Below are 121,408 nucleotides of genomic sequence, written 5' to 3' on the forward strand. Positions count from 1 at the left end.
CTTTTTCTTCTATTCCCAAGTTTGATCTCCTTGTTAAATGTAACTTTGCCTCTTCCTGTTTGCTCTATTGTTAAATGGTTGTTAAGAGTGTTATCCTCAAGTTCCATGTAAACCGATTTGATATGACAATTGTCATGAAGGTTCGGTATATAAAAGAATTAAAATAAATAAATAAATGGATGTTTTCATTTTTGTTTCCAGCTCAGGTATCCCAGTATATATGATTTTCTCTATCTGAAGTCAATTGATGTATCTTCAGATTCTTTACTGCTTTTTTTTCCAGAACTTTCACTTTTCTAGAGGAACTACCAGTACCACTCTCTCTCCGCTATTTTGATTTTGCTACTGCATTAAAGATGTCAGAACAGATAAACTTTAGCTCATTTTAAAAGAGACAATTTCTGATTTTGCAACTGCAGCTCTGTCCCTGGGATACTTTAATCATCAGTTGTCTTCTGGTTTCTTACCTAGTATCTCTGAGCTTATCTAGGCTTTTTTTGAGTGTTTCTGCTGTGTTTGACAGTGCTAATGCATATGAAAACTTCTCCTGTATTTTCACTTCAAGATACACATTAATTTTTCAGAGGCGCTACATGCGCGCAAAATTACCATATATATGCATAAGCTTGTTTCTCACATACATGCAACTTTATAAACATCAAACGTACGCATGTATTTCCAGTTTCACATGCATGTTTACCTGCTTAAATAAAGGGGTGGTCTAGGGGCTTTCCAGGTGGGTCCAAGAGGAACATCGATAAGTTGCTCTTTAAAAGAGATTTATGCAAATATATTAGGAAAGTTATTTGTGCAATTTTACACCTGTTACTCAACTGATATCAGACTTCTCTTTTGTCTGCTATTGTTGGGTGGGAGGTTGGGATGAACTGGGGGGAGGTCAGGGTGATACACTAGGAAGGTCTCAAAGAACCGAAGATGGAGCGTGTGAACTGGTGGACGTATCCATAAACTGGTGATTTCAATTTCACATTCATTTTTTAAAATATACCTACTTCCACATATAAATCAACCTTTTATGTGAAAAGTTCTAATATATTTTGAGTGTAAAATATATGTGCATATTTTTATAAAATAGGTAGAAAAAGTGCATTCATTGAATGCATTGCTGATATTCATGCGTAACAATACATACACAGTTATGGAAGTGGTAAACTTATGCAGACATTATAATCTGCACGGAATAGATATACACAGGTTATAAGATACTACAGTAGATCTCCGTGTGCCCAAATATGCGTGTCTATGGGGCCGCATGGAGTTTAAAAGTTATCCTTATAGAGGTCAATATTCGAAGCCATTTAGATAGATAATGCACAAATGCAAGTTTTAGAATATTGAGCCTCTTATTTGACTAGATTTTAGCCAGATACGTAATTGGTTAAAATCTAGCCAGACATAAAAAGAGGAGTTCCTGGTAATGTCTAAGTTACGAACTAACTTTACCGAATTTCGGTTCTATTTGGAAAAATGAGCTGGTTAACTTTAGACCTGCTTCAGAGACGGCCTAAAGTTAACCAGCCTTGTGTCAGATAATTTACTACTTAACAACAAGGGATTATGAAGGTTGTTTTTTTTTTTTTTTTTGGGGGGGGGGGCCAGGAAGGTTCAGGAATTTTGTGCAAGGCAACACCACATTGGGACGTCAGGTGTTTGGGTTATTCTGGGGCAGGGGCAACTGGATCTTTATATTTGATAAGAATAAGAAAAGGTGGGGGGCTCCCCAAACTGTAAGCCCAGAGACATGTTTTTCATATTTAGGGAGGCTGAAGGTTGGAGGATGAATGTCTTGATGGGGCCATATATGAAATTTATTAGGAGAATGACGGGATCAGGCCACAGGCATTTTTTTTTAAACAGTGACACTTAAATGGATATCTTTTGAAGGTATCCAGATAAGTAATAAATTATTCAGCCAGTCAAGGCTGGTTAACTGAAAACTTAACTGTTCCCTCCTGCCCGACTGTCACTCCCGCCCCACTTGTGCTGAAATCTGAAATGGTACCCAACTACCTTGTGCGTTCCTTTGTCTTGCACATGAAGTCTGGGGGGGGGGGGGGGAGGAGGGGAGGGGCGGTGGCTGTTATTGGGTCTGCCATTACCACAGCCAGCATCATTGTCAGTATGGCAGAAGCATTAAAGAACCTGCAAGACCATATTTAATACTAGGATCTATTATAAGATTTATGCTCTTTAGTAAATCAACCATTAAAATGTCCGTTTATGCCTATGTTTAAAATGATCATTAATGTGGATTAATGACTGATTTTAACAGCTGCTTAGTATATAGACCTCTCTGTGTCTTTTGGGAAAATGCTTTGTGCATAGGCCCCTTTTTGCTGAAAGAGGCCCACTTTCAGTGCATTTATTCCTTGGAAGTTTTTAAATATCTCTATCATATCTCCCCTGTCCCTTCTCTTCTCTAGTTATACATGTTTAGATCTTTAAGTCTGTTCCCACTTCCCATATGCTTTATGATGAAGATCTTTGACCATTTTAGTAGCTGCCCTGTGGACCAGCTCCATCCAGTTTTTATCCTTTTGAATGTGTGGTCTCAGAATTGTACACAGTACTCAAAATGAGGTCTTACCAGCAACTTACACAGAAGCATATCACCTTCTTTATCCTTCTGGCTATTCTCTCCCTTTGCATCCAAAAATCCTGCTGATTGTTTTCATTGCCTTATCTACCTATTTGGGCACCTTAAAATTAGCAGATATAATTACCCCCAGACCCTTTCTCTTCTTTTATGGACAGATGTTCACCCCCTATACTGTATCACTTCCTTGGGTTTTTACATTCCAAAACATAACACAATATTTTTATAAGTATATTTTAGTTGTCTAACACTAGACCATTCCTCAAGCTTCACTAGGATGTTCCTCCATGTAGTTTTACACCTTTCAGGGTGTCTACCCTGTTACAGATCTTGATATTATGCACAAAATGTCAAATCTTTTTGAGTAGCCCTTCCACAATATCAGTGACAAAACTGTTGATGAGAGCCAGACCAAGAATCCATCCCGGCATTCACTTTGAATAAATGCCACTAACCACTATCCTTTGTCAACCCCCACTCAACTGGTTTAGAATCTAAGAATTTTTCTTTTTAATTTTCTTAAAAATTTATAAACTGCTATATCGACACTTCTAAGCAGTTAGACAAGAAAACATCTATAAAATGTAAAAAATTCCATAAAAATATAACAGACATTTAAAAATAAAATATTGTGCAAACATTAAAATAAATTGTTAAAAACATTCCCTAACATCATTCAAAATTAAAACAGCAAAACTCTTTGCCTGATACAACCTGGCTGGATTCTACTTAGAGCTGCCCTCATATGCTTAATGAAAGAAATAGGCGTTCAATAATTTACTAAATCATAGAAAAGTAGATTTGTCCCATAACTCGCTAGGAAGTGGATTCCACCATGTAGGTCCCGCGTCACACAACAAATGGAGTTGTTAGTCATTCAAGTTAAATTGTTTAAATGAAGGAACATCCAATAGGAACTGTGGCTCAGATCTTAAAGTATGCCGCAGTTGATAAAAGGTCAAAACAGATGAGAAATATTTTGGTGTTGTGCCCTGCAAAACTTTAAGTAATAATAAAACTTTAAACATACTTCTATATTTAATCGGTAGCTAGTGCAGATCCTGCAGTATGGGTGTCACATGCTCTCTTAATGATGTTCCAGCAATCAGATGAGCTGCAGAATTCTGCACCTTCTGTAGTGCACATAGTGTTGATTGAGAAAATCCCATAAAGAAATACTACGTGCGCTATACTAGGTTAGACTGAGGGTCAATCAAGTCTAGTATCCTGCTTCCAACGGTGATCAATCTAGGTCACAAGTACCTTGCAAAAACCCAAACAGTACATAGATCCCATGCTCCTAATCCCCCAGGACAATTAGTGGCTTTTCCCAAGTCTAACTGGCTAATAACTGTTTATGTACTTCTCATCCAGGAAATTATCCAAACCTTATTTAAACCCAGCTACACTAACTGCCTTTACTACATCTTCCAGAGTTCAATTGTGCATTGAGTGAAATAGACTTTTCTTCAATTTGTTTTAAATGTGCTACTGTTGCGAATGCGGGGTTGCAGTCGCTTGCTCTAGAGGGATGTGAGCCCTTGGACCACGGCACAGCTCAGGGAGGAGCCCCAAGACACACCATGGGAGGTGAGAGTGTCCAAGCACATGCTGGAGATGGAACAAGGTGGAACCAGGGTCAAGATGAGGAACATTGTAGGCACTAGAACAAGGCAAGCTCAGATCTCCACTGGACCTGCACACACAGGTGAGACCTAGCAATGCAATGCTGGTCTCAAGAGTAGCCCTCCAGGCACTTGGTAGCCCTTCTGGACCCGTCAATTGGGAACGACAAGTGCATGAGGCCAGACGGAGGCTGAGGGAGGAATATGACAAGACATGGAACTGAGAAACTTGGAAGACTCAGGCGGGGATTCGAGGAACTTGGAAGATTCAGATGAGGATCCAGGATTCAGGCACTAGTACAGGGTGAGTACTTCACCGCAGTGCACCCTACACAGCTGCCCGTGGCTGGTTGCTGACCACGCCAGAAGTGAAGCAGACTCCAGATGAAGACTTGAAGCTGGAAACATGACGAAGATTCAGGAGAAGCCTGCACCGAGGCATGCCCTACACAGCTGCCCATGGCTGAAGTGGAGCAGACTGTGGCTTGATTCTAGGGCATGGATTGGAACAAGGAACTCCGAAGATCGGAAACAGGATTCAAAGATTCAAGACTCAGGATTCAGAACTCGGATTCAGGAACAGACCTCGACATTAAAAGCAAGGGCCTTCCGGAGACTTGCACTGCAGACATGAAGACGGGCCTTGTGTCATGAAGTGCTCTACACATTCCCCCATGGGCTAGTCATGGATCACGATGGTGGCACACCATGAAAGGTGGACAAGAAGGAAACCTGGAAGCAGGATGAAGAGCCGGAGGCTGGACAATCAGCAACGTCAGGAACATGGAACATCAGGAACACAGGACAAATGACGAGGGAGCTCCGATGAGGAACGAACATCCACGGAGACCAGGAACATCTAGGAACATCTAACAAAGAACACTGAACCATCTGGACAGGAGCAGACCACAGAAGACCTTGTTGGACAGAAGAAGACATGGAGATCCGATACGAAGGCCCCGAGGAGTGGAAGTAGAGCCCTTTTATAGGGCTGGACATGGCACAGACAGGTGACATCATCCACCGGGGCCTCGGGGGCTTTTCCTGCCGCTGGCTCTTTAAATGAAGTACAGAGGCATGCACACATGCCTAAAGGATCCCAAGGCCCAGCAGCAGAGCAATAGCGTCGGAGGCAATGGCGATGGCGGCACCCGGGCCGCGAAGATGGAGAGTTTGGCAGCAGCTCTCTGCCGCGGAGCACAGCATCGGCGGCGGCACCCTGCTACAAAGAGGTGGAGACTGTGGCAGCCATCCCTGCTGCAGAGAACGAACGAGACCAGTGGTGGCGTCCCGGCTTGTGTGGGAGCGGCAGCAGGCAGTGGCAGTCGGAACAGTGCACAGTCGCTCAGGAGCAGCATCACTTCTGAGCCACGAAGAAAGACGGGGCATGCCATGGACTCGGGCAGGTGAGTGAGGCTGCTCGTGGTTATGGCCCGTGAGCAGCGGAGAACAACACTTCCTTTTCTTTCTTTTTCCTCTCTTCCCCTTCTCCCAAACACCGCCTCCTCTCCTTACCCACACTTCCTTCCATTAGGCTGCCCTCTTCTTCCCCTCACTTCACTAGGGCTTCCTATTCTGCTAGCAGAGAGTGGAGACCCAGCCAGCATTGCAGACCTCACAGTGCCAGACTTCTTCTGCTGGCAGGTGTTGGGTACCCCCCAGCATTGCAGCTGTCATGCCTTTGGACATCTTCTGGCAGCGGTTGGGGACTCTGTCAGCATTGCGGCCCTCATTGGACTATTTCAGCTGGTGATAACTGGAGACCCTTCCATCATTGCAGTCTTGCTACAGTTTTCCTTCTGCTGGCATGGATTGGGAGCCCTGCCAGCATTATAGCGTTCACCAGATTACTTCTACTGGCAGAAAATGGGGATCTCACCAGCACTGCTGCTATCACAACACTGGACTTCTGCTGGCTGGGGTTGAGGATCTCATCAGCATTGTGGTCTTCATGATACCAGACTTCTTCTTCTGCTGGCAGGCTGTCTGGTCTGTACCAGCATTGCAGTTCTTGCCAGACTGCTTCTTCTTCTGTCTGGGTTTGGGATTTCTGCTATCATTGTGGCTCTCATGGTGCTGGATTTCTCTTTCTGATATTAGGGAGTTGGGACCCTGCCAGCATTGTGGCCCTCACCAGTTTACTTCTGCTGGTTGGGATTGGGAACCCTATCAGCATTCAAGTCTTTACCACTTCCACACTTGAGCAAATAAACAAAAAGGAAGATTTGGCTGCAGGCATTGAAAGTTTGGCGGGCCAGAAATAGTTGGTCTGTTGGCTGGATGTGGGATAATTTTCAAAGTGGACTTATGCACAAAAGTCCATTTTGAAAATCGGTGCATCTTCTGCCAATATTTGCTGCATAAGTTATGTGGGTTATCTGAAAATTATGTATAACCCATTGAAAACTTTGAAGTCCTCCGAGAAACTTTCTTGTATGTTCCAGCCTTATATTTGCTTCAGCTCAGTGGGACTAGACAGAAATATTTCTCTATTACTATGGAACACTTTATCTGACAAAATATGGCTATGTCAAAATGTCTAGGGTTTTAAAAAGGGTTTGAAAACATTGTGGTCAATATTCAAAGGCATTTAGCCCAGTAATTCATATGTTATCTGGCTAAATGGGAAATTTTTGAATATTGAACCACTTATCCAGCTAGATTGTAGCAGATAAGTAATTATCTGGTTAAAATCTAGCCAGATAAAAAAGGAGGCGTTCCAGGGGCATTCCCATGCGGGCCTACGTTAACCGACTAATTTAGCTGATTTTCAGTTCTATCTGGCTAAGGCCTATATTTTCTTAAAACACCGCGGCGGCATGAATCACGCGGTGCAGGGGGGCAGGGGGTGAAGCGGGGAGCGGGCCTGCAAACAGCTGGCAGCGATCGCACCCTCTGCGGTGCGATCGCTGCCGCTTTCGCACCCAATAACGTCATTGTAAAAGCTGGTGCTATTGGGCGCGAAATTGGAAACGAAAAGGCACCTTACCTTTTCGCCGTCCACGCGTCTTCGCGGCGTCCGCCCCCGACTCCTCCTCTTCCAGACGTCACCCCAACTCCGCCCCTTTTTAGCTATCACACGCGAAGAGGGACTTTTCACGTGCGAAACGTCCTTTTTTGCATGCGCTAGCTTTAGAAAATGACCCCTTAAGTTAGCCAGGTAAATTTAACACTGCCTCAGAGCAGATCTAACCAGACATCTTCAAAAGATTATCCTGTTAAGTGACATTATATGAGGGAAAAAATGGTGTATTATGGGCCTAATTCCTCCCCCCCCTCAATTTAAGATAAGGCCCTGTTGATCTGAACACATTCCACCCTCCACCCCCGAACGTCTCTGAATTGTAAAAAGAAAATGTTGTGAGGGTCTGCAGGATGGGCACACCTACCATTTCCTTTCTTATTTTTTTTTCTTATTTTTAATGTGGCTCTGTCTTGTCCTCCTCTACCCTGCACCTCTTGCCAACCTCCCGCAGGCCCCCTTCCCCTAGATAGCACAAAACCTAGCTGGGAGACGAGGTATCATTTTACCTGGTCCTGGTGCTTCCAGCATTGCTTTGACAACAGTAACACTAGAAGATATTTCACAGTTGTTTCATGGAAATGTGTTAACTAATGCAAAAGCAAGGAAATTCAGTTATTCCTTTATTTCCCAGAATTATGTAACCTGATCTGGTACATTTCCACAGAAGTAGAAGTTTTATTCATGGGGCATTGCATAAAAATAAAGCAGCCAATATTCAGCAGCTATCGTGTGAGCTAAATTGGCTGAGATATTCAGGAGTGCAGCAGTTTCCTCAGAATATACCTGGCTATTAATAGTTAGCCAGATAGGTTTACCTGGATTAAATTTAGACCTGATGAATAGCAGCTCTAACTTATCTAGCTAACTTAGGCCTAGATTCATCAAAATGCTATAATGCCTATGCTAAAAAATGGGGCGTGGTTAGGCTAATTTCTCTGCTCCTGCATAAGTAATTTCTCCAATGTGTGATACATTTATTGCAGCCGCACTATTTTTCGCATCACATGCTGATTAATCTACCACAGGCACACATTACTTACCAAAAGTTTTTCTCTCAAATGTCAGTTCGGGGGGGGGGGGGGGGAGGGGGGGAAGGAGGGAGAGAGAGAGAGAGACCAATATGTAAGGTTACTATTTAACCATTATAAGAGGAGGAACTTATAACTCAGGGAGAGGTTTGGGGGGTGGGGTAGGTTTGTGGGGGCAGTTTTACATGCTCAGTTAGAGGTACAAACAGCGAGTTTGACATCAGTGAAGATTTTTTGTCATTTGGAGTGATGAAAGGTAAAGAGGAGTTGATTTGCACAATGTACTCTCTACCTAGCTTTATTGCACTAGCTGCATTGCATAAAAATAAAGCAGCCAATATTCAGCGGCTATCTACATGAGCAAATTAGTTGGATAAACATTTTTGGCTAACTTGGCTGAGATATTCAGGACGTGAGGTCCCCAGAATTGTATACAGTATTCCACTAGCTGCAATCAAGCCAGGTAGAGAGTACATTGTACAAATCAACTCCTCTTTTACCTTTCATCACTCCAAATGACAGAAAATCTTCACTGATGTCAACTTTGCTGTTCGTACCTCTGACTATGTATGTAATACTGCCCCCCAAAACCTCACCCACCTCCCAAACCTCACCCTGAGTTATAAGTGTCCTCTCTTATAGTGGTATAAGTAGTAATCTTATATAGTTAGCTTCTACAGAGTCTCTTGTATCATGTGTTGTGGAAATTATCTATGTGGGAGCAGGGAAAGTAACCTAACTTGTTCCCCCCCCCCCCCTTTTTGTTTGTAATCACAGGTGCTATTTCCACTATATTTATAGCATTTTGCTGAATCTAGGTCTAAGTTAGACAGATAAGAAGTTCCATACCAGAACACTCCTTCCTGCCCCTCATTTGTCCGGATAACATTTTAGCTGGATAAAAAGTTATCTGGATCTGTGAGGTTGCTGACTGTTGCGAATATTGAAACAGCAGCACTTAGCCGGTATAAGTTCAATCTTATTCGGCTAAGTTGCACTGAATATCAACCTCAAAAGCCTTTAGGTTTACAAATGATATAATGCCTAGTTGTATATTAAACACTTGGGAGAGCTTTATAATAGTTTTCTACTATTATGTTAAATTCTTAGATGAAACATTTCTAACTAAGCCACTGATCAATTGTTTTAGTTACATTACAACATAAATAGCTGTCATCATTAAGTATCATCATTTTCAATGTATACATTTAAAGTATATATGTAGTACATACTGTATAATAAATTAAATTATACTTCTCTACAGGAATACCGAAGAAGGTCTTTATTTGTATGCTGACAGTTCAAATGGACAATTTGGGAATACAGCTGACATTATCACTCCAATTATTTCTCTCACTGGACCCAAATGTAAACTAGTGTTTTGGAGCCATATGAATGGTGCAACAGTGGGTACACTTCAGGTAAGAAACAGAGAAATATAAAAACATAGAGAATGACAGCAGGTGAAGACCATATGGCCAATCCAGTCTTCTTATCCAGTAATCCCATCCCTTTATGGCTCACTTCCCACGTAGCTTTACAGTCCCTCCCTTTCTTTCAATGATCCTTTGTGCTTACCCCATGCTTTCTTAGAAACATTGAAATATGATGGCAGAAAACGACCATATTACCCATGCGTCTAATTTATCTAGCCCTCACAATTCCCATCACTCCCTCAGAGAGCCCATGCTCCATTTATCCCATGCTTTCTTTAGTTCAGATACCGTTTTTGCCTCCACCACCTCCACTGGGAGGCCGTTTCATACATTCATTACCCTCTATGTGAAGAAATAGTTCCTAAGATTATTCCTAAGTCTACTCCCTTTCAACCTCATCCCATGACCCCTTGTTCTAGACCTTCCTTTGCAATGAAAGAAGCTGCTCCTGTGCATAGAAAGCTTTGAGATATTTAAATGTCTCTAACATGTCTCCCCTATCTCGCCTTTTTTCTAGTGTGAACATGTTTAGATCTTTAAGTCTATCTCCATATGCTTTAGAACTAAGACCACTGATGGTTGTAGCAGCCACCCTTTGGATGAACTCTAATTAGTTTAAATGTTTTTGAAGGTGCAGTCTCCAGAATTGTACACAGTATTCCAAATGAGATCTCACCAGGGACTTATACAGGGGCCATATCACCTCCCTTTTCTGCTGACCATTCCTCTCCCTACGTAGCCAAACATCATTTTGGTTTGTGCCATTGATTTAGCCACCTTTTTGGCCACCTTAAGATCATCAGATACAATCATCCCAAGATCCTGCTCCTCTTTTGTGCTTAGAAGAATCTTGCCTCCAATACTGTACCTCTCCCGTGGGTCTTTACATCCTAAATGCATTACTCTGCATTTTTTAGCATTAAATCTTAGCTCTCAGTCCCTTTAATCTTCCATTCTGATGCCCATTCTCCTAGTCTCACAAGGTCATGCTGCAGTTCCTCACAACTTTGCATAATTTCATGCCATCTACAAATCCGGTCACCTTATTTATTGTTCCATTTTGCAGATCATTAATGCATATGTTAAACATTACAGGTCCCAGTACTAGTCCTTGTGGTGCTCCACTAAAGACCTTTCACCATTTGGAATAGTGACCATTTAGCCCTAAATGTTTTATCTTATTTTATGAAAAAGAAAGATAAACATTGAAATACTGGTTTTCTGACTGCAGGAAGCTGTACAAGGTAAAGGAGGCAAATTGTGGTCCTTAATTAGCACAAAAAAAATCTGTTTTTCAGAATTTTTCAAGGATTGTGATATCTTTTATTGGATCAACATAAGAATAAACCAAAAACAGTGCTGAGTTTTAACTTTCAAGACTGCATTCAGATCAGGATACCCACAATAAATACTCATTAGATCTTTGCTTATAAACTTATGATTAATTGTTTAGATATACTAAAAACTAACTCTGCTTTTGCCAGTCAGCTGAAATCAGATTTTTTTTTTTTTTTTAAATTATTATTTGGTTTTTTCCTGGGCCTTCCTCTGCCAGCAAAATGAATTGTGCTCCATCGCTGAGATGTTTCATTATTAAAATACCTCTCAAACTTTGAGAAGTACATAATATTGAATACCAAAGTCAAGCAGAAAGCTAAATAGCACATGAAGCAATAAATATGAGACACTCAGCTGCACAAATGTTCTTTTATTTCAGCAACATGTCAGTCAAGATATTAATAAAAGTTAAGGAGCATTAGAAGGCCAAATTCGGTCTCTAGCTTAAATGAATTATGCTGTCTGGTCACCAGTTTATTACACTGTGCCAAGTAAAATTATTGCACTCTAGTAGATAATAGAAAATAGAGAGGCTGAGCCATAAATTAAATCAGAACAAATTATCAATATTATAGCCTTACGTTCTTGCAATACTGACTTCAAGTTAAAGGAGGAATCTAACTTTTAGTTTTGTATCTACCAAAGAAGTATGTTTAAAGTTATTTGCTAAAATTCTCTGGCCTAGAAGAATTAGATCCAAAGAGTAATGAGTTACATGATCTTGCAGAGATAATGCACTTCCTGGTGGTACTGGCATCAAATGATAGAACCAAGACTTAATCTAAAGCAGTGATGGTTAACTTTCATGATCCTGGGAAATAACCAACTAGCTTATAATGTTATTGAGAGATGCAACAAACAATACGGGATACTTGATTTTTCCAAATGTATGCAAACAAATGTATAGAAATTGAGACCTAAGTAGAATATAAGAAGACGTAATGTGCAAAGAAATGTTCATATTTTATTTGCTAAGACAACTGTGTACAAAAGCAATGGCCTTCTTTTTAATGGCTTGGCACACATTTACATAATCTACTCTTCCCAATCTCTTCTCTACACTAATGTTACCAGAATTTGTGGTTGGTTAATATGGGAGACTTTTGATTGATCAATTTACAGGAAATTCAGGGCAGTGTGCTTCAGGAATATTGCTACAATGTAGCCTTAAAATATGCAGTTTCCAGATATCTTGGAAGTACAATTTTTAAGTGTTGTTTTTACTGTTATTATTGTGGACCCAGTACAAGCTATGAGGTTTGGTTCATACTTCCTGCAGAAAAGGGAATTATGCACCAGAAAAAGCTAAGCTTTTATTCCCATTGTCACTGGGAAGATGAATTTCAAATATTTGTACATTGTTTAATGAGGTTGCTATTCAAAGCATTTGTCTGGCTAAGTTTTGGAGATAGCTAAGAACATAAGAACATAAGAAAATGCCATACTGGGTCAGACCAAGGGTCCATCAAGCCCAGCATCCTGTTTCCAACAGTGGCCAATCCAGGCCATAAGAACCTGGCAAGTACCCAAAAACTAAGTCTATTCCATGTTACCATTGCTAATGGCAGTGGCTATTCTCTAAGGGGCGGATTTTCAGAGCCCTGCTCGCCTAAATCCGCCCAAAACCGGGCGGATTTAGGCGAGCAGGGCCCTGCGCGCTGGTAAGCCTATTTTACATAGGCCTACCGGCGCGCGCACAGAGCCCCGGGACTCGCGTAAGTCCTGGGGTTCTCTGAGGGGGGCGTGAGGGGGGGCGGGTCCGGTCGTCGCGGCGTTTTCGGGGCGTGACGGCAGCGTTTTGGGGGCGGGTACGGGGGCGTGGCTACGGCCCGGGGCAGTCCGGGGGCGTGGCCGCGCCCTCCGTACCCGCCCCCAGGTCGCGGCCCGGCGCGCAAGATGCCCGCTGGCGCGCGGGGATTTACGCCTCCCTCCGGGAGGCGTAAATCCCCCGACAAAGGTAAGGTGGGGGCTTAGACAGGGCCGGGTGGGTGGGTTAGGTAGGGGAAGGAGGGAAGGTGAGGGGAGGGCAAAAGGAAGTTCCCTCCGAGGCCGCTCCGATTTCGGAGCGGCCTCGGAGGGAACGGGGGTAGGCTGCGCGGCTCGGCGCGCGCCGGCTATACAAAATCGATAGCCTTGCGCGCGCCGATCCAGGTTTTTAGCAGATACGCGCGGCTCCGCGGTATCTACTAAAATCCAGCGTACTTTTTTTTGCGCCTGGAGCGCAAACAAAAGTAGGCCTATTCGCGGAGTATGAAAATCCGCCCCTAAGTGAACTTGATAGCAGTAATGGACTTCTCCTCCAAGAACTTATCCAATCCTTTTTTCAACACAGCTATACTAACTGCACTAACCACATCCTCTGGCAACAAATTCCAGAGTTTAATTGTGCGTTGATTAAAAAAGAACTTTCTCCGATTAGTTTTAAATGTGCCCCATGCTAACTTCATGGAGTGCCCCCTAGTCTTTCTACTATCCGAAAGGTAAAGATAAATAACCGATTCACATCTACCCGTTCTAGACCTCTCATGATTTTAAACATCTCTATCATATCCCCCCTCAGTCGTCTCTTCTCCAAGCTGAACTAAAGTCGTAACCTCTCTTAGTCTTTCCTCATAGGGGAGCTCTTCCATTCCCCTTATCATTTTGGTTGCCCTTCTCGTACCCTTCTCCATCACACTTATACTCTTTTTTGAGATGCGGCGACCAGAATTGTACACAGTATTCAAGGTGCGGTCTCACCATGGAAGCGATACAAAGGCATTATGACCATTTTTCCGTTTTTATTCACCATTCCCTTTCTAATAATTCCCAACATTCTGTTTGTTTTTTGACTGCCGGAGCACACTGAACTGACAATTTCAATGTGTATCCACTATGACACCTAGATCTCTTTCTTGGGTGTAGCACCTAATATGGAATCCAACATTGTGTAATTATAGCATGGGTTATTTTCCCATATAGCATCACCTTTGCACTTGTCCACATTTAAATTTCATCTGCCATTTGGATGCCCAATTTTCCAGTCTCACAAGGTCTTTCTGCAATTTATCACAATCTGCTTGTGATTTAACTACTCTGAACAATTTTGTGTCATGTTGCAAATTGATTATCTCACTCGTCATTATTTTTCCAGATCATTTATAAATATATTGAAAAGTAAGGGTCCCAATGCAGTATCTAAAAATTTACCCCTATTCACTAGCTAAATGTTAGCTGAGTAGATTGCTAAAATTTAGAAGGATAAAAAAGAGGCAGGGAGCGTGGCTAAAATGTATTCTACCACTGATTATTCATTAATAACTGGATAAAGTAATCTGACCAACACTGGTCAGAAAAATTGCTGTCCTAAAGTTAGATAACCGAAAAAAATGAATAGTCAAGCAGTGGCCAATCTCCCTGACTCCTACTCCCCAATATCTTTTAAAACTTGCTTGATGAGTAGCACTGTTTCTGCCTCCCCCCCCCCCTTGCCCCCAAACTCCTACCTTTAAAAGCTGTGGCCAAAAATCCTCACCCAATGTTTAAACCCACATAAGTGCCCCCAAAGCAGAATGAGAGGAGCAGACGTTCTTACCTCCTACAGCATCACTGAATACTAATTGCTGAGAGCCAATCCCCATTTAGAATTCAGTACTGGACAGTGATTACCTGATTCCCTGTCAGTGAAGAGACCAACTTCATTCAGTGATGAGAATGACAAGGAAGCAGCCGATTCTAATTCTATGCTGACTTCAAAATGGGGATTGACTGTTTCACCCGAGAGTGATGTAAATAAATTAATAATAAGTGTCAGTAGCTTCAGAACTATTGGCAATTAGTATTGAGTGGATCTAGAAGAGGTAAGAGCCTCTTCTTCTCCTTCTCTGCTTTGGGTACATTTTTGGGGATTGAGAGTTGGAGTTGAGGGTAGGTATGTTTGTTAATATTTTTTTAAAGGCAAGAGACAAGGGCATTAGTACCACTTGGCCTGACAATTTTCAAATATATTGGGTGGCAGAGTGTTAGCTAGATCAGCTGCTGCTTGACCATTAGTTCTTTTTTATCATATTCTGTAAGCAGTGAGTAGCAAAGTTGCACAGATTTTATCCAGGTAACTTTAGCTGAGTATATTTAGGCAGATCACTTATCCAGATAAGTTTCCCGACTATTTTGCTAAAGTTATCCGCCTAACTTTGACCTAGATTCATAATTTTGCTATAAATTTCGCATGATTACTAGTAGAGATGTGAATCGTGTCCTCGATCATCTTAACGATCGATTTCGGCTGGGAGGGGGAGGGATCGTATCGTCGCCGTTTGGGTGTTTAGAGTATCGTTAAAATCGTTAAAATCGTGAACCGGCACACTAAAACCCCCTAAAACCCACCCCCGACCCTTTAAATTAAATCCCCCACCCTCCCCAAATGCCTTAAATTACCTGGGGGTCCAGCGGCACACTAAACCCCCTAAACCCACCCTGGCACACTAAAACCCACCCCGACCTTTAAATTAATCCCCCACCCCAAATGCCTTACATTACCTGGGGGTCCGTAGCGGCGGTCCGTAGCTTAAATTACCCCCGGGTCCGTAGCTAAATCGGGGGAAGGGGGAGAGCAGGAAATCCGGCACACTAAATCGTGGTGTCTTCAGCTGGCGCCATATTGCAAAATGGCCGCCGCAAAATGGCGGCGGCCATAGACCAATACGATTCGACACAGTCCGGTCCGGACCCTCGCTGAACGACCTCCTGCAGTCGATCTCCTGCCGGCGCCATTTTCCGTACGGAAATGATTTGCGGCAGGAGATCGCTCCAGGGCCCCCGCTGGACCCCCAGGAACTTTTGGCCAACTTGGGAGGCCTCTTGACCCCCACAAGACTTGCCAAAAGTCCAGCGGGGGTCCGGAACGACCTCCTGCGTCGAATCATATTGGTCTATGGCCGCCGTCATTTTGCGGCGGCCATTTTGCAAAATTGCGCCGGCTGAAGACACCACGATTTAGTGTGCCGGATTTCCTGCTCTCCCCCTTCCCCCGATTTAGCTACGGACCCGGGGTAATTTAAGCTACGGACCGCCGCTACGGACCCCCAGGTAATTTAAGGCATTTGGGGTGGGGGATTTAATTAAAGGGTCGGGGTGGGTTTTAGGGTGTTTAGTGTGCCGCTGGACCCCCAGGTAATTTAAGGCATTTGGGGGGGGGGGGGGTTCGGGAGGGTGGGGGATTTAATTTAAAGGGTCGGGGGTGGGGTTTTAGTGTGGGTCGGGGGTGGGTCGGGGGTGGGTCGGGGGTGGGTTTTAGTGTGCCGGTTTTCCTGCCCTCCCCCTTCCCCCGATTTACGATTTTTTGACGATAAATCGGGGGAATTGGTATTGTATCGTGGCCCTAATGATTTTTGATGATTTAAAATATATCGGACGATATTTTAAATCGTCAAAAAACGATTCACATCCCTAATTACTAGTGCCTATGATTAAAAAAGGGGGCAGGCTTAGGGAAATTTTTGAGATACTGCAGAGAGAGATAGAGAGAGAGAGAGTGAGAGTGAGAGTGAGAGAACCTCTTTATAAGGCTCTCATATTAGGGATGTGCAGAGGGACCGCACACGTTACATTTGGTATTCGTCGGGGGGGGGGGGGGGGGGGGGAGAGCAGATACGTTGCATTTGGCAAGGGGGGCCCCAATCCGTTCATGCGTTCCATTCTTATTTGCTTCCCGGCTAAAATTTAATTAACTATAACCACCCACCCTCCTGATCCCTCCAAGACTTACCAAAACTCCCTGGTGGTCCAGCAGGGGTCCAGGAGCCATCTACTGCACTCACTCCGTCGGCTGCCGGTATTGAAAATGGCGCCTTTGACCTTACTATGTTACAGGGGCTACTGGCGCTATTGGTCGGCCCCTGTCACATGGTTGGAGCAATGGACGGCCAGCACCATCTTGTGCTCCTACCATGTGACAGGGGCTGACCAATGGCACCAGTAGCCCCTGTGACATAGTAAGGGCCAAAGGCTATTGGCGCCATTTTGAATACCGGCAGCCGACGGCCCGAGTGCAGGAGATCTCTCCTGGACCCCCACTGGACCACCAGGGACTTTTGGAAAGTCTTGTGGGGGTCAGGTTTACGCCAATAGCCTTTGCCCTTTCTATGTCACAGGGGCTATCGGCGCCATTTTGAATACCGGCAGCCGACGGCGTGAGTGCAGTAGATGGCTCCCGGACCCCTGCTGGACCACCAGAGAGTTTTGGCAAGTCTTGGGGGGGTCAGGAAGGTGGGAGTTTTGTTTAAATTTGCTCCTTTAGATGGCCGAATAATTCGGTGAAGATTTGTTGTATTCATGGGAATCGCGATACATTTCGCTTCCCCACGAATACAACAAATATGGCCCTATACGTTGCAGATTGCCAATACGTTGCAAACAAATGCACACCCCTATCTCATATAATTCAACTATTTATATCACTGTAGGAGGGTCAACTAGTAACTAGAGGTGAGGTTTTGGTGGTGGTCTAGGTTTTGGGGGCAGTTTTACATGCACAATCAGAGGTACGAACAGCACAGTGCACGTCAGTGAAGATTTGATGTGATTTGGAGAGGAAAGATACACAAAGATAAGATTTGTACATTGTTCTCTCAACCTAGTTTGATGCACTCTCTACCTAGCTTCTATCAAGCTAGGGCGAGAGTACATTGTACAAATCTCATCTTTGTGAACCTTTCCTCACTCCAATTGATATAACATTTTCTCTGATGTGTACTCTGACTGTGCATGTAACTGCCTCTCAAACCCTAGACCACCATTAAAACCTCTCCTCGAATTACTAGTTGACCCTCCTATAGTGTTATAAATACTAAATAGTCGACTAATATGTGTCTCTTCCCAGAGATGCTTTTTCGTTCGCTTTCTTTCACTCTCACTCTCTCTCACACTTTCCCTCCTGCCCAAAGCATTATGCTATCACATGCAATGTTAAATACTAGGGATGTGAATCGTTTTTCAACGATTAAAATTATCGTCCGATAATGTTTATATCGTCTTAAATCGTTATAGAACACGATACAATAGAAATTCTAACGATTTATCGTTAAAAATCGTTAAATCGTGTTAGTGCGCACTAACTCGAGTTAGTGCGCACTAACTCCCCGTTAGTGCGCACTAACTCGATTTAGTGCGCACTAACTGAAAATGATACAAATAAACACTTTCCAGGTCACTGAAGGTCAGTTAGGAATGAATATGTGTTCCTATTGGCTGGCTGCCCTCTTATCTATTGATGTTACCAAGGTTACCACTGAGGTGATGGTTGGGGGGATGGGAAATGGAACTGGAAACTAACGAACACCAACAGAAAATGAAACAAAGTGTTCACACTTCCCAGGTCAGTAAAGGTCACTTAGGAATGAATATGTATGTATGTATTCCTATTGGCTGGCTGTGCTCTTATCTATTGATGTTACCAATATGGTTGGGGGGATGTGAAATGGAAACAGTTGGAAGCTTGACAAAAAAAGTAATGTAATGATCAGCACTCACGTGACTAGAACTTGTTTGTTTATTATTTTTGTTAGCAGGCACCTGAAATGCTAGTGCATGTTGAATTTGCCAATCACTGTGCATTTTAGAAAGGTGGTCCTGGCTGGAACTGTACACAGTTCAAATATATGTAATTGATTGTTGGTAAGTGTATTTTTTAAGTAGCCACACTGGCACCAGTATGTTTACTTTTCCTCCTACTTAACTCACTAGCTCAGCTTTGTAAGAAGGGCTTCTCTGCTTGTGTGTTGTTTTTGTTTGGTGTGAGGAGAGCAGAAACATCAGATCTTTATTCAATCTACTACAGTCATCTCTTACAGTGCCCTATCCCTATTAATACCAGGAGTGTTGTGATCTTCCTGCACACAGTGCCCTAACCCTGATACCAGTCTGAGACAGCTCCCTCCCTGCATTACTAGTGAGAGGCTGGCTTCACAGACAGGGGGGAGCTGCCTGACCCTCACTCCTGACTTCCCCCATGTCCCAGCTAGTGAATGGTGTGTGGGTGAGGGGGGGGGGGAGGATGGTGAAGTCTGAGACAGCTCCCTCCCTGCATTACTAGTGAGAGGCTGGCTTCGCAGACAGGGGGGAGCTGCCTGACCCTCACTCCTGACTTCCCCCATGTCCCAGCTAGTGAATGGTGTGTGGGTGAGGGGGGGGGGGAGGATGGTGAAGTCTGAGACAGCTCCCTCCCTGCATTACTAGTGAGAGGCTGGCTTCACAGACAGGGGGGAGCTGCCTGACCCTCACTCCTGACTTCCCCCATGTCCCAGCTAGTGAATGGTGTGTGGGTGAGGGGGGGGGGGGGGAGGATGGTGAAGTCTGAGACAGCTCCCTCCCTGCATTACTAGTGAGAGGCTGGCTTCGCAGACAGGGGGGAGCTGCCTGACCCTCACTCCTGACTTCCCCCATGTCCCAGCTAGTGAATGGTGTGTGGGTGAGGGGGGGGGGAGGATGGTGAAGTCTGAGACAGCTCCCTCCCTGCATTACTAGTGAGAGGCTGGCTTACAGACAGGGGGGAGCTGCCTGACCCTCACTCCTGACTTCCCCCATGTCCCAGCTAGTGAATGGTGTGTGGGTGAGGGGGGGGGGGAGGATGGTGAAGTCTGAGACAGCTCCCTCCCTGCATTACTAGTGAGAGGCTGGCTTCACAGACAGGGGGGAGCTGCCTGTCCCTCACTCCTGACTTCCCCCATGTCCCAGCTAGTGAATGGTGTGTGGGTGAGGGGGGGGGGGGGTGGATGGTGAAGTCTGAGACAGCTCCCTCCCTGCATTACTAGTGAGAGGCTGGCTTCACAGACAGGGGGGAGCTGCCAGACCCTCACTCCTGACTTCCCCCATGTCCCAGCTAGTGAATGGTGTGTGGGTAGGGGGGGGGGGAGGATGGTGAAGTCTGAGACAGCTCCCTCCCTGCATTACTAGTGAGAGGCTGGCTTCACAGACAGGGGGGAGCTGCCTAGACCCTCACTCCTGACTTCCCCCATGTCCCAGCTAGTGAATGGTGTGTGGGTAAGGGGGGGGGGGGGGAGGATGGTGAAGTCTGAGACAGCTCCCTCCCTGCATTACTAGTGAGAGGCTGGCTTCACAGACAGGGGGGAGCTGCCTGACCCTCACTCCTCCGGGGTATTGTGATCTTCCTGCACACAGTGCCCTATCCCTGATACCAGGGGTGTTGTGATCTTCCTGCATGCAGTGCCCTATCCCTATTAATACCAGGAGTGTTGTGATCTTCCTGCAGGCAGTGCCCTATCCCTGATATCGGGATGTGTGCAAGAAGATCACAACACCCCCGGTATCAGGAATAGGGCACTGTGTGCAGGAAGATCACAACACCCCCAGTATCAGGAATAGGGCACTGTGTGCAGGAAGATCACAACACCCCTGGTATTAGGGATAGGGCACTGTGTGCAGGAAGATCACAACACTCCTGGTATTAATAGGGATAGGGCACTGTGTGCAGGAAGATCACAATACCCCTGGTATCAGGGTTAGGGCACAAGTTCTAGTCACATTGACTGATCACATTACTTGTTTTGTCAAGCTACCAACTGTTTCCATTTCCCATCCCCCATATACTGTCAGTAGGAAACTTGGTAACATGAATAAATAAGAGGGCAGGCAATAGGAATACATATTCATTCCTAAACTGACCTTAACTGACCTGAAAAGTGTCAAATTGTATCATTTTCAGTTAGTGCGCACTAACTCCCAGTTAGTGCGCACTAACTCCCGTTAGTGCGCACTAACTCGAGTTAGTGCGCACTAATCGGAAAAAACGATTTTTAACGATTTTTTAACTAAAAAATCGTGCCTAAGACGATTTTCTTGCCCTGCCACACGATTTCTATCGTTAAGACGATATGGAAAACGATTCACATCCCTATTAAATACCCCTCATTTTCATAAATTCCTCATTTTTGACTAAATTTTAAAAATGTGCATACGCATCTCGCGATGCGTTTTTTATCGCGAGCATTATGGCATTATCACGGTGTTAGGGCCCTAATGTGATTTGTTGAATGACCCTGTTTATTTGTATAATTTCTCCACTCAACAACTTACTGAATATAGACCTCTGTAAGATCAATATTTTCTATGCTGGCATGTGAACAAGTTATCTTCAAGGACATGCAGTTAAGTGGCATGTACAGAAAAAAAACAAAAAGATGGAAAGGAGCCTGCAGCCTGAGTCTCTCTCTCCCCCCACCCCAAATTTCATATAAGGCCCTGCTGGGCCATGCACTCCCCACCCCCTAAACGTCTCCAAAATTTGAATATAAAGTTCTGGGGTCCAAAGGTCAGGCCCCACACTCTGCCACCTTCATCTTCAGTTCAGTATAAATATTACAATTGGACACCTCCAAAACCTCCATGTCATTAAAACCCCCTGCCTGGAATGAGGTAAGTAGTTATCAACTCCCAGCGCTTCCACTGCAGCATCTGTCAGAAGCAGTGCTGGAGGTGTACGTTATTTGCAGCTTATGCTTTTAGCAGCGCAGCACAGGAAACATAAACGTAAGTAGCGTATGCTTCCAGAACTGCTTCTGACAAAAGCCGCAGTGGAAGATCCAGATGCGGATTAGTGTTTACCTAGCTCCCGGCAAGGGTTTTTAGTGTTGTGGGAGATGGGGGGCTTGAGAGGTATGGGGGCTATGGCCAGGGACATTGGGACTATGGATGGGTGAGGAGATCTTTGGGGGGGGGGGGGATATATTTATACTGAAGCAGGCAAGATGGTAGAAGGGTCCTGTTTGCAAATCGCAGAGCTTTATATTCAAATTTAGGAGGGGTTTGGGGTGGGCGGTACATAGCCCGGCAAAGCACTAGATGATATTTGGGTGGGGAGACAAGGGAATTGGGCCACAGATCCTTTTCCATCTTTCTTTTTCCTCTACAATACCACATTTCTGCTACTCCCTTAACCTCTGGCCACCTCCTTTGTAACTCATGACCCACCCCTCTCTCCCACCCTCTGTACGCCCTCCTTTGTATTTTCCCTCACCTTCCTCTTCTCTCCCACACCCTTCTACCTACGCTAGGCTGTTTCCTCACCGACCCACCTTTTTGAATATCTGAATTTCTCAGCTCATCACGGCTATTTTACACTTTCTCAGGATAACCTTTAGTTTAAGGTTATTGTTTTTTGCTAGTATCATGTCCCCTGCATCATAATTGCTCTCTTTAAGATATATTTATTATTATAGTTGTCTAAGAAACCCTCTTTCATACTCCAATATATACATATATATATCCCTTGTATATTGTTTCCTAGAGCTTTAATTTCACATATACCTCTTGTATATTTGTTTTCCACTTTACTTTTACTGTTCGATGTAAGGGCTATGCCCACAAGTTATTAGTTGTATGTAAAGCGATACGATGTGCAAACGGCTATCGGTATATAAGAAACTCCAAATAAATAATACATAAATAAATAAATAAATAACCAGATATCTTTGAAGATATCTGGTTAAGTAGCAAATTATTCGGCCACACAAGGCAAATAACCTTTAAACCTGCTCAGAAGTAGGTCTAAAGTTAACCAGCTAACTTAGACCTAGATTTATCATTTTGCTTTAAATTTTGCATGACTGGTGCCCGCAATAAAAAAAAAAAGGTGCATGGTTAGGATAATTTTTGAGCTACCACAACTCGTGCCATTTGAGTGCAATGCATAGGTATTTTACCATAACACACACTAAATTTATTGCACCTGTGTAGACAGGTTTTTAGACATTCTGGGCTCCTCCCTGGTGAGAGAGAGAGAGAGACACTCTGTCTTTATAAGGCTCTCCTATAAGTAAACTATTTATACCACTGTATACCGCAAAGATGAGATTTGTACAACTGCCCCCCCAAAATCTAGGCCAGCACTAAAAACCTCACCTTGAGTTACTAGTTGCCCCTCCTACAGGGGTATAAAAAGTTGACTGATATGTGTCTGTCTGTCTCTGTCTCTGTTTCTATCTCTACTCTAGCTAATCTCTATCTCTCTCTCTCCCTCCCACAATGGGATTTGTGATTTTAGCACAAATCCCGTTTCAGGCATATCACACAGCAAAAAGCCAGGAAAAAAGGTGTAGTTATTTCCAGCATTAAAACATGCAATAGCATGTGTTACGCTATTGCATGCAATGCTAATTTTAATTTACTCTTCCCAAACTCCTCCCATTCAGGACAAATTTTAAAATTTGCATATGCATCTCACGATGCCTTATTTATCTTGGATGTATGGCATTTATCTTGGACATATGGCATTATCGTGGGTGTTAGGGCACTAACACTCGCAATAAGGCCCTAACATGATTTGATAAATGACCCTGTATGTCAGATATAAATGAAATTTGGCTGTCAGTTGGATAACTTAGGTACATCCTGGAACACCTTTTTTATCCAACTAGATTTTAGCTAGATAATGACTTAGCTGAATAAGTGGTTCAATATTCACAAACTCACCATTCAGATGGATATAAACCTGCATAAAATTGGCTTTGGAATTTGGCCCCAACTCAGTGCAGGTAAAAGTATATGAGCTGATTCACAATGTAGGTGCTTCTAAACTTGGGGAAAAGGAGGCTGGATTATATTGGAGTAGGAAATGTTTGCATGGTGATTTTGCCTCAAAATTACCATGAGTATTTTTTGATGAATACTTTGCACTTCCTACAATGCAGGTGAAAAGTCTGCTGATATTTTTCTATCCACTGTATGTGCTTTAGTGGATTTTCAAAGTAAAAGTCTATGGGGCATTTCTCTTTGAAAATGAGCTTGCAAGTTTATAGTACAAAATCCCACAAATCTGAAAACCGCAGTCTGAAAATTGTTCACCAAAAGCAAAAAACACTTTAATACATTAGGCCTTATGTGGCTGATAAATGCAGTCAATGATAGTAATTTAAATTGGATATCAAGATATTTTATATGCATTGCTTAATTTTCAAATCAGAAAATGTTCCAATTCTTGCTGTCCCTGAGAGTTTTTTTCACCGATGCAGCATCTTTCTTTGTTTTTATTTCCTGTTGTAAGTCTGTCTCCACTGCCCTTTGTCTTCTCTCTCTCTCTCTCTCTCTCTCACACACTCTCTGGTGTCATTTTCTGCTTACATTTGTTTTTCTGTTTCATTTCTGACTTTGCCTTCCTTGTTTATTTATTCATTTTGTTGTGTATTTTTTATTCCTTTCAGACTCTACAACCTCTCTCTTCCCTCTCTGCCCCATTCTACCGTTTCAAATTCCCATGTGTTTTGTGGAATCATCCCCTTTGTTCTCCATTGTGCTAGTCTTTGGCACGTTCAGACTCCAGTATTCCATCTGACATAAAAATCAGAAGATCTCCAGCAAATGGACAGAATATCCTTAGCAGAACTTTTTCTTGTCTTTTTAACCTCTTGCTCCTCTCCTCTCCACTTTCCTCCTTTTCACTCTCTTCTTTCCCCTTCCTAGTTTGTACTCGCTTCTCCTTATCCTCTCATTCCTCTCTCCCTTCTTTCCATCTCTTTCTTCCTCTATGCCCCCAATGCCTTCTTTGCTATTAGTCTTTGTCTTCCTCTCTCATAGAATTGAAAGCCTCTGTCTCCACACACCTCTTTGAGCGCCCCCTGCTCCAGCACACAACAAGGAGGACCAACTGTAGTCCAAGACAGATGAGGAGGATTGGTGGCATCAAGTTGGTTGATGAAGAATAAAAGCAGTAAAACAAATGAGGAAACAGCATCCTTCTTCCCTCCTGAGCCCTCTCCTACTTCCCTTTGCAGGCTATGTGGGTGCAACTAAGTGTATCACTCGCACTCTCTTGCCATGATACTGACTCCCCCTTGCACCGGGAGAGATTGGGAGGGTTATCACGCGATCATATGAACGAGCCTGCTGCTAATGAAGGCTCTGAGGGCAGGGGAATAATTTTTGCAGGGCCAAAGCTCCGCTTCTTTCATACCGACCCTGCCCCTCACCTTCCTCCTTCCCCGCCCTGCCTCCTTGATCCCCGTGCATCACCTCAGTGGCAGAGGTTGAGACTGGTAGGCCTCTCTTTACCACAGCAGCATGTGGTACTACTTCCCACCCTAACTACAGGTTTCCCCCATAACATGCATTTCTGACTTCTCGTGCATCGGTTAATGGAGCAGATTCTCTGGGGAAAGCCTCCTCTCCTGGCTTGGAGCTGGGAATTCCCTCCAATTTCATGCAGAGCCAGGCCCGGGTGCAGAACGTTCCTCCACAGGCCCAGAAACATTAGGTGTTGAAATGGTAGGCTAGTGCCCCTTTAAAAATTGCATTGCCCCCCCCCCCCCCTTTAGCCCCTCCTGTACCATGTGTGCTCTCTCCCCCTCTCCCCGCCATGCTCAGCTGCTGTGGTATGGTCTGGGAGGAAGCTCTTCTCAGTCCTGCTGCTGCTGCTTCCCCACCACCTATAGATTCGTTATGCTCTCCAGATCTTAATCAGCTATATAAGGCAGGAAACAGAAATCTGCTCGGATGCACGTTCTCTTGCTTCCCCTACACTTCTGCTGCTGCTATCGATGTCTGCAGTGCACTGGAGAAAGGGGTGAAAGAAGGGAGAGGAAGGACAGAAAAAGGAAAGTAGAGGGGGAGAGCAAAAGTGTACAGGGAAGATAAAAGAGACAGAGCAAAGGGGAGGGAAAATGGGAGACCAAGAGACAAAGAAACGGACATTTCTCTGTACTGATCATTATCCTGATGTCACTTCTGAGAATTAGCACAAAAGGCATTAGCACAGTAATCTTAGTATCTGGTCATATTTAATACTTATTAGAGAACAAACCTGCTTCCCCTCTTTCCTCCTTTTCTGTCTCTGTGGATAGCTCTGTCTTCTTCCCAGTTCCCTTGGCCCATAACCTTTAGGTCATCTTTGATGCCTCTGTCTCCTTTTTTTACACAATTATGAAGCATTGCTAAAGTGTGTCATTTCTTCCTCTATAAGATTTCTAAAATGTGCCCCTTCCTTTCTAAGCATGCTACCAAAACACACTGATCTACTCTCTCACCACCTTCTGCTTAGACCGCTGCTGTTTGTAAACCTGCCAATACAATCTATTCCAAATGTGCATGGCTTACCTTCCTTCAGCGTCATTAGGACCATATCACCCCTCTTCTCAAGTTGCTATATTGGAGCCCCGTATGCTTCCCCATACAGTTCAAGCTTCTTTTACTCATCTACAGATGCATTCAATCTGCACTGCAGCTCCTCATTACCAATCTTCTTTCTATCTGCACCCTTCATTGTGGACTCTGTTCATTAAGAAATCACTCTTATCTGTGTCCTTCTTCTCGTCTGCCAACTGCCAATGCCAGTCTTTCTAACTTGTCTACACTATATTCCTTGAGTCAATTTCCTAAGTCAATGAGTTATAGTTCCCTCTCTGGTCATATTCAAATCCATATTCAAATCCTTTTTGAGGATGCTTTTAAATCCTAACTGCTTCTTTACCATAAATTCTCATAGAGCAGAGACCGTCTGCTATGTATATCTGTACAGTGCTGCATATGTCTCGTACCAGTTAGAAATAATATATAGTAGTAGTAATAGAGAAGGTGGTCATTGACAGGGAGAATGGACTTATGAATATTGAATACCTTGTGGACAGCAATGAAATATTTGCCCAGTTTTTTAATGCAAGAATAATTTTTGGTTTGTCAGTGCATTGAGTTTTTTTGGTTTCATGTGAAATGTTTCATTAGTAAAAAATAAATCACTTATAAAATACAACTTTTACATTGTTATTAAAAAGGCAAATCTAATATTAAAAATAGTCTTCTATCATTCTACTGCTGCTGAAAATTAAATCTCTCTTTTCACAGGTACTCATAAAAATTGGCAATGAGACTTATATTCTCTGGTCTCAAACTGGTAAGCAAGGTCCACAATGGAAGAGAGCAGAAGTATTTTTGGGAATTCGTTCTTATTTTCAGGTTTGTAGATTTATATACATATATAAATTTATATATACATATTTACACATATATTTGACATTCATTTGTTTTGCAGGGTGAGCCTTGCTTGGTAGAGTCCCTATGTCATTTCTAGTTATACAAAAATAGGAGAGAGATAGTTGAAAGATTTTCAAACTTTTTTATGTTGCCATTCCATGCACAAAAACAACCGGGTTGCCAGGATATCAAGTTTTGTTTCTGAGGTATAGCATTATATTATAAACTGGCATGCAAGAAACCAATCTGTTCAGAAAAAAAACATAGGCCCTTGAGAATTTAGAAGGCCTATTTAATTCTCTCTGTTTCTCCAATGTTTACATTTTATAGGGTTCATTAATAATTCCAATTGGATATCAGCCCCAAACATATTGCAAAACTGAGACTTTTTTTGATTACTGCAAGCAGTAAAAACAAAAGGGAAATACCAAGAATAGAGCATTTTAAAAAGCAAGAGGAACATGCTTGCTAAAATTAGTTGGATAGCAAAATTCACCATAAAATTCACAGAAGGGAAATGAGAGACATTTAAAGATTAAATAAAGGTTCCAAAAATGTTAATATTATGGGAAACAAATGAAAGACAAATGAAAACCTTTAGAGCTGAGTAAAAACAAAATGAAGAAATAATCAGGAACCTTCTGCCTGTAACAGACTCCTTCCCCTTGGGTTGAGCCTCAGGTGCTGGTAACCAGTAGGACAGGAAGAACAGGAACCACAAAGCACACCCTAGGGCAATGTAGAGCCCAAATTTGGAGACATGAAAGTATTCATAGAAACAGTGTTGCACCGTAAGAGAACTGGATACATGAAGCAAACTAGGGCCAATCTGGAACATTGGAAAAATGAAGCATTCTGGGAGTAAACAAGAACATGAAACATAAGACGAAGCTGTGGCAAACTAGACTGTGATTCTAGAATATAGCTGTATCCAAAGAGAAACAAGATGGCTGCCAGTAGTAAGTTGAACCATATTGTTGGGAGGATTAACCAGAGTGTCTTAGAGGTCCATTGAGGCATTCTGCTGGTGGGAGGCAGAACTGCCCAACAGAGCCTCATATTACCACCCTCTAAAAGAGAGGACTCTGGATTCCTAACCCCTCTCCCAAGGACCCCCAAGACTCCAGACCTATCAGAGAGGCAAAGTCCTATAAAGAGATGGAGTCAGAATCAAGCACAGACATGGCTGAAGTCATGGATAGCTGAAATTAAAGTTTCTAGAACAAATGTCACTGGGACACCTGGAGCTGGACCAGGAGCCATTAACATGATGAGCAGGATATGAGGTTGGAGAGATGACTGGAACCATATCCTTTGATAGGGAATATGTAGACAGAAAGACAACTGGAGCAGGATCCTTCGGTGGAGAATCTAGAATCAGAGAGATGACTGGACTCAAAACCTCCAATGGGGGATATGGAGTGACAATGAACTGTATCTTCTACTATGGGTTTTGGAGTCACTGAGATGAGTGGAATTGGATCCAGATTCTTTGGTAGAGAAACTAGAGTTGCTGAGATGACTGGGGCTGGATTCTCTGGTACAGGAACTGAAGTCGTTGAGACTACTAGAACCTGAGACAACTTGAAGCTGGGCTGGAGGTATGATACAAGATCTTATCTTGGAATCCTGGTGGTTGGGGCAGGTTCCTTCAGATTAGCCAGATATAGGTCTTGGAGGATGTCTACTGGAACTTACACAACATCTGCATTGTCTGGAAAAGCTGAAACAGCTGAAGTTGGATTCACCAGTTGAGGGACTGGAGCTGGAGCTGTATAGACAGCAGGAGTTGGATTCACTAGTACAGGAACTGGAGCTGAAGTTCTATGGACAGCTGGAGCTGGATTCCCTGGTACAGGAATTGGAACTGTATGGACTGCAAGTGTTGGATTCACCAGTGCAGGAACTAAATATGCTGGAACTGGAATAGCTAGAAACAGAGTTAAAATCACTGGAACAGCTGGGGCTGGAACAGCCTGGAACAGAGCTGATAAAATTGCTGGAGGCAGAGTCACTGATGCAAGATCTGGTTTCAATGGTGCAAGGAATGAAGCTGCTGGAACCTGAATAGCTAGGAATGGAGTTAGAATAGCTGGAACAGTTGGAGGTATAACAGCCCAGAGCAGAGCTGCAGAAGTTGGAAACACTGATGCAAGAACTGAATTTGAATTGTGACAAGCAATACAGTTTGTTACAGTTTCCACACTTCTTACAAAGGATAGCCTACAGTCAGTGGCATGCCTAAAGTATTTGGCCCCCTCCACACTTACCCTCGTTCATCCCTCCCTAACCCATCCCCAGTTCATTTACTCCCTTCCTCCCCCCATGATCCCCAGTTTATTTGCTTCCTCCCCTCCATGACAAATCAACACTCAATAATTAAAACTAATAAGGATGGACAAATTATTTTCGCTCAGACCTAAAAACCTTTGATTTCCAGTCTCACTGTGCTTGTCATGGATTAGTAGGAGTGGCAATATCTCTTAGCCAAACCTGATACATTTTCTGTCTACATTTATACATCTATCTTGCTTTTTCTGTAAATTTTTTAGAGATTTACATGTAACCCTTAAGTAGGATGTAACCCTTAGACTGACCCCAGGGGAGTCAGAACTGATTTACACTGCCTTCTCTGCTCTACTTCATCAGCTCCCAGAAAAAAGGTGGCAGAATGTCCATCCTGGATCTTTCTACCAGAAATGAAGCCTTAGGAGCAGAAGTGCCAATCATTAAGGCAAGGGTTGAAGCTTTAATGATTGACATTCATGCTTACAAGTTTCAAACTTATGCTAATTGATCTCATTTAATGTCTGTGCATTGCTCTGCAATGTTAACTTCAGAATCAAACCCTTTCCTCCTGTTCCCTGCAGAAGAGGAGGGGAGGGACTGGATTATGGAGCAAAGTGTCTGCTCCTTCTGCTCTAGGCTCAGCCCTTCTCCTCTTTGTCCCTGTAGATCACCTAGAAGGGAGGGGCTGGAGCAGAATATCCCTTCTGCTCTGCCTCTTCTGATAAGAAGTGATGGAACACTTTTCCAGGCTAACTCACAAATTAAGCCCTGGTTGGGAGTATCAGCAACTGACAAAGAAAGTGAAGTTCAAGCACCCATTTAGAAAAGAAAGTACCAAGGCCCCAAATGAGGTGGATAAAATCCCATGGGTAAGCAGACACAGTCCATGCAGTAATACAGGCAATCAAAGATCCAGGAAGCTGCTCAGAGAGGAATCCCTGTTGAGCACCTTAGGAAATTACCTGGTTTATACCCTACTGATCAATCAGGGCTGGAGCTCTTCTGGGCCAATGAGAGGCTTTCTTAGGCTTCTCTTTGCTTTCTGTATTAAAAAAGAATAGATAAAACCAAATACAATAAAACCTTAAAAACATTGAGGTCCATTTTATCCGGTCAAGTTAGCCGGATAAATTTATCCGGCTAACTTTGGAGGTATCTTCAATAGTGCAACCACACTATTGAAGATACCTCCAAAGTTATATCTTAAAGTTAGCTGGCTAATTTTAGGACAGCTCTTTGGCTCAACCAGACATAGCTGGCTAAAGGGGTGATTTATCAAAGGTTTATCACTTGCGAAAAGGGTCTTTTTGTATGCGATATCATGCAAATTAGGGGGAAGGAGTTGGGGAGGGGAGGGGGTGGAGTTGACGGTGTCTTCGTTGCTGGTGATAATGTTACTAACATTATCACCAGCACCTCCTTGTTATACCCCTAGAATGCCCTTAATTTATCCGGCTGTTTTCTAGCTAGCTAACTTATTAGCTGGCTAGAATTTAGCTGGTAAAGTGTCCAAACATTCACTTAGCTAACTAACTTCTGAGTTAGCTGGCTGAATATTTCTGAATATGGACCTCATCATGAATCAGCAAAAAGCAGACTTTTTTTGGCTAGGAAAGCCCAGACAGGTCCACCAGAGGCCTGTTTTTTTTAAAAAGAAAAATGCCATGAATCCAAAAATATACCCAAAATTTAAACTATTTTCATAGGAGGCTGTTTTTGGTTTGTTTAATTCAGAGGCAATTCAAAATAGCCTCATTTGTTGCTTTTTTTTTTTTTTTTTTTGCATTCTTTCCAAACAAATGTACATCCCTAATCCATATACAAAGCAGTGATCTTAAGAATTTCATCTTTTTACTATATAAGACTCTCTTGAGTGGAGTTAAGAAACGTGCAGGAAATTTTAACTACCAGAATGTTTGAGGTGCAGACTGTGAGTGAGATTAATAGCAATCAGTGGATTTGAACATGAGAAAATGTTCACTTATTTGCAAAATTCTCTTTAAAATGTACCTTATCTCAGTCAGGAAGCAAAAAATCTGTTCAGAAACCCCAGTAATGTGTTGGCATGGATGTGATGTGGAGGAAGTCTTCAAGCATATGTGAAGGGACTGTCTTGTCTTCCAAGTCTTTTTGAGCTGTGGATCTAGGCTATTAAAAATATAACATGCCAAGATCTACGCTGGAACTATCCCATGGCACTGCTGGACTTCTGCAGAGATGATGACTTCATGCCGTTAACTACAAAGAATCTTTCTAATTTACTATTGTTGGCAGCAAGCATTAGTGTTGCAGCCAACTGGAAATGTGTGCTGGCTTCTAATCTGTCTAGATATTTGGTAAAAGTCCTGCAAATCCTAGCTATAAAAAAATATTTTATTTTTTCAGAGCAAGAACCTTCGGTTCTATGCTATAGGATTTGCCATTGCTTCTTAGCCAGCTTCCCTAGCTCTATTGACCTCATTTAATTATTAAACGTGTTGCTTTCTCCAAGTGATGATTCAATTGTTCATACATGTTCCTGTTATTTACATTGCTTATGTATTTATTTATTTATTTATTTATTTATTTATGGAACATATTTAAAACCCTCTTGAATTACATTAAACACCCAAAGGAGGTTATTTTCAAAGGAGTTACTGTGTAAATGTAACATACTATTGTAGCAATTTTAAAAAGCCATTTGAAAGCATAAAGTGCACTTACACATGAATATTGTTGCACCTGGAGGTGGACCCTTGGCCTGGAGCAGCATTGACGGCTCCCTGGTCGGACCCAGGAAGCACCTGCCACCAGGAGGTGGAGCACAGGAGGAGACAGAGGCTAGCTGGAGCTTCACCACTGGAAGCCCGCAGAGCCCCCCAGGTGGAGCCCTTGGGGACTCAGGCCGCTTGGACTTAGGTAGGCCTTGCAGGGTCTCCTGGGGAGGAAGTACAAGGGTGTGCCCACCAGGATCAAGGGTGTGCGGTCGATGTCAAGACTGGAAGACTGGGGAATCAAGGAAGGCCAGAACAGTGTTTGCAATGACAAGGCTTGGAGCAGGGCCAGGCTCAAGGAGGAGTGGTCAGTAATAGCAGGGTTCAAGTTCCAAAGGTCAGTCCGAGAGTAGTCAGCCAAAGCAGGGGTCAAGTTCCAAAGGTCAGTCCAAGAGTAGTCAGCCAAAGCAGGGGTCAGGTTCCAGAGATCAGACATGGTCAAGGAGGCAGGCAAAGGTCAGAATCCGGGCAGCAATCAACGTAGTCAAGAGCAGGCAGAGGTCAGTACCAGAGAGTCAGTCCAAGAGGTACTATCTGAGGGAATACAGGAACAGACAGATGCTGGAACAGAAGGACGCTGGAACAAGACTGGAACAAGCAATAAGACACTGAGGCAAACTAGAAGACACACGGTGTCGACCCGATTGCCAAGGCAAGGAAGTGCAGGCGGGGACTTCTTAATATGATCAATCAGGGCGTGCTGCGGAGCTTGGACCCGCCCCTGGCCCTTTAAGGGATCGGGCAGTGTGCGCACGCGCCTAGGGGTGGGGCCGATGCCATGGAAGACACCGAGCCCCGTCGTGAGGCCTGGTGCACTGAGGAAGGCCCGGCAACCACCGCCGCGGGACGCCGAGGCCTCGAGGAGCTTGCAGCTGCCACGGGGGAAGCCGACCCGGGACCTGCAGAGGAGTTGGGAAAGTGAGCAGGCCCGTGTGCGGGCCGAGCGCGGACGGGGCACACAACAAATATCCTATGCACAATTCAATGGCATATATTGTGGCAACTTTCAAAAGCCCACTTATATGGGTAATGTGCATTTACACATGCAAAACCCTATTTTAAGTGTGTAAGTTCCTGTTACATCAATTTTAAAAGCAGACTTGACACGCATGAGGCTGCTTTGAAAATTATCCCCACAAACTCTACCCACACAAGTTATACCTGCTAAAATGTCTGCGCAAATATTTCCTGAAAATGTATGCACCTCCTTTTTAAAATTCAAAAGCATGCGTGTAACTCCAAACATTTCCCCAACTCCATCCCCCACGAATATCTTCGTACAGTCCAGGTAAGCTTACATATGAACATGACATTTGCACATATGTTTATCTGCATATTGGGCAATTTTACAAAAGCCATTTCTGTTTTACCTACAAAAATGCTTTAAAAAATTACCTTCCAATTAGTTACATGGGTAAATCCCTGGGATGAAAACTGACCACTCATCAATGGTCTAAATACATGTACTGTGTGCCATAGTACATGTACTTTTGTCCATGGATAAAGAGTTGGAGCCAGGGAGGAAGATGAGGAAACTAAAGAAAGCAGGGGCTTTCATTCTGAAACCGTAGCAGGTACTTTACTGCACACATACTCTGCATCTGCTGTAAAGCTGGTGCAAAGTCTGCAGGTAGTTTTGTACCCTACATCTTCTGCCAACCCAAATTTTCAAAGGGAAGCTTTTTTCAAAAATTAGATTGCAGGTATGCAAGTACAACATACTTGTGGACCCGCAAATTGCCCAAGGGCTTTTGACATTTTCTCCTTAAATCTGTTTAAATACAGAATTCAAATGCTTACTTTTCATTTAAGAACATAAGAACATAAGAACATGCCATACTGGCTCAGACCAAGGGTCCATCAAGTCCAGCATCCTGTTTCCAACAGTGGCCAATCCAGGCCATAAGAACCTGGCAAGTGCCCAAAAACTAAATCTATTCCATGTTACTGTTGCTAGTAATAGCAGTGGCTATTTTCAAAGTCAACTCAATTAATAGCAGGTAATTGACGTCTCCTCCAAGAACTTATCCAATTCTTTTTTAAACACAGCTGTACTAACTGCACTAACCACATCCTCTGGCAACAAATTCCAGAGTTTAATTGTGCATTGAGTGAAAAATAACTTTCTCCGATTAGTTTTAAATGTGCCACATGCTAACTTCATGGAGTGCCTCCTAGTCTTTCTATTATCCGAAAGAGTAAATAATCGATTCACATCTACCCATTCTAGACCTCTCATGATTTTAAGCACCTCTATCATATCCCCCCCTCAGTTGTCTCTTCTCCAAGCTGAAAAGTCCTAACCTCCTTAGTCTTTCCTCATAGGGGAGCTGTTCCATTCCCCTTATCATTTTGGGAGCTCTTCTCTGTACCTTCTCCATCGCAATTATTTACTTCATTAATGCATTTTGCTCATTGTACAACAAGACTATTGAGGGTAGGCTATATCACTTTCATAAGTACTCAAATGTCTGTCTCTTAAAGGAGAAAGTGGAGTTAATGAGGGTAAAGACTAGAAAATTATGTTCCTCAATATTGTTATGGTTTGAGGTATTTGAGTGGATTCTTGGGTACTCTGGCAGATGACCACGCCCTCGGGGAGGAGCCCCACAGGGAGCCACGGTACTGGGCTAGACTCAGGATGCACAAACACAGAGTTTTGTCTTTTATTGTACAGCTGATGTATACCACCAGCGGTGGCAGTAGTGAAGTGATCCAGAGGTAACCGTCCAGGGACCCTCGGCAGAGGGAACCCGTCTCACTAAGTTGGTATATGGATATCCAGGTGTAGGTTTCCCAGCATGGCAGAGCTGTAGATGAGATAGACTGAGAATTAGATTACTCACTAGATGGTAGCTGTAAGGTTGATGATTCCACCAGGCAGAAGTTGATGCTAACAGGCACCGAGGCAGGGAGAGCAGGCCATCGAGGAGTGAGTACCTGATCCCAGTAAGACACCTGAAATAAAGCAAAGGGCCCCCGAGGAGCGGGTACTCAGGTTAGAGAATACCCCGAAGGGCAGAGAGAGCTTCCAGTGGCAGCAAGGAAGTGGCAGAGTAGCTTAGATCGGATGAATCCAATCCTTGCTAACTCAATGAGTTAGCAAACAAGCGCAGGCTAAATACCCAGATGGCGTGACGTCACTCGAGGGGGACGCTCCCGAGGTTCCCGCCATGACGTGGATAAAGACGTGGGTGGCATGCGTGCGCATACCCTAGGAGGCCCTTAGGAGAAACATGGTGTGAGGCTTTGCCATAGCCGTTTCGGGGACGCCAGAGAATGCGGCTTGCAGACGCGGCAGCACCCATCTTCCCAAGGCTAGTGGGTAGAGCAGAGAAAAAGGTGAGGCACAAGGGTCGAAGCCGTCTGAGACCGACGGACGTAACAAATATATAAGAACATAAGAAATTGCCATGCTGGGTCAGAGCAAGGGTCCATCAAGCCCAGCACCATGTTTCCAACAGAGGTCAAACCAGGCCACAAGAACCTGGCAATTATCCAAACACTAAGAAGATCCCATGCTACTGATGCAATTAATAGCAGTGGCTATTCCCTAAGTAAACTCAATTAATAGCCGTTAATGGACTTCTCCTCCAAGAACTTATCCAAACCTTTTTTGAACCCAGCTACACTAATTGTACTAACCACATCCTCTGGCAACAAATTCCAGAGCTTTATTGTGCGTTGAGTGAAAAAGAATTTTCTGTGATTAGTCTTAAATGTGCTACTTGCTAACTTCATGGAATGCCCCCTAGTCCTTCTATTATTCGAAAGTGTAAATAACCGAGTCACATCTACTCGTTCAAGACCTCTCATGATCTTAAAGACCTCTATCATATCCCCCCTCAGCCGTCTCTTCTCCAAGCTGAACAGCCCTAACCTCTTCAGCCTTTCCTCATAGGGGAGCTGTTCCATCCCCTTTATCATTTTGGTTGCCCTTCTCTGTACCTTCTCCATCGCAACTATATCTTTTTTGAGATGTGGCGACCAGAATTGTACGTAGTTCGACATATTCCTAAGGTAAAATACAGGGGGATATATTATCATGAAGTGATCACAAAGCAGCTAACAGAGTGGTCCAAAGAGGATGAGGCAGAATAAATGTCTTTCACCAAGCTTTGCTTGACTATCTTCACGTAGTGACCCCATTGTATAATAACGCCACTAAATCCCAGCCAGGCACCTTTATTATAGAAACATGGATGTAAGAAAGAAAGAAATTTCATACTGGCCACATGTCGCCCAGGACATAAAGGTGCCCACCTTAATGTCCGCGCACCTAAATTTTCAGGTGAAGATAAGACCCCTGGTGCCACTGTAGGCCATGGTGAACTTGTCCATGGACCCACTGCAGCAGTAGGCAGAACACAGAAGCTAATGAAAAAATTAAGAGATTACCTACAATTAGGTGGAATACTGATGATAAAAAGGAGCTGATGTCGTGCTATTTTTATGACAGAAATTATGTATTTAAATCTTGCGGGTATACAAAGAGAGCCCACCAAAAAAATGGAAGAAAGAACAATAATATGAAAGAAAAAGTTGGAAAGAGCAACTGATATAAATTTAAGATCTCCAAAGGACAAATCAAGGAACATAAGTACTTGAGTGTTGACATCTTAAAGAAGTTGAAGAATGATGTAGGAAGAGAGATAGCAGGGAAGAAGGAGATATAGAGATGATTCCCAGGAGAAAGGTACCTGATCAAACAAAACTAAAATAAACAGAAATAAACAGTGAAATGAAGATAAAATGAAACAAAATATCTTACCATGCAAACCTCTAGTGCTTAGAGCTTCTAGGTAAATGCTTTTACATGCAGAAGGTGGAGGCATTCCCAGGGAAGGGGTTTGGAACTACTTGCATAGTTTTAGTTTTCAAAAGTATTCTTAGTTTTTTTTTCCCTCTAGGGAACTGCACGTACAAATTGGCATGTGTAAAATGTATGCCAGTGATTTTCCTGGGATTATTTTCAAAGTGAAAATACGCATGTTCTTTCACTTTGTAAACTGGTGTAAAGTCTACAGATAATAATTACCCTTGGATTTTCACCAATGTGGTTAATCTTAAAATTACCCCCTTCATGGCTAACATCTACCATTGAATGCCTCTTGTTGAAAAATGTAGCTAGAGAATCATTATTCCATTAAAGTAACCCACTGAAATATTTTTTATTGTAGATTATCCTCCGGGCAAAACGAGGAGTTAGCTACATGGGAGATGTGTCTGTGGATGACATTTCCTTTGAAGATTGCTCCCCATTGCTGATCTCAGAGAGAGTCTGCACTCCTGATGAATTCATGTGTGCCAATAAGTATTGTATCCCCAAAGATAATCTGTGCGATTTTGTGGATGACTGTGCTGATAATTCAGATGAAAACTCACATATCTGCAGTAAGTAATTTCTGTCAGTATGTTTAGCTCTCGTGCATTTGTTTAGTTCAATATTCAGTAAGAATCATCTAAAACTGTATCAGTATTGCCTAAACAACAGAAACATGACTATACCTTTTAAAATATTCCCAGAATATAAAACAGTGAGCATCAGTACATTCAGGGGGGCATTCTCATAGGCATGTAGCATAATTGGGTCTGTGGCGGCCGCAGGAATAGTTCAGTCTTTCTCCCCTGCGTTTGAAGCAGAGAGCTATTCTGGATATGTATTGAAAGTGAAGTATCAGGCTTATAAAAAAAAAAAGGGGTATTCCCCACATTTATTGTTGTTGGAGAGAGAGGTAATTTGCCTTAGCAATCCCTGAGTGGGAACTGAACCCATTGCTCTGACCACTAGGCTACGACTCCACTCCATGGAGGTTCATGGTCCTATAGCTTGGATTGTGTTTAAGCTGTTTGTCTCCCTCAAATAGCTTGTTTAGATTTGATGGATGTTAATGATGCAGTTGCCTAATGGAACAATTCCCTGTGACCTGTGGTTGAAGAAATTTCCCTGTTCCACTCTGACAAGTTTAGAAGAGCACATACAGCTCCTTTGTCCTCTTTGGAGCTAAGAGCATCTAAAGCACATGTGCAGCAGCTTCAGCATAGATAGAATATGCTTCATACTGCTGAATCACTGTCTGATTATAATTATGTCCTTGACCAGTATATATTAAAAATCAGAGATGCAAAAAAAGCCAGCATCTATAAAAATGATCCAGCATGCAGGCAATAGTCCATGTGGTTTTTTGCTTAACCAATCATTTTGATTGTGTCACATCACCTTCTGCGTCATTACATCCAATAGCTTTTGTAAACTTCTTTCAGAAAACATTACCAGATTGAAACCTGCTTCTAACAGTCCTATATTGCTGTCTCCTACGGTTGAAACTAGATGGCAATAATTGAATTACATTTCCAAAGAATAAATTATTGATTTTGTGAGTTCAATGAACCCAGCAAACTGCTCTTTGAACTCCTGTGACACTGATGAATTGAAATCTATGGCTGATGATACTAATATCGCTATGGTCCATCTGGTTACTGTGTCACTTACCGAGGGTCACTTACACTTTATTTAAAAAGCGGCAATTAGATCAGACTGACTCCAATAATTTTCACCCAATTTCCTCTGTTTCTTGGCAAATTTATTGAGGCCTCTGTGTTCAAACATTTGCATGATTTTTTAGATAGGTAGAACATCTTAGATACAGATCAGTTTGGGTTCTGTCCAAAATATAGTATGGAATTCCTAATCCTATCTAGTCTTGCTATCTTTGGTTGAAGATTTCATTCTGGCACTGATTTTATTTTGGTGATGCTTGATATTTCAGTCGTGTTCAACACAGTCAATCATGAGGTGTTACCGATTCGTCATAATGAGATTGGGGTTACAGGAACGGTTTTAAAATGTTTTAGATCATATTTGTCTGACTGTTCACAGCGGATGATCTTTAATTCATTCATCTCATATTGGTTCCAACTTCCCACTGGTGTTCCTCAAGGATCTGCACTTTCTGCTACTCTTTTCAATATTTATCTCAGTCAGGGCCTGCGGAACCACTAGGCGAGCTAGGCCTGTGCCTATGGCACCGAGACTTAGGGGGCGCCGCGGCAGGCAGCAGAATTTTGAAAGGGCAAAAAATGCCCTTTCAAAATTCTGCCAGCCTTCGACTCGCCTAGATGGAGACCAAGCGTCGAGATTTAGGGGGCACCACGGCAGGCAGCCAGCTCTCGACTCGCCCTGCCGCCCCGCCAGTGTCACCCTCCCGACCCCCCCCCCCCCCCCAGTGGTCCAGTGGAGGACCCGGGAGCTATCTGCCGCTCCCGGGGCCTCGGCTGCCACTAAGCAAAATGGCGCTGGTTACCTTCAGCCCCTATCATGTGACAGGGGTCAACCAATGGCACCGGTAACCCCTGTCACATGGTAGGGGCTGAAGGCCACTGGCGCCATTTTGCTTAGTGGCAGCCGAGGCCCCGGGAGTGGCAGATCGCTCCTGGGACCTCCGCTGGACCACTAGGGGGTTGATGGGAGGGTGGCACTGGCGGAGAGGCAGGACGAGTCAGGAGCTGGCTGCCTGCCTGCCGCGGCGCCCCCTAATTCTCGGCACCGATCTTCTTTCTGTGAGTGTGTGTGTGTATATGAGAAAGGAATCTGCCAGTTTAAAAAAATGAAATATGATAATACATATAACTGAACTTTTGAAAAGTTGGATGAAAGATAAAATTACTAAATTTTAAGCATCCCTTTTCTGGAAAATAAAATTTAACTTAAAGTGGGTAGAGACAAATACTAAAGCCAAGAAAATTAAAGTATTTAAAATGTTCATCTCAGCAAAATCACTAATTTAAGATACTGATGCCAGGTGAGTTTTTTTTTTTAAACATAATTTAAGCATGAAGACTAGAATAGAACCTGAAATGGTTTTGGTTTTTTTTTTTTTTTTTAAGCCTTTAGAAAATGTATATTTTTAAATGATTAAGACTGGAATCTTCCCATTTAAAAGGGAAGCCGACTAAGGATATCTTTCTGTTCCATATCTCCCACATGAATAATCATACGACTGATAGTTTGAAGAAAGACACTTGCTTTATTGCCTGGAAGCATAAAACAAGAGAAGCTGTACAGTGTGGGTGGCTGTCCCTTGGGAGGACAGAACCTGAAGGAAGGGTGTCATTTCGCCTTTTGATAGGAATGTGGTTTTCTTATTTAACGGTTGGGAGCATCACTTTCACTTTTAGTAAAAGTGAAAAATGCTGCAAGTCTGAAAGCAAGGTGCTTCTGTGAGAGTGTAATATGTATGTGAGACAGGGAGGGTGCTTCTGTATGTGCATGGTGTATATGTAAGGCAGGGAGGGTGCTTGTGTGTGTCAATGTGTGTGCGCAAGAGAGATGGAGCATGTGTTTGGCTGGCTTGTGGCTGTGAGAGAGGGCATGTGTGTGATTGAGCCTGTTTGTAAGTGAGATAGAGCATGTGTGTGATTGAAAGCATGTGTGTAAGTAAGAGAGAGCGAGAGCATGTGTGATTGAGAGAGACTGGCCAGAGAGGTGACGTGTGTATGTGTGAGAATGGCTGATCAGGGAGATGACTGGTGTGTGTGTGTGTGTGTGTGAGAGAGAGAGAGACTGGTTGGGGAGAGATTGGTGTGTGAGAGACAGAAACTGGTCCTGAGGGTGTGACTGGTATGTGTGTGAGAGAGAGAAGAGACTGGTTGTGGTCCCTAAGGAAGAGGTCTGTGAGGACAGCTTCAGCAGCTACTGCTGCTTCTGGTATGGCCTGCAAGGGAAAGGAGTAGGAGAACTGCTGGAGAGGGTAAGTAAAGGTGGCTTTTTAAGTTCATTTTTCTTGATTGACTACCATTTTAATTATTGGGTAGTATGTGATGTGTCTGCTGTTTGAAATATTTTATTGGTGTTTGGTAAAGCTTTCAAAATTTGCATGCATCTTTAATTGGATATTCTATTCATCAGCTGTTTTGAAATTATTTTATTTGTATGATTTTATAATTATGATTAATGATTTATATATGTTTATTTTATTGATTTGTTTCACGAGGAATGGTGACATTTTTGTTTTTCCATTGTTACACTGTATAGAGTCTGGCGTGATGCGTTTTACAGTTCAGTTTTTGTCTGCACATTTCTATTTATACTTTATGTGGCTTTATTCTGTATTTGGTGAGGGTTTGTGTTCTGCATGCAAAGACTGAGATTAAGCATTCTTTTAGCATGTGGTTTCTCTGTAGGGATCTGTAGTAGCTTGGCCTGTTCTGTTTTCCTGTTAGGAGTTGTATTGATATTTTAGATTCTGGTGTAATTTTTTTGGTATTCTTTTTCATAGGTAGGGTTGTTATTCTTTGAGTGTTGGCAGATAGTACTGTGTTGATATGGGAGGACCATGCCGAAATATATCATAATAGGTATGATGCCATATGAATTCCAAGATGCAAAGTTTTCTTGTTGGCATCACAACAGTGCATGAAATTATCACAACAACTTGTATATTAATTTTACCTCAGAATGTCATTTTTCATGTAAAATATGTTATAAATGCATAATTTAAAATTGTGTATGGGGAGGGGGCATCAGACTGTAAGGTTTTCCTAGGGTGCCAAATACCCTTGCACCGGCCCTGATCTCAGTCCAATTTATAATTACTGTCAGGCCTTCCTTGTTGTGCAATTCAAATTATATGCTGATTATATCCAAGTTTATTACCTTGTTACATCAGACATCAAAACCATTCTAGGCATAAAGAGGTAGATTTTAAAACCTGCGCGCAGGCGCAGATTTGTTCGCGCAACCCGGTTCGAACAAATCTACGCCCGATTTTATAACATGTGCCACACCCTGCCCCGCCCCAGACCGCCCTTGCCCTGGACCACCCATGCCCCGCCCCTTTTTGCAAGCCCCGGGACACACGCGCATCCCGGGGCTTGTGCTCGGCGTGCGCAGAGGCAGGCAGGGGCAGCTTTTCGGGGGTTACGCGCGTATCTTACACGCGTAACCTTTTGAAAATCTGCCCCAATATCAATCTACTTGCATTTAATTAAAATTTGGTTAACTAACAATAGTCTAATTTTGAACATAGGGAAAATTGAGATCAACAGGTTCAGCAGATCTGCTGAACCAATCAGACTCACCAGTTTAGAATTTGAAGGCTCTTCAATCCCAATTGTGAAGGAGGCATGAAATGCAGGGATTATATTTGATCAGGGTCTTTTGTTTAAAACACATGTTAAATCTCTTGTGAGGAGCTGCTTTTTGAAATATAAATGCTGCAATTTTAAGCCAAATGACTTCTGGACAGTTCTTCAGACCCTAGTCTTGATGGGACTGGATTATTTAAATTCAATCTATCTCAATCTTCCTTTAGCCAACTTGTGAGCCCTGCAGGTAATTTAAAACTCAGCAGCATGTGTTCTTATAGGCACATGCCAGATTGACTATATAACTGCTGTCCTGTTTCCACTGCACTGGTTAACAATCAAGTGGAGAATAAAAATATTAACCTTGAATCAGAAAGCACTAAATAATGGTGCTCTCCTATGTATAAATTCCTTGTTAAAGATCTAAAGGCCACTGCCCTACAGAACTGAACGAGACGTTTGAGATCTATAGGGCAGTGGCCTCTTGATTTTCCCTCCTTTTTATTCAATCATTTTAGTAGCACAAGGGCTTCTTTTGTAGCTGCATAAAAGATGTGTTGTTTCTTGCAGTTCATGTTAGGTTGCATACACTTGCTGTTTAGTATTGTTATATTTATGTTATAGTATTGTTTTTATTGTTTTTCAAGCATTTGATTTGTGTACTTTTAGCATTGTTTTAGTTTTGTTTTTATTTGTTCTTATGTATGTTTTAGTGGAAGCTGCTTAGAATTGTGGATAATGCGGCCTATAAATGTTGTAATGAATGAATAAATAAATTGAGCTGGAAGTCCAAAGAAGTAGGAGGAAAGTTCTGAGGCAGACAAAATATCATGTATTTTGATGCTTTATTTTTTCCATTTAATTCCTGAATGGGTGGGATTTCATATGGCTTAATAGTAATATCATAGAATAACTGGCATGCTGGTGTACCTTTTAGTCTCAATAGATAGGCCAAAATTGTTACTTTTATGTGCATATGCCCTTTGAAAATTCACTCTAAAGGGCTGAAATGTCATAAGATTTGATGTGCATAAATGGACTTTTGAAAATTGCTATGATAAATACTGTTCTCAAGCATGTAACACCTTTGAAAATTACCTCCATTGTTAAGGTGTCAAGGGAAACTTGTACTTCTATTATGCATACCGTAGCAGTCCCCAGCAAGAGCAGAGGTTAAGTTCAGTTCTAAAAGGCAAGAAGTAAAAATTATTCATATGTGGGTTTCAAGAAAATACCCTAAACAGGTTTTAGTGTGAAGAAATTGCAGACAGGATGAGGATTTATTTAAATATGTTGAAAGCAGGCATCAATATTGACTTTGCCCTGTGTTTGTTTTTCATTTTCTTATCTTGAAACACAAGAGAATTAATTAAAATCATACTTAGAATGAAAACAGCAACAATATTTCTTTCTATGGGTGAGAAAATGTGAAGATTTATGCCTGGATTCCTATGCTACTATACTAATGCATTATTACTTATAGTGTAGTTTTTATTCAACTGTAGACACAGAAGTCATATGTGTGATCCAATTCTTTAGAAAGATCCTTTTACAAAACCATTTAACTAAGATGAAAAAAATGGAGTTTATATTTACACTGAAAGTTTAGAAGAAAAAAACCCATAAACAAGCTCTGCTACACAGGACATAAAATTGACTTCAGTATATTGGCAATAATTTACTTAAATGACACATCATTCTAGTTCCATGGTTTTAATAGAACATCGTATATCTATGTTCCTTTATGCCTGGGTCTTTAGTATTCTCTCTGCAAGGGTTCTGAATGTTTCACTGCCTTTTCTCAATGATTCCATCACCCTTGTAGGGGCTAGGTTCCTTCAAAATTTGGATTTAGAAAAAATTCCAGCATGTATCAAATAAAATATCCACATCCTATGTTTGTAAAACATTACTCACAGACCTTATGTATTTCAGAAACCTCAAGTTAACCACCTAGGACCAATTGCCGATTCTTGCCTGATTCTGTTAGTATTGTATGTACTTTCTTGTTTCTGTCTTGGATTGAGATAGTAATCATGCTAGACAATCTTCATAAGAAAACAATAAAGGAAGCAGCCATTATTGCTGTAATTTCTGGACACAACTTTTATGGAGGGCAGAAGAAAGCATATGACTCTTGCAATGAATTAGCCAGGGAGGATAACTTTCAAACAAATGCACGCAAAGCATATACATATATATGCATATGTGTGTTTTATAAAACACCCTATATTATAGGGCCTATAAGATATGCACATAGACTTATGCACAAATACGTGCAATTCATTGAAAGAATGTATATCAATGCATACAGGGCCAGATTTTAAAAAGCATTTACACTCTTAAAAGTGGGTTTTACACATGTAAATACACTTTACCTGTGTAAGTGAGCTTTAGGAAATTGCTATAGTATGTCATTGAATTTTCCATAAAAATAATCTAAATGTTAATCCCTAATTGTTGTTATTGTAGTGGACCAAAATCTGCTTTAAAAATACTTTTTGTTAAAATTTTTTAGAGAGAGTGGTGGTAGTTTCATATAACTGCTATTAAAGGCACCATCCCGGTTGCCAGTAGAGATTCGTATTTCAGGTTATTACGCACTAACTTGAAAATCAGGGGTCCACAAAAAAACAAAAACCCTCAAACCACGGAAAAACAAAGTTTCCCACGGTTCCCCAAAAACAAAGCCCGAAATGAAACTACAAAACAATGCACATCTCTAGTTATCAGATAGTCTATTCTTTATAATCATTAACATGCCACCTCCCCCCAGGTTTGGTGAGTATTGTTTTGGAACCGCAGCCCCTGAGGAAGGAACTTTCCAAAACTTGATCAGGTTGGGTTTGATCAGCGGCAGTGGATACATTGTAACCTCATGAAGGAAAAACAAAGCTTCACAACTAAGCATCAGGGGAAGTTTGGCGGCTTGCATATCATTTAAGCACAATGCATTGAAACAACAGCACATCTGGTGTGAGTTTGGAATTTAAGCAAATGAACTATGGGCCAGATTTTAAAACTTATGTGCGGGCGTAGATTTGTGCGCGCAACTCGGCGCGCACAAATCTACGCCCGATTTTATAACATGCGCGCGCAGCCACACACATGTTATAAAATCCGGGGTCGGTGCGCGCAAGGGGTTGCACACTTGTGTACCTTGTGCATGCCGAGCCCTAGAGGAGCCCCGATGGCTTTCCCCGAAATTGGAGCGGCCTCGGAGGGAACTTTTTTTAGCCTCCCCCCACCTTTCCCCACCTTCCCCTATCTAACCCACCCCCCAGCCCTACATAAATCCCCCCCTACCTTGTTTCGGTGAGTTATGCCTGCCAGCCAGCTGCCGGCACGTGAACTTCCAGCATGGCTGCTGTGCCGGAGGACTCAGGAACGCCCCCCGCCCCACCTCGGACCGCCACCATGCCACTGGACCCATCTCGGGACATTGCCATGCCCCCAGCCAAGTCCCCGGACCGCCCATTTTGGAAAGCCCCGGGACATATGTGCTAGGGATGTGCAGAGGGACGGCATATGTTGCATTCGGTATTCGTATTCGTTGGAGAGCAGATATTTTCCACTCGACAAGGGGGACCCCCACTACGTTCATGTGTTCATTCTTATTCGTTTCCCGGCTAAAATTGAATTAACTACAACCCCCCACCCTCCTGACCCCCCACAAGACTTACCAAAACTCCCTGGTGGTCCAGCGGGGGATCCGGGAGCCATCTCCTGCACTCACGCCGTTGGCTGCTGGTATTCAAAATGGCGCCGATAGCCTTTGCCCATACTATGTCACAGGGGCTACTGGTGCCATTGGTCGACCCTTGTCACATGGTAGGAGCACAAGATGGTGTCGGTCATCCATTGCTCCTACCATGTGACAGGGGCCGACCAATGGCACTGGTAGCCCCTATGACATAACATCAAAGGCTATCGAAGCCATTTTGATCCAGAAAGAAGTTCGTGCTAAGCCTGCACTCAGGATGGTTCCTGTAACACCTGTTGCCAGTGATGAAGGACCGATGCAACTTGCTCGCAGCCACCTGACATCCAAAGAGAGAAGACTTTGGAAGAAGAATGGTCTGTGCATGTACTGTGGACAAGCTGGTCATGTAGTCCAAACATGCCCCATATGTCTGGGAAATGGACGGGCCTAAGTCCTTCGGGAGGACTTTTCTTAGGTCTTACTACGCTCTCTCCTCTGCTCTCTCTTCCTGTCTCTCTGATCTGCGGACATTTGGAATTCCAGACCCTTGCCCTGGTGGACTCAGGGGCAGGAGGTAATTTTTGTCTACGATGATTAGTGGAACATATGAGGATTCCCCTCACCACTTTGAAGACTTTACTGCTCCATTACTGGGTACATAAAACTGGGGTTTATACATGTACATTTGAACAAGGAAGGGTGAAGGAACTTGCCCAAGGTCACACAAGACAACAGTGAGAGCACGAGCCGGTGATCAATTCTAGTAGCTAAGGCCACTAGCTCGTCCAGCGAGTCAGGTGTCTTACGAGCAACCAGCTCGTCCTTCAAGCGGGAATCCAAACCTCTGAAGAAGAGAGTTTTCAGGCTTCTAGGATCCCAAAGTAACTCATTTGCAAGAGTCTTGAACTCTATAGCGAAATCAGCCAGTTGTCAGTTGCCTTGCTTCAGGTCCACCAAAGCAGAACCAGCAACAGTGTGTCGGGCAGGATCATCAAAAACGGATTTGAACAAGTATCCTGAAGTATAGGGTCTTTGCGTTCCCACAGCGAGGAAGCCCAAGACAAGGCCCTTCCATCAAGATAAGATAGAATGTAAGTAGTCTTGGCATAGGCTGTAGAGAACAGAGAAGGTTGTAATGCAAAATGCATACAACACTGGTTTTAAAAGCCTCTAGTTCTCTGAATCTCTCCAGAGAAACATACTGGAGCAGCAAGAGGCACAGTAGTCTTCACAGTTACTTCAGGTAACTGACCTTCATTCCTGGAAGTAGAGTCTTGATTCTTCTGTGCGTGCACCTGATGAAACGCAGTAGTTAGTTTTTCCAATGAGTCTTGTTGTTCAGCAATGCGCTGGGCCAGGCCTGGAATGGCCTGCAAGGCATTGAGCTGAGTCGGATCCATGGAGTTAGCAATCTGTTATGGTTATTGATGTTTGGGTAGATCCTTGGACACTGTGGCAGCTGACCACTCCCACGGGGGGCAGTCCTGTGAGGGACCACAGTGTCAGGCTAGACTTTGGACACACAAACACAGATTTGAATCTTTTATTAAACAATTTTGGAAACCACCAGAGGTGGCAGTAGTGTGTAGTGGATGTAGAGCTTGGCTGGGCAGATCTCCCACAGAACACTAGAACAGCGAATCCTCTGCTAGGCTGTGCTATAGTGGAAAGAGACTGAGAGTTATGAGTACACAATAAGAAGCATTCAGTGTCCCAGGTAGAATTAGGAGAAGTTCTGAGTCAGGGAAACTCAGTTGTATGATACGCACGTAGCAGTAACAGAAATTCCACTAGATGAGAGGTCTGGCACCGGAACAGAGGGCAGGCCCTCAAGGAGCGAGTACCTGGTTCCAGTGAAGCAGTACTGTGGAATAGATGATAGTTGTACTCACAGATGGAAACTGTTAGTGAAGTCTTCCAAGTAGAAGGGTTTGAAGATGCAGGTAGCCACTCAAGGAACATGGGCCCTCGAGAAGCGAGTACCGGTTTCCTGATAGCACCTGAAAGAAGCAGAAGAGGCCCCCGAGGAGTGGGTACCCCACCGAGGAGTGGGTACCCCATTAGCAACCCCGAAGGGTGTAAGAGTTCCAGATAGCGCTGGAGTGGCAGAGCAGCTTTGGTAAGGAGAGTGAATCCCATCCGTAGATTCCTTATATTATTAAAGTTATTGAGAAAGTTGTAGCTTATCAGTTACAAAAATTCCTGAAGAGTACACATGCCCTCCATTCCAAGAAATCAGGTTTTAGACAGGGCCACAGTACAAAAACTACTCTTGTGGCCCTATTCAATGAAATCCAATTGAATGCAGATATCGGTAAAGATACTCTTGGCATTCTATTTGACATGAGCTCTGCTTTTGATACATTAGATTATCATTTGACTATTTTCAGACTTGCTAAGCTGGGTTTAGAAGTTATGGTATTATGATTTAAAGGTTTTGTTAAGTCATACTTATCAATTTAGTTGGAACAGTAGATTATAGGGGTGTGCATTCGTTTTGAACTTAAATGGAAAACGCAACTTATTTTTTTTTTTAACTTAAAAAAATGATGAGGCGTAAACGATCGGATTTCCAACTTATTCAACATAGCTATGTTGAATACGTTGGAAATCGCGATTGTTGATCTAAATAAAAATTTAAACCCCTCACCCTCCTTAATCCAACCCCCCCAAGACTTACCAAAACTCCCCAAGCTGGCCAAAAGTTCCGTGAGGGTCCGGGAGCGGACGCGTGGGGAATCACGTGACGTTCGCGTCACTCCGACGTGACGCCGACGTCACGTGTTCCATCGCGGTTCCACTCCCGGACCCCTCGTTGGACCCAAACGGCACTTTTGGCCAGCTTGGGGGGGTCAGGAGGCCCCTCCAAGCTGGCCAAAAGTGCCTTTTGAGCCCAATGAGGGGTCCCGGAGTGAACCCAAGGGGAATCACGTGACGCCGCGTCACTCTGACGTCACGCCGACGTCACGTGATTCCCCTCGGGTTCGCTCCCGGACCCCTCGTTGGGCCCAAAAGGCACTTTTGGCCAGCTTGGGGGGGTCAGGAGGCCCCTCCAAGCTGGCCAAAAGTGCCTTTTGGGCCCAACGAGGGGTCCGGGAGCGAACCCGAGGGGAATCACGTGACACCGCGTCACTCCGATGTGACGCCGACGTCACGTGCTCCTTGCAAAGGAGTTCAGGAATGGCGTCCTGACCCCGCTGGACCACCAGGGAGTTTTGGTAAGTCTTGGGGGGGGGGGGGGGGGGGGGCGGGATTAAGGCGGGTGAGGGGTTAAAATTTTTATTTGCACATATGGACATAGACTCAACTTATGGAATTCTCCATATGTCCATATTGACCGCAAATGTGACCCCCTTTCGACTTATGGACTTATGAACTTAAACTTTTGGTCTGCACATCCCTAGTAGATTATCTGAAATCAAGTAGAAGAGTTCCCCAAGGTTTCATGTTGGCACCTATTCTGTTTTATTTGAATGTTGATTTGTAACCCACCTAGAATGGATGATAAGGTAGGAAATAAATATTTTAAATAATTAAATACATACATATATACATAGATAAATATATACATACTTTTGTGCCCCTCCCCCAGCAACAATAATCCAGGATCATGGTTTTAATTGTTTCTTATATGATGATAACATCCAAATTGTTGTGTATATTCATTCTAAGCATTCTGAAAGAATAACTAATGCCAATCTGTTTAACTTAAATTGATGACCAGCTCTTTACACACAAGTTAAAAAAGTGAGCCCTCTCAAATCAAAGGCTATATGGTTTATGCTAAGAAATAATTCGCTTTCTATTGTTCCTTGGCTGCCTGTTAGTGATATATCCTTGAAAGATATACTAGTTACTTTAGGTGTCAAATTGGATTCCAGGCTTACAATGGTAGCACAGTTGTCATCTCTTATTTGATATGCTTTTTTCAACATTCATCGTGTTAGGATGGAAATTTCTTGAAAAACCCAATTTTCAAATCGTAATTCATTCTTTGATGATGCATTTACAGGATAACTTTCGAACAACTCTATGTGGCTGCATATACACCTTGGGGTAGATTTTCAGACCGCGCGAATAGGCGTACTTTTGCTGGCGCATCAGGCGCAAGCAAAAGTACGCGGGATTTTAGTAGATACGCGCGTAACCGCGCAAATCCTGGATCGGCGCGCGCAAGGCTATCGATTCTGTATAGCCGGCGCGCGCCGAGCCGCGCAGCCTACCCCCGTTCCCTCCGAGGCCGCTCCGAAATCGGAGCGGCCTCGGAGGGAATCCTCTAACGCCCTCCCCTCACCTTCCCCTCCCTTCCTCTACCTAACCCACCTGCCCGGCCCTGTCTAAACCCCCTCCTTACCTTTGTCGGGGGATTTACGCCTCCCAGAGGGAGGCGTAAATCCCCGCGCGCCAGCGGGCCGCTAGCGCGCCGGGACGCCATGCCCCCGGACCGCCCCGGGCCATAACCACGCCCCCGGGCCCGCCCCCCAAAACGCTGCCGACATGCCCCCTATACGCCGCGCGGCTCGGGCCCACCCCCGGCACGCCCCGGCACGCCCCTGACACGCCCCCCTCGCCAAACTCCAGGACTTACGCGAGTCCCGGGGTCTGCGCGCGCCGGTAGGCCTATTGAACATAGGCGCACCGGCGCGCAGGGCCCTGCTCGCCTAAATCCGCCCGGATTTGGGCGGATTTAGGCGAGCAGGGCCACTTTGGGGCGGATTTTAAGAGCCCTGCTCACCTAAATCCGCCCAAATCCGGGCGGATTTAGGCGAGCAGGGCCCTGCGCGCCGGTGCGCCTATGTTCAATAGGCCTACCGGTGCGCGCAGACCCCGGGACTCACTTAAGTCCCGGGGTTTGGCGATGGGGGCGTGTCGGGGGCGTGTCGGGGGCAGGCCCGGTCGGCGCGGCGTTTTGGGGGCGGGTCGGCAGCGTTTTGGGGTGGGCCCGGGGGCGTGGTTACGGCCCGGGGCGGTCCGGGGGCGTGGCCGCGCCCTCCGTACCTGCCCCCAGGTCGCGTCTCGGCGCGCTAGCGGCCCGCTGGCGCGCGGGGATTTACGCCTCCCGACAAAGGTAAGGGGGGGGGGTTGAGACAGGGCCGGGCGGGTGGGTTAGGTAGGGGAAGGGAGGGGAAGGTGAGGGGAAGGGAGGGGAAGGTGAGGGGAGGGCAAAAGAAAGTTCCCTCCGAGGCCGCTCCGATTTCGGAGCGGCCTCGGAGGGAACGGGGGTAGGCTGCGCGGCTCGGCGCGCACCAGCTATACAGAATCGATAGCCTTGCGCGCGCCGATCCAGGATTTTAGCGGCTACGCGCGTATCTACTAAAATCCCGCGTACTTTTGCTTGCGCCTGATGCGCCAGCAAAAGTACGCCAATTTGCGCTGTTTGTAAATCTACCCCCTTGAGTATTGTATGCAGTTTTAGTCACCGCATCTCAAAAAAGACATAGCAGAATTAGAAAAGCTACAGAGAAGGGCAATCAAAATGATAAAGGGGATGGAATGATGCCCCTATAAGGAAAAGCTAAAGAGGCTGGGAATCTTTAGTTTGGACTGAGGGGAGATATGATCGAGGTCTATAAAATGAGTGGCGTAGAACGGGTAAACACAAATTGGATTTTACTCTGTCAAAAAGTAGAAAGACTAAGAGACTTTCATTGAAGTTACTAGGTGATGCACTTAAGACAAATAGGAGAAAATATTTTTTTAATCAAGGCATAATTATACTCTAGAATTCATTGCAGGAAGATGTGGTGAAAGATGTTAGGGTAGCTGGGTTTAAAAAAGGTTTAAACAAGCTACGGGAAGAAAAGTCCATAAACCATTAATAAGGTAGATTTGGGGAAGCCACTGGGATAAGCAGCATGGAATCTACCAACCTTTTGGGATCCTGCCAGATACTTGTGAACTAGATTGATCTCTGTTGGAAACAAGATGCTGGTCTTGATGGACCTTTGATGTGACCCAGTATTGAAAATCTTACGTTTATATTTTCTTATGTTCTTATATGGTCACAGAGAGATCTACAATAGTATTTTATAATCCACTTGTATTAGAAATGTACATATTATAAATAAAACGTAATTCTATCCTGTAAATATGCGCTTATGTATGCTTATGCATGAATGCACTTAGTTCATTGAGAATGAGTATTTCAATGCATTGAATGCATATACTTTTCCTACAAATTTTAAAAATGTATGTACATATAGTTTACTTGTGAAAATAAACTAGGATTGTCTCATGTAAAATCCAATTTACACACGGAAGTCAGTATATTTTAAAACGAGTGTTTAATTGAAATAACCAGTTTTCCAATTTTTCCACCTATTTGCTCAGTCCTTTTCCAGGTCATCAATACCTCCTGGTTCTTCAGCCTGTACTCCCCCTAGTTCACCCAGACTTCCCACCCAGCCAATAGTACACAATAAAGAAATCTGATATGAATTATACCAGTTAATTAGTAAGTGTAAAATTACACGAATAAGTTGCTACTGTTGCGATTCCGGGCCACCCCCGGAATCGTCACCCACCTGCTCGCAGGTTGCCGTGGGTCCCGCGCTCCCCGGGCCTCCAGGGACGCCGGCGGCCGCAAGCCCGGCGCCTCCCCAGCTCGCCCGGGCCCACAGCTCCTTCTGCTCTCGCTTCCCTGCCTCGCCGAAGCAGCCGGCGCCTCGCGGCATAAGCCCCGCCCCCTAGACGCGCGCGCGCGCGTCTCAGTCCTTAATTTAAAGGGGCCAGCGCGGGAAACCTTGGGGACGCCCCCTGATGACCTCAGACGCCTCCAGGGTACTTAAGCCCTGTAGCTGGACCAGAACGTCGCCTTGCAACGAGGTTCCCAGGCTTGCTCCTGTCTTCAGTTGCTGCGTTCGTGCTGTCTTGTCTCCTATTGGGCTCCTGACTCGGATTGGCTTACGTATCTTCTTGGCTCCTGACCCCGGACTGGTATTTGGTATCCTCTGGCTTCTGATCCCGGACCGGCTTACGTTGACCCCCTGGCTTCTGACCCCGGACCGGCTTACGTTGATTCTCTGGCTCCTGACCTCGGACTGGCTGACGGCGATCCATTGGTTCCTGACTCTGGACTGGCGAGCAACGACCCTTCGGCACTCAACCTTGGACCACAGCTGACCAGGCCCCCGCGGGCCCTCCTAAGTCCCAGCGGCCGGGTTCCTACGGGCTCCTCCTGGGGGGACTCCGGCGTCCAGGGTGAATCTCCTAAGTCCCAGCGGCCAAACTCCTATGAGCTCCTCTCGGGGGAGGTTCGGCTTCCAGGGCGAAGGTTCCCTCGACACAGTGCCAGCGCCTCCATCACCTCCGCCCTCGCCAGAGCTCTTGGTCGCATAGGGCTCCCAGAGTTCCACCTTCGGCCAGCCACTAGTCTGTCCTCTCCGCCTCCCGGTCGGGGTCGCTGCTGCAAACACCTACAGCAGCTCCTCTTCAGGCTCCGATCGGCCCAAGGGTCCACGAATCCAACAGATTGCAAGGCCATGGACCCGGCGGACCTTGCCGGTCTAAAGGCTATCCCAGGCATAGCCCAGAAGCTGCAGCAACAGCAATCCTGCCTCGACACGTTGATGTTGGCCGTTCAACGCCTGGCAGATCGGGTAGAAGGGACTCCCGCAACTCGCCCCGCAGCATCCACATCTCAGGTCAACCCGGGTTTCCCTGTCCCGGTACAGATGCCAGCACCCCCTAGATACTCGGGGGATCCGAAGGCGTGTCGGGGCTTTCTCAACCACTGCTATATCCGTTTCGACCTCCTGCCAGCCCAGTTCATCACGGATCGGTCTAAGACGACCTACATTATCTCGCTCCTGGACGGGAAACCCTTGGCTTGGGCTTCCTCCCTTTGGGAGCGCCAAGACTCCCGATTAAATAATCTTGTGCAATTCGTCAAAGCCTTCCGGAGGATATTCGATGAACCATCCCAGGCCTCCACTGCGGCCTCCGAGCTCCTTCAGCTGAGACAAGGCAATCGCCCCTTAGAGGAATTTGCTATGGAATTCCAGACCCTGGCTACTGAGTTAGCCTGGGGGGAGGACAGTTTACACGGGATATTCCTGGAGGGCCTATCTCCTCGGCTCCAGGATGAACTCGTGGCCCGAGACCTCCCGGATGACCTACAGGAACTCATAGAACTGGCTGGACGCGTGGACCGGCGCATCCAGCGCCGTTTTCGTGAGCGGAGGTCAGGCCAAGGGCAAGCTGCCCGTCGAACCACGCCACCTAGAGTTCGAGGCACACCACCTTCGGCAGCTGCTCTTCCGCCCGAGCAACCCATGCAACTGGGTAGGGGTCCTCTCTCGGCCGAGGAACGAAGGCGCCGACGCTCTCAAGGACTGTGCCTGTATTGCGGCACCCAGGGGCATTTCATAGCACGTTGTACCGAGCGTCCGGGAAACGGCCGAACCTAGAGCTCAGCGGGGAGTTGACTCTAGGCAACATTTCTTCCAACTCCCCATGTACCATCCCGGTACGACTATGTAGTCCTGGAGGAGGGTTCGATATCCTAGCCTTACTCGATTCGGGGTCCGGAGGGAATTTCATCCTCCGAGAACTAGTACAACAGCTCCAGCTCGGCGTTTGCCCCCAAGAACCGCCCATTCGTGTCTCTTCCATTCAGGGGAACCCACTGCCTGGAACCATCTCCACTCGCACGGCTCCCCTGCAGCTTCTGGTCGGGGCCCTCCACCAGGAGGAGATCTTGTTTCTGATCCTCGAAAAATCTATCCATCCAGTCATCCTGGGTCTACCTTGGCTGAGGGAACATTCACCAGTGATCGATTGGAGATCCCTTCAGATCACTTCCTGGAGTTCCGCGTGCCACCGTCATTGCCTTCCCACACGCCCGCTGCGAACTATTCCGCTCCTCACAACCCCGTTAACGGTACCCCCACAGTATCATGCCTTTCAGGATGTCTTCTCTAAGGAAAAGGCAGAATTACTCCCGGAGCACCGACCCTTTGATTATGCAATCAACTTGTTGCCAGGAACCACGCCGCCCCGTGGGAGAGTCTATCCCCTGTCTCTGCCTGAAACTCAAGCTATGTCAGCCTATATAAAAGAAAACTTGGATCGGGGTTTCATCAGGCCATCTAAATCCCCGGCCGGGGCCGGTTTTTTCTTCGTGGGAAAGAAAGATGGGTCTCTTCGCCCCTGTATAGATTATCGGGGCTTGAACCAGATCACTCGCCGAGATCGTTACCCGTTGCCCCTGATCCCGGAGCTTCTGGACCGCCTCCAAGGCGCTCGCGTCTTCACTAAATTGGACCTCCGAGGCGCTTATAATCTCGTTCGCATACGCCCTGGGGACGAGTGGAAGACTGCTTTTAATACCAGAGATGGTCATTATGAATACCTGGTCATGCCATTTGGTCTCTGCAACGCCCCCGCGGTATTCCAAAACCTGATGAACGAGGTGCTCCGTGACTTCTTATACACTTCCGTCATCGTATATTTAGACGATGTATTGATATATTCTCAGGACCTCGAGGCACATCGGCAACATGTGCGCCAAGTTCTACTGAAACTAAGGGAGAATCGTTTATACGCCAAACTAGAGAAATGCCAGTTCGAACGGGAGTCACTGCCATTCCTGGGGTATATTGTCTCCTCCACTGGCTTCCGAATGGACCCCGACAAAGTGAGCGCCATCAGGACCTGGCCACAGCCGTCGGGGGTGAAAGCACTCCAACGGTTCTTAGGATTCGCTAATTTCTACCGACAGTTCATCCCGCATTACTCCAGCCTGGTGGCCCCCCTGACGGCCCTCACACGGAAGGGCGCGGATGCGCGAAACTGGTCCCCCACTGCTACACAAGCCTTCCAAGATCTCAAGGAGGCCTTCTTACAGGACACCTGTCTCCGGCATCCAGATCCTCAGCGTCAGTTTATCGTGGAAGTGGATGCCTCTGACGTCGCGGTAGGGGCGGTGCTGCTCCAAACCTCCCAGACAGGCAAAATCTGGCCTTGCTCATACTTCTCCCGCAAGTTCTCGCCGGCAGAGAGGAACTACGGGATTGGGGACAAAGAATTATTGGCCATAAAGTTGGCCTTCGAGGAGTGGCGCCAGTGGCTGGAGGGAGCTCAACATCCGGTCATAGTGTATACTGACCACAAGAATTTACAGTATTTGTCACATGCACAGAGGCTCAACCCTCGACAGGCCCGGTGGTCACTCTTTTTTAGTCGGTTCGACTTCTCGCTTCGCTACCGACCCGCAGCCAAGAATGTTTGGGCGGATGCCCTCTCCCGCACCACCGAGGTTGAAGACGGGGTGGAGACTCCTCAATACATTCTAGATCCAGCTAAAGTTCTACTGGCAGCCACGAAACTGGGCCCCGAAGGGAAGACGGTGGTTCCAGCTCGTTCCCGGAGAAAAGTCCTGGCATGGGCACACGACTCCCTGACGACTGGTCACCCCGGAGTTACTCGAACCCTTGACTTGCTCACAGAGTTCTATTGGTGGCCAAGAGTGAAGGAGGATGTTCGGCACTATGTCCAGTCCTGCCCCACATGCGCTCAGCAAAAGCCACTTCCGGGCCGCCCCTGGGGTCTGCTCCAGCCACTCCCTATTCCCACGGAACCGTGGTCCCACCTATCCACAGATTTTGTGGTGGACTTGCCGCCCTCTGAGGGAAAAACCGTGATTTGGGTCACCGTGGACCGGTTTTCGAAGATGGCTCACTTCGTCCCTCTTCCCAAGCTACCTACAGCCCCTGAGCTGGCCGATCTATTTATTCAACATATTTTCCGATTGCATGGACTAGCGTCGCATATCGCGTTGGGTCGAGGCCCGCAATTCACAGCCAAGTACTGGAGGGCGTTATGCAGGAAATTCGGAGTACAACTGGATTTTACCACGGCATTCCACCCCCAGGGTAACGGGCAGGTGGAACGAACTAACCGCTCTCTGAAGACCTTCCTCAGAGCCTTTGTAGATGAGCTTCAAGACAACTGGGATTCTCTCACCCCCTGGGCGGAATTCTCCTATAATCGCCACAAGCACTCCGCTACACTACAGCCTCCCTTCCAGCTAGTTTATGGGAGGGTGCCTAGACCTCCGTTGCCATTACCAGTGCAGGTTACCTCCCCGGCGGCACAGCTAATGGCCAGCCAGCTCCAACGCCTCTGGCTTGCTACTCAGGAAAAACTTCGCAAGACGGCCACCCGCTTTAAGGCTTATGCAGATAGGGCTCGACGGCCCGCTCCGGTCTTCCTACCCGGGACGAGGGTATGGCTAAGCACTAAGCACATCCAATTGCGGACTCCGTCCATGAGACTAGCGCCGCGTTACATTGGACCCTTCCCGGTGGCCGAACGCATTGGGGCTGTATCCTATAGACTGCGCATGCCATCCACGCTCAAAATCCATGACGTCTTCCACGTGTCCCTCCTCAAGCCACTGGTACTCTCCCGATTCCGGACATCTCCGCCAGAGCCCGCCGAGGTTTCCTCAGATCCTGATACCACCTACACGGTAAAAGAGGTATTGGATATCCGACGTCATCACCGCCGCTGGGAGTACCTACTATCGTGGGAGGGATATGGTCCGGAGGAGAATTCGTGGGAGCCCTCTTCCCACATCCTGGACAAAGATCTTCTTCGCCGGTTTCATTCCCAGCACCCGGACAAGCCCCGGCCCCCAGGAAGGGGGCGTAGGAGGGGGGGTACTGTTGCGATTCCGGGCCACCCCCGGAATCGTCACCCACCTGCTCGCGGGTTGCCGCGGGTCCCGCGCTCCCCGGGCCTCCAGGGACGCCGGCGGCCGCAAGCCCGGCGCCTCCCCAGCTCGCCCGGGCCCACAGCTCCTTCTGCTCTCGCTTCCCTGCCTCGCCAGAGCAGCCGGCGCCTCGCGGTGCTAAGCCCCGCCCCCTAGACGCGCGCGCGCGAGTCTCAGTCCTTAATTTAAAGGGGCCAGCGCGGGAAACCTTGGGGACGCCCCCTGATGACCTCAGACGCCTCCAGGGTACTTAAGCCCTGTAGCTGGACCAGAACGTCGCCTTGCAACGAGGTTCCCAGGCTTGCTCCTGTCTTCAGTTGCTGCGTTCGTGCTGTCTTGTCTCCTATTGGGCTCCTGACTCGGATTGGCTTACATATCTTCTTGGCTCCTGACCCCGGACTGGTATTTGGTATCCTCTGGCTTCTGATCCCGGACCGGCTTACGTTGATTCTCTGGCTCCTGACCTCGGACTGGCTGATGGCGATCCATTGGTTCCTGACTCTGGACTGGCGAGCAACGACCCTTCGGCACTCAACCTTGGACCACAGCTGACCAGGCCCCCGCGGGCCCTCCTAAGTCCCAGCGGCCGGGTTCCTACGGGCTCCTCCTGGGGGGACTCCGGCTTCCAGGGTGAATCTCCTAAGTCCCAGCGGCCAAACTCCTACGAGCTCCTCTCGGGGGAGGTTCGGCTTCCAGGGCGAAGGTTCCCTCGACACAGTGCCAGCGCCTCCATCACCTCCGCCCTCGCCAGAGCTCTTGGTCGCATAGGGCTCCCAGAGTTCCACCTTCGGCCAGCCACTAGTCTGTCCTCTCCGCCTCCCGGTTGGGGTCGCTGCTGCAAACACCTACAGCAGCTCCTCTTCAGGCTCCGATCGTCCCAAGGGTCCACGAATCCAACAGCTAACAGTACACTCGTAAGTTTCTTAGACAGTAGCAACTTATGCATATAAACCTGAATGCCTGTAGACCATCCCTTGTATATGAATGAGAGAAACCAAAAGTATGCACATACTTTTAATTATTATATCATAGCGATTATGTGAATGCAGGCTATTTACTCATGTATATGCTAATTGTTATGTGCCTAACTCTTTCAAATTCTATTTCAATAAACAGCAATAAATAAATAATTAAAAATAAATATACAAGTATACAAAGTGTGTATCGAAAAGTGATTTGAAAATACATTGTCTGCATGTACTTTTCCATGCCAACTTTTATCCACAGGAAGGGGATAATAATTCAAACCAAGTTTTTACATTGATAAGACATGTTAACCCACTTGAAAACATTTGATTATTGACCCCTCTATATGTATTTTTATTAGATCTATTTTTGAAAAGCCTAATGTTTTTGGATAGCTTGTTGCTCCTGTTGATAAACTGCATTTACATAATTATCCCAGTTTTTTTTGCCTTGAAGATATTTCAGTACAGTTTAATGATCTGTGTGGTTCTCTTGCATAAACAATACTTTCACCTATGCACATTTCTTTCTCATTAATGCTAACAGGAACTGTAATCTTAATATTTGAGCACCTTAGAATTTGGCACTGTTATGGTTTAGCGGTGTTTGGGTGGATTCTTGGGTACTGTGGCAAATGACCACGCCCACGGGGAGGAGCCCCCTGGGGAGCCACAGTACTGGGCTAGACTCAGGATGCACAAACACAGAATTTAGCTTTTTTATTATACAGCTTGATGTGTACCACCGGAGGTGGCAGTAGTGAGGTGATCCAGAGGTAGGAGTTCCAGGACCTTCGGCAGAGGGACCCCGTCTCACCATGTTGGTATAGGGGATTCCGGTGTAGATTTCCCAGGCAAGGCAAACTGAGGCAAACTGAGAGTTAGATTACTCACTAGATGGTAGCTGTAGGTTGGCGATTCCACCAGGCTGAAGTAGATGGTATTGGCACTGAGGCTGGGAGAGCAGGCCCTTGAGGAGCAAGTACCTGATCCCAGTAAGGCACCTGAAAGAAAGCAGAGGGCCCCCGAGGAGCTAGTACCCAGGTTAGTCAATACCCCGAAGGGCAGAGAGAGAGCTTCTAGCAGCAGCACGGAAGTGGCAGAGTAGCTTAGACCGGACAAATCCAATCCTTGCTAATTCAATGAGCTAGCAAACAAGTACAGGCTATATACCTGGATGGCATGATGTCACTTGAGGGGGACGCCCCTGTGGTTCGCGCCATTGCTGGAATAAAGACGTGGGTAGTGCACCCTAGTGGGCCCTTGGGAAGAACATGGCGGGAGGCAATGCCATAGCCATTCTGGGGACGCCGGAGAGGGTGGCTTGCAGACACGGTGGTAGCCATTTTCCCAAGGTAAGCGGGAGGAGCCAAGAACAAGGTGAGGCTTATGGGGCGAAGCCGTCTGAGACCGATGGGCGCAACAGTACCCCCTTCAAAGGGCACCCTCCAGGCTTCCTACCTGGTCTTGGTTTATGAGGATGCATTCTGTGGAATTGTTGAAGCATTTCCTTATCCATGATATTTGCCAAAGGTTCCCAAGAGTTTTTTTCAGGTCTATAACCCTCCCATGACAGGAGGTATTCCCATACTCTGCCTCTCTTTCTTACGTCAAGGATAGCATCTACCTTGTATTCGACGTCTTCTTCTGCATCAATTAGTGTAGGTTCAGGTTTCTTGGTTGAGAATTCACTAAGGACTAGTGGCTTCAATAGTGAAACATGGAATGGATTATGAATCTTCAATGCTGGTGGAAGCTTCAGACTTATGTGAGATTGCCTAATCGTCAGAGAATGGAAAAGGGTCCAACGAAGAGTGGAGCAAAATGAGCTGAAGGTAGCTTGAGTCCTAAATGCTTTGGGGTAGATTTTCAGACGAGCGCGAACAGCCTACTTTTGTTTGCGCTCCAGGCGCAAACAAAAGTACGCTGGATTTTAGTAGATACGCGCGTAGTCGCGCGTATCGGCTAAAATCCTGGATCGGCGCGCGCAAGGCTATCGATTTCGTATAGCCTGCGCGCGCCGAGCCGCGCAGCCTACCCCCGTTCCCTCCAAGGCCGCTCCGAAATCGGAGCGGCCTAGAAGGGAACTTTCCTTTGCCCTCCCCTCACCTTCCCCTCCCTTCCCCTACCTAACCCACCCGCCCGGCCCTGTCTAAACCCCCATCCTACCTTTGTCGGGGGATTTACGCCTCCCAGAGGGAGGCGTAAATCCCCGCGCGCCAGCGGGCCTCCTGCGCGCCGGGCCGCGACCTGGGGGCGGGTACGGAGGGCGCGGCCATGCCCCCGGGCCGTAGCCACGCCCCCGTACCCGCCCCCAAAACGCTGCCGACACGCCCCCGCAACGCCGCGCGCTCCGGCCCCGCCCCCGACACGCCTCCCGACACGCCCACTCCGAAAACCCCGGGACTTACGCGAGTCCCGGGGTTCTGCGCGCGCCGGTGAGCCTATGTAAAATAGGCTCACCGGCGCGCAGGGCCCTGCTCGCATAAATCCGACCGGTTTTGGGCGGATTTACGCGAGCAGGGCTCTGAAAATCTGCCCCTTTGTGGATAGCCAGACTTTGTCACCAGGCTGGAAATCTGGAGCCTTGCAGTGATGAGCATCATAGCCTTTCTTTGCTCGTAGACCTGCTTTATGAAGCATCTTTTTGGTCTGAGTCCATAGTTGTTGAATATCTTTGGCAGTAGATTGAGCTGCCAGGGATGACACTGACAGTGGAACTGGTAGTGGTGGTAATGGTAGTCATCCGTAGACCACTTCAAATGGTGTTGATCCAGTTGATGTTGATGGCAAATTCAGCCCAGGGCATCAGTTCAGCCCAGTCATTTTGACGAGTGCCCACATAGACACGAATGAACTACTTGAGTGTCCTATTCATTCTCTCCGTTTTCCCATTAGACTGTGGATGGTATGCTGAGGTGAAGTTGAGAGAGAGAGATCAAACGTCTTGCACAGTGCCTTCCAGAACTTAGCTGTGAATTGGGCTCCTCGATTGGAGATGATGTACTTAGGCATGTGTGAAAGATGTGCGTGATGAAGAGCTTAGCAAGCTCCATGGCTGTGGTAAGCCAGGGAGAGCCACAAAGTGAGCCATCTTTGAGAACCAATCTACTGTTACCCAGATTGTGTTGTTTCCTCCTGAGAGTGGTAAGTCTACCAGAAAGTCTGTAGCAACGTTGGCTTGACTGGTACTGGCAAGGGTTGGCGTAGGCCCCAAGGACCACTGGGTGGCAATTTCTGTCTGGCACAATTTGCGCAGGAAGCAACGTAGGAGAATGTGTCTTCCATCATAGTGGGCCACCAGTAATACTTCTGCAGTTTAGCCAGCGTTCTGCTTTGACCAGGGTGTCCAGCCAGTTTGGAGTCATGAGCCCATGCTAGCAGCTTTTTTCTTAGGTTCTTGGGTACAATGGTTTTACCCGCAGGTACTGGGTGAGTAGCTGTCAAGATAACTCTTTTCGGGTTGATGATATGTTGTGGTTTACCTGGAATGTCCTCAGAGAGGAATGAGCGAGATAGGGCATCTGCTCTGATGTTCTTATCTCCAGGGCGGTATTTCAGCACAAAGTCAAATCTTTGAAAAACAGGGACCATCTCGCTTGCCAATGGTTTAGGCGCTGTGATCTGATGTTGTGCTTCTTTGAGCCAAGGGCGTCACTCCTTGAATGCCATCTTTATTGCCAGGAGCTCTTTATCTCCTATTCTGTAGTTCTCTGCTGATGAGATGCAACGGGAGAAAAATGAGCATGGGTGTAAGGCATTAGAATTACCGGTCTGGCTTAGTACGGCCCCTATGTCATCGTCTGAGGCATCAACCTCAACGATGAAGCGCTTAGTCGGATCCAGATGTCGGAGGCACGGTTTGCTCGAGAAGGCGTCTTTCAGTTTCTGGAATGCTGTTACTGCCGCCGTAGACCAATTGGCAACATTGGCACCTTTCTTCATCATAGCTGTAAACGGAACAGTTAGTGAGAAGTAGTTCTTGATGAATGTTCTGTAATAGTTGGTGAAACCCAGAAATCGTCCGAGAGCCTTTAGACTAGTGGGTTGTGTCCATTTCTTATTGCTCTCCAGCTTCTGTAGGTCCATCTGGAAACCTTGATTGGAAACAATGTACATTAAGAAAAGCACTGATTCTTTGTGAAACTCTCACTTAGACAACTTGGCATATAGATGATTCTCGTGGAGTCTTTGCAGCACTCTTGACATCTTCCAGATGAGTGGTCATGTCTTGGGAAAATATCAAGATGTCATCTAAGTATACAATGACACATTTGTAGAGAAGGTCCCGCAGAATGTCGTTCATCAAGTTTTGGAAGACAGCTGGAGCGTAGCACAGGCCAAAGGGCATCACTAGATATTCAAAGTGACCGTCCCGGGTGTTGAAGGCTGTCTTCCATTCATCACAAGAGCGGATGCAAACTAAGTTGTAGGCTCCCTTGAGATCAAGCTTGGAGAAAATCTTGGATCCCTGTAGTCTATCAAATAGCTCTGAGATGAGTGGTAAGGGATAGCGGTCTTTCACCGTGATCTCATTGAGACCTCTGTAATCTATACATGGATGCAATGTTCCGTCCTTCTTCCCCACAAAGAAGAAGCCTGCACCAGCAGGAGACTTGTAGGGTCTTATGAAGCCTTTTTGAAGGTTCTCCTGTATATATTCGGACATGGCTTTATTTTCTACCACGGAGAGAGGGTAGACCCATCCTTTGGGTGGTTCAGTGTTAGGCTTCAAATTGATGGAGCAGTCATAGGGTCTGTGTGGCGGTAGTATGTCTGCAGCTTCTTTAGAAAATACATCTTGAAAAGATGCATATTGAGGCAGCAACCTAGGCATCAATGGGGTAGTTGGCATGCAGGAGCAACCTCCATCAGATATTTACCATGGCAATCTGGACCCCAACGTGAAAGTTCCAGGGTGGCCCAATTGAATTGAGGCATATGCTGCTCCAGCCACAGTAGTCCCAGTACTACAGGGTGCATGGCCTTCTCTAAAACAAAGAAGGAGATGGTTTCAGAATGGAGAGCACCGGTCCATAAACATACTGTTTCGGTGAGCTGGGTTACTTCACCCGGTAAGGGCTCTCCATGAATTGAAGATAGGAGTAGTGGAGAAGACATGGTGGTAGTGGGAATCCGCAAGTGCTCCACTAATCGTTGTAAAGTGAAATTACCTCCTGCCCCTGAGTCCACCAGGGCAAGAGTCCGATAGTCTAAGTGTCTGCAGATCAAGGATACAGGAAGAGAGAGTGGAAGAGAGGGTGCAGTAAGACCTAAGAAGAGTCCTCCTGCAGGACTTAGGTCTGCCAGTTTCCCCGGACATATAGGGCATGTTTGAACAGCATGGCCAGCTTGTTCACAATACATGCAAAGCCCCAACTTCTTCCGCGTTCTTATCTCTTTTGATGTCAGGTGACTTCGGCCTAATTGTGTTGGTTCTTCCTCGCCAGCAACTGGACCCGAGGAACAGGCCTGGGTGTGGACAACTCGAGCTTCACCCTGAAAGGGTCTTCTGGGAGTCTTGGTCTTTTGAACCTTGTCACGAAGTTGGCGATCAATCCTTGTTCAGCCAAGGTCTCAGGCATCTTAGGAGCTGCCAGCTCGTCTTTCAAACGAGAGTTCAGTCCTTCAAAGAAGAGGGTCCTCAGGCATTTAGGGTCCCAATGTAATTCAGACACAAGTGTCTTGACTTCTATAGCGAAGTCAGCTAAAGGTTTAATACCTTGCTTCAGTGAACCAACGAAGATCCTGCAATGGTATGCCGGGCAGAGTCATCAAAAACTGATCTGAACAGTTCAAGGAATCCGGCAGGATCATGTAGGATAAGATCATCATGTTTCCACAGCGAACAGGCCCAAGGCAACGCTCTTCCATCCAGATAAGACAAGATGTTGGTGGTCTTGGCATAAGCTGTAGGAAAATGGCTAGGTTGCAGGGAAAAGTGCATGCAACACTGGTTAATTAAACCTCTACTTTTCCAAACTTCTCCCAAGAAGCGTGTTGGAGCAGATAGAGCTACAATAGTCTTGACTGTCACTTCTGGCAGTGTATCTTTTTTACCTGTGGTGGTGGGTAAGTTCATCTGTGTGTGCAGCTGGTTGAATGCAGCAGTCAAATTCTCCAGCGCATCCTGCTGTTCAGAGATTTGCTGGGCCAGGCCTGGAATGGCCTGCAATGTGGTGAGCTAAGCCAAATCCATGGAGTTAGCCATCTGTTATGGTTTAGCGATGTTTGGGTGGATTCTTGGGTACTGTGGCAGATGATCACGCCAATGGGGAAAAAATTTACAAGTATACAAAGTGTGTATCGAAAAGTGATTTGAAAATACATTGTCTGTATGTACTTTCCCATGCCTACTTTTATCCACAGGAAGGAGATAATAATTCAAACCAAGTTTTTACATTGATAAGACATGTTAACCCACTTGAAAACATTTGATTATTGACCCCTCTATATGTATTTTTATTAGATCTATTTTTGAAAAGCCTAATGTTTTTGGATAGCTTGTTGCTCCTGTTGATAAACTGCATTTACATAATTATCCCAGTTTTTTTGCCTTGAAGATATTTCGGTTAGAGATGTGAATCGTGTGATCGATCGTCTTAACGATCAATTTCGACGGGGGGGGGGAGGGAATCGGATCGTCGCAGTTTTGTTTTTTTAAATATCGTGTAAATCGTAAATCGGGGGAGGGCGGGAAAACCGGCACACTAAAACAACCCTAAAACCCACCCCAACCCTTTAAAATAAATCCCCCACCCTCCCGAACCCCCCCAAAATGTCTTAAATTACCTGGGGTCTAGTGGGGGGGTCCCGGTGTGATCTTCCACTCTCGGGCACACTAAAACAACCCTAAAACCCACCCCGACCCTTTAAAATAAATCCCCCACCCTCCCGAACCCCCCCAAAATGTCTTAAATTACCTGGGGTCTAGTGGGGGGGTCCCGGTGTGATCTTCCACTCTCGGGCACACTAAAACAACCCTAAAACCCACCCCGACCCTTTAAAATAAATCCCTCACCCTCCAGAACCCCCCCAAAATGTCTTAAATTACCTAGGGTCCAGTGGGGGGTCCCGGTGTGATGTTCCACTCTCGGGCCATGGGTGCGTTGATAGGAATGGTGCCAGCGCTACCTTTGCCCTGTCATATGACAGGGCAAAGGTAGCGCCGTCGCCATTTTGGTTCCTGTCCTCCGACGTCACGAGCGTAGGAGATCGCTCCCGGACCCCCGCTGGACCCCCAGGGACTTTTGGCCAGCTTGGGGGGGCCTCCTGACCCCCACAAGACTTGCCAAAAGTCCAGCGTGGGTCCGGGAATGACCTCCTGCACTCGAATCGTGTTGCCGTAATGCAAAATGGCCATAGGGCCGGTGCCATTTTGCAATACTCGTTGCATATGACAGGGCAAAGGTAGCGCCGGCGCCATTCCTATCAACGCACCCGTGGCCAGAGAGTGGAACATCACACCGGGACCCCCCCACTGGACCCCAAGTAATTTAAGACATTTTGGGGGGGTTCGGGAGGGTGGGGGATTTATTTTAAAGGGTCAGAGTGGGTTTTAGGGTTATTTTAGTGTGCCGGTTTTCCCGCCCTCCCCCCTTCCCCTCCCCCTTCCCCCGATTTACGATTTTTGATGATAAATCGGGGGAATTCCTATTATATATCGCCTTTAACGATTTTTGACGATTTAAAATATATCGGACGATATTTTAAATCGTCAAAAAACGATTCACATCCCTGATTTCGGTACAGTTTAATGATCTGTGTGGTTCTCTTGCATAAACAATACTTTCACCTATGCACATTTCTTTCTCTTTAATGCTAACAGGAACTGAAATCATAATATTTGAGCACCTTAGAATTTGGCACTGTTATGGTTTAGCGGTGTTTGGGTGGCTTCTTGGGTACTGTGGCAGATGACCACGCCCACAGGGAGGAGCCCCGTGGGGAGCCAAAGTACTGGGCTAGACTCAGGACGCACAAACACAGAATTTAGCTCTTTTATTATATAGCTTGATGTGTACCACCAGAGGTGGCAGTAGTGAGGTGATCCAGATGTAGCAGTCCCGGGACCCTTGGCAGAGGGAACCCATCTCACCACGTTGGTATAGGGGATTCCAGTGTAGATTTCCCAGGCAAGGCAATGCTGTAGATGAGACAGACTGAGAGTTAGATTGCTCACTAGATGGTAGCTCACTAGATGGTAACTATAGGTTGGCGATTCCACCAGGCTGAAGTAGATGGTACTGGCACCGAGGCTGGGAGAGCAGGCCCTCGAGGAGCGAGTACCTGATCCCAGTAAGGCACCTGAAAGAAAGCAGAGGGCCCTCGAGGAGCGGGTACCCAGGTTAGTCAATACCCCGAAGAGCAGAGAGAGAGCTTCCCGCGGCAGCACGGAAGTGGCAGAGTAGCTTAGACCGGACGAATCCAATCCTTACTAACTCAATGAGCTAGCAAACAAGTACAGGCTATATACCTGGATGGCATGACTTCACTTGAGGGGGACGCCCCTGAGGTTCGCGCCATTGCTGGAATAAGACGTGGGTAGCGCGTGTGCGTGTACCCTAGTAGGCCCTTGGGAGGAACATGGCGGGAGACAACGCCATAGCCATTCTGGGGATGCCAGAGAGGGTGGCTTGCAGATGCGGCTGTAGCCATTTTCCCAAGGTAAGCGGGAGGAGCCGAGAACAAAGTGAGGCATATGGAGCGAAGCCGTCTGAGACCGACGGACGCAACAGGCACAGAGCTTTTAGGACCAATTGCACCCTTCATGATGCAACATAAATCAGGCCCCTATTATACAATAGATGGGTTGATTTTAAAACCCAGACGCGTGTCGAAGCCAGAAGATATGCATATGACTCGGCGAGACTTGCGCCACACAGATTTTCAAACCCACGCAGGTATGCACGTATCTCCCACTTAGCGCACAAATCATAAAAAGCAAACAAGTGGTGGGGCATGGGGTCATCTGGGCAGGACATGGGCAGGCAGAGTCTGTAAAATGAAATCAGCTCATAAGCAGTTCCGTGCACAAGCGTGTGCTGGGGTTCCCTACCACGTAACGTTACTTCTGCTATGGACAGTGTGTCAATCATGTGAAAAAAAAAATAGGCCAGTCAGTGGGGTTTTAAGTTTTGGGGCTAATAGGGTAAAAGGGAAGCAAGTTAGGTAGGGGGATTAGGAAGTCCTCTCCTTTACTGGGGTGAACTGGGAGCGAACTGGGAAAAAGGGCTATTGCATTGGTTCTCATAGCACTCATGTGCTTGAGGCAGCATTTGCACGCACATGCACAGATCAATATAAAATTGTGCGCACATGTACGTGCGTATAGCCGATTTTATAACACGTGTATATGCACATATACGCACGTATGTTATAAAATCACTGCGTCCATGTGTGCGCACTAGCAAACGTGCTCACATGTGCGCCTGCGCATGGATCTTAAGATTCACCTCATAGTGTATGCTGAAGTTAAACTGCAAATGCTCCATAGGCATTCATTCTTATTAAAGAACTGACTCCTAAGTGATTGATTACATTTGATCGGTGAGACAAGAGAGAGCCTCATGGAAAAGAAGGCAAAGTTCAAGCTACTCTGCAGGCTTTAGTTGTATCAAGCCATGTTTTTCAAAAAATCATTTTAAATATTTGCATGAATTAAGTAGAAAGGCCCTGAGGCCCAAAGCATCTTGCATTGAAATGTTGGCAAAACAAACCTAAAATAACCACTTTCTGCCAACTGTAATCCTCCAAGCACCAGGCTGATTAGTTTTGCCAGTTAGAATTATACTTGTACTTCGGAATTAAATGTTCCTTTCCCCAGTACTTTGAGAATACAATTTCAATCGCACATTAATTCTGAAATAAATAGGAACATTAAACACCTGTTATACCAACTTGCTGAAAGCTTTTCAGAATAAAGGTCTTCTTTTCAGTCCAGCACTGCAGAGAGTTCTTGGAAGAAATTAGGAAAAACTGAGGAGCATATTTTGAAATGCACTATTGGTGGACTTGAGAAATATTTTATTCCATTAAGGGAACCGAGATGACTGATTTTAAAAAGCATTTATGAGTACTAAGAAAGGAAGAGGCAAAACTATGCAACTCACTTCTGTAAATTAGGTCTTAGATTGCAATGTATTTTCCAAGATATTAAGGATCCTGGGTAAATAAAAATGTTCCTGTTCTGAGTGGAAAACATTGCCCTGTGGATGCTGCACTACTTTCCCATGTCATGGAACTGGGGCTGGTAGGGCTTCCACGTCCTACCTCTCAGCTCTTCTTAAGAACATATTCTCTCCCCCCCCCCCCCCCACCCCATTGGTTCTCTCATTATCCATTATAGGCTGATTATATTATGCACAACTGGGAAATAAAGGCCAAGCCCCAACTGCTGACAGAGGGGCCATGAATTAATAAGGGGTTTATTTGTGGACCTGTTTTCTTTGGTCATTTATTTATGGAATGTTGAAATTAATATCTGCAGATGTTTCAGTATTGATTGTATCTGAATCTCTAATTGTACAGAAATATAATATTTTCTGTTTACTTTTAATGTATACATTTTCAATAAGAAAAGGTGTGGCTATAAATTCCTGTCTCTCTAATACTGAATTTGTGTGGCAGGATTTCAAGCAAAAATCTGAAAAATTTCTCCTTCTCCATGATATATGAAAAACTCCTCTCTCTCTCCGATATGACTGCAAATATATATCTTTCAGAAAGAAAGAGAAATGTGGTCTGCCTAGGGCCCCTCCCCCAAAACCCACCCTAAGTTGAAAGTGCCCCTCTTACTGTGGTAGATATATAGAGTGTCAGATTCTCTCTCCCCCTCTCTTTTCACATGGAACATTTCTCTTTCTTTCTGTCCTATTTTATTTATGCACGTAAAATGTATATGTGTATATTTTTAAAATAGGTAGGGAATGTATGTGCATTCAGTTACACTGAATATATTGCATGTATTCACATATGTGTTTATGTTGCAGGGTATGTGCAGATAGACAATTTTAAAACACACCTGATTATACACACATGTACGTGTGAATATATTTTAAAATTTCCACGTCCATGTGCACCCGTGTGCGGCTCTTAAAATTTATTTCTGTGCATAAATGGCTGTTTTAAAATAGCCCAGGTTTATTCTGCATAAAAGCATGCAAGCAACCTTTATTTTCCACATACTTTTACAAGAACTGGAAAGAGGAAGAGTTGGGACTTATGTGCATGCATACACATCTTTTTATTTAAAAAAAATGTGCATAAATTAATCCACATAAATTATGCCCTTGACAGAGTACATGTAACTTGTGTAGATGAGTTTGCATACCATGGAATTTACTCAGAAATTTTCAAAGAAAACTTTAAAAATTACTGACTTTACTTCTATTCAAATAGTTATAAAATGTCTCTCCCAATGTAAATTTCCAGTCACTTAAAAATATGTACATCATTTCCTTACATGCATACTTTTACCACACAAAAAAATTGGCATTCCAGGTGGCATTTCAGGGAAGTGTCTAAGATTTACTACATACTTTGAAATGTTGAAATATTATGCATGGAAATGGCATGGCATTTATGTGCATAATTTTGCATCCCTTTATGGAACAGGTATATTCACATATATTTAGCCACACAGGAGTAGCTTAGTGGTTAGAGAAGTAAGCTATGACCCAAGGAAGCCAAGGTTCATGTAGTTTTTGGGAAAATATAGCCTAGTGACCCTGACATTGGGGCTGGGCAAAACTGTAGAAGCTATTCTTAAAAGCAAAATTACTGACCACATAGATAGACATGGTTTAATGAGGAAGAGTCATGTTTTATTGCAAAGGGAAGTCTTGCCTTACCAATTTACTAGATTTATTTGAACATTTAAATAAATATGCAAATAAAGGTGAGCCAGTTGACATAGTGTATTTGATCTTCAGAAGACATTTGACAAAGGCCCTCATGACAAACTCCTCAGGAAATTGGGGAGGAAATAGAATTGGAGGCAGTGTCCTATTGTGAATTGGTAACTGGATAAAAAACAAGATACAGAAGGAAGGACTAAATGGTCAGTTTTCCAAATGCAGAAAGGTCATTAGAGGAGTGTCCTAGGAGTTTGCATTTGGACCTGTGCTATTTAGCATATTCATAAATGATCTGGAAAAAGGAACAAGTAAGGTGACCAAGTTTGTACATGACATAAAACAGCATCAGATTGTGAGGAACTGCAGAAGGACCTTGTAAAACTAAACTAGGAGACTGGACTTCTAAAAGGCAGATGCAATTTAATGTGGACAAGTGCAAAGTAATGCACATAGTGAAAAATAATCCCAGCTACAGGTACATGATGCTGAGTGCTGTGTTATGAATCATCACTCAGGAGAAGGATCTTGGAGTCCTTGAGGACAGTACCTTGACATCTTTGGCTCAATGTTTGGTGGCAGTCAAAAAGACAAATACAATGTCAGTAAAATTATTTGCAAAAGAATAGAGAACAAAACTGAGAATATTATAATGCCTTTGAATAGATCCATGTGGTGTCTGTACCTTGAGTATTGTATGCAGTTCTGGTCACTGCCTCTCAAAAAAGACATAGCGGGCATAGAAAATGTACAGAGAAGGTTGACCAAAATGATAAAGGGGATGGAAAAGCTCCCTTATGGAGAAAGGCTAAATAGATTAGGGCTCTTTAGCTTGGAAAAGAGATGACTGAGAGGAAACATGATTGAGATCTATAAAAATCATGAGCGGGGTTGAACGAGTAAATAGGGAATGGCTATTTACCCTTTCAAACAACACTACGACTAAGGGACACTCCATGGAAATAGCAATTGGCAGATTTAAAACAAATCATAGGAAGTATCTTTTCACTCAGCACACAATCAAGCTCTGGAATCTGTTGCCAGAAGACATGGTCAAGGCACTAATATAGTGGGGATGGACAAATTACCTGAAGGAAAACAGTTGTTTGCCACTTACACTTGGGAAAGCCAGCACTTATCCCTGGGAGTAAGACATAAGAAATAGATCACCTATGGGGGATCTGCCAGGTACATGTGAACCAGACTGGCCACTGTTGGAGATGGAATGCTGGATTTGATGGACCTTGGTCTGACCAAGCATGGCACTTCTTTTGTTCTTATGTCTTATGTTCTTAAATCCTCCTGCTCTCACTGTTGTCTTGTGTGACCTTGGGCAAATTCCTTCACCCTTCCTTGTTTCAAATGTACATGTATAAACCCCAGTTTTATGTACATGAATGATAATTTGAAAATCAGATAGATGCCTATGCACACCAAAGTATGCACAAAATCTGATTTCATGCATAAGTTTGTACATGGTGGCAGGAGAAGTCCCATGGAGTGGGTAAAAGATTTTCGAAAGTGTGCACGTATACAATGACAAAGTTACAATTATTTGGGAGCAGATGTAAGCTTGTGCATGCATGTAGACAACCTGTAGGACACCCTGTAAATTTTCAAAGAGGACTTATGTGCAAAAAAGGGCTTTTAAAATTCAAGCTAAAGTCTGCAGGTACTTTGCAGACTTTAGCCCTACATGGTCTGTTTGAAAATGACCCTCTGGAGCAGGTAAATACCTACTATATCTGATTCGTAAACTGCCTTGAAATCAGATTTAGAAAAATAAGTTATTAAATTCAGATTTTCAAAAAACATTCAGCTGTTCACTTAGGCTCCTAAATTTAGGGAATTTTATCCTAACTTTGCCCCCATAGCCACCCATTATTTAGGCAATTGAATGTGATTGCCAAATGAAAATAGACCCCTACATTTTGTTACTAAGCCCTAATCAGATTCTCAAAGGGGCTGTTTTAGGCACCCAATTCCCTAAGGATCTGATTTACTAAGGCTTTTCTCACATTTTGTGTCTATGGGAAAAAAGCTTTGGGGGCCGATATTAAAAAAAAAGTTGAGCACCTAAAATTAGGTCCCTAAATTAAGTACCTAAGTTAACATATATTTAGAAGCATAAAATGTAGGCTTCCCTCCCCTCCCCCCCCCCAAGTTTTTGCTCCCTGTTCTTTGTACATTGTTTCAAGTTCATTGTAAACTGATATGATGTACCCACGAATATCAGTATAAAAAAGCCTTAAATAAATAAACAAATAAATAAATAAATATAGGCCTGCTATTAATTTGTCTAGATTTAGGTCCCTGGTTCTGAAGTTTATAATTTTGTCTCCCTGCCCTAACTCTGCCTTTGTACCGATCCACATTTTAGGGTTCTAAATTTAGGACCCCAATGAAACTAGGAGCTTATATTTAGATACAGCCCCACTACAATTTCAAAGGGTCCAATTTAGGGGTTTAACTCCAAAAGCTAGGAGCATGAACCATTTAAAAATTGCTCCTTAGGAAATCTAGTTAGGCACCTAAACCCTTTGAAAACTGATCCCATAGCAACCTAGTTCACAAAGTCAATCTCTGTATATATATCGTAGGCTTCAAAAGTGGGTTAAATCTAAATCATGCCTGAAATTACATATGTAACTCTGCAGTTAGATGGACTACTGAAAATTTAACATCTTGAGTCTTCTTTGAACTGTTTTTCAGATACTTTCATTAGTCGCTGCAATTTTGAATTTGATCTTTGTGCTTGGGAACAGAACGAGAATGATGACTTCAACTGGAATTTGAGAGCTGGCAGCACCCCGATTTTTGGCACAGGACCAGCTATTGATCACACGTTGCATAATCCATCTGGTCATTATATCTTTATAGAGAGTTCATTCCCTCAGCTGCCAAGGCAAACAGCCAAGATTTCCAGTCCACTGATAAGCAGAAGGAGCAAAAATTGTAAGGTATGTTCAGAGAAAATAGCAGGAATAACAATTTTGAGAAAATCTGACACTTTCTTAACCATCTTCTAGAAAATAGATAACACAGTTTTATTATCATTTTGTTGTTGTTGAAAGCAACTTAAAATAGCTTATATTTGAATGGTATTAGTGCCTTGATTACTACTGCAAGCCACTAGCAAACATATCAGACCCCTATTTTGAAGAGTTTTGCATGTTCCAAAATGTAAATGATCCTTTAAAATCAATTCCTTTGCATTATTTCTGTGTTTAAGAAGCCCCAAAACAATGATCAATTTTCAACACTGGCTCTGGCAAATGATGGCTAGCTAGATGTGACTTACTCTCAAGACTAACAGTATATCTATCTTCAACATCAATTTCAGGTAACAATGATTGAAGATCAATAATTTGAAATTTGTTGTCTATAGATGGGCCCAATGCCACATGGCAGGAGTCCACCCTTAACAGCGGCACAGAGGATGACAGAGGACGTTGGGGGGGGGGGGAGAGCAGAGTTGGACGAGGGTGGCTGAAAACCCCCTTCCCCTTTTTTGCCCTAACTTACCCTCTTTTGTGGTCCGGGAGAGTGCCGCAGATGATGCCACATCATAGCCCCGCCCTGTGGCCTACTGACAGGGGGCAGGTATGGCTCCCGACACCAGCGGCTGACCAAGACACATTACACGAAACTCCAGATGGGAATATCTGCGATCTAATCGAGTCGCTTTCCGTTACCGCACCTGCGGCAACAGAGGAAGAAGTACAGTCTGCAAGCCATGATGTCATGCTGATATAGGACAGCAGAAGTGACGACGAAAGGCCATCAACCAGCAGACAAGCCGATCAAAGGCGGTGCAACGAACAATATGGCATTGGTGAGTCTGGATTAAGCGGGCAGAAGGTGGTTTCTGCGGAGGCATCACATGTAGTGACGATTGCAAAATCAAAACGTAGGTCGAAGCTCTAGCGCAGGTCTAGTTCTAGCTCATATACTTCTTCCTCAACTTCGCCTTCGTCTTCGGAGTCCTCTAGCGACAGTGACTGGCAGCCATCGACAAAGACAATGGACAAGGAGTCCAGAGGCCCTCCAGCACTGACCACACTGTCAGAGCTATGGGAGGGGTTGCCAAGGAGATTGAGAAAAAAAAAATTAAAAAAAGGAAATATATTGATATCTTTTCCATCCTACATGGGCGACACAAACCTGAAGGGAGAAAAAATCGCAGAGCCGGATCAGCTATACTAGGAAAAGAAATGAAGATTCCAAAAACAATAGTCAACTGGATAAATGCCTTCATTACATGACGAGCGTTGTCAGACATCAGGACCCATCTCAATACGGACCCATGTTTAGCTATGCCATCAACATTTTACAAGCTTACCAAGAGCATGAGGGTTGGGCATGGCTCAATTATGATGAGCAATTCTGGGACAAGATGGAGGAGAATCGATTCATGACATGGGGTACCCAGGACGTGAGTCTATGGGTCAATCAAATGACCAACAAATCCACCAAACAAGGAACACAGCCAAGGTTTACAAGGACGACATCGCCTGCCAGGCGTGTGTCAAGGCAAGCGCCTGGACAAGATAACAACTGCTGGCGGTATAACAAGACAGTTTGTACCTTCCCGGACTGCAAATTTAAACATGTGTGCACAGCATGTGCAGCACCATACTCAATAACAAAATGTACAAAAAAACAACCGATGGGGAGTAAGCCTAAAGCAACATGATAAAGGACACCTTGGAAAACCACCGTCACCCATCAAGCTGGAAGCTATGCAACCATGGCTGGATATTTATCCAAACCAACAAAAAGCACATAAGATTGCCCAAGGTTTTCAAGAAGATTTCATTATTCCTTTTCATGGCCACATTGAAGAAGTACATACCTGTAACGCCCCATCTGCAGCACAGCACAAGGACATAGAAGCAAACATATCAGACCCCTATTTTGAAGAGTTTTGCATGTTCCAAAATGTAAATGATCCTTGAAAATCAATTCCTTTGCATTATTTCTGTGTTTAAGAAGCCCCAAAACAATGATCAATTTTCAACATTGGCTCTGGCAAATGATGGCTAGCTAGATGTGACTTACTCTCAAGACTAACAGTATGTCCATCTTCAACATCAATTTCAGGTAACAATGATTGAAGATCAATAATTTGAAATTTGTTGTCTATAGAAATCGTGCTGTGCAGAATAGTGGGAACATTCAGTAACCAACCTTTTCTGCACATGTTCCTTTCACCTTTGGCTGTCATCCCAAAAAAAGAAAAAGGAAAATACCGGCTCATACAGAATTTATCTTACCCACCCGGTCGGTTGGTCAATGACCTATTGCCACAGGAGGAGTGCACAGTGCAATACGTGTCATTTGATTCTGCAGTTGTGCTAGTGTGCAATTGTAGATTTGGAGCCCTAATGGCAAAAGCGGATATCGAATCCGCCTTCCGTTTACTGCCCGTACACCTTCAAAGTTTTCAGATACTAGGTTTCAAATTCAATGATCACTATTTCTTTGACAAATGCATGTCCATGGGATGTGCAGTCTCATGCCCTTACTTCAAGCTATTTAGCTTATTTCTGCATTGGGTGATAGAAAATGTACGGCATCCCGTAACATCATTCATTACTTGGACGATTTTCTATTGGTTAGGCCTCGAGACTCAGCCACTTACAGGAATTCCAAAAGATGACCAGGGATTTTGGTGTTCCACTGGCGCTCAGGAAAACAGACGGTCAGGCAACCATTATATCCTTCCTAGGCATTGAGATTGATTCTAACAAAATGATTGTGAGGTTGCCGGAAGAGAAAGTTGACAATCTAAGAACAATTATATGACAAGCAGCCACAGCAAAGAAGATAATCCATCCTGGGTTCATTAAACTTCACTTGCCGAGTCATTCCTATGGGAAGAGCATTCATGAGGAGACTCGCAGCAGCAACTGTAGGAGTACAAAGGCCCCATCATTTCCTACGCTTCTCAAAAAACATCCAAGCTGATTTTCAAATATGGAACTCATTCGTCACCAAATTTAACGGAGTATCGGTGCTTCAGGGTCCATCTTTGTCCAATCATGACCTCAACATACACACCAATGCATCAGGAGGCTGGGGATTTGGAGCAATTTGCCAAGATTAATGGTGCGCCGAAAGATGGCCAGAAGAATGGATGTCACAGGGCCTTACTAAGAACATCACATTTTTGGAACTATTCCCCATATGGGTGACACTAGTATTGTGGAGCGACAGGATAAGGAATAAACACATTATATTTTGGTACGACAACCAAGCGGTTGTGCAGGTATTAAATGCACAATATGCCAAGTGCCCGATGGTTGTCAACTTGCTTAGAGAAATAGTTTTAGAGGCATTACGTAACAACACCACACTGCATGCTAGACACGTGCCGGGAACATGTAATGGCGCAGCGGATTCACTATCCCGTGCTAAATGGCATTTGTTTTGTAAGCAGGTACCAACAGCAGACGAAGTCGGAACAGCTATGCCAGCATGCTTATGGAACATTGGATAACTACCACACAGGAATTAATACGCAGATCAGTCGCACCCTCTACTTGGAATTCATACTGCTGGGGATATGACGTGGTGGCCAAGTTCCTGCGACAGAATAGTTGGCAACAAGGCCCAGTAAGTGACGATCTGATGGTAAGATACATAGACTCTGAAAAAGAGTCTGGAATAACAAGGAACACCGTGATCAAATGCATGGCTGGATTGGCATTCTTTTCTAAGGCTGTCAAGTCATTCATTATAAAAAAAGTTGATGACCGGATGGGCAAGACAGATTGGTACCATGAAAGATAGCAGACATCCCATCATGCACAACATGTTGAGGACACTGTGGTCACATTTATTATCAATCTGCTCTTCAGATTTTGAAACAGGACCTTTTTGCCTAGCATTCTCACGTGCATTCTTCGGAGCTTTCAGAGTGAGCGAATTGGTGGCCGATAACAAGGCAGGACAAGGGAACTAGCTGACTGCTTGTGAAGAATGTGGTATGGATGTCAGAAAAATTAACAATAACCATACAGAAATCAAAAATGGACCAAGAAGGTCAAGGGACTACGATATCACTCAAAAAAGTTCCACCGTGCAAAACTTGTCCATTATACAATATGACTAAGTATCAGGCAGTGCGGCCAAAGGGGGGAGTGCACTTGCTGATACACGCAGACGGTTCTCCGCTAACCAGATTCCAATTCTCTGCAGTATTAAGAGCATCAATAATAGAATTGAACTTGGACTCAAAAAAGTTCCCCATACACTCATTCCGGATCGGTGCGGCCACAACTGCTGCACAGGCGGGACTCCAGACGGCCACAATAAAGAAAATTGGACGTTGGAGATCTAAAGCAGTCAATACATATGTCTGATTGGACAGAGCAGACACAGTTAATAAGAACTGTTAATTTTATCTTCCAGATGCGCACCAGAGACAGAGAATAGCGTGGATTATCGGTACGTATGCTGGGCAGCAAAAACAGCATGCAAATGGCCGTACAGACAACACTTGGGTCTGGCGCCACAAGGTTGGGTCATCGAGTGGATGGGAAAACCCGGAATGCAATGGGAACAGCTATTGCCATACATACGGCACCTGAAACACGAGAGGGCAGCTCCCGATGTATTAATACTTCATCTGGGATGCAATGACTTGTCCTCATTGACATGCAAATGCTTGGTAAGAAAGGTAAAAAGCGACCTGGCCAGTATTCTACAGCTATTCCCGAGTGCCATTGTCTGCTGGTCAGATATCATTCCCAGACCAAAATGGGCAGAGACAAAATTATGGGGGCGAGGCAGAAAAAAAGTGAATAGACAAATCGTTATTTGGATACAAAAAATGGGGGGACAGCAGATAAAACATCAGTGGGCTGATGATATATTCCCAGGTCTGTTCAGACCGGACAAAACACACTTATCTGATATTAGATAATATGACATTTTCAATAATACAATCCAGGATGCCATCGAGGCAGTAGACAGGTAAAAGGCTGCCATTGAGGCATTATACGGGTGAAAAGACCGCAGCTTGTATATTAGTGGGGTACACGAGGCAAGGATCCTCCCTACCTCGCGTCTTGGCGGGTACCTGGGCTGGTCGGGCCAGATAAAGAGTGATGCTGGTGTCATCACATGATGCCGGGAGGTGAAAAAGGCAATGGCCCCCTTGCTCAGGAACAAGGCGGGGGGCCCACGGAGTTGGGCTGCCTTGCTTGGTTCATGCGGTGGGCAGTGGCATAAAAAGCATACTACCGGCTCGGGTATCCTAGAAAGTTATCTTGTGATGTTTAAAATAAAAGCTGCGTCCATTTTTCACCCACAACTGAGTATGTGTGATTTCTAATAGAGGATGAAGACTGGAAGGGTGTTAAGGGATGGGAGAAGGTAAAAATTCAAGAGGTCGATGGATGAAGGAGTAAGTGGCGGCTGCTATCGTTATTACAAAGACATTCAAATGACCAAAGAGCTGTTGTCTCTTCAATTTCCACAAAGGAAAGAAGCAGACTTTCACCAGAGCAACCCTATTATGACTGGCAGTTACTGCTATTAAGTCAAAAACGTGGAATAAAACAAGAAACAGCCAATCACCAAGTAGAACTTTCAGGTCCAACCTGACCAGGTGTGCAAACAGTGCAATTGCAGGGACCACACCTGGGGAGGCGCCAAGCTGGCCGGTCAGTGGGTTGATGGTGGCGGAGGACGTAGAGAGTGCTGCTGCCGAAATAGGGTATAAGCATTAGGGATGTGAATCGTGTCCTCGATCGTCTTAACGATCGATTTCGGCTGGGAGGGGGAGGGAATCGTATTGTTGCCGTTTGGGGGGGTAAAATATCGTGAAAAATCGTGAAAAATCGTGAAAAATCGTGAAAAATCTAAAAATCGCAAAACCGGCACATTAAAACCCCCTAAAACCCACCCCCGACCCTTTAAATTAAATCCCCCACCCTCCCGAACCCCCCCCAAATGACTTAAATAACCTGCGGGTCCAGCGGCGGTCCGGAACGGCAGCGGTCCGGAACGGGCTCCTGCTCCTGAATCTTGTTGTCTTCAGCCGGCGCCATTTTCCAAAATGGCGCCGAAAAATGGCGGCGGCCATAGACGAACACGATTGGACGGCAGGAGGTCCTTCCGGACCCCCGCTGGACTTTTGGCAAGTCTCGTGGGGGTCAGGAGGCCCCCCACAAGCTGGCCAAAGGTTCCTGGAGGTCCAGCGGGGGTCAGGGAGCGATTTCCCGCCGCAAATCGTTTCCGTACGGAAAATGGCGCCGGCAGGAGATCGACTGCAGGAGGTCGTTCAGCGAGGGTTCTGGCGCCTCGCTGAACAACCTCCTGCAGTCGATCTCCTGCCGGCGCCATTTTCCGTACGGAAAATGGCGCCGGCCATATGCGTATGGCCGGCGCCATTTTCCGTACGAAAACGATTCGCGGCGGGAAATCGCTCCCTGACCCCCGCTGGACCTCCAGGAACTTTTGGCCAGCTTGTGGGGGGCCTCCTGACCCCCACGAGACTTGCCAAAAGTCCAGCGGGGGTCCGGAAGGACCTCCTGCCATCCAATCGTGTTCGTCTATGGCCGCCGCCATTTTTCGGCGCCATTTTTGAAAATGGCGCCGGCTGAAGACAACAAGATTCAGGAGCAGGAGCCCGTTCCGGACCGCTGCCGTTCCGGACCGCCGCTGGACCCGCAGGTTATTTAAGTCATTTGGGGGGGGGTTCGGGAGGGTGGGGGATTTAATTTAAAGGGTCGGGGGTGGGTTTTAGGGGGTTTTAGTGTGCCGGCTCACGATTCTAACGATTTATAACGATAAATCGTTAGAATCTCTATTGTATTGTGTTCCATAACGGTTTAAGACGATATTAAAATTATCGGACGATAATTTTAATCGTCCTAAAACGATTCACATCCCTAATAAGCATGCTCATGCTATCTCCTTCTTCGGCCCCTGGATGAGGATATGAGCTCAGATCCTCTCCTGGCAGCCAAAGAAACAGAGGGTTGCCTGTGCTGCTGGCTGCTGTGTGTGTGTGTGGGGGGGGGGGGGGGGGGGGGGGGGGACGGGGACCCGGCGGCATGGGGGCGGCAGTGGGGACTCTATATACAGGGTGGCGCAGAAGTTAGCACCAGCCCTGAGTACCTCTGTCTCTTACACAAATGAAGTAGGATTTGAGAAATCAAAGTATATGCAAAAATACCAGGCTTCGTTTTCTAAAATAATCAGGGAATGCCGAATTTAAAAAATGCACTTGCTTAGCATGTTTTTGCTTATGTTGCAGCTGACTTCTTGACCTTATTGTATGTTTATCCTTGTAACCAGACAATGTGGCAGGTGGCTCACTATCCCATTACACACACCACCTTGCCATCTTGGCAACACAAACAGCCAATAGGAATGCCAAACCTTATGTCTAGCTAACAAACTGCTCCTTCATATGACACTTTTTAACCTAAATTGTAACATCTAATTAATTATTTATTTATCTATCTATTTATTTATTTATTTAACAGGTTTTCTAGACTGTCATTTAGTTAAAAACTTTAACGGTTTACAATTTTAAGAAAATAAATACATCATTTTAAGAAGATAAATACATGATTAAAAGGATCATTAAAGAAATACGTAATAGTGCAATAGTGTACAAATTTTAAAACAGACAGTTAAAATTAATAAAATAAGTAAGAACAGTATGCAAATAAGTAAATAAGTAAGAACAGTATGCATGGTATATCTATTCCTGCATGGTTACAGCGTGTCCTCGCAGTAATATGAAAAATTCATTTTGCATGAAATTTCGGGGATTTTTCCTTTGTTTTCCTGCCTCCCCATGAAATGAGACAAAATAGACAATTTAGTTGCGATTGTCTATTTCATGTGCATATGGTCGTGCGAGCGCTCATACACTAGAATTTTATGATCAAATCTTTTTACTTAATTTTTCCAATCATGCATGCAATTGCGCTTGTCTGATTTAAGCTATACCTAATGTGTGTTCCTGATTTTAAGCGGTTACCCAAGCAAACATATTTCTTTTTTTTTCCTTAGGACTTTGATGGCTATAACATGCATAGGAAAGTGGATTTTAAAATATGCTCGCACGAAGGCCATTCCCAGTTTTACCAATTAGTCCACCAGTTTGCCCAGTCCATTTCGAGGTCATCCATACCCCTCTAGGTCTTCAGACTAAACTCAAGTTGCCCCAGACTCCTCACCCTGTTAATTTAGGCATAAATAGAGATTTAGGAAGATTTAAAACTCATCAAGAGCAGAAGTAAACATGCACAATTAACAGTCCACTGCTCACTGTGCCCACTGGATTTAAAATCCATATTTACATGGGTAACTCTTGACCCTGTCCTGGAACGCCTCTGACATCCCTAACTCCACCCTTTTTTCTTTTACTCATGCACACACATACATATGCATAATTTTCGGCTTTTAAAACATGCGCTGCTCAGGTGCGGCTGAGATACCCACATATATGGAACTTTTAAATTTAGCCCTAAGTGCACTTAACACAGTTGAAACCTATTGACAATTAAATGGCATATATTGCAGCAATTTTCAAAAGCCTACTTGCATGGGTAAAGTACATTTACACATGTAAAACTCAGATGTATGCATATAAATACTTTTGAAAATCAGGCCCAAACTTGTGTTTAATCCTTTGCTGTATTGGTATCCAGTGGAGGGGAAAAAAGATCAGGGATAATGTGATCTCGTTACCTGTGGTCCCAGTAAGGATTCATGTGGCAGAATTCTGAACAATCTGTAACTCTCTTAACACATTTGTCGGCAGTCCAATATAGATAGAATTTCTATAGTCTGAACTGGTGAAAACCAGAGCCTGAAGCACTATTTGGAAATCAGTGTAATGGCTTCAGGCTGCTTAACATGTGCAGATTTTACAATAGACTTGACTTGCATCCACAGTGAGAAATCAGATTCCAACATTATGCCCAGATTTCTTACCTGAGTTACTATGGGTATCTCACAGCCCTTAAAGCTGAAAACAATAGGATCATTACTGGATGGAAATCTATTGAGAATAATGAGCTCTGACTTTTCAGTGCTGAGGGCCATCTTCTTGTGGAGCAGCCACTGTTTCACTCTAGATATGCACGTGGACACTATGCCCGCAGTTGCAGACCATGTGTACATTGTCAGAATAAAAAGCGTATATCATCAGCATAAAGCCTGTAGCTTACTCCTAGGTCTGAAAGCAGCCTATAAAAGGGGGACATAGAGATGCTAAGGAGGGCTGCTGACAGGGCCAATCCTTAAGAATAACTGTGTTAAGAAATATACCGGAGGATTCTGCAGGACCAGTTTTCACTTGGTAAGCACAACCTGTGAAATAAGAAGAAAACCATCTCCAGTCAGTGACAGAAATCCCGATATCCCTCAACCAAGATAATAAAATCAGTTGGTTGATAGGATATAATGTGGCCAAGGCATCCAACAGGATCAAAACAAAATTTAGGCCACTGTTAAATCTATGCCTGAACACATCAAGGCTGAACAACAGTAATGTTTTGGTACTAAATGACTTGCAAAACCCAAATTGATATTGGTCTAAGCTGGAATGTTTCTCAGTGTACTCAATTACTTCAATACAGCACTTTCCATAACCTTCATCAAAAAGGGCATTGATGAAATAGGGTGATAGTTGGCAAATCATGATGAATCAAGAGAGGGTTTTTTTCAGGATCAGACAAATCGAGGCACATTTAAGGCTAGTAGACAAATGTTTTTCAGCTAAATAAAGATTGATGTCCTTGTTAACAATTTATTTATTTATTTATTTAAATTTCTTATATACCGGCATTCGCGATGGGAGTCGCATCATGCCGGTTTACAAATAACAAGGTGTGACAACAGAATAAATACTTAATAACTTAAAAACATTAACATGTGATAGAAGAATAAGGTAGCAGTTACAATAAAACAGGGATAGAATGCAACTTGGAATGAAGAGAAGGCAAAAGAGAGATTAACACTGAGATAACAAAAGAATGACCAAGGTAAATAAAACCAAGGTAAATAAACCTGCCTCATTAAAAAAAAAGAGAGAACATTATTGAGTTGTCAAAGGTTGTTGATTACCCTGACGGGAGTTCTTAGTTGCTTGAGTTGAGAGTGGGTTCAGTTGGTGTCTGGAAAGGCTTTCAAGAATAGCCAGGTTTTAAGTCTTTTTCTGAAAGTGGGGAGGCAAGGTTCCTGTCTCAGTTCTGGTGGGATAGAATTCCACAAGGTAGGTCCTGCTGTAGAGAAAGCCCTGTCTCTGAGAGTCCTATGGTTAAAGGTTTTTGCAGGAGGCACCTGTAATGAGTCTCTGTAGGACTCTCTGATAGGTCTGATGGAGGTATGTTTTTTAAATGGGATTTGGAGGTTAAGCGGAGAGAGTTGATGGAATGCTTTGTAGATGGTAGTAATGGATTTATATAAGATTCTATAGTGCACTGGCAGCCAATGTAAGTCTTTGAGAATCGGAGATATGTGGTCTCTTCTTCTTGTGTTTGTCAAAATTCTGGCCGCCGTGTTCTGAACCATCTGAAGAGGTTTAGTATGAGAAGACGGGAGACCTAATAGAATAGAATTGCAATAATCTAACTTAGAGAAGATTATTGATTGCAAAACTGTTCTGTAATCGTGGAAATGGAAAAGTGGTTTGATTCTTTTTAAGACGTGTAATTTATAAAAGCAGTCCTTCGTGGTTTGATTAATAAAAGATTTTAGATTTAGCCGATTGTCGATAATGGCTCCTAGGTCTCTTACATGTGAAGTTTGAAAGCCGGTTGGAGGATTTGAGGTGAGGTTACTGTTTTCAGGGGAAATTATGAGGACTTCGGTTTTAGCGGAATTTAAGATTAGATTTAGGCTGGAGAGGAGGTTGTCAATATTTTGAAGACAGTTTTCCCAGATTTTGATAGTTTTTGTAAGGGATTCTTTGATAGGGATGACAATCTGGATGTCATCTGCGTATAGAAAGTATTTGAGGTTAAGATTGGTTAATAGTTGACATAGGGGTAGGAGGTAAATGTTAAAGAGTGTGGGGGAGAGAGAGGAGCCCTGTGGAACACCTAGCGAAGAAGGGTAAAACTGTGATTCTTTGTTATGTATTTTGACTTTATATCCTCTGTTTCCCAAGAATGATTTGAACCAGGCAAGAGCAGAGCCTGTAATTCCGATGTTCGCTAGTTGATTTAGGAGAAGGGAGTGATTCACGGTGTCAAAGGCCGCCGATAGGTCGAGGAGTATCAGCAAGTAGGCGTGACCTTTATCGAGGCCCATGATGAGGTAATCTGTCAGAGATATGAGAAGTGATTCTGTACTTAAAGATTTTCGGAAGCCGTATTGAGTGGGGAATAATATGTTGTTGTCTTCGAGGTATTCTGATAATCTGGTGTTGACTAATTTTTCTGTAACCTTGGCTATAAAAGGAAGGTTGGATATTGGGCGGAAGTTGGATGGATCTTTAGGATTAAGGTTCAGTTTTTTTAATAGGGGTTTGATAGAAGCAACTTTCAGGTCGTCTGGATAAATTCCTTGGGCTAAGGAACAATTGATAATGTCAGTTAGGGTTTTGGAGATGGTATCTGGTATTAGCAGCAGTAGTTTGGGAGGGATCTGGTCAAATGGGTGGGATGATGGTTTCATTCTCTTCAATACTAACTTGGTCTCTGATATTGCAATGGGTTCGAAGGCTTGTATAGCAATGTCATTGCAGTGATGGCGGAATGTGCTGGGTGGGGCTAGGGTATTCGTTTTTAGTTGAGATTGCAGGTTGGAAATTTTGTTACTGAAGAAGATGGCCAGCTCCTCAGCTTTTTCGTGCGCTTGGTTGAGTGGGATGTCCGGAGAATTGGGTTGAGTTAAGTTCGAGACGTAAGTAAAGAGGGCTTTTGAATCGAAGATGAGGTGATGTATCTTGTGAGCGTAATAGTCCCTTTTTGTTTTTAGTGTGGCGCTCTTGTAAATGTGAAGAGCGAGTTTGTAAGCTGAGAGGGAGGTCGGTGATGGTGCTTTACGCCATTTATTTTCTTTTTGTCTCAGTGAAAGCTTGAGTTTTTGTAGTTGGTCATTAAACCAGGGTTGTCTTCTGGCGGCATTATGTTTAGGTTTTTTTGTTGCCAGTGGGCAGAGTTTATTAGCTGCCGATTCTGTGATGTTGGACCATGAGTGGAGAGCCGTGTTGGGAGTGGAGATGTCTATGTGGGGGAGTTCTAGGACAAGGTGTTCGTGAAGTTCATCGGATGAACATAGGTTTCTGTAAGTAAATTGAGGTTGAAGATCTTGTTTGATGTTAGATTGTGCCAGCGAAAAAGTGGTAGAAATTAAAGCATGGTCTGACCAGGGGACTATTTTGCATATGGGGGGTGCTGAGTACGTGATGCCTGAGTTTACAATACCACCGATATCCTCTAGTAATGCTCTGAGCAGCACAAGGGCAATAAATCAAATGATATGAGGAAGAATTTATGGTGGCAATAATCTTGACAGTTTCCTCTTTAGTTAAAGGATTACATTGATTCCTTCCTACCCCTGATGAAAATACAGATACGCCGACTTCGGAAGGAAATTTACTGAAAATTGTGTTTATCAGAGAAAAAACATGCAAAGCCTTCAAAATAATGTTGGAAGCAGGATAGTATTCTCAGTTTATGCTGGGTTCACAGGAGTTATTCCTGTCCATTTTAATCCAGGTGGAAAAGTATGGCTTTTTTTTTTTTGCTTTGTTGATAGCTTCCCTATACGTAGATAACTATAAGTTATAGACTTCTAGATTAGAAGACGATTGAGCTCTATGCCAACAATGCTCAGCACAGCACTATGTTCACTTAATCTCTCTTAGGGTGGTAGTATACCAAGGTGTATTCTAGCAGCACCTAATGATAATATATTTAATGGATACTTCCTCATCAATAATGTGCTAAAGTGTAGAAGAGCCTAAGCATCAGTTACAGACAGCACATCAATACAAATTAAGATATCCAGCGATGGAACCAAATATAACTCTATTTGGCATTGAATAGATAGATTATCTCTTTTCTTCCCCTGCACCCAAGAGAGACAATTGATTTTCATATCTAAATTCAGCACTCCTGGTAGACAAAATTATTAATACTATGTATATACTGTAGACTTGGTTTATTATATAAGACCAAACAGCTGAAACATTCCTAAGCCATACAAGAAACCAACTATTTTGAGATGTTTGATCTCTGGCAGTTTTTGCTTATGCTACAAACATTTTAATTTGAGTGCTAATGAGAATATTCAGCTGTACCTATGACTTCTTGCATCCTTCTGAATTTCATAGACTACAGGCATAACTGATCTGAAAGAGGAGCTGTACTTATTAATTCACATGCAGTATTTCATGACACATTGAATATATTAAGTAAGGGTATAGGGGCAGATTTTCAAAGCCTTTGCGCGTAAATCCAGGTGGATTTACACGCGTAGGGGGGGTTTACGCGCGCCGAGCCTATTTTGCATAGATCCGGCGACACGCGCAAGCCCCGGGATGCGAGTAAGTCCTGGGGCTTGAAAAAATGGGCGTGGCGGTCCAGGGGTGGGACGTGGGCATGGCCAGAGGCCTCTCCATTGCTGCTGGGCCCGGGGATCGTGCGCCGGAGGCAGGTGCAACTTCAGCAATAAAGGTTGGGGGAGAGGTTAGGTAGGGCTGGGGGATGGGTTAAGTAGGGGAAGGGAGGGGAAGGTGGGGGTGGAAGCAAAGTTCCCTCCGAGGCTGCTCCGATTTCGGATTGGCCTCGGAGGAAACAGGGAAAGCTATCGGGGATCCCATAGGGCTCGGCACGCGCAAGGTGCACAAGTGTGCACCCCCTTGCACGCGCCGACCCTGGATTTTATAACATGCGCATGGTTGCGCACATGTTATAAAATCGGGTATAGATTTGTGCGCGCCAGGTTGCACGCACAAGTCTACGCCCGCGTGTAGCTACTAAAATCTGACCCATACTGTATAAAACTGAAAAAAAAAATAGATTGCAAGGGCCACGTTTTCAAAAGTAAGTAAAACAAATATCTAAAAAGTATGCCTTTATTTACTTATTCTGGCCTTTTGAGCACCTATTTTTCTAAATGCCCAATTTATTCATGTATCTGATTATATGAATTTAAAAATTCTGTACTTATCAAACAGAAGTGTGCAAGTGACTAACCTATGTGCACATGATGGGCTGATATCCTATTCTCTGTCAGTTATACTAGTTTTGACTTCTTGTGATCAGTCTTCAGTCCTTCATCTCCAATCTTCAATGTCTTCTGCTCTTGCTCATACTGTTCTTTGCCTCCCTGCCTTCTCTCCAGCACTTGTTGTCCCTCAGGCGGATCTTTAGTTTTGACTTTGACTTGGACACTGACTGTGATTGATCTCATCCTGCCTCTGAGCACTGCTTGAACCAGACCTTGCTTGCTTGCCGCCTGCTCTAACCGGTGCCTATTTCTGACTTGCCTACATTCCTCCTGTCCTTGACCCTGGCCTGCAACTCTACCTTCTTGACAGATCTTTGCTTATCTGCAGAGGCCCACACCTAAGTCCTGCCAGCCCCGGCACCTTAGGGCTCAACCTAAGGAAAACGTGGGCTGGTATAGGTAAAGCTCCGGTTGGGCCTCTGCCACAGTCAGCTCCGCCAGCTGATGGTAGAGACCTGCAGGGCTCCTCCCTATAAGTTGTGCCAACTGCACTGCGGTCCAAGGGTCCACACCTGCAACAAAACTTAAGTTTGATCCCTAGAAGACTGACATTTTCTAATATAACTCTTTCACCCTCCCACCTCCTCCTATCTCTTCCCTCCTGCCTATCTCTCTACTCCTGTCCCATTCCCTACTCCTTCTCCTCCTCTAGCTCTCCTGCCCTCGTCCTCCAGCCTCCTCTCCTTCCTCCTCCTTTTCCTCTCCTCACATCTCTCCTCTCCTCACGCCTCTCATACTCCATCCTTCTCATTCCTCTTCACCACCAACACCTTTCCTCCACACTCCTCCACCAACTCCACTCCTCACTCCTCCATTCACACCGCTTCTCCTCACTCCTCCACCAACACTAATCCTCACTCCTCCACTCACATCACTCCTCACTCAGCCATCCCTACACCAACACTCCTCCATACCAAAAGACAGACAGACTGGACAAACAAACAAAAACTTTCACTCCAACAAAAAAGACAAAAGACCAGGTAAAGAGAAACAGGTAAAGGGAAACAGATGGCAGCAGAAGACCAGACAACGCACTCATGTAATTGAATCACAAAAGCTCCTACTCCCACTAAACCACCAACTTTCCTCTCCTCTCTCTCAAAGAGGCAGCTGCAAGAAACCGGGATATATAAACTGAAAAAATAACGCACCACGACTAATTTATGCTAGCCATGAAAATGATGCAGCACACGGTAACGCAATGTGCTGATACAGCGCGCCGTGCACTGATGCAACACACCATGTGTTGTTTACCTATGTGATGTGGAAGCCTGTAAATTAGCCTAACCATGCCCTTTTTTTTATCGTGGGTGCTATTTTCGCTATATTTATAGATTGGTTATAAATCTAGGTCTTTATCTGCTAAAACCACTTTACCCTTTAGTTAATAAATCAAATGTGTTTACCTTGTTTCGTTCCTGGATAATGTCCAGAATAGACTGCTGGAATGCAGTGTATTGGGGGTTTATGGTAAGCCAAAAGCAGCAAAGGCTACAATTAATACTGAACTGGAAAACAACAGGTTTAGACTCTTCTGACGATATTATATCCACACTTGAGTCTCTTCAGTGATTCCTAGTTACCTATCATAGGTTTAAAATCTTGATTTTAGTTTTAGGGTACTGTACAAGTCAAGGTCACGATATATAAAAGACCAATTGATCCCATATGTGCCTTAGAGAATGTTAATATCTGCTCAGGATGCACTCTGTGCTTCCACTCAATGAAATAAATTAGGTTACAGAAGACATGCAGGAGATAATATTCTTATGCGGGCCCTGAACTTTGGAAAGCCCTACCAAAAGATACTCACCTATTAAATGATTACCTGATCCTCAGAAAACAGGCAAAATATTGGTTCTCCAGCCTGGCCTTTGTTTCTGTAAAATTGCCTGAATTAGTTTTTGTAATGTTGTCTGCTTTTCTAATGGCATTTTATCCTTCCTTTTTGTGTTTTCTGATGGTTTGTTACCTTTGTTTGTGTTTTAGAAATTAGCTGATTATGCTGTTAGGAATCTTTCAGCATGCAAATCAGGGATGTGTACTGGAAAGTTTTTATGTGGTTTTCGTGCTTTCTTTTCCTTTTGTTCATTTAATTTGTTTATTTCATTTTATTTTGTTTATCTGAAATGAAATAAATAAAACAAAATCCCAGAAAAACTGAAAGAAATTAAAACTGTCCCCCCCCCTTCTCCCATCCACAAAATCTGCAAAATAAAAGGTCCCCCTCCTCCAACCCCATCCACACATCTTCCACAGGCAGGAGCAATCCTCAGTTGCTCCTGCCCCGCAGCTCCAGCTTTTAAAAATGGCCACCAGTCAACTAGAGGACAGTGTCTTTATGCTGTTGGCAGAATCTGGGGATTGCTCCTGCTCATGGAGGAGGATGGAGAGGTCCGGGGGTGGGGGGAGAGCTGGACAGGGCCTTTTATATTCACATGTTTAGTGGATGGGAGTAGGGACCCAGACTGGATGTCTTTGTTTTAAGGCAGGGGTGATGGCTTAAAAGCAAAACAAAACATGTACAACATTGGTTTAATTTTTCTTTTGCTTTGTTTTAAAAATGAAATGAAACAAAATGGGAAATTTTGCTAAAATCTCCCATTTCTTTGCAATGAAAGCACATCTTTTTTTTTTTTAATTCTTTATTTATTCATTTTCAAAATATATACACAAAAGCACATCTTTAACAGAAATGGTTAGGTTATAGTATGTGTATTGTGTTTAATAAATAGTATTTGATTTTTGTAATTTGCTGGGTTTTGTACATTTTATTGTTATTATTGATTGTTATCCACTCTGAGCATTGTTTTATATGGCAAAGCGGGCTATGAATATAATGAAATATAAATAAATACTATATTTTCATTGTTTCACTTGTAGTTTGGTGGATTTTCCTTATTATTTTATACTATACTAGTGTGATAGTGATAATGATGGCCAAGGTAATGGAATGGAATACGGAGGATCATCTGTTGCTACAATAGAAGCTGTAGATACTCTAGGTCTGCTTATTCTTATTTTTTATTGTTCTAATAAGCTTCCAGAAAGCGGATATTTTTATTTTGATTGTGCTGCTATTCATTTTCCTTAGTTCATCATTGTTTTACTGTTGATGCTCAGTACAAGTTGTCAGTTTAAATACTATTCCTGTCAAATTATCAAGGTATATCTTCTCTGTACCCATTAGCACACAAGGACAGTAACTTTCAAATCGGTGCTCAGGTGCACATAGGTGCAATTGCATCGGCGTGCGCCCAGGGACATAGAAATTTTATAACTTGCGTGCTTGTTATAAAAAAGCCTTAGCGTACACACATGTGCACGTAATTTATAAGCACAAATGCCAATTCTACTGTTTAAGTCAGGGTATTTTATAATTGACGCACATCCACGCCATTACAAACCCCCCCCCCCTGGTTTGATAGCCTGCACCCCCCCCCCCCCCAGTTACTCCAGACCATTTAAACTGGTCCAAAATGGCAGGTTTTTTAATAACAGCTTTCACCTCCTCCATAGCAGAAGTAAACTTATGCAGCAGCGGAGATGGGCGCGTAAGTATTTACATGTATATCTCTTGGCCACACCCTGAAACACATACTCCCCGCCCAGACTACACCCACACCATACCCGTTTTTGAAACTAAGCGAGATGTACACAGAGCGGGAGATACGCACACATCTGGTTGGCTTTTAAAATTCAGTGGGCGTGGGCGACCCCGACTTGTGTGCACATCTCCCGATTTCGGCATGTGCCAGGCTTTTAAAATCTACCTCAGAGTCTCTCTCACACTTCTTCACCCACCAGATATCAGATGGGAAAGATTGAGAAATATTGTTTTAAGTATCTTATGATTTGATTATACCGCTGGAACTGTCTGGTCACTATTCACTAGGGCACCATACATGGATATGGCTGTCATCTTGTCTTAATGCTATGCCCACAGTAGGACTCTTTAATTACAATTTGCAATTAAAAAAATAAAATACTACTTGTTTCTCTAAAACTGGAGCACTCTTCTTGTGGGCACATAATTTGCACTACATGTCCTTTGCAAATTAATGTAAGTCTGTGTTCTGTGTTGTAGGCACAGAATCAATCCTAGGAAAACCACTTTACTGTTTAAAATTCTAAATTTTTCCCAACAGAAAATAGAAATACAAATGAAATCAAAATTATGCTAGATAATTTTAAGAATGATGAGCAGCACCACCACTAACAGTACTAGTGCAAACTATAACAACATGAAGAGAATATATTGCCTTCTAGTGTGGTGATGAGAAGAAAAGAACTAGTAGATATATTGCCTGACTGTGTAATGGTATCAGTAAAATTGCAGTCATCTTGGTCTAGGAAATGTTCACATGCACACCTTTAAATATAAGCATTTTAGGTTTCCTTTTAAGTTATTTTTGCACGTTTTATGCCTCACTATCAAAAAATAAAGTAGGCTAAGGCAACTAGTGGGATTTGTGTTTTGGGACTGACAGAGAAAGACAGAATCTCATTCTCTTGTTTCTGCTCATCACTCTCTTTCTCTCTGCCCTGCTGGTATAATTTTATATGTATACTGGATGATGGATGATGCACTGTGCTTACTGTTATAGATTTTTTAGGATTTGTTGACTAGGATAGCCAGATTAAGACAAACAACTTGTTTTTAACTTGGATGTATAAAGAGATAAAGTGATATGCCCAAGGTTGTACAGAGAGTAGTCTTGAAATAATGCCCCATAACTTGTTCTAAATCATAGTCCTCTGCCTTAACGACTAGACCTTTCCTTATCTCTGTGATGAATGGTGGTACACCATGACACTGATTAACTGATTGACGGTAGTAACACTCTCTCTTTGGCTACAAAGCACAATCCCAAGAGGCAGCACCCATTAACCTACATGTCAAAAAAATGTAATGGGCCTTTGTTTTTCTTATTTCAATAAATTGAAAATTAATTAAAAATGGCCGTGAAGATCCCCAAAATGTTTGTTTTAATTCATTTCAAAAAATAGTGCACACTGTTTGCAAATAGTATGAAGAAGACTATGTGCAAATCGCGCACAGTTGGGTAGATGTTAAAAGGGCCATACGTGCACCCATAAATGCACAATTTTATAAACTATACGCGTAGGTAATAAAATATTCTTCACACACACATATGTCTGTACACGTATCTTACACACACACACTTAGGGGAGAGATAGAGAGAGAGAGAAACTATAAGGCTCAGTCTGATACTCTATGTAAGGGGGTACTTTCATTCGGGGTGAGTTTTTGGGAGGTGAGTTCGGGTTAAGGGGGGGAAGGGAGGTGTTACAGACACATTCAGAGGTATCCATTGTAAAATTGACATCATTAAAGAATTTTAGACCTTATAAATGACGAAAATTGTAACAAGAGGAGTTGATTTGTACACTGCATTCTCTCCTAACTGAATGCATGGTAAAATAATGTTGTACTCATAAGCACAATCCCTCAACATCCCTTAAAGTATTACTTTCTTTTAGGTTCTCCTAATGAATAGCTGTGTGGGTTCCCTTATGCTTGGTGATACTCCTGGTACCTAAAATCCAATGCTTGCTTTCTCTCTGATTGCTTTTCTACTCCTTGTTTTGCCACTTGGGTATGCTCTTCTTGATCTCCTTCTCTGATGTTATACCAGATGAACTCTCTTCACCTCACCTCAAAGCATTTGCTTGGGTGACAGGAGAATAGCTGGATGAGCATACCCCAGAGTGCAACTGCAAGCTCCAGGTTCCTTCATTGGCGAACTCCCAAGAACACAAAAATTTCCAAACTCTAAACAAGACTCTTTCTTGCAAGGGACAAGAGAAATGTATTCTAATGCCTGAGAAACCTTAACTCCTTAACTAAGTCCTAGATTTTAGGATCATTGATATCCATTTCATAGAGTGAAAAGTTGTTTTGACTTCCTTCCTAGAGTGGTGATCAGAAAAACAAAAACCAGAGAAACCAAATCCCTGACCCCTTTTTTTGAGTCAGTTGCCTATTCTCTTAGTGAAAATCCACAGATCCAACAATGTATAGATATCTCTTCCAAACTAGGCAGGGAAAAGGGTAATGAACAGCTTCCTTACCTTATTCTGTCTATAGATGATCTCTCTGAAAACTTTAGAGGTCACCATATAAAAATTCTAGAATAAACCACTCTAGCAACCTCACTGGATGGTACCTTTGACAATGGTGCAATCCGCTACATACTCTGACCAACCACATGTCCTCTCTACCTTGTGTTAGAAAAGATCCCAATAAGCCTTACATACTTATGTAATTTGCTCCTCCTGAATAGGCTCCCACAAATCCTCTTTATAATGTATCTTAAAAGTATGGGCATTGTGAAATATGAGCATATGTTTTAGTCATGCAGAGATAGATTTTAAAAGCCGTGCAGGCGGTTCCCGGCACACACACATGGACGCGTCGATTTTATAACATGCCCACGTCGCCACGCACATATTATAAAAATACAAAACCTGCGTGCACATGTGCGGACAGGTTGTGAGGGGGTGATTAAAAAAAAAAAAACCACGTGGTGATGCAAACAGCCTTTCACTAGTTCCCTCTCAGTCCGCTCCAATTAAGGAGCAGACTGGGAGAGAACTTCCCTAACCCTTTACCTTCTCTGCCTTCCTTTTTCCCTCTCCTCACCGACCCCTAAAACCTCACTTCCTACCTTTTTTATTTTTTATTTTGGAACTTACTTCATCTTATGAGATGAAATATGTTCCACGCACCAGCTGACTTCTGGCACACACTTCCCCAGGACAGGGCCTAATTAATGGCCGCTGTCCCAGCCGGCCCCGGCCTCATTCCGCCCCTGCCCCACCAGTCCGCCACCCCCAGCCCACCCCTTTTACCAAGCCGATCTGTTTTTAAAATGCGCTCTGCGCGCAGCCCGACCTTGCGCGTATCCCCTGGTTTTAGTGCGTACCGAGCTTTTAAAATTTGGCCTTAAATGACTGATAATAGTCAGCCCTGTAGGTATAGCTGGTTAACTCCCTAGTTTTTTTTTTTTATTTAAAGTTTATTAGAGTTTTTACAAATTATAAAAAATGCAAAAAATCAAAGAAATACAATTGCATATAGCACAATTAAATCAAGAACCAATTTACAAAACATTTGTTCTCTATATGTCAAAATTATAGTCCACTAATTGGGAGGACACAAACAAATAATACATAAACAATATAGGAAATTGTAATTCAATAATTACATTAGCTGGATCTATTTATATCTATACAACTACTTATATCTCAGCCAGCTTCTTTATCAACCAAGAACGTTTCCAGGTGTGACGGATCCTGAAAAATAAATCTATTCTTTTGATAAACTATAAGGCATTTACAGGGGAACCTCAAAAAATAAGTAGCACCCAAGGACAATACTCTAGGTTTCAATAAAAGGAATTGCTTCCTCCTGTATTGAATGGATCGAGAAACATCTGGAAACACTTGCACCTTATAACCACAAAATAAATGTTCCCTATTTCTAAAGTATTTCTGAAGAATATGAATTTTATCTTTCTCTCTGCAGAAAGTAACTAATAACGTGGCTCTCTGTGGAATATCTTCTACAGATGATTCTAGGAAGGAGGTCAAATTTGGGGACGCTTGCTGGACACTGTCCATTCCTTCCTCTCCTTCCTGTCTCTTAATTCTTGAACTTAAAACATAATACATTTTTGAAATAGATTGATCATCTACATTTAATATAGACAAATTTTCAATTAAATATTTTTTCAACAATTCAATAGCAGAGAGAAGCCTAGTCATGGGAAAGTTTAAAAACCTCAAGTTTTTAGCCCTATTCTCATTCTCTAGGCTCTCTATCTGCCTAAGATTAACTAAACTATCCTTAATAAAGGAAGCATTTACTGTCTGTAAAGATGTTATCTGCACAGTATTAGCCTTTCCTACTTCCTCTAATTGTTTTAAACGGTTGTCATGCATCTGCAATACATTTTTCATATCCACATTTCCTTTATTAGTTTGATCCATAAAGCCAGTCATTATTTTCTGCAGGTCGTTGATATCTTTCCATACATCAACCAGAGTCACTGACTGTTGGTCTATGATTGCTGGACTAGAAACCTGTAGTCCAGTCACATCACCAGATCTCCCCACACTCTCTTCCCCCCACCGTTGTGGGTTGTAAATTTGCATCATTCATGTCTACCACCTCTAGTTGTGATTCAATAGGGACATTTAATTCCAACAATGATTGAGATTGTAGTTGTTGGCACGGGCTATCTGAAGCACCCGATGAAAAGGATATATCAGGAATCGTATTGCGGGCTGTTTGACTTACCCGCCTTACGTGCTGGTCCATCGGGCCTCTTGCCTCTGTAGACGCCGGGGAAGATTACCAAATTTTCGGCTTCCTTTTCCTACCCATAGAGTAGGAAAAAGTCACAGAATAAACTTCCAAAAATTTTTTCCCAGGGGCGCGCCCCTTTGGTGCGCGGCTTCGGCTGCGCGCCGCTGCTAGCTTGCCTTTATCCCGGCGTTTGGGCCCTCCTTAATGACGTCAATTCGGGGGCGTGGCTTCGGGGCAATTCACGGAAACAGCTCACCAGGTGGAATCGGTGCTCCTGAATCAGCCCTCCTCTGCCACCCTCTCAGATGAGAGGTCTCCAGCTGTAAGTCCTCCCGGTTAACTCCCTAGTTAGCCAGCCTAGGTACTTCTGGAAACGTCCTCTCAAAGTATTCTGTGATAGCCAGATCTCAATGCAGAATTGTACATATCAGTACTTTATACTGTCCAGGGCTGCTTTAACCACTTAAAGAGCCATGGGCAAACTTTTGTGGAAAGGCCCTTTGTAAATTTTTTTTCTCCATATTGAGAACTGCCGTCCCTCTTCTCCCTAAGCCCAGAACTCTTCTTCTTCCCCACCCCTAACTAAAACTACATGCATAGTTTTCAAAACCCAAAACTATGTCTGTGCCTAGTTTTCTCCCCCAGCATAACCCTACCCTGGGAATGCCTCCACCACGATGGGGATTACGAGTATGCAATAATGGAAATTCCCACACACTTTTACTCACATACAGGAGGGCAGTTTTTGGATAGGTGATTTGTACAGGTAAATACTTTTTACCCACACAAATCCCTTTAAAATTTAATCTCTAAAAGAAACTGCATTTGTTGAGGGTAATTTTTGAAATGGCTGGCTGGGCTGAAAAGAATGTTTTCCCTTACTGCTCACCATCCAAAAAAAAAATATATTTCTGTTGTTTCCTTAGTAGCAGTGACAATAACATCCCTCATTTCCAGATACTTTGTGAAATTACACAAAATCTGAAAAAAAAAGTCATGAGAACCTATATTTGAAACCTGCCATACCAAAATTGCACTAACTCAAAACAACAACAACCATACCAATGAAAAGGCAGCACTACAGATATTATATCAATATACCTCCTGTTGGGAAAAACAGAACAAGCTGGACTGCTACAGATCCCTACAAAGAAACTGCACACTAGCAGAATACCTCACCTTAGTCATGCAAGCAGATCACAGGTCCTCACCAAATGCAGAATAAGAGGCTACAAATTAGATATAGAATTATGCAGCAAAATCAAATTCTTCTTTGATAGGTTGTGTACTCCAGTCTTACCCCTACCCTCCTGTTCCTTGCACACATGAGGGGAATAGAAACATGGAGTGGAGGGGCTGGATTACAGAGCAGATTATCTATTCTTTGCTCTGCAGTGTCTCCTCCACTCACCTCTTCCTCTTCTGTCCTTGAATGACAGAAATGAAGGGACCAGATTAGGTATTAGAGAGGATCTTCTTTTTTCTACTCTGTGCTCTGTCTGCTCCAGGCTCACCCCTTCACTTCTCTTTCCTATGGCTGTCTGAGAGAGGAGGGGTTGGAGCAGGAGGCAGAGAGCTGCTCCTTGCTAAGATTTTGGGCACTGGCCTGTAGAGTCATCAGACAGAGCCCTGTGTGTTCATGCAGTGGACCCCCTGCTATACAAGGCAGCTGCCCTTTTTTTATTACAGGTAAAAGCTGCCCTGGTACTACCACTTCTCACCACCCACTTCACCTTTCAGAAAGAAAAAAGACTAAGGGGCCGATGCAATACTATTCGCGTAAAGCGGACGCTGACTTTTCAGCACCCGCATTCTTAATGCACACATGGTGCCCATAAGGGGGGGGCCACAATGAAATACCCAAATTAGGGGGTCGAGCTAGCAAGGAGGTGCTGCGGTTACTGGTGGTCTGCAGGTTATGAACACCAACGCCGATAAACTCAGCGCCAGTTTTCATAACTGCAGTCAGCCGGTTATGAAAACCGATGCCAAGCATATTGGTGTTGGTCTTCAAAGTGGCTGGCAGAGATTTTTTTTTACTTTTAAAAAAGTAGAGAAAACCATTTTTTTTCTGCTTTTCTGCACTTTTTTTCAGTGCGCTCAGCTATTAACGCCTGCTCCTGGCAGGCGTTAATAGCTGAGCGATAAATGTGCGTCTGAGACGCACATTTATTTTTTTGCATGCGGAGTGAATGCGTAATAGGCTCATTCACATGCATTTGCATGAGATGAGCGCTAACTCATTCACTCCGCGTCAGACGTGCGTTAAATAGGCACTAATCCCCCTATTGCATTAGGGGGTGGATTAGCGCCTATTTAACCCACGTCCGACAGTGGTTTAAACAGTGTGCTCAGATGAGCGCACTGTATTGCATCGGCCCCTAAGAGCTTTGTCTGCTCATGCTGCTCCATGCAGCAACACAGGAACACCAAGTGCTTGCAAGTTGACTGTTCCTGCAGCTCCTCTTCCTACACATGCTTCCTGTTTACATATAAAGCATATGCTGAAGAAGAGAGACAGAAGTCACAGGAACCAAGGGTCCACTATATTCCTAAGCTGTCTGCCTCTTGATGTTGTGCCTAGTATAGCCTCTCTCTCAATCTCTGGCTTTACTATGGTAGGGACAGATAATGTTTGTAATTTTTAAATGTAACATATAGGCTTATTTTGTCTTTGATCTATTGAAATTTTGTTTTCATTTGTGTTTATTGTTTTTAGATTGTTTATTGGTTTTTATTTCATGTTGATGGTTTTGTTTTTATTTGTATTATTCTCACCTAAAGCCTCTTTGGAGGGATAGTTTTTATCAATTTGAGTAATAATAAATAAATCCAGAGCCTAAGTGTGAGGGATAGCTAGAGCCAGGGTTAGGCTGGGAATGGAGAGAAGAACATTTCTGGAAAAGGTATAAAAAATGAAGAGGAAAAGAGAAAGCTGATGAAAGATATGAGAACTAGAGAGGGGTTTGGGAAGGGAGCAAGAGAGTTGGCTCAGGGAGGAGATATGCTAAGAAGTTAAGAACTGGGAGAGGGCAGGATTTGAAACAGGAGGTTGACTTAAAGAGAAGGTTGGCGACAGCTGTATGGAAGAGCTGGGAATGGAACTGAAAAGGAGGAATTGGTGTGTTAGTGAGGAATGGTGGATGTGGGTGTATGAAAGGGCTATGGGTGGAGTATGTGCGTGTGTGTGTGTGTGTATGTGGTTGGGTAGGATTGTTATGGAGGATCTGTGTACGTGTAGATGGATGGGTGGGTGTGGGTAGTTGATGTGTATTTTGGGAGAGGGGGTGTGTATGTGGGGGTATGGAGCTGTGTGAATTGTGGGTATATGTGGGAGATATCTGAAAGGATGATCTGTGGAGTATGTGCTTTTGGGTAGATAAGTGTTGCATGGTTGGGAAGGGTTTGTAGTGGGTATATGGGGGGATATGGAGGTGGGGAGTTGATTTTTAGCAATAAGGCTCTGTGTTTGTAGATTGTGGATGTTGTTATGAGGGAGTGTGTGTGGGAGTTGTGTATAAGCTAGATTGTGTGTGGAGGTGTTGTATGCAAGAGGGTGTGGTTACTGAAGTAAAAGGATGGTTAGGGCAGGTGTGTGTATATGTGTGTGTGTGTGTGTTTGTGAAAAGCATATTTTTACTCTTTATGAGCCACCTTCTGTTTCATTACATATTGGATGGAAAGTAACACATCTTGTTATTATTCCTTTTTTCTGTCTTTATGTACTCTGGGAATTCACATTACTGTGGATTTTAATCACCTTTCCTCCAGTGACATAAGCATTTGTGGTATATCAAGTTTACAATAAGGATAAGGGGAAATGTGGTGGTATGGCCATTTATATCTATTTGTGAGATGCAGAAAGTTTAACACACACACACATACCAAAATAAAACTAAGAGCTACAAAAGAAAATTTACACATTATAATATAAACAAAAAATCTTAAACAAAATCAAAACTGAAGAGCCTGAAAAAGTGAAATGAAATGTAAAGATAGTATTAACATTTATTTTGCATAATTGCTAGAATACTGCTAAAGTACTTTGCCAGAGTTCCACTCATTTGTAAGAATATTATCAAAATAAGAAGTAATATTTTGCCTCATCTGGCAATTGCTAGAGTTTGGAAACATCTGCTCCTGTGTACACTTTTAAAAATGTGCCATCAGTTCCACATCAAGTATACCTTGTCTTTAGTGGGGAAATGACAGTTCTGTAAGTAAGAACTGAAGCAGGCTTCAAAACACGGTTTTGGAATAAAAATACACCTGGTTTAATATGTTTTGTGTGCCTTACAAAGTTAACCATCTTAAAACATTTCACATAACTGGAAGGATAGCAGCAAAATGGCTACACAAGGCTGTTCTTTTATTTTTATGTTACAGGGAGAAAACCATAATCTATAGCTCTTGAACAATAGAAATTGCTGAATTACCAATTTACTGAACAATTAGAATGTTGCCTTGTTTTCAAATTAATTTTAGTGTTCATCACAATGAAATTATTATGACACCTGCTCTTCATTTACTGTTGTTACAGATCATTTTCTACTATCAAATATCAGGAATAAGTGCTGGATCACTAACCATATACCAAGTAACGGTAACAAACTATGAAAAAACTTTGCTAAACTTTACTGGGGACCAGGGAAACTTCTGGCAGAGACAAGAACTGACATTGATAGCTGCAGAAGAAGACTTCCGTGTCACATTTGAAGGGAACGTTGGAAGAGGTGAAAAGGGACACATTGCACTTGATGACATTTTTTTCACCAAAGAATGCCTACCATCACCTAAGGCTTTTCCAAAAGAATCTACGATACCTCCCCCAATAGGTATATTCACTTTTTTTTTCTTTAGTCCCAAAACAATAGCCTAGATATAGTAAGACATTCCTCAGAGCAGACCAATAAATCCATGATGATTAGTCTGTTAATTTAGAAAGTGAAACATTGAAAGAAACCAGACAGAAATAAGTATGAATACATTTTCTGATTTCAGCACAGCATGTTCTAAATTATGGTAAAACCCAGAAAACCTGGAAATCTTGATTTGATAGGTTACCTTAGTTATCAGTCATTTAACATTTTTGGCATGAACTTTTATAGTCATGTCAATTTTCTTATGCAGTCCTATTTATACTGATGCCACTATGTAAATAAATATAGTTTTTAATATTGAAACACTGCAAGAGTACATCAGCCAATTATTAGATTAGGCAACTTGTATATAATATTTACCACTGAAAGTTAGTGTAGGGGTATAAGTGGAATGTTTGTGATATCATTATTAATCCAAACAAATGACTTCCCCAAAACAAAATAATCTATGTGTCTTAAATACACAGTATTTTACTCCATCATACTAGACACTACCGGTCAAAAAGACCTTCATTGTCTGATCTTTAATCATTTGGCAAGAGATTTTTTTTAATATAATTTTAAGCTGATTATTAAACTTATCTTAGTAAATTGTGACATCCCAAACACTAGTCCCATCCTGACATGGTCCACATTTCGAAACCTCCAGTTTCTGCTTCAGGGGGTGCAGAGCATTTAACCAAATTGCAACTTCAGTGTTGTTTAACCAAATTGCATCATCGCTGTTAATGAATTTCATCGCAGCATGATAGTGTTTTAAATGGCGTCCAGGTCTTGCCAAATGATTAAAGATAAGACAATGAAGGTATTTTTGACCGGTAGTATCTAGTATGATGGCGTAAAACACTGTGTATTTAAGACACATAGATTATTTTGTTTTGAGGAATTCATTTGTTTGGATTGCTTTGAATATTTTCCCTACTTTATTCAAGCTATTACTAGTGGGAGGGTATGATATCATTATGTCATACTGTTGTATTGATAGAATTAGTCTCCTTTTATTTTAAGTTAGGGATATGCACAACCACTATGTTCAGTTCAGTTCATGTCTTTCATTTTCAGTCCATTTTTGGGAGGAGGGGGATTATTTTGCTTTTATCTGTTTTATGCATTCTATATACAAATAGTACACTTTGTTTTGTAAAACAAATATTTTGGAGGGCAGTTTCAGTTCTATTCTTTGATTCATTTCAGATTTAACAAAATGAAATAAAAATGTTCATTTTCACTTCAGATTACCATTTATTTAAAAAAAAAAAAAATGCACATCCCTATTCCTTACTGGTTATTGCTCTGCTTTGCAGCCAGAAGAATGCTGGGCTGCATAGAGAGAGCAATAACCAGTAAGATAAAGAAGGTGATAATGTCCTTGTATATGTCCTTGGTAAAGCCTCACCTGGAGTTCTTTGTTCAGTTCTGGAGACCTTATCTCAAAAAGGATAGAGACAGGACAGAGGAATTCCAGAGAAGGGTGACTAAAATGGTGTGGGACTGTATTGGAAGACTTATGAAGAGAGGCTGAAGGATCTAAATATTAGAGATGTGAATCGTGTCCTCGATCGTCTTAACGATCTATTTCGGCTGGGAGGGGGAGGGAATCGTATTGTTGCCGTTTGGGGGGGTAAAATATCGTGAAAAATCATGAAAAATCGAAAAAACGTAAAATCGCAAAACCGGCACATTAAAACCCCCTAAAACCCACCCCCGACCCTTTAAATTAAATCCCCCACCCTCCCGAACCCCCCCCCCCCCAAATGACTTAAATAACCTGCGGGTCCAGTGGCGGTCCGGAACTGCAGCGGTCCAGAACGGGCTCCTGCTACTGAATCTTGTTGTCTTCAGCTGGCGCCATTTTCCAAAATGGCGCCGAAAAATGGCGGCGGCCATAGACGAACACGATTGGACGGCAGGAGGTCCTTCCGGACCCCCGCTGGACTTTTGGCAAGTCTTGTGGGGGTCAGGAGGCCCCCCCCAAGCTGGCCAAAAGTTCCTGGAGGTCCAGCGGGGGTCAGGGAGCGATTTCCCGCCGCGAATCGTTTTCGTACGGAAAATGGCGCCGGCAGGAGATCGACTGCAGGAGGTCGTTCCGGACCAGCTTGGGGGGGGCCTCCTGACCCCCACAAGACTTGCCAAAAGTCCAGCGGGGGTCCGGAAGGACCTCCTGCCGTCCAATCATGTTCGTCTATGGCTGCCGCCATTTTTCGGCGCCATTTTGGAAAATGGCGCCGGCTGAAGACAACAAGATTCAGTAGCAGGAGCCCGTTCCGGACCGCTGCCGTTCCGGACCGCCGCTGGACCCGCAGGTTATTTAAGTCATTTGGGGGGGGGGTTCGGGAGGGTGGGGGATTTAATTTAAAGGGTCGGGGGTGGGTTTTAGGGGGTTTTAGTGTGCCGGCTCACGATTCTAACGATTTATAACGATAAATCGTTAGAATCTCTATTGTATTGTGTTCCATAACGGTTTAAGACGATATTAAAATTATCGGACGATAATTTTAATCGTCCTAAAACGATTCACATCCCTACTAAATATGTATACCCTGGAGGAGAGGAGGTGCAGGGGAGAAATGATACAGACCTTAAGACACCTGAAAGGTTTTAATGATGCACAAACTTCAAACCTTTTCCACTGGAAAATAAAGAATAGAATTAGGGGTCACAAAATGAAACTCCAGGGAGGACAACTCAGAACCAACATCAGGAAATATTTCTTCATGGAGAGGGTGATGGATGCTTGAATGCCTGGAATTACTTTCCAGAAGAGGTGGTGAGATAAAAAACAGTAATTGAATTAAAAAAGGCATGGAATAAACACTGTGGATTCCTAATGACTAGAGAATGGAAATGAAGAAAAGCGTGCATGAGGATAACCTGCATGGAGAGCAGTTACTGTCCTTAACCAATTAGCTTTCATGATTTGACTCAGTTGCAACATCACTGTCTGCTTCAATGGTGGGGGTAAAAGAGGAATTGGGTTCAGGTGACAGCAACACTGGGCCCTGACATTTACAGTCTGGGTACTGATACACAGACATTAGGAGAAAAGTGCAGAACTGCTTCTACAGCCAAGTCCAAAAGCAAAGCATGTTCAAGCAGCATTGTCTGAATTTTCAAGGCTGCTCACCTCGTAAAAAATGTTACTAGTAGTATTACTATCCTTAACATAAGGCTTGAGGGCATGGAGCAGCAGTTACTATTAGGGATGTGAATCGTTTTAGGACGATTAAAATTATCGTCCGATAATTTTAATATCGTCTTAAACCGTTATGGAACACAATACAATAGAGATTCTAACGATTTATCGTTATAAATCGTTAGAATCGTGAGCCGGCACACTAAAACCCCCTAAAACCCACCCCCGACCCTTTAAATTAAATCCCCCACCCTCCCGAACCCCCCCCCAAATGACTTAAATAACCTGCGGGTCCAGCGGCGGTCCGGAACGGCAGCGGTCCGGAATGGGCTCCTGCTCCTGAATCTTGTTGTCTTCAGCCGGCGCCATTTTCCAAAATGGCGCCGAAAAATGGCGGCGGCCATAGACGAACACGATTGGACGGCAGGAGGTCCTTCCGGACCCCCGCTGGACTTTTGGCAAGTCTTGTGGGGGTCAGGAGGCCCCCCACAAGCTGGCCAAAAGTTCCTGGAGGTCCAGCGGGGGTCAGGGAGCGATTTCCCGCCGCGAATCGTTTTCGTACGGAAAATGGCGCCGGCAGGAGATCGACTGCAGGTGGTTGTTCAGCGAGGCGCCGGAACCCTCGCTGAACGACCTCCTGCAGTCGATCTCCTGCCGGCGCCATTTTCCGTACGAAAACGATTCGCGGCGGGAAATCGCTCCCTGACCCCCGCTGGACCTCCAGGAACTTTTGGCCAGCTTGTGGGGGGCCTCCTGACCCCCACGAGACTTGCCAAAAGTCCAGCGGGGGTCCGGAAGGACCTCCTGCCGTCCAATCGTGTTCGTCTATGGCCGCCGCCATTTTTCGGCGCCATTTTGGAAAATGGCGCCGGCTGAAGACAACAAGATTCAGGAGCAGGAGCCCGTTCCGGACCGCTGCCGTTCCGGACCGCCGCTGGACCCGCAGGTTATTTAAGTCATTTGGGGGGGGTTCGGGAGGGTGGGGGATTTAATTTAAAGGGTCGGGGGTGGGTTTTAGGGGGTTTTAATGTGCCGGTTTTGCGATTTTTCGATTTTTCGATTTTTCATGATTTTTCACGATATTTTACCCCCCCAAACGGCAACAATACGATTCCCTCCCCCTCCCAGCCGAAATCGATCGTTAAGACGATCGAGGACACGATTCACATCCCTAGTTACTATCATAAGAAACTTGCTGGGCAGACTGGATGGACTATTTGGTCTTTTTCTGCCATCATTACTATGTTAATGTTACTATGTAAGTACTGTGGGAAGACAACTGCCCTCTGTCAGGGTTATGCCCATTATCTTCAGGTTGCATGCAGAACCAGATTGTAGAACATTATTTGATTTTCTAGAGACAGCAGTGTGAGGAAATATGCTTTAAATACATACTAGATTGTTCAGATTAGCAGTGGCAACAGGAAAAATACTTGAAATAAGATATATTTTGTAAAAAAATTCTCTGTTAAAAATCAAAGCAATAGATTAATTGCATGCTCTGCCTTTCATAATTGGCCTTGACCTAATGTTACTACTGCTGCTATTACTTAATATTTCTATAGCACTACATGATATACGCAGAGCTGTACAAATATACATAAAGACAGTCCCTACTCAATAGAGCTCAATGTTTACACTTATACCTTTAATTTTGGACTGCATTGCATTACATCATTAAGTAATTGCCTATTATTAAGTCCTATCAGCACAAGTGACTGTACTGACTGGAAATGTTTTATTCCAAAGACAGCATTTGCTGACTCTTACTTGGTCTGATAAATTATTTCTTAAAATACAAATTTGTTAAACTTGAGATTATTGCATTCAGTATCTTTGGAATATTGCTTCCAGTCTTGTCTCTGGTTTCTTTTTTTTTTTCTTTTAGTTGTGATATTTAATAATGCTAATTAGAAAAAAAAACACTAGAAGCAAATATTTTTATTACTCGTACAAGACACTTTTCTCTCCCCAGATCCTTCTGTTTCAAATGAGCATCTCTGAGGTAGCCACCATGTGTAGTGCCCTCTTACCTTCCTCTTTGTGCAGTTATATCTTACCTTCAACCCTGTCACAAAAGTGCAGCCAGGGCATTGTTGATTTGCTGCTTCTGAGACATCTGCAGCCCTTCTCAACCTGCCATTTCCTCATGGGACTCTGTCATGCCCCTGATCACTTGACTCTATGAGCCAATGAAGTGCCGGTGAGGATTTGACCAATGACAAAACTGAAAGGACAAAGATTTCAAATTTGCATAGATTTTCTGGCGAGTAATTGGAAATAATTACAGTAGGACAGCAGAAGTGCGGCTTTTGATGCTGCCCTTTGAGCCTGCTGTCCCATGGTGGGATTTTCTAAGTGAGTATCCCAGTTAGGCTGGTTGTGGGAGATTATCGGATGGCTTAGGAAGAGCTTAGTTGTAACTCACTAGGAGCTGCAGCGCCAATTCTCTGCTGCATCCATGTTGTTGCTATAGTGGATGAGAGCTGCTGCTAGGTCCTGTGATCTGTGACTGGGATGCTGCTTTGCTGAAGGGAGGTACAAAGGATAAAGATCCCACAGACTAGAAGGAAGACCACTTCTCAGAGGAGTCATTTGGAGAGCATGAGTGACCAGTCTCATACAGAGAAGTCTCTTTCTGGTCCTTGCAAAAAAAAACCCCAAAAAACTGTCAGCCACTGGATCATGGTCCAGTGACATTTATCACCACATTAAAAGCATTGCTATTCACCTTCACCAAAACTAAGCCTGTGAATTACAGTTAAGCCCAAATTTTTAATTGTTTCAAATTTTAACCCTTTAATACCTGTCCTACCACCATAGAAAGGCAGAAGGGAGAATCCCTTTACACCTCCTAGCTGAACTCTTTCCAAGTTTCATTATTGCCTGTTGCTCCAGAGGAACTGAAGGCATAGCATGTAGCTGCTAACCCTCAAGAGTTAAAGGATGTAGCACAGAAATTTGCCTTGTGAGGGCTTGGGGAAAATTGTGTATATTACTGGGCCCTATTATTGGTGTAAATATATACCCTTGAGAATTATAGTAGTGAGCTCACTAATAATGTAAAGGTATGCATGGCCATGCTTCCATTAGATTTAAGGTTATAGATTATTGCTGGAAACCAGTTTACTGTGTATCTATATTCATACCTGTTTATGGTGCTGCGGTCCCGGTCACGACCGGGGCCTTACCTTCTCTTCTCTCCCAGTCCCGGCGGCGCAAACATCAACGGCGTCCCCACGGAGGCCGCCACGGAAACGCCCTTCCTCTAGGCGTGCGCACGTGTGGGAGGGGCACTGAAATAGCCAGCTTTCCACCGCGCAACGCTCCGCCCCCTTCTGCTGACATCAGACGCCGGGGGGGGGGGGGATTTAACCCCGGTGTCTGCACTCACTCAGGGCCTTGCAACTGGGTCCCTCCTTGGTCCCTAGTTGCTCCTGGCCCCGAGGTGTGCCTGCTTCAGAGTCTGCCTTCCAGCTACAGAGTCTGCCTGCCTGCTTCAGAGTCTCCCTGCTTGCCTGCCATCGTACCTGCCTGCTTGCTTGCTTCATTGCCCGCTTGCTCCAGTGGCCGGGCCCCTACGGGCTCCTCCCGGGGGGGGCTCCGGTCTCTGCTCCAGTTCCTTCCTGGCTCCAGTTCCGAGCCTTGCCTCAGTTCCTACCTGGTTCCAGTTCCGAGTCTTGCCACAGTTCCTGTCTGGTTCCAGTTCCGAGTCTTGCCACAGTTCCTGTCTGCTTCCAGCTCCAGCCCTCTTCAGTTCCTGCCTGACTCCGGATCCCTGCCTGCCTGCTCCAGTTCCAGCTTCCGTGATCTCCTAAGTCCCAGTGGCCGGGCTCCTACGGGCTCCTCCCGGGGGAGTACCAGCTTCCAGGGTGAAGCTCACCTCCAGCTCCCGACCTGTCACTCACCAGAGACTATAATACACCTCTCCCCAGTCTCTCACAGGTCGGCCCAAGGGTCCACTAAACAGCTCATTCACAACATATGGTTCAAACTTTGGAATGCTGTACTAGATATTACTCCTATTGCTGGAAATTTTCTGTGCTAGAAATTACTATTAAATACTTAGAGATATCTTGTTCAGCTTCTACCTGTTTTCTTTGTATTTCAGTCACTATTTGCTGTGTTCCTAATATAAAGAGCTACTCCTCCTTACCCCTTTTGCCTATTTTGTCTCTTCTAAATTGATTATAATGTGGGATAGACACATCCGAATCCTGGTTTCCATTACACTTAGACACTTTGGCTGTCATCACATTTTCTCTGCATGGTTGCCTCCAGGTCTTTCATTTTAAGAATAAAGCTTTTAGCATTTACATACATGACTTTCTAAGATGATGCAATGTCAATCTATCTGTTTCTTTTTCCCTCGTCTTAATTATTTTTGTAGCTATCTAACCTTTCATTAGGGGTGTGCATTCGGATTGACCGCATTAGTAAAACGCAACTCATATTTTTTTTTTACTTAAAAAATTGATTCGACATAAACGATCGGATTTCCCACATATCGAACATAGATATGTTCGATATGTGGGAAATCGCGATTGTTGAGCCAAAATAAAAATATAAACCCCCTCACCCTCCTTAATCCCCCCCCCGACTTACCACAACTCCCTGGTGATGGAGCGAGGAGTGAGGACGCCATTTCTGCAATCCTTGGTGAGAAGCATGTGACGTCGGCGGCACGTCGAGTGACGCCGGCGTCACGTGATTCCCGGCTCGTTCGCGCCGGACGGCTCGTTCGGCCCAAAAAGAACTTTTGGCCAGCTTGGGGGGGGCCTCCTGACCCCCCCAAGCTGGCCAAAAGTTCTTTTTGGGCCGAACGAGCCGTCCGGCGCGAACTCGCCGGGAATCACGTGGCGCCGCGTCACTCAGACGCGACGTCACGTGATTCCCGGCAAGTTCGCGCCGGACGGCTCGTTCGGCCCAAAAAGAACTTTTGGCCAGCTTGAGGGGGTCAGGAGGCCCCCCCAAGCTGGCCAAAAGTTCTTTTGGGCCGAACGAGCCGTCCGGCGCGAACTTGCCGGGAATCACGTGACGTCGGCGTCACGTGATTCCCGGCTCGTTCGCGCCGGACGGCTCGTTCGGCCCAAAAAGAACTTTTGGCCAGCTTGGGGGGGTCAGGAGGCCCCCCAAGCTGGCCAAAAGTTCTTTTTGGGCCGAACGAGCCGTCCGGCGCGAACTTGCCGGGAATCACGTGACGTCGCGTCTGAGTGACGCGGCGCCACGTGATTCCCGGCTCGTTTGCGCCGGATGGCTCGTTCGGCCCAAAAAGAACTTTTGGCCAGCTTGGGGGGGCCTCCTGACCCCCCCAAGCTGGCCAAAAGTTCTTTTGGGCCGAACGAGCCGTCCGGCGCGAACGAGCCGGGAATCACGTGACGCCGCGTCACTCGACGTGCCACCGACGTCACATGCTTCTCGCCAAGGATTGCAGAAATGACGTCCTCACTCCTCGCTCGATCACCAGGGAGTTGTGGTAAGTCTGGGGGGGGGGATTAAGGAGGGTGAGGGGGTTTAAATTTTTTTTTTGCACATATGTACATATACCCAACTCATTGGATTTTTTTTATGTCCATATTGGCCGCAAGTGGGATCCCCTTTCGGACATAAAAAATATGAACATAAAATTTTGCTCTGCACATCCCTACCTTTCATTCTGATTGCTTTCTCCCATATTTTATTGTATGGTTGATTTTGGACTGTGATTCCTTCAGGCCTTGCCTTGTTTACCTCAGCTGTTTATGCTTGTAAAAGAGTGCAGTATGTTCTTCCCCCTTCCTTAGTTGAAATGTTGGTCAATATAGGACTTGAAATGATGAGAAAGGACTGTAAGAATTTTCCTGGAGAGATGTGAACCGGAACCATGACTTCTCCTCTCAGTTGCATTCCCAGTCACCACAATAGCCCTGTACGAATCTTTCAGCCATGAATGTTCTAAGCAGATCACACTTCTGAGAAGGTTACAGATTTAAATACCTGTCCAGATCCTCACCCTAACTCCTTGAACTGCATCTGAATCTTTACTAACTCATCATATGCCAGGTCATTTATATCCTTTCACATTTTTTATGCTAACATCTGGATTCTCTGCACATCCCTGCAAGCTGAGACAATTGGGATGCAATGATGTCCCTCACCCTCTGGTTATTTCTCAGGTTAATTTTTCTTACTACAGAGTCCCCTATCAAAATTTGCTGATTTCTCCTTCTGATGTTTATCACCCTGTGAGGTTTTCAGTAGCAAAACGATTTCATTCCGCATGTGATTCTAATGAAAAATGAAATCAGGTTAATACTGGTGTTTTTTTAATTTTTGAATAGCACTCAGTCAATTTTATAGGAATCTTTGGAGAATAATAAAATTACATTACATTGGCATATAGAGAAAACAAAAGTCCAAAAGCAATTTTGATATGTAGATATGCTTCAAAACTGAAATAGCATGCACCAGATGACTACAGTTCCACAGGACTTGACACATTTTTGTTGACATTTCATTTTCTATTTTGGAAGATATTTCTGAGACTTGAACGTATGGAAAATTACTTAAGTCTTTGACTATTTTACTGCAAAACAGGATTAAAGCAAAAAGTTAAGTGATTATGTCCACTTACAGACCCTTTTTCCTAAGTACCTGGTATCCCAATACAAATCAACACTTAATACAATTCACTCAGAACATTTTTCTATCTCAAAATGTCTATCAGACCTGTTCTCGCAGTCCCTAGGGCTGCCTGCAGTTTGAGTAGAGTTGTAGAAGAGAATGATTTCCTTTGAATTGGTTCTGCATATTGCTTATGATTTATAAAGAACAAGGAAGCAGGTTAAAGAAAACACTGTATCTTCCATGAAGGCTGATAGCGATGTACATTCTTTTAAAGAAATAGAAAAAATATGACAAATCACCTGCATTACATTTTGTTTAAAAATGAAACAAACAAACAAAAACACCCTCCACTATTTTTTTTTATCTCCTATTTTTCTTTTGGAAAAGGCCCCTCCTGGACCTTCCCTATAACCCCACCGCCACCACTACCCACTATCACCAAAAACAATCCTCCTTCTCTCCTGATCCTCTGGGAAGATGGCACCAGCCTGACCTGAGACCAGTGCCACTTTGCAGTACGTCTGTACTCCTTAGGTCAGTGACAATTTTCAACTAGGACCTGGTGGGGCAGGAGCAATTAGGGATTAGTCCTGATCCTTTCTACTTTGCAGACCCCCAGGAAAGAGCCCGGGAGGGCTTAATTTCGCTGTGCAGTGCAATGTTATTATCATATTCTTCCAAAGTTGCTGTCAGAGCAATGCTTGAAGTGGCCAGGAGCAGGCAATACATTATTCGGGTTTCTGGGATGTGAGGCAGGTCCAGGGACTGGGGAGGGGAATAGAGGTTGCAGGTAGGTGGGGAAGAGGGCAGAAGTAGACTGTTGTGTTTTTTTTTCTTGCTGCAAATTGAGAAGGGGTGACAGCCTTGGGGTGCTAGAACCCACTGCTTTTCGTTATTTGGTGGGTTGAGGGGCTGGGGTGATTGGGTGCTATTCCCACACCTATTTTTTTTTTTAATTCTTTATTTATTCAAATTTTCCTTTACAATGAACAGAAAGTTTATATCATTTACATTCAATGACACATAATTACCGAAATTAACAATTTTAATATAAACATCTTTTTCTGTATTCAATATTTATAAAGTAATATAGATTCTCAGGAGTCTTTAGGAGCATCATCAATTAAGAAATCTAAATTGTTAGACAAAATAAAGAAATATACAGTATCTATCTTTATTAATTTCCTCAATGATCAGGTGATATTGACCTCTCTTTTACAGTTATCTATAAATATCCTTAACTGATTGGGGTCATAAAAAATATACTTATTTTCCTTGTAAGTGAACATGCATTTACAAGGATATCTAATAACCAATTGGATCCCAAAGGACTTAGCTTCTTGCATCATGTCCACAAACTTCTTCCTTCTAATCTGAGTGTCCCTTGTAACATCGGGATAAATCCAGACTTTCTGTCCTAGATATGTTTTATTACGGTTACGAAGAAACGTTCTTAAAACTAGGTCCCCACACCTATTTTTAAGTGCTTTTTGGGGTGCCAAAGTTGTTATTTTTCTTTAATTTCTATTTTGCAGTCATTTTATTTTGAATATAGCTAGTTAGCTAGCAAGTTATCTGGCTAGATGCGGTCAGAAAACCAGTTATGTTCAAACATGATCAGTTAAATTTGAACATTATCTTGCTAAAGGTAGCTGGATAATTTTACGTGAGTACTGTGCAATGTTCAGTGGGTTCTTTATCCCACTTTATATCTGGGAAAAATTATCCAGCTAATTTAGCTGTTTAACTTGGCCACTAAATTGCTTTCTGAATATTGACCTCCTATAGCCAGACATTCAATTGAAACTAACAAGCCAGCTCAGGTCTGAGAGGACCGATTAAGATCTATAGTATGAATTATGCTGGAAAATTTAGTCAGCGCTCAATATTGTGGTAACTGGCTAAATTTGAAAACCCATCCCAGGAATGCCGACAACTCAGCTCCATTTTTGGCTGGCTAATTTTGTGTACCTCGTGCATTTGAGGGCACAGAATTATCCTGCCAGTGAAGGGTGATTTTTAACTGGTTAGATTTATATAATTGAAAGCCAATTTAACTGCATATATCTTTTGAACATTGACTCATATGTTAAGATGCCCATTTTCCTTAAACTAGGGTTGCTAAGTGACTCCAGATTTAAAGGACAGGTTCATCCAGTCTTGGATTTACCCCACTGCATGCTGGGACTTTAAGTTCTAAATTTTGCTATCATAGTCCCTTAGAAAAAGCAAGACTAAAAGTCCCTGGTTTTACCCCTATAGCAGGGTAAAACCAGGAGTGGATCAGCCTGTCCTGAAAATCTGGAGTCATTTGGCAACCCTATCTTAAACCGATTTTGATATTATTTTAGAAAAAAGTGTTACTGCTTGGTATATTTATACTATGGTAGTTTGGCAACAGTAATATCTTCCAGTTCTTAAATACATTCATATAGAAGAGCTTTCTCTTTTATCTTGTGTGTATGTTCAACTTCTATGTCTGTGATAGCTTTTAAAACTTTATTGACATTATTGCAAATATAATAGTGACCCAGAAACTCTTAAGTTAATTGTGATCATTTTAGAGTGCATAAAAATGTTTGAAACCTAGAAAAAGTTTATATGACATTAATCAAATAACAGTTAAGCTTTGTAATTATAGAATTATCATTTAACTTTCTCAATTATGTTAATACAAGCCGTTAAGCCCGTTAAAACGGGCTACATCCCTCTGTCTCTCACCTCCCCCTCATTCTCTCTCCCCTCACTCTTCACCACCCCCTACCTCCCTCCCTCCCTCACCCACTCCTCCCCACCCTCCCTCTCCTCTCAGCTGCAGATCCCTCCCTCCCACTCATGTCCTCACTCACTCCCCTCCCCCCTCTCTCCCCCCTCTCACTCACTCATCCACTCACTCTCACTCAGTCCCACTCCCTCCGTCCTCTCCCTTAGTCCCACGCCCTCCCTCCCTCTCTCTCCCTCCCACTCCCTCCCTCAGACCCATCCCTCCTCAGTCCCACTCACTCCCTCTCACTCAGTCCCCCCTCCCTCTCACTCAGAGCCCTCCCCTCACTCAATCCCTCCCTCCCACTCAGTCCCTCCCTCTCACTCAGTCACTCCCTCCCCCCTCTCTCCCTCCCTCTCACTCAGTCACTTCCCTCCCCCCTCTCTCCCTCCCTCTCACTCACTCAGTCCCACTCACTCCCCCTCAGTCCCACTCCCTCCCTCTCTCTCCCAGTCCCACTCCCTCCCTCAGTCCCACTCCCTCTCACTCAGTCCCCCCTCTCCCTCTCACTCAGTCCCTCCCTCCCACTCAGTCCGTCCCTCCCTCTCTCTCTCTTTCTCCCTCCCTCGCTACTGGCCGCTACCGCCATCGCCGCCCGCTCGCTACCGCCGCCGCCGCCCCGCTACCGCCGTGTCGCTACCACCCGCTGCCGGTACCGCCGCCCGCTCGCTAACGCCGTCACAGCCCGCTGCTGGCCACTGGATGCCGCCGCTACCGCCGTCGCCGCTACCGCCGCCGCCGCCCGCTCGCTACCGCCGCCGCCGTCCGCTACGCCGTACGCTACCGCCGCCGCCGCTCGCTACCGCCCGCTGCAGGGGTACCGCTGCCCGCTCGCTACCCTCGCCGTCGCCCGCCCGCTGCTGCCACTGGACGCCGCCATTTTTTTTCTTTCTGACGCTGGCTCAGACCGACGTGCTCGCCCGCACATGCGCGGTAGAGCTGGTCTCTACTGCGCATTTGCGGCACGTCGGTCAAGCTTCGTTTATCTAGTAAGATTATTCATCAGCAAATAAAGGTGGTTGGCACAACTTAATCAACAATTAAATCACATCAAAAATATTGAGGCAGATTTTAAAACTTATGCGCTGGCGTAGATTTGTTCGCGCAACCCGGTGCGAACAAATCTACGCCCGATTTTATAACATGTGCGTGCTGCTGCGCGCATTTTATGAAATCCGGGCTCGGCGTGTACAAGGGAGTGCACGCATGTGCACCTTGCACGTGCCGAGTCCGAGGGGAGCCCCGATGTCTGTCCCCGTTCCCTCCAAGGCCGCTCCGAAATCAGAGCGGCTTTGGAGGGAACTTTTATTCTGGCCCCCCCACCTTCCCCTCCCTTCCCCTATCTAACCCACCCCCAAGCCCTATCTAAATCCCCCTACCTTATTTTATTTCTTATGCCTGCACGCGCCACCGAGCCTATGCAAATAGGCTCTGTGTGCTCAGGGGCATATTTTCTCAGGTTATGCACGTAAGTTACGTGAGTAGCCTTTGAAAATCACAGCTATATAGTTAACAAAAGAGTTATTTGTTGATAATTATGTAACACCAAAATTCATAGACAAAAAAGCCACCATCACATCACCTATATTTAAAAATGTAATTAATGGGGTAGATTTTCAAAGAGTTACCCTTTAAATCCCCCCCTGCGCGCGCAGAGCCTATTTTGCATAGGCTCGATGGTGCGCATAAGCCCCGGGACGCGAGTATGACCCGGGGCTTTGAAAAAGGGATGGGAAGGGGCGGGGCCATAGGCATGGCGGCAGGTCCGGGGGGCGGGACTGTCCGGCACCGAAGCCGTGCCGGGGATGGCACACACCAGCAGCCGGCCAGTGCGCGCAAGTTTTGCCTGCCAGAGGCGTAACTCCTGAAACAAAGGTAGGGGGGGGGGATTTAGGTAGGGCCGGGGGGGGTGGGTTAGATAGGGGAAGGGAGGGGAGGTGGGGGGGAGCGGAAGGGCAGTTCCCTCCGAGGATGCTGATTTCGGAGCGGCCTTGGAGGGAACGGGGAAAGCCATCGGGGCTCCCCTAGGTCTCGACATGCACAAGTGTGCCCCCCCTTGCACGTGCCGACCCTGGATTTTATAACATGCACGCGGCAGCGCGTGCATATTATAAAATCGGGTATACATTTCACAAATGTACGCTGCGCGCGCCGATTCAAAAATCTGCCCCAATATGCATAAGGCATTCACTGAAAACAGCATGCTCAAAATAAAAAAATTCATACATCAAAATACTTTGAAAATAATGTCCACAGAAAACAGCTTCAAGTTTTTTTGTGCTATCTATGCTTTTATGATTGCTTTACCTGTGCATTGCTTAATGCTTATGCATAAGTGATTCATACATTTTAAATAAAGATAAAGGTAAAAGATAAAGGTGAAACTAGCCCAAAAGGAGCCAAAACTTTTAAAATGGAGTTCTCTAACAAACTAAGAAGTTCAAAATATCAAATGTGATATCCTTAGCAGCAGCTGTTAATGATGAGGTGGAATTTGACACTTCGCAGACGTCATCAGCTTTATCAAAATGTTCTTCAAAAGGCTGTAAATTTTCAAGTGTGATTCACATGTTCAGGTGTCACTCCCAATATGGGCCATGTTTTCTCATACACATGGCTGCTTCAGGGGATTTCCAGCAACAGTAGAAATCTCACACTCACTAGAAAACATTACTAACAAATATACAGTAGTTAATTCAAAGCATGAAAAATGCAGTGATGTAGCAAACCCTTATACATAAGAGAAAAAGCTGTTTCCTTAGAACAAACATTCTTTCATATAAACACCACCAACATACATCTTTCTAATCCCAAGCAAGATTTAAAGCCAAAAACGTCATATGATGGCTGTCCGCCAATAGAAAATTTATAGAGAATTAGGTAACAATATCGTACACAGCATACATAATCAACAAGACTTTCAAAGCCAATCAAATATCAAGCACCATAGACGTAAAAGATTAAAGGCAAACTCAAGGAATGTCACAAAAATACCCCCTACTCAATCATAGTATTAAAGCCATTAGGTGCAGTGGTATTTAGGTGATAAATCCATTTTTGCTTGACTTTGATTAGCATTTATATAGCCTCCATGCTGGTGAATATCAAGTTGTTGTAAAACAAAGATTTACAGATGTTCAATAGAATATTTGGCCAAACTCTAATACTATGTGATAGGAGTCTTGGAACAGCGGTATTCACTCCCAGCCCTCTAGAGCTGCTAACAGGTCACATTTTCAGGGTATTCCAAATGAATATTCATGCTTACCACTTCGTTTGTATGCAAATCTTTTGCATGGATATCCATTAGGAATGTGCTAAACAACCTGACCTGTTGGTGGCTCTCACTGGTTGGGGAGTGAATAATACCACTGCCTTAAAACGTGATGCATTAATACTGCACTGATGTTTAATAATCCGAGTTTTTAAACATTTGAGAAGATTTTCATACATAAAGAAGGGCATAGGAACACATAATAATATAATAATATAATGAGATTCACAAGTGATACAAAGCTTCAGTAATAAGAGCTTTTCTGAGAGCGAGAAAAAGATGTCAGTGTAAAAGAGAGTCCACAATAGGAACAAGACCCACAAGGACGATAACCCTTTTCTGCCTTAGAACATAAGAACATAAGAAAATGCCATACTGGGTAGGGATGTGAATCGTTTTTGACGATTTAAAATATCGTCCGATATATTTTAAATCAGTCAAAAAATCGTTAGGGGCCACGATACAATACCAATTCCCCCGATTTATCGTTAAAAAATCGTAAATCGGGGGAAGGGGGAGGGCAGGAAAACCGGCACACTAAAACCCCCTAAAACCCCCCCCCAACCCTTTAAATTAAATCCCCCCCCCTCCCGAACCCCCCCCCTCAATGCTTTAAATTACCTGGGGATCCAGCGGTGGTCCAGAACGGCGGCGGTCCGGAACGGTCCCCTCAATAGAATCGTGTTGTCTTCAGCCGGCGCCATTTTTCAAAATGGCCGCCGCAAACTGGCGGCGGCCATAGACAAAAACGATTCGCCGGAGGAGGTCGTTCCGGACCCCCGCTGGACTTTTGGCAAGTCTTGTGGGGGTCAGGAGGCCCCCCAAGCTGGCCAAAAGTTTCCTGGGAGTCCAGCGGGGTTCTGGGAGCAATTTCTTGCTGCGAATCGTTTTCGTACGGAAAATGGCGCCGGCAGGAGATCGAGTGCAGGAGGTTGTTCAGCGGCGGTCCGGAACCCCCGCTGAACGACCTCCTGCAGTCGATCTCCTGCCGGCGCCATTTTCCGTACGAAAATGATTCGCGGCAAGAAATCGCTCCCGGAACCCCGCTGGACTCCCAGGAAACTTTTGGCCAGCTTGGGGGGGCCTCCTGACCCCCACAAGACTTGCCAAAGTCCAGTGGGGGTCCGGAACGACCTCCTCTGTCGAATCGTTTTTGTCTATGGCCGCCGCCATTTGCGGCGGCCATTTTGAAAAATGGCGGCCGGCTGAAGACAACACGATTCTATTGAGGGGGACCGTTCCGGACCGCCGCCGTTCTGGACCACCGCCGGATCCCCAGGTAATTTAAAGCATTTGGGGGGGGGGGTTCGGGAGGGTGGGGGATTTAATTTAAAGGGTCAGGGTGGGTTTTAGGGGGGTTTAGTGTGCCGGCTCAACGATTTAACGATTTTTCACGATAGTTTACACACCCAAACGGCAACAATACGATTCCCTCCCCCTCCCAGCCGAAATCGATCGTTAAGACGATCGAGGACACGATTCACATCTCTAATACTGGGGTCAGACCAAGGGTCCCATCAAGCCCAGCATCCTGTTTCCAACAGTGGCCAATCCAGGCCATAAGAACCTGGCAAGTACCCAAAAACTAAGTCTATTCCATGTTACCATTGCTAATATCAGTGGCTATTCTCTAAGTGAACTTAATAGCAGGTAATGGACTTCTCCTCCAAGAACTTATCCAATCCTTTTTTAAACACAGCTATATTAACTGCACTAACCACATCCTCTGGCAACAAATTCCAGAGTTTAATTGTGCGTTGAGTAAAAAAGAACTTTCTCCGATTAGTTTTTAAATGTGCCCCATGCTAACTTCATGGAGTGCCCCCTAGTCTTTCTACTACTGAAAATTCAGCCATAGCATCTCCAATGAAAATGCTTTCATGATATATATTTGAAACTTGAATTCAACTACAGAATAAATATATATTTAAAAAAAAATTACTTCAATAAATCTATAGATAGAACCTGCTGAACTAATCTGGGCTTTAGGCTTCGAAGAAATGATTTAATTCTACCCTACTTGAAAGAAGTATTTGACCAAATATACCAATGGAGAAAAAAAACCATGTTTGTCAAGGAATTCATGGATAGAACTCACCCTCAAAGATTTTAAAAGGAAGAAGGACAGTATTATAGGCATCTCTTCAATAAACACAAATAAAAGACTTTGATAATGGATTGACACTTTAAGGCAGTTGGAAGGCTTTTATTAAAATTTCTTTGACCACCCTGTTATTTTATACCAAATTGTTTCAAATATAATCTTCAAATAACCTTACTAGGGTAATTTATTAGGAATCTCTATTCATCTTCTTTCAGGTTCTTGCCCACATGGCTATTGGGCATGTCAGAATGGCAAGTGTTTCAGACCAGAACAAAGAGCTGCAATTTTGTAGATGACTGTGGGGATAATACTGATGAAAATGAATGTGGTACCTCCTGCACTTTTGAAAAAAGCAGATGTGGTTGGCAGAATTCTCTGGCTGACAATTTTGACTGGATCATGGGAGCCGGTTCATCTCAAAGCCTCAGACCTCCAAGGGACCACACGCTTGGAAATGAAAAATGGTATGCTGTCAGTTCAAAATGATGATGCAATAATGGAGTTCATCAAGCTGCTTATCCTGTGGTAGAATAAGAGGAATCTAGATTATAATTAATATTATTATTTATATGACATTTGTATAGCCCAAAATTGCACTTCAGAATTTAATGAGCTCTGGATGAATATTTAAATAAATAGGCAGCTGTTTGTTTAGCCTAATTAGGCTGATTCATGTGGAAATGTGGCAGGCCCAATTCTTCAACTTGTGTAGGAATTTAGCTATGACATTGGGATTAGACATAATTAGAATCACAGATGGAGAGAGAGGGAAATGGCAAGGGGAACAAAACTTGTCTTCCAAAAGATTGTGCTACTTTATAATTTCTGGGGTAGGTTTTATAAATGTATGCACGGGCCACAAGAACCTGGCAATTACCCAACACCAAGAAAATATAGCATGGGATATTCCCTAAGTAAACTTGATTAATAGCAGTTCTGGATTCATCTGACTGTCCCAAAGAAAAGGAAATCACCAGGCAAGTAGTAATTTCTCATTATGTGCCCTGAGGAGGAACAATCCTTCAAAAAAATGGGTTACACCCCAATATTTAAGAAGGGTTCTAGGGGCGATCTGGGAAGCTATAGACCCAGTGAGCTTGACCGTCACTTCCGGGAAAAATAGTGGAAACTATTCTCAAGATCAAAATCACAGAACATATAGAAAGACATGGTCCAATGGAACAAAGTTCTAAGGCTTATAAAAATGTGAAATAAATTATAAGGTCTATTTAGTGTGGAAGAGAGCAGAGTGGCATAATACGTTTTTTTTGTCTCCCTTATTTATTATTATATAAACAAATCTGTTGCACTATACATAAGCCGGTCAGGAATGGATGAGTCTTTCTGCCATAGTCTTAAATTTCTTATTTCCTCTGAAAACCGCAGAGCTTGTTTAATGATTTTTTCTGTTCCGCATTTTTAGCGGAGCAATATCATTAATAATTAACATATGTTTATCCCAAGTTTCAAACTTCTCCTCTACCAAACTAGTTAATAGGGAAATTGGCATCTAACTGAATTTATACAAAAATTATGGAACTGTAAGATTAGCCTTAGAGCAATTATGTAAAGATAAAGATGTGGGAGGCTGACCTAGGTCTTTTAGGTTCATCATTTTTCCATTTTCAGTGGAAATACATCTGAGGGTTATTTGATTTCTCTTCTGTTTTGTAGATCTTTATTCCTGTTGTTTGATGTAACAACACATTATTTGATTTATTTATGCTTCACAAACTAGGTGCCCTTACAGCGATCACTTGTCAATTCAATTTCATGTACTTTAAAGAAATCTTATTTGCATTTCTTCACATTTAACTGAGGTTAATTATTACTTTGCTCCTGACTTCCTTTCATAGAGGTTGTTTCAGATTTCAGCACAGCATATCCATTAATTTAATAACTGCAAGTCTTCCAGGAATTCCCCAGAGACAGAACTTGCTCCGTTTTGTTTCCCAAAGAAGTTAAAGAATTCTTTTCCTTAACATATAGAAGTCCACATTCAAAGGAATTTAGCAGGATATCTTTTGAGTTATCCAGTTATATGCTTTTTGAGTATTTTGGGCACAGTACACCTCAGTGAACATTTGAAATCATATGGAGTGAGGAAAGTCTCAAAACATGAGATTTTATACTATGTTATCTCACCCTAGCTTGATGGTACCCTATCCCAAATGATGTCAAATCTTCACCGAGGTGTATTGTACTGTTCATACATCTCACTCTACATGAGAAACTGGCCCCTAAACCATAAAGCACCACCAACACTAAACCATAAAGCACCACCAACACTTCACCATGAACTATTAGATGGGCTAATATGACTAATATGAGGCCTTCATAGGTAGTTTCTTTCTCTGTCTCTCAAATTATTGCAGGATGCAATAAATCTAGGGATTGGTTAGATTACTGTCAACTAGAGATGTGTATCGTGTGATCGATCGTCTTAACGATCGATTTCGGCTGGGGGGGAGGGAATCGGATCGTCGCAGTTTTGTTTTTATAAATATCGTGTAAAACATAAATCGGGGGAGGGCGGGAAAACCGGCACACTAAAACATCCCTAAAACCCACCCCGACCCTTTAAAATAAATCCCCCACCCTCCCGAACCCCCCAAAATGTCTTAAATTACCTGGGGTCCAGTGGGGGGGTCCCGTTGTGATCTTCCACTCTCGGGCGTCGGGCGCGTTGATAGAAAATGGCGCCGGCG

General features: G+C 44.2%; 1 protein-coding gene across 1 annotated transcript; it reads left to right on the forward strand.

Annotated features, from left to right (window-relative positions):
- Positions 1-5,406: 5,406 nt before the first annotated feature.
- LOC115082354 (MAM and LDL-receptor class A domain-containing protein 1-like) lies at positions 5,407-74,317 on the forward strand. The gene is made up of 6 exons (XM_029586590.1): positions 5,407-5,648; positions 9,560-9,716; positions 26,895-27,005; positions 37,246-37,459; positions 73,103-73,350; positions 74,147-74,317. The coding sequence occupies exons 1-6, from the start codon at positions 5,407-5,409 to the stop codon at positions 74,315-74,317; spliced, it is 1,143 nt and encodes a 380-aa protein (XP_029442450.1).
- The last annotated feature ends 47,091 nt before the right edge of the window (positions 74,318-121,408 follow it).

This window comes from Rhinatrema bivittatum, unplaced genomic scaffold (genome assembly GCF_901001135.1).
Source record: "Rhinatrema bivittatum unplaced genomic scaffold, aRhiBiv1.1, whole genome shotgun sequence".
NCBI lineage: Eukaryota > Metazoa > Chordata > Amphibia > Gymnophiona > Rhinatrematidae > Rhinatrema > Rhinatrema bivittatum.

Coding starts and splice junctions, on each gene's coding strand:
- LOC115082354 (XM_029586590.1), top strand. CDS start 5,407: ATGGAGAGTTTGGCAGCAGCTCTCTGCCGCGGAGCACAGCATCGGCGG. Junction 5,649..9,559: donor CATGCCATGGACTCGGGCAG/GTGAGTGAGGCT, acceptor ACTTCTCTACAG/GAATACCGAAGAAGGTCTTT. Junction 73,351..74,146: donor GAAGGAGCAAAAATTGTAAG/GTATGTTCAGAG, acceptor ATGCTGATATAG/GACAGCAGAAGTGACGACGA.